The sequence below is a fragment of the Choloepus didactylus genome, chromosome 4, assembly GCF_015220235.1.
Source record: "Choloepus didactylus isolate mChoDid1 chromosome 4, mChoDid1.pri, whole genome shotgun sequence".
In the NCBI taxonomy this organism is placed as follows: Eukaryota; Metazoa; Chordata; class Mammalia; order Pilosa; family Megalonychidae; genus Choloepus; species Choloepus didactylus.
In genome coordinates, this window is record NC_051310.1 from 54,612,805 (window position 1) to 54,756,983 (window position 144,179).

At 40.5% G+C, this 144,179-nt stretch overlaps 1 protein-coding gene across 1 annotated transcript; it reads left to right on the forward strand.

Moving 5' to 3' along the window:
- The first annotated feature begins 16,659 nt into the window (after positions 1–16,659).
- SLC35F4 (solute carrier family 35 member F4) lies at positions 16,660–116,425 on the forward strand. Its single transcript, XM_037835041.1, has 9 exons — positions 16,660–16,826; positions 84,293–84,489; positions 90,746–90,931; positions 95,578–95,875; positions 100,459–100,678; positions 109,257–109,382; positions 111,366–111,558; positions 114,419–114,508; positions 116,066–116,425. Exons 1-9 carry the CDS (start codon positions 16,660–16,662, stop codon positions 116,305–116,307), a joined length of 1,719 nt encoding a protein of 572 aa, XP_037690969.1. The 3' UTR covers positions 116,308–116,425.
- Positions 116,426–144,179: the final 27,754 nt, after the last annotated feature.

A 144,179-nucleotide genomic window follows, 5' to 3' on the forward strand; every position in this document is an offset into this window, starting at 1 on the left:
AATTATTCTACTAATTGGAATAGACACATAATCTGGATATCAATTTTCCTTCCCTGCATGCAATGCATCTCCCTAAACTACCATCTGTGGACTTACAGAATGCTTTATCCACCATCATGATATTCCACAAAACATTGCTTCTGATCAAGGAAACTACTACATGGCAAATGAACTGTGGAAATGGGAACATACTCATGGAATTCACTGGTCTAACCATTTCCCCATCATCCTGAAGCAGCTGGATTGATAGAATAGCGGAATGGTCTTTTGAAGACTCAATTACAGTTCCAGCTGGATGGCAATACCTTATAGAGCTGGAGCAGTGTTCTTCAGGAGGCTGTATGTGCTGTAAATCAGCGTCGGCTCTACAGTGCTGTTTCTCCCATAGCCGGGATTCACGGGTACAGGAATCAAGTGGTGGGAATGGAAGTGGCACCACTCACTATTACCCTTAATGATCCACTAGAAAATTTTTTTGCTTCTTTTCCCCACATCTTTAAGTTCTGCTAGTCTTCAGATCTTAGTTCCGAAAGAAGGAGCACCTCCATCAGGAGACACAACGATTCCATCGAACCAGAAATTAAGACTGCCAACTGGTTACATTGGGCTTCTCATGCCTCTGAATCAACAGGCAAAGAAGGGAATTACTGTACTGGCTGGGGTGATCGATCCTAGTTGTCAAGGACAAACAGGACTGTTCCACAATGGAGGGTAAAGAGTTTGTCTGGAATAGAGATACCTTAGGGCATCTCTTAGAACTACCATGTTCTGTGCTTAAAGTCAATGGAAAACTGCAACATCCCAATCTAGGGAGAACTATAATGGCCCAGAAGCTTCAGGAATTAAGGTGTGGGTCTCCCCACCAGGCAGAGAACCATGACAAACTGAGGTGCTTGCTGAGGGTAAAGGGAATATGGAATGAGTAGTGGAAGAAGGTAGATACGAGCTACAACCAAGTGACCAGTTACAGCAACAAGGACTGTAATGGTTACGTGTATTTCTTCCTTGTTCTGTTGTGAATTATGTTTGCATATAAATAAAGCATTATTATTATTAAAAAAATAATAATACAGCAATAAAATTTTTGCAATGAAATTACAACTAACCCACCTCTTATAGGACATTTTGAAAATCTGGTTCTTCTAGCACTGATAAACAATGTATATTGATCCATTTACACTCTTCTATCCAAATTTCTGGAACAAATATACATGTAACATGTAATATAAAATGAACCTTTTCACAGTTTTCTTATTTATCCTTAATGCCTAAAGCTGAAAACAGAAGGTACTAAGCATCCTATGAGCCACGCGCAACTGGAACTGGACATCTTTTCCCAAACTCCCTCCCCAGACTGCTAAGGAGCTGCAGAGTATGCCCTTGGACCCTCTCCCCCTAGAGAGACCTCCAGGAGAGAGGACAGAGAGAACATTCTCTTCTTCAAAGCCAAGCGAGATGAGGGGACTCCTGGAGAATCACTCTTAAGAGACTGGGGTGCCTTCTAGAGGGGAAGACTGGCATATGGCCAGAAAAACTAGACGTTGAGAGTTTGGGGAGAACTCTCCATGAGCCCTGGGGCAGGGGGAGCTGTGAACATAGAGACTGGTGCTTGATTCTGGTCTTGACGGGCCCACCAGAACAGCCTGGGCCAGCAGGGCTGTGGGTGCCAGGAAGGAAAGGTGCCAACCTCTCCCCACCCATCCAGTTCTCCAAGGTTCTGGGAGAGTGTGGAGGAGAGAAACTGATTCTAGTGGCTCCTCCCAGAGGTAGAACAGAGGATAATGGTGGGGAGGACTTATGTGGAAACATGGCCCCCTCGGAGCAGAGGGGCTTCCTTGCTGATGAAGGGACAAGGAAGGAAAAATGAACTGCACCCAGAGAAAGCCATGCAGACCTCCCAAGTGCAGACACCAGCATCGGATGGAACCAAAGTGAAGCAGAACGGAGACCAGAGACGATTCCCTCTGTCAGTCGGCCACCCCTAGGTGAGGAGATTCCTGCCCCATCTGTTCCCCTCCTATCTCAACCCCAGAGCCGCTGGGTTTGGATGAGGATAGGAGAGGAGGTATTTCAGAGGCAGGCCATGGTCCCCTTCCTGCATCGAGCCCTCTGAGCCTCTCTTCTGGTCTGTGACAGCAGGAGGAGTGTGGAACCAGGTATTAGGTTGACATTATTTAATCAGAGTGGACTAATTTTAAAAATCAAAAGTGACAGAAGATTGTCACTACATGTATAAAAGGGGGAAAGTGTAGTTGAAAGCAGTGTTTAAAAAATGTCCAGACATTTGCAAGGAAGGCAGAAGATGTCTGTGATTCTATTTAGGAGTTGATGCTCAGGTTCCCCAACCAGGTTCACATCCAGCCCTGAGACACATAGGAAGCAGGAGCCTTCCAGACCCAGAAGGTTCCCAGAGCTTCTATGATGGAAGGTGATCCTGGGACGGGTTCCAAGATTGCTCCAGGTTTGAGATGTTGTTAAATCTTAAAAAACAAAACAGCTTTTAAAGTGTCATCTTTTATTTCATTGCTGTCTTTTAAATGTAGCGCAATGGTAGACAAACCTTTTGATGAAATGATTTTGAGGATTTTTGTTCTACCTTGTGTAAAAAGTAAAGGAATAGACAAATTTCAAATGGTGTGACATTGTGAAGGTTTCTTTAAGATGTGCATTCCTTTCTGCTTGCTCTAGTAAATGTTTTATTTCCAGGAAAAAATAAAATAAAAAGTTTTGCATTCTGACTCCTCAAAAAACAAGTTAGTTACATATTTATCTGAAGAATATCTAAGGTATTTTAAGTGCAATTTTATTGAGATAAATTCACATTCCAGATAATCATCCAAAGTGTCCAATCAGTGGTTCACAGTATCATCATATAGTTGTGCATTCATCACCACAATCCATTTTTGAACATTTTCATTACTCCAAAAAAAAAAAATAATAATAAGGTATGTTTTTGACCCTAGAACAGAGGCCCTCGCTCAGTGGCTGGGTTCACGATTGAGACCCTGTTAGTACTGTGCTCTGACCCACCCAATAAACTACTTACAGTGCTTTGCTGTTGTTCTATAGCAAATCTCTATGTGCTTGGATACACCATTGAAGTATAGTGTATTAACTTAAAAATACTCTTATTATTCCAACGTTATAGATGAGGACGCTGAGACACCCTGCCCAATGCCACTCTGCTTATTAAGTGGAGGAGCTCAGATTCAAGCTCATGCCGTCTGACCGCTTAAATCAGCCTCATAACCTCACCAACACTGGATATGATCATTTAAATTTCTTTTTTGACAATTAAGAAGGCAAAAGAGTACCTTACTGATGTCTTAGTTTGCATTCCTTTAATTACTAGCGTTGGTGCACTTTGTTTGTAATATATGATCAATTTTTGTATTCCTTTTTTGTGAATTGCCCATACATGACCCTTGCCCATTTTTCTATTGGTATTAATCTTTTTCTTTTTGATATGTGAAAACGCTTAGTTTTAATCATTTGACTATCAGATATATTGCATCTGTTTCCCACAGTGTGTCATCTGCCCTTTCAATATGTGCATGGCAGGGGTGTGGGGCATTTTGCCTATATGCAAGTTAGAAGTTAGATTGTATAGTATTGGGACATGATACAATGTAGTTATTGCTATCAATCTTTCCCTTTTTAATATTTTTTCTTAATTGTTTAATTTAGAAAGTCCGTTTCCTCATGTTCTTTCATGTTTTCTCTTACTCTTTCGGGTTTTCATTTTTTTCTTCAATATTTTAATTATAAAAATTCTCAAACAGCAAAGTAAAAGAGTTTTACAGTGAACACCTGTGTACCTACCACCTAGATTCTACCATTAACATTTTACTATCCTAGCTTTCTGCATGCCTATCCATATATCCATCCCTTTATCCAGCCATTAATACATCTTATTTTTGGTGTATTTCAAAGTAAATTGTAGATCATACACTTCCTTCTAAATACTTCAGCTTGCATATCACTAACTAGAGCCTGATATTTGTTTATAGTTTTTTTAATACAAAATTTAATTACAATGAAATGCAGACATCTTACATGTACATTCAGTGAGTCTTAACAAATGCATACACTTAGGTAACCCCAAACCTTATCAAGTTAGTTCCCTGCTCCAATCAAAGGAAAACACTGTTCTATTTTTTTTTTCCACCATAGATTACTTTTGCCTCTTCTTGAATTTTATACAAATGAAAATATACAGTGTTGGGATACAGTTCTCCATGGATTGCCCACGTTTCTGCACAACTTAGGAGCAGAGGCACTGATTGCCTTTATTCTAGACTCTTTGCCAAGATGTTTGTATAGCATGTGGCTTTGAAATAAAGAGATAGTGTCTCCATTAGGTGCAAAGAACAGGCATGCTTACTGCCCATTTTAAAAAGATTCGGGTTTCCTAAACTCATAGGTTCTCTCCACTGTGTGTGCACATGTCACCTAGCCTTCTTCATGTCACTTTATGGGAATTGGGTTTGGAGAACCAGGGCAAGAGAATATTGGTACTCTGGATAGTTACTGGTGTAGCTGTGGACAATAAAGCTCTTTGTCACTGACCCAGGAGTCTCATGTCTTCTGCATGTCTTCTCCTGTCTTAACATATGATATATACTCTTTCTCCCGCATAATGCTTTTGAGATTAATCCCATTGTTACATTTATCAGTGATTCTTTTCTTTTTATTGCTGAGTAATATTCCATTCTACCACAGTTTGTCCCTCCATTCTTCTGGTGAAGGACACCTGGGCTGTGCCCAGCTTCATGGCTAATATGAATAAAGCGGCTATGAAAATTCTCATACAAGACATTTTGTGAATGTATGTTTTCATTTTGAGGAATCAATACCTTGGAGTGGAATTACTAGGTCAGAGGATAGGCAGATGTTTAATTTTATATATATTTAAAAGCCTGAGGAGGCGGGGCAAGATGGCAGACTGGTGAGCTGTATGTTTTAGTTACTCCTCCAGGAAAGTAGGTAAAAAGCCAGGAACTGTGTGGACTGGACACCACAGAGCAATCTGTCTTTGGGCATACTTCATACAACACTCATGAAAACGTGGAACTGCTGAGATCAGCGAAATCTGTAAGTTTTTGCGGCCAGGGGACCCGCGCCCCTCCCTGCCAGGCTCAGTCCCGGGGGAGGAGGGGCTGCCAGCTCCGGGAAGGAGAAGGGAGAACTGCAGTGGCTGCTCTCATCGGAAACTCATTCTACTGATTCAAACTCCAACCATAGATAGACTGAGGCCAGACACCAGAGACTCTGAGAGCAGCCAGCCCAGCAGAGAGGAGACGGGCATAGAAGGAAAACAACACGAGAAGCTCCAAAGTAAAAGCAGAGGATTTTTGGAGTTCTGGTGAACACAGAAAGGGGAAGGGCGGAGATCAGGCCTTGAGGCGCATATGCAAATCCCGAAGCAAGGCTGATCTCTCTGCCCAGGGCACCTTTCCTTAATGGCCCTGGTTGCTTTGTCTATTAGCATTTCAATAACCCATTAGATCTCTGAGGAGGGCCGTTTTTTTTTTTTTTTTTTTTTTTTTTTTTTTTTTTTTTTTTAAATCCTTTTTGCTTTTCCTAAAACAATTACTCTAAGAAGCTCAATACAGAAAGCTTCAAAGAATTGAAATTTGGGCACGTCAAGTCAAGAGCAGAACTAAGAGAGCTCTGAGACAAAAGGCAATAATCCAGTGGCTGAGAAAATTCACTAAACAACACAACTTCCCAAGAAAAGGGGGGTGTCCGCTCACAGCCACCATCCTGGTGGACAGGAAACACTCCTGCCCATCGCCAGCCCCATAGCCCAGAGCTGCCCCAGACAACCCAGTGTGACGGAAGTGCTTCAAATAACAGGCACACACCACAAAACTGGGCGTGGACATTAGCCTTCCCTGCAACCTCAGCTGAATGTCCCAGAGCTGGGAAGGGGGAGCAGTGTGAATTAACAGAGCCCCATTCAGCCATCATTTGAGCAGACTGGGAGCCTCCCAACACAGCCCAGCAGCCCAGAACTGCCCTGGGGGGACGGCACTCACCTGTGACATAGCACAGTCATCCCTCAACAGAGGACCCGGGGTGCACAGCCTGGAAGAGGGGCCCACTTGCAAGTCTCAGGAGCCATACGCCAATACCAAAGACTTGTGGGTCAGTGGCAGAGACAAACTGTGGCAGGACTGAACTGAAGGATTAGACTATTGCAGTAGCTTTAAAACTCTAGGATCATCAGGGAGATTTGATTGTTAGGGCCACCCCCCCTCCCCGACTGCCCAGAAACACGCCCCACATACAGGGCAGGCAACACCAACTACACACGCAAGCTTGGGACACCAATTGGGCCCCACAAGACTCACTCCCCCACTCACCAAAAAGGCTAAGCAGGGGAGATCTGGCTTGTGGAGAACAGGTGGCTCGTGGACGCCACCTGCTGGTTAGTTAGAGAAAGTGTACTCCACGAAGCTGTAGATCTGATAAATTAGAGATAAGGACTTCAACTGGTCTACAAACCCTAAAAGAACCCTATCAAGGACAGCAAATGCCACGAGGCCAAAAACAACAGAAAATTATAAAGCATATGAAAAAACCAGACGATATGGATAACCCAAGCCCAAGCACCCAAATCAAAAGACCAGAAGAGACACACCTAGAGCAGCTACTCAAAGATCTAAAGATGAACAATGAGACCCTAGTACGGGATATGAAGGAAATCAAGAAGACCCTAGAAGAGCATAAAGAAGACATTGCAAGACTAAATAAAAAAATGGATGATCTTATGGAAATTAAAGAAACTGTTGACCAAATTAAAAAGATTCTGGACACTCATAGTACAAGACTAGAGGAAGTTGAACAACGAATCAGTGACCTGGAAGATGACAGAATGGAAAATGAAAGCATAAAAGAAAGAATGGGGAAAAAAATTGAAAAACTCGAAATGGACCTCAGGGATATGATAGATAATATGAAACGTCCGAATATAAGACTCATTGGTGTCCCAGAAGGGGAAGAAAAGGGTAAAGGTCTAGGAAGAGTATTCAAAGAAATTGTTGGGGAAAACTTCCCAAATCTTCTAAACAACATAAATACACAAATCATAAATGCTCAGCGAACTCCAAATAGAATAAATCCAAAAAAACCCACTCCGAGACATATACTGATCACACTGTCAAACATAGAAGAGAAGGAGCAAGTTCTGAAAGCAGCAAGAGAAAAGCAATTCACCACATACAAAGGAAATAGCATAAGACTAAGTAGTGACTACTCAGCAGCCACCATGGAGGCGAGAAGGCAATGGCACGATATATTTAAAATTCTGAGAGAGAGGAATTTCCAGCCAAGAATACTTTATCCAGCAAAGCTCTCCTTCAAATTTGAGGGAGAGCTTAAATTTTTCACAGACAAAGAAATGCTGAGAGAATTTGCTAACAAGAGACCTGCCCTACTGGAGATACTCAAGGGAGCCCTACAGACAGAGAAACAAAGACAGGACAGAGAGACTTGGAGAAAGGTTCAGTACTAAAGAGATTCAGTATGGGTACAATAAAGGATATTAATAGAGAGAGGGAAAAATATGGCAAACATAATCCAAAGGATAAGATGGCCGATTCAAGAAATGCCTTCACGGTTTTAACGTTGAATGTAAATGGATTAAACTCCCCAATTAAAAGATATAGATTCGCAGAATGGATCAAAAAAATGAACCATCAATATGTTGCATACAAGAGACTCATCTTAGACACAGGGACACAAAGAAATTGAAAGTGAAAGGATGGAAAAAAATATTTCATGCAAGCTACAGCCAAAAGAAAGCAGGTGTAGCAATATTAATCTCAGATAAAATAGACTTCAAATGCAGGGATGTTTTGAGAGACAAAGAAGGCCACTACATACTAATAAAAGGGGCAATTCAGCAAGAAGAAATAACAATCGTAAATGTCTATGCACCCAATCAAGGTGCCACAAAATACATGAGAGAAACATTGGCAAAACTAAAGGAAGCAATTGATGTTTCCACAATAATTGTGGGAGACTTCAACACATCACTCTCTCCTATAGATAGATCAACCAGACAGAAGACCAATAAGGAAATTGAAAACCTAAACAATCTGATAAATGAATTAGATTTAACAGACATCTACAGGACATTACATCCCAAATCACCAGGATACACATACTTTTCTAGTGCTCACGGAACTTTCTCCAGAATAGATCATATGCTGGGACATAAAACAAGCCTCAATAAATTTAAAAAGATTGAAATTATTCAAAGCACATTCTCTGACCACAATGGAATACAATTAGAAGTCAATAACCATCAGAGACTTAGAAAATTCACAAATACCTGGAGGTTAAACAACACACTCCTAAACAATCAGTGGGTTAAAGAAGAAATAGCAAGAGAAATTGCTAAATATATAGAGACGAATGAAAATGAGAACACAACATACCAAAACCTATGGGATGCAGCAAAAGCAGTGCTAAGGGGGAAATTTATAGCACTAAACGCATATATTAAAAAGGAAGAAAGAGCCAAAATCAAAGAACTAATGGATCAACTGAAGAAGCTAGAAAATGAACAGCAAACCAATCCTAAACCAAGTAGAAGAAAAGAAATAACAAGGATTAAAGCAGAAATAAATGACATAGAGAACAAAAAAACAATAGAAAGGATAAATATCACCAAAAGTTGGTTCTTTGAGAAGATCAACAAGATTGACAAGCCCCTAGCTAGACTGACAAAATCAAAAAGAGAGAAGACCCATATAAACAAAATAATGAATGAAAAAGGTGACATAACTGCAGATCCTGAAGAAATTAAAAAAATTATAAGAGAATATTATGAACAACTGTATGGCAACAAACTGGATAATGTAGAAGAAATGGACAATTTCCTGGAAACATATGAACAACCTAGACTGACCAGAGAAGAAATAGAAGACCTCAACCAACCCATCACAAGCAAAGAGATCCAATCAGTCATCAAAAATCTTCCCACAAATAAATGCCCAGGACCAGATGGCTTCACAGGGGAATTCTACCAAACTTTCCAGAAAGAACTGACACCAATCTTACTCAAACTCTTTCAAAACATTGAAAAAAATGGAACACTACCTAACTCATTTTATGAAGCTAACATCAATCTAATACCAAAACCAGGCAAAGATGCTACAAAAAAGGAAAACTACCGGCCAATCTCCCTAATGAATATAGATGCAAAAATCCTCAACAAAATACTTGCAAATCGAATCCAAAGACACATTAAAAAAATCATACACCATGACCAAGTGGGGTTCATTCCAGGCATGCAAGGATGGTTCAACATCAGAAAAAACAATCAATGTATTACAACACATTAAAAACTCGAAAGGGAAAAATCAATTGATCATCTCAATAGATGCTGAAAAAGCATTTGACAAAATCCAACATCCCTTTTTGATAAAAACACTTCAAAAGGTAGGAATTGAAGGAAACTTCCTCAACATGATAAAGAGCATATATGAAAAACCCACAGCCAGCATAGTACTCAATGGTGAGAGACTGAAAGCCTTCCCTCTAAGATCAGGAACAAGACAAGGATGCCCGCTGTCACCACTGTTATTCAACATTGTGCTGGAAGTGCTAGCCAGGGCAATCCGGCAAGACAAAGAAATAAAAGGCATCCAAATTGGAAAAGAAGAAGTAAAACTGTCATTGTTTGCAGATGATATGATCTTATATCTAGAAAACCCTGAGAAATCAACGATACACCTACTAGAGCTAATAAACAAATTTAGCAAAGTAGCGGGATACAAGATTAATGCACATAAGTCAGTAATGTTTCTATATGCTAGAAATGAACAAACTGAAGAGACACTCAAGAAAAAGATACCATTTTCAATAGCAACTAAAAAAATCAAGTACCTAGGAATCAACTTAACCAAAGATGTAAAAGACCTATACAAAGAAAACTACATAACTCTACTAAAAGAAATAGAAGGGGACCTTAAAAGATGGAAAAATATTCCATGTTCATGGATAGGAAGGCTAAATGTCATTAAGATGTCAATTCTACCCAAACTCATCTACAGATTCAATGCAATCCCAATCAAAATTCCAACAACCTACTTTGCAGACTTGGAAAAGCTAGTTATCAAATTTATTTGGAAAGGGAAGATGCCTCGAATTGCTAAAGACACTCTAAAAAAGAAAAACGAAGTGGGAGGACTTACACTCCCTGACTTTGAAGCTTATTATAAAGCCACAGTTGCCAAGACAGCATGGTACTGGCACAAAGATAGACATATAGATCAATGGAATCGAATTGAGAATTCAGAGATAGACCCTCAGATCTATGGCCGACTGATCTTTGATAAGGCCCCCAAAGTCACCGAACTGAGCCATAATGGTCTTTTCAACAAATGGGGCTGGGAGAGTTGGATATCCATATCCAAAAGAATGAAAGAGGACCCCTACCTCACCCCCTACACAAAAATTAACTCAAAATGGACCAAAGATCTCAATATAAAAGAAAGTACCATAAAACTCCTAGAAGATAATGTAGGAAAACATCTTCAAGACCTTGTATTAGGAGGCCACTTCCTAGACTTTACACCCAAAGCACAAGCAACAAAAGAGAAAATAGATAAATGGGAACTCCTCAAGCTTAGAAGTTTCTGCACCTCAAAGGAATTTCTCAAAAAGGTAAAGAGGCAGCCAACTCAATGGGAAAAAATTTTTGGAAACCATGTATCTGACAAAAGACTGATATCTTGCATATACAAAGAAATCCTACAACTCAATGACAATAGTACAGACAGCCCAATTATAAAATGGGCAAAAGATATGAAAAGACAGTTCTCTGAAGAGGAAATACAAATGGCCAAGAAACACATGAAAAATGTTCAGCTTCACTAGCTATTAGAGAGATGCAAATTAAGACCACAATGAGATACCATCTAACACCGGTTAGAATGGCTGCCATTAAACAAACAGGAAACTACAAATGCTGGAGGGGATGTGGAGAAATTGGAACTCTTATTCATTGTTGGTGGGACTGTATAATGGTTCAGCCACTCTGGAAGTCAGTCTGGCAGTTCCTTAGAAAACTAGATATAGAGCTACCATTCGATCCAGCGATTGCACTCCTCGGTATATACCCGGAAGATCGGAAAGCAGTGACACGAACAGATATCTGCACGCCAATGTTCATAGCAGCATTATTCACAATTGCCAAGAGATGGAAACAACCCAAATGTCCTTCAACAGATGAGTGGATAAATAAAATGTGGTATATACACACGATGGAATACTACGCGGCAGTAAGAAGGAACGATCTGGTGAAACATATGACAACATGGATGAACCTTGAGGACATAATGCTGAGCGAAATAAGCCAGGCACAAAAAGAGAAATATTATATGCTACCACTAATGTGAACTTTGAAAAATGTAAAACAAATGGTTTATAATGTAGAATGTAGGGGAACTAGCAGTAGAGAGCAATTAAGGAAGGGGGAACAATAATCCAGGAAGAACAGATAAGCTATTTAACGTTCTGGGGATGCCCAGAAATGACTATGGTCTGTTAATTTCTGATGGTTGTAGTAGGAACAAGTTCACTGAAATGTTGCTATATTATGTAACTTTCTTGGGGTAAAGTAGGAACATGTTGGAAGTTAAGCAGTTATCTTAGGTTAGTTGTCTTTTTCTTACTCCCTTGCTATGGTCTCTTTGAAATGCTCTTTTATTGTATGTTTGTTTTCTTTTTAACTTTTTTTTCATACAGGTGATTTGAAAAAAGAAGGGAAAGTTAAAAAAAAAAAAAAAAAAAAAAAAAAAGAAAAGAAAAAAGACAAACAAGGGAAAAAAAAAAAAAAAAAAAAAGATGTAGTGCCCCCTTGAGGAGCCTGTGGAGAATGCAGGGGTATTCGCCTACCCCACCTCCATGGTTGCTAACATGACCACAGACATAGGGGACTGGTGGTTTGATGGGTTGAGCCCTCTACCATAAGTTTTACCCTTGGGAAGACGGTTGCTGCAAAGGAGAGGCTAGGCCTCCCTGTATTTGTGCCTAAGAGTCTCCTCCTGAATGCCTCTTTGTTGCTCAGATGTGGCCCTCTCTCTCTGGCTAAGCCAACTTGAAAGGTGAAATCACTGCCCTCCCCCCTACGTGGGATCAGACACCCAGGGAAGTGAATCTCCCTGGCAACGTGGAATATGACTCCCAGGGAGGAATGTAGACCTGGCACCGTGGGACGGAGAACATCTTCTTGACCAAAAGGGGGATGTGAAAGGAAATGAAATAAGCTTCAGTGGCAGAGAGATTCCAAAAGGAGCCGAGAGGTCACTCTGGTGGGCACTCTTATGCACACTTTAGACAACCCTTTTTAGGTTCTAAAGAATTGGGGTAGCTGGTGGTGGATACCTGAAACTATCAAACTACAACCCAGAACCCATGAATCTCGAAGACAGTTGTATAAAAATGTAGCTTATGAGGGGTGACAATGGGATTGGGAAAGCCATAAGGACCAAACACCACTTTGTCTAGTTTATGGATGGATGTGTAGAAAAGTAGGGGAAGGAAACAAACAGACAAAGGTACCCAGTGTTCTTTTTTACTTCAATTGCTCTTTTTCACTCTAATTATTATTCTTGTTATTTTTGTGTGTGTGCTAATGAAGGTGTCAGGGATTGATTTAGGTGATGAATGTACAACTATGTAATGGTACTGTAAACAATCGAAAGTACAATTTGTTTTGTATGACTGCGTGGTATGTGAATATATCTCAATAAAATGATGATAAAAAAAAAAAAAAAAAAAAAAAAAAAAAAAAAAAAAAAAGCCTGCCAAACATTTTTCCAAAGGGGTTCTGCTTTTTCATATTTCTATCAATATGTGTGAGCATTTCAATTGCTCTATAATTTTTCCAACATTTGGTATTGTCAATCTTTTTTAGTTTAGCCCTTCTGGTGAATGTGTAGTGGTATCTGACTGTAGTTTTAATATGACTCATGATACTGAGTACATTTGTATGGGTTAATTAGCCATTTATGTATCTTATTTTATGAAGAGACTGTTAAAATATTTTGTCCATTCTGGGGGGATTTTTTGTCTTTTTATATGAGTTGTAGGAGTTCTTTATTATGTCATTAATACCAGTACTTCATTAGATACATGTTTCTCCCAGTCTGTAGTAGCCTGCCTATTAATTTTCTTAGTGGTATCCTTTGATGAGCAGAAATTTGAAGTATATCAATTTTTCTGCTTGTTGTATTGTTTTCTGTGATCTTGCTAAGAAAATTTGGATCATCTCCAAGTCACAAAGATATTATCCTATGTTTTCTTCTGAAGCCTCTTCCAATACTGCTCTCCTCAAATCCTGCATTCGTCCCTTTTGACCCTCCCCACTGGAAGAGCTGTCCAGTACTGTCAGCTGCTCCTCTTGCAAGTGAGGGTGGAGGCGGGGAACAGCCTTTCCAAGCCAATCCACCTTCCTCAAATTTCCTGGAATCTGGTGAATAACTATTTTTCCCCATCTTATTTATATATGTGTAGACTTTAATCCACATTTTTATCCATTAAAGATATAATTAGCCCATTTACAGATCTAGAAACCATGGCTCACAGAGCTGAAGTAACTTGCTCAAGGTCACACAGCTGCACAGTGTTGGAGCTGGGAATCAAACTTGCATCTTTTTTTACTCCAGCAACTGTACTCATAACCATTACTCCAATATGTCCAATAGTCATGGTTCCTATCATTACAGTTACTATAGAACTTCACTCCTGTTTTATTCAGTTATAACTGCATTCCTCTGATGCCTCTCAGTTGTACTGTTCATGATTTCTTAACTGAATTGTTTTACATACCAAAGTGACATATTGAAAGGATTGTATGAAGATTAACAGAATTCATGCAATAAATTGCCGACTCAAATTTGAAATACTTCACTGCCTTTTCTTAAGTTTTAGGCAAATTTAAATTTTCTTTGTTTCCTTAAAGCAAATTTTAAATTAGCTCTGTGAAATTGTGAAGATGATTTTGTAGAAATGGGATGGTGTAGTTCAAAGTCTACAAAGTCTACAAAGTTTCACATGAAGGGTTTCAGCCTTTGCCTGTGGCCCACTTTTCTGTTCTAACTCAACTATATTATTCCAACTCTAAGTGAAAAAAATAAAACTTACCTTCCAGATCTTTCTTATCATGCTGGATAAAGATCCAAATAAGGACACATGCTTCATACTTACTTTTTCTCTTTTGTGCCCATCTTTAAAATATCATGCTGCAAGTTCTCTTAAGTAGATTTTAAGCAGAAATGAATGCAATATATGATACTGGGAAGGGATTCCACTTTTTAGGAGCAAGAGTTATTTTACAATTTGTATAGCAGTAGTGTTATTAATCTTGTCCTGTTTTAATGTGTTTTGCAAGGCTAATAACTATGTTTGTACCTTAATTAGGGGAAAATGTCAGGGGCCTGAATTTTCCTCACTAATAAACCTTCAGAGAGTGTATGGGTCATAATGTATGTCATCATAGCACAAGTTTTGGCCTAGAGAGTCAGAATCACTGTTCCTGTTATAATTCTTCTTGTTCATTCACGTTTCTATTGGAGGATAGTATGAAGGAAAAGATGTCAGAGCTGGGCTACAGAGCCGCCTTGTAGGACAGAGTAGAACATTTGCAGGTATGTTTGTCCACAGTGGCCTGGGCTGAGGTTAGCAGCAGCTGCAAGGTAGTGGCAAGGGGTGATGGCAAACAGGGGGTGATGGGCAAACTCCTTAGGAGTGGGCAAACAGGCCATGGTGCACTCAAGAAGAGTGGGCAAATACTCTGTGACTTTGCCCACCTCAGAGAATGTTCTAGATATGTTTTATGGGCAAAGCAGATGACTGAGTTCCAAAATGCCGCTAAACACCATGTCTAAAGCCATAAGATATTCTAAATTCTCTTTTCTCTTAGGTCAGGTTCTCTTACAAACAGATTCTGAACCAAGTACTCGAGTGTAAGGGATTTGGGAAATGCTCTCAGGAGCAAGGATATGCACAGTATGATTCGATAGAAGATACCTCTCTTTCTCCTTCCCTCCTTCCCCATAATTACACAAATTCACACAAACACAGGAGAGTGCATGTGCATTGGGGAGTGGTTGGATTATGGGTGATTTAAATTTGTCTTTGGTTTGCTCTATTCTTGTTTGCTTGTTTTGGGTATCCTTCTCTTCCTTGAAGATCTAACTCAGAAGTTATCCCTACCTGACTCCTTTACCCACACTTCCTCCCACTGGAGAATTCATAGCTTCTGTTCTATCCCCAGAGTACTCCATGCATACAGCCATTCTAGAACTTTCTGTCTCCCTGGGGACAGAGACTCTGTCATAACCATCATTTGTATCCAATAGCAAGCCCAGCCCGGCACACTGAGTGCTCTGCATATACTCACATACTAAGACGCCCAGAAATGCTTAATAAGTCAAATGAAATAAAGCATTTTGGAACTGTTCTGATAGCTTTCTTGTCTGCCTCTAGCTTTTAGACATCCATTTTGAGAGGGAGCCAACATTCCCGTTTGTTTTTTGTTTGCATATCAGTTTTCTATTGCTGTGCAAAAAAATTACTGCAAACTTAATGTCTGAAACAACATTCATTTATCTCACAGTTCCTGCAGGCCCGGGGGCTGGGCACAGCTTACCCAGGTCCTCGGCTCAAGCCTCACAAGGGGGCAATTGAGGCGTTGCGTCGGCCAGGGGACATTCTCACCCTGACCAGGGACGAATTTATTTCCCAGTTCTTTGGGTTGTTGGCAGCACTCATTTCCTTGTAGCTGTAGGACCGAGTGCCCGGCTTTTTGCTGACTGGAGGCTGAAGGCTGCCCGCAGGTCCTGGAAGCCTAAAGGTTATACCTAGAGTGAAGCCGAAGCCTGCTGGCATCGCAGTCAATGAGGAAAACAAAGCTGAATAGAAGTTGATTGTTAGAACCCTGGGAATACCCCCAATTCAAGTTCTGTGTCTCTATTCACACCTACTCATCTGGAGACCAAGATGAGAAAATTGGTTTATCTCAATGTGCTTCAGTTTCTGTCTGTAAATGAAACAAAGTACTTATCTTTGACAATCTCTGAAGAAATGAATTTAGTGTACTTACAGTTTCTCATGTTCTGGGATCAGAGAAATTAATATTGAATCTGGGCTCTGCCACTTACTTTCTGGGTGACTTTGGAAAATTTATTTAACTCTTAGCCACAGTTTCCCCATCCTTAAAACTGAGGTAGTAATGGTGCTTGCCTCATAGGATTCTCAAGAGGATGAAACGAAGTTGACTAAAGTGATATACACTTACCTGTGCCATAATTACCGTATATGCCTAATAAAATAAATATTAGCTATTGTTATTATTATTTAAAATTTGAGGTGGATGTTAACAAGATTTTGGGGTCATGAGAGGGGATGAGTAGGCTGTCTGGATGACTCAAGTTGAGGAATGAAATGTTCGCCCTTCAGAGCCTAGTCACATCTTTTTCTCCATAAACCTCTGCTTGTTCCTGGTCTTTAAAGTGGGGTGTGCGTGTGAGTGTAAGGACTGGATGACAGAGGGGAAAAAGGATCCGGTGAGAGAAGGTGCCGAGGATGGTTGGCCCCACCCTGAAGTGGGAGCCTCTAGTTACATCAGACCATGGCGGAATGGGGCACACGTGGTCCCAGCTGCCCACCTTCTTGGGAAGCCCAGGGAATCTAATGTCACTCTTCACTCGACGTGCTTGGGAAGGCTGTGTTTCCAAACCTGCAGTCTTGTCCGTTGCTGTGGCAGAGAGCCTTCATCTCAGTGGAACAGGCCTAGAAGCCAGAAAGTTTGGTTTTCATAGAAGCACCTTCTTCTAGCTATTACTTTATTGCCACACGTGGAGGGAAGTGTGGTTTTCATTCTGAGGACAGTGTAACCACTTCCCATTCCCATGCTACCTGTTAAATGGCTGTCTCCTACCATTCCAGGGATAAAAGAAAAGAGCACCCTTGCATAAGATCATTCCTCAGCAATTTTGAAATCACAGGTAACCTGCTTGTTGAACCTGAGGCAGACCTAATATATATCCTCTGTTCATCCATTTCTGGTAGCTGCATTGCTGTCAGCAGATACTTGGCTATTAGTAAAAGTCTCTCTGGGTGATGGGCAACACTGAATCATCCTCAGTCTCTTATAGTTAACAATTTAATATTTCCGTCAAGGTTTATCAAGTATTGTTCTACCCTATGTGCAGCATGGTACTGCTATGAGAAATTTTTCTCAACATAGTCTGAAAGTCCAAATTTTTATATGAAATCTCCTAAATACTAAATGTTGGCAACCAATTGAAAAAAATAAAAATAAGAACATCACTTGGGTCAATTGAAACATGCCCCTGGGTTGCTTGGTTCCTGGAAGCTACCAGTTTGCAACTTTCACTATGGCTTTGCCTCATGGCCCTGTGTGGTTTGTATTTTCATGTCACAGACTAAGAAGTGATACTGACCTGTCACTCCTAACGAGTGCCCAGCAGCCTGATTTTGCCAGCAGGCCAATTTGTGGATATTGAGTTCTGCTTTTAGTTACTTGTGGCGCTTTCCATTGCAAGAACCCTGCGGAAATAAAGGGTTGACACTTGTTCCAGATGTGTCACTGACAAACCGGAGAAATTGGAACAATTGTGCTGAGGTGCTAGATGCATGGGTCTGAATCCTGGCTCTGTGGTACCTGCGCTATACTAACAAGTCTCTTACCCGGGCCTCCCTCCCAGTGCCTTCAGAGGCCGCTGAGCCAAGGGTCACTTAGTAACAATAACAAACCATCACGAGGCTCCAGCAGTAGGAACCCTGTAGGGAAGGCTGACACTGTGCCGGTCTGGCCTCTCACCAAGTAATCTGAACCTGGGTTCCAGACTTGGAATACTTATTGGCACTTGGACAAACATGGGCAACCATTTAGCATTTATCTTCACCAAAGGGTAAATGACCTCTGGTCCGCTATTTGCTTTGTTGCTACTAAATCGACTTGTTACATTGCTACTCATGAAGAATATTCTCTGTTTTGTACAGTAAAATTGTGAGTCAGTTAGGGTCCAGGTCAGAAACACATGACACACATAAAAGGAATGATTAAGTGGAGTTTAGTAAAGGGACTTTAAGGCTACGGGGAACCAACAAAGGATGGTGAAGCAGGATGCTGTTTCTGCGCTTAGACATGAGTGGATAAGGGTAAGGAGTGGCTTCCCAGAGAAAGCAGCTGTAACTCTAGGAGAAAGCCACTGTTGGGGGGTGTGGCCTTAGAAGGACACAAACACTGCCAACCATGGCCCAGTAGGGAGGGGTCTCTGTCTGCTCTTGTCTTCCCGTCTCCTATCAGTGCCTCACATTGGGCAACCCAAACCAGAAACTGGAAGGCAAGGGAGCCCAGTTCAGTTGGTCCCCAGAAGTCAGCCTCCTTGAGCTCAGAGCAGGGTGGAAAGTGAGTCTGGGGGGGAAGTGGGGAATATCCAGCTTACTTTGCAAACTCTTAGAAGATGTTCTAATCATGGCATTTCCCAGGTAGCAATTTCAGCTCATTTCCAAAGGATATTAGGTAATGCAATACAGTGATAATTAATAATCTATAACTTCTCTAGAAAAGGAGTAGGGGGAAAAAAAGCAACTGAATCCAATTTAGAGAACTCTGATTATGCTCCAAATGCCAACATTCAGATTCTGGAGCCTAGGTTTGGTTTGTTCAGTGGAAAGTCAGATAAGCACAGTTTCTATGCTTTTTTTGAAGGGTGCATTTGAAACTGTTGGAGTGAAGGCTGATGACAGACACCCAAGTCCAGGTCCCAAACATCTGTTGTCTTGCACTATGCTTAAAAAATATGTTTGATTTGAATGGTTTTAAAATCCTGGGTATGTTTTACAGCACACCACAGGCCTCACCCTGCCCTAATATGACACTCAGCTCTTTATGGTTCTGAACTTGGCTGCTGAAGGCCCTTGAGTTTGTGATCCTTAAATCTAAGCCTCAGAGTAGTTTTTCTTAAAGTGTGGTCAGCATCACCTGGGAACTTGTTAGAAATGCCAATTCCCAGATCCCACTCCAGTTCTATTTGAATCAGAAACTTTGCGGTTGGGACTGAACCGATTGTTCTAATAAGCCTACCTGGGGATTCAGATGTTCACTGAGGTTTGAGAAACACTGCTTTAGAGTTTAGGGCCCTTATTATCCTGTCGTATGGGTACCTTCACCCCTAGATCAGTAGCCTGTATGTTCCTTCACACATGGGAACTACCAGCTTGATGATCTGACACAAACCTTTTAGGAAATAAACATATCTTATCAGTAGTATTGGAATTTATTCTTACTGATTTATTCTTGCTACAGTTATTTACTGGTTTAAGATTATTGCATTGTCAAGACTATGTCTGAAGGTCTATAAAAGATAGGAGTGAAACCAAGTAGTCAATAATATTGGACCATATGCTTGAGTTTCCAAGGTTGGGCTGGGAAAACACTCTTAATAAAACATATCCTGAAGACTCTAAAGCTTGAGTGATGCCTCGTGGGAGTCAGGAATCTGAGGCTGAGAATGCACTGTGTCCTCCAGTGCCAGTGAGGTCACTCTCCTCCTCTATGGGGCTGCCATCTGACCAGTGGGCCAAGCCATGTGTTCCGGTTTGCTAATGTTGCCATTATGCAAAATACCAGAAATGGATTGGCTTTTATAAAGGGAGTTTATTAGGTTACAAATTTACAGTTCTAAGGCCATAAAAGTATCCAAACTAAGGTATCAACAAGAGGATAACTTCACTGAAGGAAGGCCAATGTGGTCCAGAACACCTCTGTCAGCAGGGAAGGCACTTAGCTGGCATCTGCTGGTCCTTTGCTCCTAGGCTGTGTTTCAAAATGGCTTTATCCAAAATGTCTCTGGGCTTCTGTCTCTCTTAGCTTCTCTCAACTCTCTGCTTGGTTCTCCTGGGGCATTTCTCTCTAAGCATATGTGAGTCCTCTCTTAGGTTCTTCGGGGTGATTTCTGGGTTTCATCTCCTAGCTTAGTATCTCCAAACATCCTTCTGTCTGCGTCTCCCAGCATCTCCAAGCATCTGGGTCTGTGTCGGCTCTTAGCTTCACCTGGGGGCAAACTCTGGATTACATATCTTAGTTTCTCTCCAAAATGTCTCTCTCAGCTTCTCTGAGCAACTTCTCTCTGTGCGTGCTCTCAAAGTACTCCAGTGAACTGATCACTGGATGTGTGGGGTCACACCTCCATGGAAATGATCTGATCAAAAGGTCTCACCCACAGTTGGATGAGTCACATCTCCATGGAAACATTCAATCAAAAGGTTCTACCCTAATCAAAAGACTGGTAAGTCTGCCCCCACAAGATTTCATTAAAGAACATGGCTTCTCTGGGGCACATAATAGATTCAAACCAGCACACCATGCAAGAATTTTCAGCCAAGCAGAAAAGAGAAAAAGAAAATCTGGGCTTGGTTTGATTCCTGACTCTTCAAACCATTTTGTCTATATCCCTGGAGACTGACTGTCTTGGAGAAACAGCAGAAGTATTAAGACCATCAAGGATAAAAAGGACTCTCCCAGTTCCCACTCAATCACTGTCTGTGGTCTCAATGATTAGCTGTGTGCCCCAGAGGCTCCTGGCTGATTTGGAGGTACCAAAAAGGGCAATGATTTTGACATTGGGTGATCACAGACAAGTCATCTCACATCTCTGGACCCAAGTCTGTGAAAAGAAAGGCCTGAAAGGGCCATATTCACATGATGACATGATGGGCTGACCCAGTGTAAGTTTGGGTGAAACTTGCCTAAGTCCATCTACAGTGAAGAAGAAAGCATGCAACCTAAACTGCCAAGTGTTAGCCAAGTGGAGGCATACTTTCTCCATTGCTGTGTAACAGTTTATCTCCAAACTCATAGCTTAGAGCAACAAATATATATATCTCTCACACTGTTTCCGGGAGTCAGGAATCTGGGAGCAGTTTAGCTGGGTGGTTCTGGCTCAGGGTTTCTCCTGAGGTTGCAGTGAAGATATTTAAAGGCTTGACTGTACTGGAGGATGTGCTTCCAAGCTGTCTCCTCTTGGCAGGAGGCTTCAGTTTGGGCACATGGGTGTCTTCACAGGGCTGCACACAGTAGGGCAGCTGGCCTTCCCCAGAGCAAGTGATGAGAGAGAAAAAGAGAGAGAGAGAGAGAGAGGGAGGGAGGGAGAGAGAGAGAGAGATAGGTGGATGCCCCAATGTTTTTTTATAACCTGACCTCAGAAGTGACATCCCATCATTCATGCCATATTCTACTGGTTACATGGATCAACCCTAGTACAGTGTGGGATGCAACTGCACAAGGGTGTGAACAGGGATCATTAGGAACCATCTTGGAGTCCGGTTACCACAGTGGAGATGTGGCTATGCTAATTTGCTCCAAAAATAGTGATTGATACAGGTGCCAAAACACTGTGAACTGAAAATGTAGACCCAGCAGAAGCCAGTTGAGAGCCAATGCTTTTTTGTGATGCCTCCAAATCTATTCCATATTCTACTTTTTTATGTTTTGCTTACCCTGCAACAGTATAGACTGGTTATGTGTGTCCACATTTGTGTGTCTGAGGATAGGGGCCTGCCAATGTTCACCACCCAATAAACTTTGCTAACCATGTTTTGTTTTGTCTGCTTTATTTAGCCATGCCTGTGCCTGCTAATTGAGTCCCTTTTTCTAGGATGTTCGAATACATTTGGTAATCCCTCACAAGTGCATATGCAGGTCAGATCAATGCAAGCATGTGCATGGTGGCACAGTTGGGCAGAGACACGGAGCTCCATGCATGTTGGATGGACTTGTTTCTAGGTGATTTGGGGTCTTGTTGGCAGGTCATCATTTGCCAAGCTGTGCTTACAACTAATTAGTTCACTACTTGTGCTTCTTCAGCAGGCGTCTTTAGTGACTTTTTGTTTTTACACTAGATGTGCTCCTTGATGAAATTGCTCCTTTTTTTCATGATTATATTGTTAAAATTCTTACTTTTATTTTTTGGGGGAGAAATTTTTAATTAATCCAAGATGTTAATAGTACTTTGTCATTGAATTTTTTTATCCTTCTCAAATTTAAACAAATAATGATGGTTAAAGCTGAGGTCCAAATCCTCACCTATAACCTCTTGACAGAAGAATAATTAATGTAGTTGTTAAATGTCCCAGAGCCCATATCACCTAGGATCCAATCCTGACCCTGCCATTTACCAGTCCTTGACCTTGGACATGATACATAACAATACCTCTGTGCCTCGCTTTCCTCATCTATGAAATAGGAATAACCAGGGTACCTAGCCCATAAACTGTGCCTGGCACATAGGAAGTCTTACATAAAATAATACTAGCTGCTCCCTTTGAGGTCTCTGGGTGGCACAGATGCAGCTAATTGAGGGAAATTACACACTCTAACTGTTGAGACCCCAGGGACGATCCCTGGCCTCTGCTATCCACACGTGTTCTTTCTGTTTCCTTGGTACAGCCTTCAGGGACTTGACCTGCTTCCTTTCCTTTAATTACTCGCCACCATCCCCTTTGTGCCTGGGGATTCCTTGCCACTCATGACCAGCTGGAGAGTGAGAAGCTTCAAGTTCCTTGTCTTTCCTGTCCAGGAACATTTTAAAGGGTTCCCTCTTAATTTCTGCAGGAAAACAGTCTCACATGTGGGGAAGGCAGAAAGCCAAGGAATCTTGCTGAATTCTTATGATTTCAGAACATGCTCCATAGTCATTTGCGTTCCCTATTAATGATACCCAGGAGGCCCAGCAGTTCCCATCTTCTCTTTCCTAAGGATGACTGTTGATCCCTCTTCTCTTGCTTTATCAACTCTGTTTTCTCTCTGGGTTTTGCTGGCCCATTTATATGGGAGATTCTACTACTACATCTGTAGTCCTAACATGTTCAAATGGGGGAACCAGAGGTAGAAAAAAGTTTATTGATTCACCAGAAAAATATATTAATTGCCTGTTATGTGCTAGGCACTGTTAGAGGATCTGTTTGCCTGTCTACTTTGCGTTTTCAGCTGGGAGGTGGGGCATGTGACATCCATATGTACAGAGTATTGCTTATATGGTCTGAGGCAGGTGTGCCAATTTGAACGTATTATGTCCCCCAAAACACAGTATTTTTGATGCAGTCTTGTGTGAGCAGAAGTATTAGTGTTGATTAGATTGTAATTCTTGGATTGAGTGTTTCCATGGAGATGTGACCCATCCAACTGTAGGAGATAACTCTGATTAGATAATATCCATGGAGCCATGGCCCTGCCCATTTAGTGTGGGCCTTGATTAGTTCACTGGAGCACTATATAAGCTCAGACAGAAGGAGCGAGCTTGCTACAGCCAAGAGAGACACTCTGAAGAATGCCCAGGAGCTGAGAGAGTTGCTGCAGTTGAGAGACAGTTTGAAAACGGCTGTTGAAAGCAGACTCTTGCTCTGGAGAAGCTAAGAGAGGACAAATGCCCCAAGAGCAACTGAGAGTGATATTTTGAAGAGGAGCTGCAGCCTAGGGAGGAATGCCCTGGGAGAAAGCCATTTTGAAACCAGAACTTAGAGCAGATGCCAGCCACATGCCTTCTTGGCTAACAGAGGTTTTCTGGACGCCATTGGCCATCCCCCAGTGAAGTGTTGATGCATTACCTTGGACATTTTATGGCCTTAAGACTGTAACTGTGTAACCAGATAAACCCCCTTTATAAAAGCCAGTCCATGTCTGGTGTTTTGCCTTCCAGCAGCATTAGCAAACTAGAACAGCAGGCTTCATGACTCTTAGCATTTCTCCATAGAGCCTTGGCAACCAGAGCTAGGTATGACTTTCAACTCACCCCACTTTCGGATTTGGTTTTCAAATTGGGAATCAGTGATGTGCCCCCCACATTTAAGAAAGAGAGAGAGAATATCAAAAAGTCTTTTGTAACCTGACAGATAAAAGGCTCCTCTACTCTTGTCTGCTATTTTATTCTTACTAAAAAAGCTTCTTCTCTCTCTAATTGATTGCTGAGCATCTCAGATGTATGCAAACATGGAAAGAGATTTATTGTAGGCCTGACAAATACCACTGTCACTGTGACAAAGTACTGAATCAAAGTTGTTTCAACACAGATGTTTTCATTTGATAAAGAGGCACTTAAAATAATGAATTGGAACATTTAGAAAGCTTACAGAGTTGGGACCAGTTTTATTAATAAAGTATTAGGAGAGCAAATATTTCATATTAAATCATAGCTAACTGCTTTTCTGAAAAATTGTCTAAATTTCTCCCTTCAAAGAGAGGCTTTCATCTGAGACCCTTAGTGCACTTAATGGATATTAAGTTACAAAGCTGACTTGAAATGACAGCCATAATCTCTGTTTTGAAGAGGAAAGGATAGAGTTACCAATGAGAAAAGCGTCTTGCCTGAGCTTCCATAATCATAATCATAATAGGTATTTCTCATTGAACATTTACTATGTGTCAGGCATGCTATTGACATGCTTTGTGTGAATTCTTACTTGATTCTCAAAGTAACTTCTTGAATAGGTACAATAATTGAGACTCAGGTTAAATAACTTCCTCAAAATGACACAGTAACTTAGCCAAGTTTGTACCACTGTGCTATATATAATAAAATAGTGGCAAACACAGAACTGAAACCTTTCTATTTGGGCACCATCCTAATTCTTGGTTGCTTTATCTAATTATCTTAGGAGGCTTAAAACCCCTCCAAGTCCCCAGAATAGTGAATTATCCACCAGCATTATTATGCTAAGTAAGTCATCCCCCTGCCTGATTTTCTAGTAGGGCTGCAGCTGGAGGGGATGGAGGAGCCATCCAGCCCCAACTGGATGACCGATCTGTAGTAGGAACTTTCCACAGCCATACAGGAGTAATTTGTGGCACAGTGGAGAAAAGGAAGGTGCAGCCCAAATGCTGTATTCTGCGGGAAATGATGCATTCGTCATATTATGACAGTCTTTCCAGCAACCCTTAGCCTGAAGTAGTAGGGTAAATTATATCACATAAGAAAAAAAAAAAAAAATCACTATGGCAACATGTAGAGTTAATAGACAAAGTTCATGGAAAAAAGAAACAGGTCTGATTTAAATTTAAGTTGTTTTATCACAGTCATCAGTGCTGGAAAGCTGTGCTCAACACATTCTAATACAAGGGCACAGACAATACTCCAGCAGGATCAAAGTCCAGGAAAAAGGACTAAGAAGCCATGGTAGGAGTCTCCTGCCCTTCCATCTCCAGCCCCCAGTTGGGGAAATGTCACAGGAAAAAAACACACACCTGGAGGCTAGTTCCTGTGGAAAAGATCTGGGCAGAGGGGACATCAAGAAAAACAAACAAAACCCCCTTGAGTCAAAGTGATCTAGATGATGCTTAAATTTTTGCTTTCTGATTCATTGACAGCTTTGGTGTCTAGTCTAATTCGAACCTTTACCAATAACCTTCTATGTGTAAGTCCCTGTGTTTAGTGCTTTGCAGAAACCTGGATTTATCTCTGTGGGAGCATACGATCTAATAACCAAGGTAAGATGCACAAATAAATGAAATCACAATAGAATACATACAAAGGAATTTACAGTAAGAATGTCACAAGAGCACAGAATGATGGTGGATAAATTCCTGTTGGAGGAATTAGATAGGATATAGCACTTGTCGTTGGAGCAAGAAATATTAAGCAGAGAGAAGAGTAATAGTAGAGGCACCAAAATGGAAAGGAAAGAAAATTTTTAAATGAAACCAGGAATCTAGTGTGGGACAAGTGACACTAATTAACCTATGAAAATTATTATTTTTAAACATTGGTACTTTAGTAGTGATAAATGAGATGAGATACTTTTGATAGCTAGACATGACATTCAAGCACCAGGTGAGAACTGCTGATAAAGCGTCTGAGTCTCTGGCTGATGGCAACAAGAATTAAGGTAGGGTCATGGAAGCCTGCGGTGTGGGCACTGGCAGGAATGTAGCTTTGGATGAAGTGAAGTTGAAGAGGATGGTAAGCATGGAGCCACCATGTATGGATGTCCATGCCACAAGCTTTCTAGGGTGCCATTTGTGTATGGAGACCCTGGAGTGATGTCATGCACAATCTGCAGTGACCCTAAATGCCTGCCTCTCCTCACCACTGTGTGTCTAATAAATCTTTTGAAGTGGTAAGATTGGGCTCTACATCTCTGAGCACACTGTAGCCTCAATTTGAGGAATTCAGACCACTTGGATATAAAAATGCCCTGATGCCTTATAGCTGCAAGCCTGTTTTTCAGCAGTCTACCACATAGTAAAGCTCGATGAGTACACAGACCTTGTCCAGATTTTCCCCACCACAGCACTGGGCACAATGCCCATCCACCTCCCCATAGAGAACAGACACTTAACCATTGGTTGAATGACACACATGTCTAGAAATAAATCATTTATAACTTATTTATCATTTATTTTTATTTTTATTAAAATATGGAAGAGTAGAGTGGGGAGGCAGTTCAGTGTCAACTCAGCCTTCCAGGTACACTATAGATTATACCTTCAGTTGACAAGGTGATTCTAAATAGCAGAAAAAGAACTCAAGTTAGGCTATGAAGAATCATAATTGCCACTGATTTAGCAGTAAGGACCACCAGGAAGTACAGAATCAAGGGCTATAACAATATTTTTTTTTTAATTCAGTTTTATTGAAATATATTCACAAACCATACAGTCATCCATGGTATACAATCAACTGTTCACAGTATGATCATATAGTTATGCGTTCATCACCACAATCTATTTCTGAACATTTTCCTTACATCAGAAAGAATCAGAATAAGAATAAAAAATAAAAGTGAAAAGAGAATACCCAAACCATCCCCCCATCCCACCCTATTTGTCATTTAGTTTTTACTCCCATTTTTCTACTGATTTTTTTTCAATTTTTTAACTTTGTTTATCAAAAAATTAAAAACAAACAGGCAAACAACAACCAAAAAAACCCCACAACATTTCAAACAAAGCAATGGATTAAGGAAAACAAATAACCTAAAATACCTACTTTGCTTCCAATATGTTCCTACCATACCCCAAGAAAATTAATAAACCATGTCCAAACAGAGGAGTAAGAAAAACAAATAATCTAAAATAACTACATTGCTTCCAACATGTTCCTACCATACCCCAAGAAAATTAACAACCCCTAAGAAAACAAAGGAATAAGAGAAAAAAAAAACCTAAAATAACTCTATTGCTTCCAACATGATCTTACTATATCCAAGAAAGTTTACAAACCATAATCATTCCTGAGCATTCCCATAACATTGAGATTACCCTCCATAGTTTATCTGTTCTTATTAGATTATCATTCCCCCTCCACTAATTGGTATCTCTAGGTCCCCTACATTCTACAGTATAAAACACTGTACATTTTTCACAGAATTCACATTAGTGGTAACATACAATATCTCTCTTTTTGTGCCTGGCTTATTTTGCTCAGCATTATGTCTTTTTTTTTTTTTTTAATCTTCATTTCATTGAGATATATTCATATACCACGCAGTCATACAAAACAAATCGTACTTTCGATTGTTCACAGTACCATTACATAGTTGTACATTCATCACCCAAATCAATCCCTGACACCTTCATTAGCACACACACAACAATATCAAGAATAATAATTAGAGTGAAAAAGAGCAATTGAAGTAAAAAAGAACACTGGGTATCTTTGTCTGTTTGTTTCCTTCCCCTATTTTTCTACTCATCCATCCATAAACTAGACAAAGTGGAGTGTGGTCCTTATGGCTTTCCCACTCCCCTTGTCACCCCTCATAAGCTACATTTTTATACAACTGTCTTCGAGATTCGTGGGTTCTGGGTTGTAGTTTGATAGTTTCAGGTATCCACCACCAGCTACCCCAATTCTTTAGAACCTAAAAAGGGTTGTCTAAAGTGTGCGTAAGAGTGCCCACCAGAGTGACCTCTCGGCTCCTTTTGGATTCTCTCTGCCACTGAAGCTTATTTCATTTCCTTTCACCTCCCCCTTTTGGTCAAGAAGATGTTCTCCGTCCCACGATGCCGGGTCTACATTCCTCCCCGGGAGTCATATTCCACTTTGCCAGGGAGATTCACTCCCCTGGGTGTCTGATCCCACGTAGGGGGGAGGGCAGTGATTTCACCTTTCAAGTTGGCTTAGCTAGAGAGACGGGGCCACATCTGAGCAACAAAGAGGCATTCGGGAGGAGGCTCTTAGGCACAACCATAGGGAGGCCTAGCCTCTCCTTTGCAGCAACCGTCTTCCCAAGGGTAAAACCTGTGGTAGAGGGCTCAACCCATCAAACCACCAGTCCCCTATGTCTGTGGTCATGTTAGCAACCATGGAGGTGGGGTAGGCGAATACCCCTGCATTCTCCACAGGCTCCTCAAGGGGGCACTGCATCTTTTTTTTTTTTCCTTGTTTTTTTTTTTTTTTTTTTAACTTTCCCTTCTTTTTTAAATCAACTGTATGAAAAAAAAGTTAAAAAGAAAACAAACATACAATAAAAGAACATTTCAAAGAGACCATAACAAGGGAGTAAGAAAAAGACAACTAACCTAAGATAACTGCTTAACTTCCAACATGTTCCTACTTTACCCCAAGAAAGTTACCTAATATAGCAACATTTCTGTGAACTTGCTCCTACTATATCCATCAGAAATTAACAGACCATAGTCATTCCTGGGCATCCCCAGAACGTTAAATAGCTTATCTGTTCTTCTTGGATTATTGTTCCCCCTTCCTTAATTGCTCTCTATTGCTAGTTCCCCTACATTCTACATTATAAGCCATTTGTTTTACATTTTTCAAAGTTCACATTAGTGGTAGCATATACTATTTCTCTTTTTGTGCCTGGCTTATTTCACTCAGCATTATGTCTTCAAGGTTCATCCATGTTGTCATATGTTTCACGAGATCGTTCCTTCTTACTGCCGCGTAGTATTCCATCGTGTGTATATACCACATTTTATTTATCCACTCATCTGTTGAAGGACATTTGGGTTGTTTCCATCTTTTGGCAATTGTGAATAATGCTGCTATGAACATTGGCGTGCAGATATCTGTTCGTGTCACTGCTTTCCGATCTTCCGGGTATATACCGAGAAGTGCAATCGCTGGATCGAACGGTAACTCTATATCTAATTTTCTAAGGAACTGCCAGACTGACTTCCAGAGTGGCTGAACCATTATACAGTCCCACCAACAATGAATAAGAGTTCCAATTTCTCCACATCCATTCCAGCATTTGTAGTTTCCTGTTTGTTTAATGGCAGCCATTCTAATTGGTGTGAGATGGTATCTCATTGTGGTCTTAATTTGCATCTCTCTAATAGCTAGTGAAGCTGAACATTTTTTCATGTGTTTCTTGGCCATTTGTATTTCCTCTTCAGAGAACTGTCTTTTCATATCTTTTGCCCATTTTATAATTGGGCCGACTGTACTATTGTCATTGAGTTGTAGGATTTCTTTATATATGCAAGATATCAGTCTTTTGTCAGATACATGGTTTCCAAAAATTTTTTCCCATTGAGTTGGCTGCCTCTTTACCTTTTTGAGAAATTCCTTTGAGATGCAGAAACGTCTAAGCTTGAGGAGTTCCCATTTGTCTATTTTCTCTTTTGTTGCTTGTGCTTTGGGTGTAAAGTCTAGGAAGTGGCCACCTAATACAAGGTCTTGAAGATGTTTTCCTACATTATCTTCTAGGAGTTTTATGGTACTTTCTTTTATATTGAGATCTTTGGTCCATTTTGAGTTAATTTTTGTGTAGGGGGTGAGGTAGGGGTCCTCTTTCATTCTTTTGGATATGGATATCCAACTCTCCCAGCCCCATTTGTTGAAAAGACCATTATGACTCAGTTCAGTGACTTTGGGGGCCTTATCAAAGATCAGTCAGCCATAGATCTGAGGGTCTATCTCCAAATTCTCAATTCGATTCCATTGATCTATATGTCTATCTTTGTGCCAGTACCATGCTGTTTTGGCAACTGTGGCTTTATAATAAGCTTCAAAGTCAGGGAGTGTAAGTCCTCCCACTTCGTTTTTCTTTTTTAGAGTGTCTTTAGCAATTCGAGGCATCTTCCCTTTCCAAATAAATTTGATTAACTAGCTTTTCCAAGTCTGCAAAGTAGGTTGTTGGAATTTTGATTGGGATTGCATTGAATCTGTAGATGAGTTTGGGTAGAATTGACATCTTAATGACATTTAGTCTTCCTATCCATGAACATGGAACATTTTTCCATCTTTTAAGGTCCCCTTCTATTTCTTTTAGTAGAGTTATGTAGTTTTCTTTGTATAGGTCTTTTACATCTTTGGTTAAGTTTATTCCTAGGTACTTGATTTTTTTAGTTGCTATTGAAAATGGTATCTTTTTCTTGAGTGTTTCTTTGGTTTGTTCATTTCTAGCATATAGAAACATTACTGACTTATGTGCATTAACCCTGTATCCCGCTACTTTGCTAAATTTGTTTATTAGCTCTAGTAGCTGTATCGTCGATTTCTCAGGGTTTTCTAGATATAAGATCATATCATCTGCAAACAATGACAGTTTTACTTCTTCTTTTCCAATTTGGATGCCTTTTATTTCTTTGTCTTGCCGGATTGCCCTGGCTAGCACTTCCAGCACAATGTTGAATAACAGTGGTGACAGCGGGCATCCTTGTCTTGTTCCTGATCTTAGAGGGAAGGCTTTCAGTCTCTCACCATTGAGTACTATGCTGGCTGTGGGTTTTTCATATATGTTCTTTATCATGTTGAGGAAGTTTCCTTCAATTCCTACCTTTTGAAGTGTTTTTATCAAAAAGGGATGTTGGATTTTGTCAAATGCTTTTTCAGCATCTATTGAGATGATCAATTGATTTTTCCCTTTTGACTTGTTAATGTGTTGTAATACATTGATTGATTTTCTTATGTTGAACCATCCTTGCATGCCTGGAATAAACCCCACTTGGTCATGGTGTATGATTTTTTTAATGTGTCTTTGGATTCGATTTGCAAGTATTTTGTTTAGGATTTTTGCATCTATATTCATTAGGGAGATTGGCCGGTAGTTTTCCTTTTTTGTAGCATCTTTGCCTGGTTTTGGTATTAGATTGATGTTAGCTTCATAAAATGAGTTAGGTAGTGTTCCATTTTCTTCAATGTTTTGAAAGAGTTTGAGTAAGATTGGTGTCAGTTCTTTCTGGAAAGTTTGGTAGAATTCCCCTGTGAAGCCATCTGGCCCTGGGCATTTATTTGTGGGAAGATTTTTGATGACTGATTGGATCTCTTTGCTTGTGATGGGTTGGTTGAGGTCTTCTATTTCTTCTCTGGTCAGTCTAGGTTGTTCATATGTTTCCAGGAAATTATCCATTTCCTCTACATTATCCAGTTTGTTGCCATACAGTTGTTCATAGAATCCTCTTATAATTTTTTTAATTTCTTCAGGATCTGCAGTTATGTCACCTTTTTCATTCATTATTTTGTTTATATGTGTCTTCTCTCTTTTTGATTTTGTCACTCTAGCTAGGGGCTTGTCAATCTTGTTGATCTTCTCAAAGAACCAACTTTTGGTGATATTTATCCTCTCTATTGTTTTTTTGTTCTCTATGTCATTTATTTCTGCTTTAATCCTTGTTATTTCTTTTCTTGTATTTGGTTTAGGATTGGTTTGCTGTTCATTTTCTTGCTTCTTCAGTTGATCCATTAGTTCTTTGATTTTGGCTCTTTCTTCCTTTTTAATATATGCGTTTAGTGCTATAAATTTCCCCCTTAGCACTGCTTTTGCTGCATCCCATAGGTTTTGGTATGTTGTGTTCTCATTTTCATTCGTCTCTATATATTTAGCAATTTCTCTTGCTATTTCTTCTTTAACCCACTGATTGTTTAGGAGTGTGTTGTTTAACCTCCAGGTATTTGTGAATTTTCTAAGTCTCTGATGGTTATTGACTTCTAATTGTATTCCATTGTGGTCAGAGAATGTGCTTTGAATAATTTCAATCTTTTTAAATTTATTGAGGCTTGTTTTATGTCCCAGCATATGATCTATTCTGGAGAAAGTTCCATGAGCACTAGAAAAGTATGTGTATCCTGGTGATTTGGGATGTAATGTCCTGTATATGTCTGTTAAATCTAATTCATTTATCAGATTCTTTAGGTTTTCAATTTCCTTATTGGTCTTCTGTCTGGTTGATCTATCTATAGGAGAGAGTGATGTGTTGAAGTCTCCCACAATTATTGTGGAAACATCAATTGCTTCCTTTAGTTTTGCCAGTGTTTCTCTCATGTATTTTGTGGCACCTTGATTGGGTGCATAGACATTTACGATTGTTATTTCTTCTTGCTGAATTACCCCTTTTATTCGTATGTAGTGGCCTTCTTTGTCTCTCAAAACATCCCTGCATTTGAAGTCTATTTTATCTGAGATTAATATTGCTACACCTGCTTTCTTTTGGCTGTAGCTTGCATGAAATATTTTTTTTCATCCTTTCACTTTCAGTTTCTTTGTGTCCCTGTGTCTAAGATGAGTCTCTTGTATGCAACATATTGATGGTTCATTTTTTTTGATCCATTCTGCGAATTTATATCTTTTAATTGGGGAGTTTAATCCATTTACATTGAACGTTATAACCGTGAAGGCATTTCTTGAATCAGCCATCTTATCCTTTGGTTTATGTTTGTCATATTTTTCCCCTCTGTCTATTAATATCCTTTATTGTACCCATACCGAATCTCTTTAGTACTGAACCTTTCTCCAAGTCTCTCTGTCCTGTCTTTGTTTCTCTGTGTGTAGGGCTCCCTTTAGTATCTCCAGTAGGGCAGGTCTCTTGTTAGCAAATTCTCTCAGCATTTGTTTGTCTGTGAAAAATTTAAGCTCTCCCTCAAATTTGAAGGAGAGCTTTGCTGGATAAAGTATTCTTGGCTGGAAATTTTTCTCACTCAGAATTTTAAATATATCGTGCCACTGCTTTCTTGCCTCCATGGTGGCTGCTGAGTAGTCACTACTTAGTCTTGTGCTGTTTCCTTTGTATGTGGTGAATTGCTTTTCTCTTGCTGCTTTCAGAACTTGCTCCTTCTCTTCTGTGTTTGATAGTGTGATCAGTATATGTCTCAGAGTGGGTTTATTTGGATTTATTCTATTTGGAGTTCGCTGAGCATTTATGATTTGTGTATTTATGTTGTTTAGAAGATTTGGGAAGTTTTCCCCAACAATTTCTTTGAATACTCTTCCTAGACCTTTACCCTTTTCTTCCCCTTCTGGGACACCAATGAGTCTTATATTTGGACGTTTCATATTATCTATCATATCCCTGAGGTCCATTTCGATTTTTTCAATTTTTTTCCCCATTCTTTCTTTTATGCTTTCATTTTCCATTCTGTCATCTTCCAGGTCACTGATTCGTTGTTCAACTTCCTCTAGTCTTGTACTATGAGTGTCCAGAATCTTTTTAATTTGGTCAACAGTTTCTTTAATTTCCATAAGATCATCCATTTTTTTATTTAGTCTTGCAATGTCTTCTTTATGCTCTTCTAGGGTCTTCTTGATTTCCTTTGTCTCCCGTACTATGGTCTCATTGTTCATCTTTAGTTCTTTGAGTAGCTGCTCTAGGTGCTGTGTCTCTTCTGGTCTTTCGATTTGGGTGCTTGGGCTTGGGTTATCCATATCGTCTGGTTTTTTCATATGCTTTATAATTTTCTGTTGTTTTTGGCCTCGTGGCATTTGCTGAACTTGATAGGGTTCTTTTAGGATTTGTAGACCAATTGAAGTCCTCATCTCTAATTTATCAGATCTACAGCTTCGTGGAGTACACTTTCTCTAACTAACCAGCAGGTGGCGTCCACGAGCCACCTGTTCTCCACAAGCCAGTTCTCCCCTGCTTAGCCTTTTTGGTGAGTGGGGGAGTGAGTCTTGTGGGGTCCAATTGGTGTACCAAGCTTGCGTGTGTAGTTGGTGTTGCCTGCCCTGTATATGGGGCGTGTTTCTGGGCAGTCAGGGAGGGGGGGGTGGCTCTAACAATCAAATCTCCCTGGTGATCCTAGAGTTTTAAAGCTGCTGCAATAGTCTAATCCTTCAGTTCAGTCCTGCCACAGTTTGTCTCTGCCACTGACCCACAAGTCCTTGGTATTGGCGTATGGCTCCAGAGACTTGCAAGTGGGCCCCTCTTCCAGGCCGTGCACCCCGGGTCCTCTGTTGAGGGATGACTGTGCTATGTCACAGGTGAGTGCCGTCCCCCCAGGGCAGTTCTGGGCTCCTGGGCTGTGTAGGGAGGCTCCCAGTCTGCTGAAATGATGGCTGAATGGGGCTTTGTTAATTCACACTGCTCTACCTTCCCAACTCTGGGACAATCAGCTGAGGTTGCAGGGAAGGCTAATGTCCACGCCCAGTTTTGTGGTGTGTGCCTGTTATTTGAAGCACTTCCGTCACACTGGGTTGTCTGGGGCAGTTCTGGGCTATGGGGCTGGCGATGGGCAGGAGTGTTTCCTGTCCACCAGGATGATGGCTGTGAGCGGACACCCCCCTTTTCTTGGGAAGTTGTGGTGTTTAGTGAATTTTCTCAGCCACTGGATTATTGCGTTTTGTCTCAGAGCTCTCCTAGTTCTGCTCTTGACTTGACCTGCCCAAATAGTAAGTCTTTGAAGCTTTCTGTATTGGCTTCTTAGATTAATTGTTGTAGAAAAAGAAAAAAGGATTAAAAAAAAAAAAAAACAAACGGGCCCTCCTCAGAGATCTAATGGGTTATTGAAATGCTAAGGGACAAAGCAACCAGGGCCATTAAGGAAAGGTCCACAGGGCAGAGAGATCAGCTTTTCTTCGGGATTTGCATATGTGCCTCAGGGCCCTTCCCCTTTCTATGTTCACCAGAACTCCAAAAATCCTCTGCTTTTATTTTGGAGTTTTTCGTGTTGTTTTTTTTTCTTCTATGCCTGTCTCCTCTCTGCTGGGCTGGCTGCTCTCAGATTCTCTGGTGTCTGGTCTCAGTCTATCTATGGTTGGATTTTGGATCAGTAGAATGAGTTTCCGATAAGGGCTGCCACTGCACTTCTCCGTTCTCCTTCCCGGAACTGATAGCCCCTCCTCCCACGGGACTGAGCCTGGCAGGGAGGGGCGCGGGTCCCCTGGCTGCAAAAACTTACAGATTTCGCTGATCTCAGCAGTTCCACGTTTTCATGAGTGTTGTATGAAGTATGCCCAAAGTCAGATTGCTCTGTGGTGTCCAGTCCACACAGTTCCTGGCTTTCTACCTACTTTCCTGGAGGAGTAACTAAAACAGACAGCTCACCAGTCTGCCATCTTGCCCCACCTCTATAACAATATTTTAATGTCTCCTCTGGTTGAGAGGCATTTGAGCATCATAGCGCACCTTAAGTAAGCTAGATTGCTGGAAGCCTAGATCCTTTTCCTTCTTTCTCAGCCTCGTAACTGCAGGTGGCCACAGCCCTGAAAAGGCAGCCACCCTGCAGGGCCATCTCTCTCTGCACAGTGCAAACAAACACTACCTGCCCCTTGGATCTGTTACTCTGAAACAGCATTTTCAGTGCTTAGAAAGCTTAGAAAGCACATAAGGAAGTTAAAAATTTCTGTGTTTACAGCATTTATTCCTATTAAATACCTGGTGATCAAAATTGAATCAAAGGCCCAGAGCTGACCTTCTCTCACTGTAAGGTGGACACTGAGCAATCAGCTTGGGTGGTGGCCCCTGGGGACCTCCCCTCCTGCTAGCCAGTGATTAACCTCAGGTGCAAAGTGAGTGGTAAGATACCTCAGACCCCATTTGTTTTAGTTTCCTGGGCTGCTCAAGCAAATACCATGCAATGGATTGGTTTAAATGATGGGAATTTATCAGCTCACAGTTTTGAGGCTGGGAAAGAGTCCAAATCAAAGTGTCATCAAGGCAACACCTTCTTCCTGAAGACCAGTGTTCTGGAACTGGCTGCCAGTGATCCTTGGTCCCAGGCTCCTCTGTCACAAGACAATGCACATGGTGGCCTCTCCTAACCTTTCCCTCCTCTTCTGGGTTCCGTTGAATTTCAGCTTCTTGCTTCCCATGGCTTTCTCTCTCTTTCTGTCTGAATTCCATTGTGCTTACAAAGGATTCCAGTAATCGAATTAAGACCCATCCTGAGTTAAGTGGACCACACCCTAACTGAAGTAACATCTTGAAGAGATCTTATTTTCAATGAGTCCACACAAGACTGGATTAAGTTTAAGTACATGTTTTTCTGGAGTACGTAGCTTCAAGCCATCACACCATCTCTCTGCATTCACTTGGTTCTTGAGCAGTGGGTAGAGCCCTGGTTTTGCCTGTGTCCCCTATTTGAAATAGTCTCCCTTGTAAATTTTTCCCCAGGGAGACCTGGCCACATTTGTCCACTGAAGTACCCATTTGTACCTCATTTTATGGGGGCTACCAGGATATTGCAAGCACTCTGGGGCAGAGTCTACTTTTATTTCTTTAAAGCTCCAGTACACTGAAAATATAATTTATTTAATAGTAACCATAAAAGACCTTCTAAAGTAATCCTTTTAAATGGCCTTGTAACTTTTGTGGTACTGAAATTCCAAAGGAATATGTACTTGAGGTCTTTTAATATGTTGAGGGCAATGCTTCAAACAGTCTGAAGGGTTTGCCTGCAATTTAAAGGGGTTACTCAATGAAGAGGGGAGAATGCCTGGAGGAAAGGAGTCCATCGGAATCTTCCTTAACATGTCACTAGCATTAAATAAAAAAAGGAAATGAGTCTTAAACTGTTTTGGATCAGAATTGTTTGCAAGATGAACCATCAGCTTTTGTTCAATACCACAAATAATTTCCCTTCTTCCTCTCACACTCGTAATTGCAGAGCCACCCCAGAGAAGAGATTTAAGTATGTTTTAATCTGAATCAGAGTTTCTCAAACTTGGCATTATTGACATTTTGGACAGGATAATTCTTGTTGTAGGGCCGTCCTGTGCACCGTAGGATGTTTAGCAGTGTCCTGGCCTCTCCCGCTAGAAGCCAGTAGCCTCTCCGCAAGTTGTAATGACCAAAAATGCCTCCAGACATTGCCAGATGCCCAATGGAGGACAAAATCTCCCCCAGTGGAGAACCGCTGATCCAAATGAGGGAAGAAATGTGCTTTGAAAAGCATTAATTTTTCAATCTGGGAAGGAATGAGGGCTCGTCATGGTTTGTTTCTAGTTGCCACGAGTAGGTACCTTGTTAAATATCACTGAGGAGACTAAGGGGGCGAGAAGAGAGCACAGAATACTCAAGTGCCTGTCCATGGAGTTTCTTATGATAATTTCTTGTCCCTGGCATATTGACAGTCAGTAAAATACTAACGCTGTGGAGTTCAAAGTCAAGCTTGCAAATGCTTCTGGAAAATTCTAGTTTTGTCAACATATAACATATATCCAATTTTACCTACTTGAGATATGAAGTTAAGTAACATCCCATTTTAGATTTATGTTAAAGACTCAGAGACCCCATCCTACCTGCTGTCAACAATGTGTTTCCTTGACGACACATCCCAGAGTAATTCGGGCAGAGAGTAAAGATCCATAGGTGGGGGGACCCCCTGGAGAGCTGGGGGAAGGTGTGGAGGTGTTGGACTTCCTCAGCTGGATTGTTGCTGGTGTTCTCAAAAACACTGAGGACTGATGTTTTGGTGTGCCGGGCCCTTTATATTGGTGCTTGCCCTCATGGGGCTTGTTGCTGCGGGGGAGAGGCCAAGCTTGCTTGTGGCTGTGCCTGGGAATCTCCCCAAGTGCCTCTTTGTTGCTCGGATGTGGCCCCCTCTCTCTATCTGAGCCGGCTTGGAGGATAGACCTGCTGCCCTCCCTGCTATGTGGGACCCAACTCTCAAGGGTATAAATTTCCCTGGCAACATGGGATATGACTCCTGGGGATGGGCCTGAACCTGGAATTGTGGGATTGAGAGCATCTTCTTGACCAACGCGGGGAAGTGGAATGAAGCAACGTGGCATTTCGGTGGCTGAGAGATTTGGGGTGGAGTCGAGAGGTAACTCTGGTGGGCGTTCTTGTGCACTGTGTGGATATCCCTTTCTAGGTTTTGGTGTATTGGAGAGGCTAGAAGTAAATGCCTGAAACTATCAAACTCCAACCCAGTGGCCTTGACTCTTGGGGACAATTGTGTGGTTATGTAGCTTGGAAGAGGTGGCAGTGTGGTGGTGGGGACCTTGGAGATCATGCTCCCTTTACCTGGTGTGGGGATGGATGGGTAAAGAAGTGGAGACAGGGAATGAATGAAGATTGGGGTGGGATGCGGAGGATGATTTGGGTGTTCTTTTCTACTTTTGTTTTTTATTCTTGTTTTTACTCTTTATGGTGTAGAGAAAGTGTTTGGGAATGGATTGGGGTGATGAGGGCATGGCTATCTGGTGGTGCTGTGGGCAGTTGATTGTGCACCATGGATGATTGTGTGGTGTATGAATACACATAAAACTGAATTTAAAAAAAATAGAAAGAATGTCTTTCTGTCCTCCTGGAGCTTCCTTCCCGGGGAGTACCCCAGGAACCCTGGGATGCTTATGCAGTTTAGCAGGTCAGTTTTGTATATTATTTCCTGGAGTAGAAAGAAACCTGCTCCACCCACCCTGGATTTCCCTTCTCTGTGGAGTCCCATCGAGCTGTCCTGTGCTGTCCCCATCTCCTGCTCTGACCCTGGCTAGGATCCCATTTGACAGCTCTTTTTCTGATCACAGGAAGGAGGATGAACCTTTCTCTCAGCTGTGGTTCCTCCTGCCCTGTATGGGTCTGGACTTTAAGAACTACAGAACTTTAGGTAAATGCAGCTCTCACAGACACATAGAGACACTTTCACAGACCACAGCTATGTTGCTCAAATATCTGGTCTAGAAAGTGCCAATTTCTGCTATACCCTGTGCCTAGACCTAGCCCTTCCCTTTGACTTTGAGGAGGAACACTGCTTTCCTCAGTTCCTTCGCTGCCTGCGTGGTGGGGCTGATACTCCAAGATGCTCCTTTATCACCAGACTGCAGAGAGAGGGACAGCATCAGATGCTCCCTAGCTCCAGAATGGCCTCTATGAAGCTAGAGGCAGTTCACCCAACCTCCACCATCCCTGTACACTGCCCAGGACAACTGGATTCTGAGAATATGTGGTAATCAGAATACCCCAGGGGAGACTCCCCATTTGGTAACTGCAAAAGTGAAACAGGCTGATGATATACTTGGAAAGCTCTGGGCTATTTATCCTTATCAAATCATTTATTCCTTTAATCACTCAGTCAGTCAATACTTATTGAACACCTACTGTGCATTTGGTCCTTGTCTGGAGGCAAACAAGGTAGACAAGTTTCCTGTCTTCATGAGATTATACTCTAATGAGGAAGGAAGACAATACACAAGTAAATACATAAATGAAAATGGTGATTTCAGATCATGGTAAGTGTCAGACAGGGAATAAGTGGGGTAATGTCACTAAGTATGACTGAGGGGCTACTGTAGATAGGGTGTTTAGGGAGGGTCTCTCTACAGAAGTGATATTTGATCTGAGGGTGAACAAGTTCTCAGCCATGCAGAGAGCTGGGGAGGAGTTCCAGGCACAGGGAACAGCATATGCTGAGGCTCTGACACATAAACCAGCTTGGAAAGCTTGAGAAAACTAGAGGGGACCTGTGAGTGAGAGCGGGAGTGTCATAAGATGAGACTAGAAGTGTAAACAATGGTAGACCTTGAAAGGCCTTGTCAGCCTAAGAAAGGAGTCTGGAACTGAGTGTGGGGGAAGCCACTGAAGGGACTTAAGCAGGAGAATGACATGGTCAGACTGACATTTTTAAAAGACCACACTCTGGCTGCTGTGTGGAGAATGTAGTATAGAAGGGAAGTAGGGAAGCAGGGAGACCTGTAGATTAGTATGGCGGCCAGTCTAGAGATGATGGAGGTATGGGTTAGGGTGATGGGCAAAAAGATGGAGTAAAGTGGATGAATTTTAGATACATTTTTGGCAGAATCAACAGAACTTACTAATTGATTAAATGCTGGGATGGGAGAGAAGAATGGAATGGTAACTGGTTGGATGGCGATGCTACCTGTTGAGGTAGAATGTTTGAAGGGAGAAACATATTTGGGGGTGAGGAGAATAAAAAGTTCTGTTTGGGGACATTCTAAGTTTGAAATATCTATTAGATGTTCAGGTGGAGATGTCAAGTAGGATGTTAGGTTTTTAAGATGGAGCAGCTGGAGTTATAATTTGGAGTCATTAGCATGTAGATGATGTTAAAACCACAGGTCTGATGAGATCACCTAGGAAATCAGTGTAGTTAGAGACCAAAAGGAACCAAGGCCTCGGGTACTTCAGTGTTAATGGGCGGGTGGAATAGTCAGCACCACAAAAACAAACAAAGAAGGAACTTTCAGAGAAGTGGAAGGAAAATCAGGAGAATATGGTGTCCTGGAAGCCAAGATAGGGGAGTGTTTAAAGAAGGAAGGAAAGGTCAAATAGATCCAGTGTTTCTGAGAGGGAAAGAGAGATGAAGGAAGGCACAGAAGCATCAGGGCACTTCCGAGGCCGCAACGGCACATGAAGTATTTCTTATCCATCTGCCTCTAGAAAACTTTAAAAATACCAAATCTCTGAGTTAAGAATTCAGATCATTCAGTTGTGTTTGGTAAGTTGTGTGGGGATTTTGCTATTTGCTTTTATATTAAGTAGGGCAACAAAAAGAAATATTCATTCATTCTGCCAACATTTATTTAGTGCCTGTTATAGTCACTGGGGTAGATGTATAGTGGAGGAAATAGGCATGCTCCATTCCACAATATGTTGGATGCCATGGCAGACAGAATAATAGCCCCTCAAAGATGTCCATATCCTAATCCCAAGAAGCTGTGAATGTGTTACCTTATGTGGCAGAAGGGTCTTTGTAGATGTGATTGAGTTAAGGACCTTGAGATGGGAGATTTTCCTGGATTATCTGGATGGACCTGATGAAATCACAATGGCCCTTATAAGACTTGGGAGACAGGAAGGTCAGAGTCAGAGAAGGAGATGTGAGGCCAGAAGCAGAGGGAGGTCAGACCAGTGCAGGCCACAATCAAGGAATGCAGGCAGCTTCTAGAAGCTGGAAAGGGCAAGGAAAGAGATTCTTCCCTAGAGCCTACAGAAGGAACACATCCCTTCATATCCATTTTTCACTTCTAACCTCCAGATAATACATGTGAGTTACTTTAAGTCACTACATTTTGATAATTTGTTATAGCAGCAATAGGAAACTAATACAGATGCCAATCACATTAGCACAAGTTAAAGTGAGTAATTACAAATTTTGACAAGTGCTATGAAGAAAGAAAATGATGTGATGAGAAGTTTCAGCAGGGAAACTTTGATTCAGATTAGGGAGCCAAGAAGTAGTCTCTTAGGAGTGGTTGGGATCTGGAGGATGAGGTGGAGCTAGGTAAACAAAAAAGGGGGGTTAGCATTTGTGGAGACTTGGAAGGAAAGAGTTTGGGATTTGGGGGACAAAGAGGAGTCCAGGGTGACTGGAGCAGAGTGAATGAGGGATAGATTTACTAAATAAAAATACTGGATACCTGGCTAAGTTTGAATTTCAGATAACAATATTTCTTAGTGTATTTCCTATTCAATATTTTATTTGCATTTTATCAGGAAACTAGTGAGAGAACAACTAGAGATGCAGCTAGGGGTCAGATTGTGCAGGGCATTGCTGAACAGCTTCAATAGCCTTGGGTTTTATTCCAGAAAAAAAAAATGATTTGTGCACAATTTTTAAAAGCATGGTTTTCCCCCTCCTTTTAAAAAAAGGTTCAGAAACCATCCATATTTATATTTTTAAGTTGAAGAATTAAGAAATAAAGGAGTAATATTGTTTTGGAGAGAGGCTGGTCCAGAAGAAGGATGTCAGGAGTGCCCCACTTCTTGCTCCTGCTCTCATTGTGACGTAACTGCTCACCATGTTCCTCTTTTTTCCTAAGGCTGGATGTGGTCTCAAAGTTCCTCTCAAGTTTTCTCTGTAAGGAGCCACTGTTAATTCACAGGATGTGGTGTGCAAAACCCACTGTATGTCATTGAATCTAAGAGTTTAAGATGTATCGATAATTTATGTAGCTCTAAGAAATAAATGACAATTAAGTTGTGATACATTATTTTCTTATTGATTTGAAGTTTTGTTTATTGAAAGAACTCTTTTAGACAAATTTAGACATAGTATGTTAGCATCTCTATCTCTTGTGAATATATAAAAAGTTAAATGGCTGACTCATCCAAATCACTCATCAATTCAGTCTTTGAAATCCACAGTTTTGCACACTAGATCATCCTCTGTGCCATTAAGAGTATGGTGATGGCCCCGAGGATCTGGGGGAAGGTGCGGATGTGTTGGACATCCTCACCTGGACTGGTGTTGATGTTGTCACAAACATTGGGACTGGCGGTTTGATGTGCTGAGCCCTCGAGCATGGGACTTGCCCTTATGAGGCTCATTACCACAAAGGAGAGTCTAAAGTTGTATGTAATGGTGCCTAAGAGTCTCCCCCTGAGTACCTCTTTGTTGCTCAGATGTGGCCCTCTCTCTCTCTAACTGAGCCATCTCGACAGGTGAACTCGCTGCCCTCCCCACTACGTGAGACCCGACTCCCAGGGGCGTAAATCTCCCTGGCAACGCAGAGTATGACTCCCGGGGATGAATGTGGACCCGGCATCATGGGACTGAGAGTATCTTCTTGACCAAAAGGGGGATGCAAAATGAGACGAAATAGTTTCAGTGGCCGAGAGATTCCAAATGGAGTCGAGAGGTCACTCTGGTGGACATTCTTATGCACTATTATAGGTAACACGTCTTAGGTTTTAATGTATTGGAATAGCTAGAAGTAAATACCTGAAACTACCAAACTCCAACCCAGCAGTCTGGACTCCTGAAGACAATTATATAATAATGTAGATCACAAGGGGTGACAGTGTGATTGTGAAGACCTTGTGGATCACACCCCCTTTATCTAGTATGGATGAGTGGAGGAATGGGGATAAAAACTAAAGGACAAATGGGATGGGATGGGGGGATGATTTGGGTGTTCTTTTTTCACTTTTATTTTTTATTCTTGTTCTGGTTCTTTCTGATGTAAGGAAAATGTTCAGAGATAGATTGTGGTGATGAACGCATAGCAATGTTATCATACTGTGGACAGTGGATTGTATATCATGGATGATTGTATGGTATGTGAATGTATTTCAATAAAACTGAATTTAATTAAAAAAAAAAAAAGAGTATGGTGATGTATCATTTCTTCAAAGAGAGCTCCATTATGGTCTTCAGGATTTTATTCCAAGCTTCCAACATTATATTATCATGCAAAATATGATGGTGGCAATTTCTTGGTCTTACCAGAAGGTATCAATGAAAGGTTTTCAAACTACAACTGAGATTCATATCCCTTCCTCAGATGGCTGTTGTGGTGGTTTGGAGCTGCATTTACCCCAGAAAAATATGTTCTTGGACTTAATCCATTCCTGTGGGTGTGATCCCATTGTAAGTAGGACCTTTTGATAAGGTTTCTTCAGTTAAGGGATGGCCTAACCCAGTCAGGATGGGTCTTAATCGAATTAGTGGAGTCCTTTGTAAACAGAATGAAATTCAGACAGACAGAGAAAAAGCCACAGGAAGCAAGAAGCTGAAGGTCAATGAAGAAAAGCGAAAGGCCAGGAGAGGCCACCATGTACACTGCCATTTGACAGAGGAGCCCAGGACCAGGTTCACCAGCAGTCAGCCCAGAATGCCAGTCTTCAGGAAGAAAGCATCACCTTGGTGACACCTTGATTTGGACTTTCTTTTATCCTCAAAACCATGAGCTCATAAATTCCCACTGTTTAAGCCAACCCATTGCATGGTATTTGCTTGAGCAGCCCAGGAAACTAACAGTCCTTAAATGGCTTTCAGGCTGAAACATCAAAGCATTATGATTGTCCGGTTATGCCACCAGAAGTTACAATGAAGTCATACATTCAAAGACAATGACAACTATACCACAAGTGATTGTAAAATACTATTAGCTGTAAGACACATCATGATTTTGGAGAGGTTGAACTGCGGAAATAAAAATCTGCATCATATGATCAATGAAATATGGCAATCATCACCTCTAGGTTAATCTTTAATATTCCAAGCAGCTGCAATCTTCTGGAAAACTTTAACTATCAGCTAAACTTGAGTTAATTTGTTGTTTAAATTAAATCAGCCCTGAAGGAGGTTTTTCATTAGCTCCAGTCTTCAATGCAAACACCTTCACCAACATTGATGGAAGTTCAATATAGAAAGCAATAGTGATTGCCACCAAATTAGGAGTTTATCTAGAGAAGGTTAAAAATCACTTTCCCATTTCACCTTAAAAAGTGGTATCATTGGATAGCAGATACCAAAAAAGTGACCAAAAAAAACAAAACAAACAAAAAAACAAAAAGAAAAGAAAAGAAAAAAAGTGGTATCACTGCTATTTATTTAATGATGGTTAACAGTGGGACAAACCAATAAAATGAAATAGCGCAATTAAACTCTAACGAAGTTCTAAAGTCAAGGATTCCAAATATACAGACATTCCAGAAATAGAAACTGTGTATTTATGCTAAAACATAGTGGTTATTTGTGTTTATAGATCAGAGTTAATGTTTATGCAGTCCTCATTGTCATGTCCAAATAAAACAATTTACAATAATCCCAAACAATGGCTTTTAGGGAAATAGAGACTCATAAGCCTGGATGTTACATATATCCATCTCTTTTAAGACTAGACTATTCCCAGTTTTAGACAGGTGAATGAATGTTGCTTATCATCATAAAGATGTCCATGAGAAGAAAGATGAAGTAATTAATAATATGAAGCATATTAATATGAAGTAATTTTCTTTATATAATATCTGTAGCATTAAAATTTTGTAGGTGATATTTTTGTAAATCAAATTATCAAAATAAAAGAATCATGGCATAAATCATTTTCTAATATGGATTCTTATTTCCTAATTTATCCTCATTGCAAGTTTGGAAATTAAATACTGAGTTTTCTTAAAATAAATCATGATTGTAACTGACTAATTACAAATGTTTCAGCAAGAAAAATGTTTCTAGATTTCCTCCTTGGTTATTTTGGAGGCTGTTTTGTTTTCTTGTAGACTTTTGCTGGTTAGGATCATCTAGACCAGCAGTCTCATTTTAAAGATGAGAAAACTGAGGCCTGGAGTCACCTCACCTGGCGGTCCAGGTCTCTGGCATCTTATTCTGGGGACATCCCTGTTGGCTCTGGTAAGATTTCCAGCATAACCGAGAGACAGTGTTTATCACCACCTCATTTTAGAAATAATCTCTATTTTTAAACTTTAACATGTCCATGATTATCTTCCCTCTGAGTAAATAATTAAGGCATGGCAGGTGCTTCATTATGGAACTGAAAAACATTTTATAATTAACATTTTATAATTCATTACCTTTGCTTCCTCTCTTAGCCTGGTTAATATTTGTTTACAGGACACCGTTTTCTTTAGAACACTGTATTGATTTTCACTTTTGTGTGATAATGCCTTCTAGCAAGAAAAATGAATCATTAAAAAGACCAGAGAACCATTATATTGGTTTGCAGAGTCAGCCTCCATTAACCAATTAATTTATAGCTCAAGTAAACTCCTATTTCCATTATTTCATAAATTCCAATTATATGAACTATCTGCCTTCGGTTGGGTCCCTGTAAGTTCTTTTTTATGTTAATATCACTTTTACAACTTCACCTGATTCCTTTTGAGTCTCAAGTGGTTTTTTTAAGAACTGAACATAAAAGTACTTATCTTTAATAGGTACAATTTTGATAGGGATAATCTTTGTGAAACAAAATTATGGGAAATACATTATTCGAAATGATCTATCAGGTCTCAGTGTGATTATACTTGCTGTATACCCTTAGTCATTTTACTGAACTTCTCTGAGAAGTTTTCCATCAATAAAATAGGGATAATGCTTCACTGGGTAAGGAACAAATAAAATAGACTTTTCAGTGCTCTGAAATAGTATTTTGGACATGTAAAGAGAACACTTACTGAAATTTTTTAGGGGAACTGAATCCAAATAAAACAGGGAGATGTATTCTGAGTCCCAATTTAAGAGGTAGAGCCCTCTAAGCTTGCAACTGATTCAAGCCCCGTATGTCCAGGTGCTCTCTTGACTTGTGACTTCCTATGACATTTTCTTTTCCTTTTCTCAGGTTGGCAGGCAATTTGTATTTCTCTTTTGCTTGGTAATCTTTATGATTAGAGTTTAGATGAATAGAGATGGGTTCTTTATCTTTCCCCTGTTTACTCAGTGGGATTTACAGAATTTGGGGATGCCAAGATTTTGGGAACATCATGAAGTCAAGATGTTGGAAACATGCCAGCACATGTGTAATGTTTGGAGCACGTATCAGAAGATAAGGAAACCAGCCAAGACCCTTGGAGTGAAACTTTAACTTCCTCTCCCCTCTAGTGCCTGTCTTTTTGGCATTAGGGGCCCAAAGGTTTATTATGGGATGTGAGTTGTCTTGGTTAAAGGAAGGGGTTGTATTGAGAAGAGAATGGAGGAGATTTTTAACATGGATGAAGAGATTGGCCTTTGACAGCATTGAGGGAAAGTTTACTTCTTTAAGTTGTACTTGAGATTTGCCTCACACAACCATGATGGGCACCAAGAGCTAAAAAGAGTTTCTTAAGGTTTGTTCTGGTATTCTAAAGCTGATGAAATTCAATATACCAGAAATGGATTGGCTTTTTCAATAGGGATTTATTAGGTTGCAAATTTACAGTTCTAAGCCCATAAAAATGTACAAATTAAGGTATCAAGAGGTAGATATCTCCTCTGAGGAAAGGCTGATGGCATCCAGGTTTCCTTTGTCACATGGGAAGATACATGACTGACTCTGCTGAACCTTCTCTTTCAGGTTTAGCTTCCGATTTCACTGGCTTTTTCCAAAATGTCTCTGAGCCTCTGTCCCAGCTCCTTTGGGTCCTTGCTTGCTTCTCCTGGGGGCAAACTCTGGATTACCTATGTTACCTTCTCTCCAAATGTCTCTCTCAGCTTCTCTAAGCATCTGGGTCTGTGTCGGTTCTCACCTCTCACCTCTCTCTCTCCCTCCCTCTCTCTCTCTCTCCCTGAGCTCTCTTAAGGATTCCAGTAAACTAACTAAGACCCACCTTGAATGGGTGGGTTCACAATCCCATGAAAATAGTCTAATCAAAAGGTCCCACCCACAGTTGGGTGGGGCACATCTCCATGGAAACAACCTAATCAAGAGATTCCACCCACAATAGGTCTGCCCCTTCCAAGAGTGGATTAAAAGAACATAGTCTTTTATGGGGTACATAACAGATTCAAACCAACACAAGGTTCTTTTGGATAGAGTGGCCTGTGTCTTCTATTCATTACTCTGGAACACCAGGGAGGCCAAATTTTCTAAGGCAAAAGATTTGCTGGTAGAAATATAGTGATGTTTTGTACTAACAGACCTAAGTCCTGGTAGCCTAATAGACTTAGACAATTGCCATATATGGAATAAATTGAGGTCAAAACCATGTCCTCTGCTTGTAACAACTCACATCTCAAAATAAGTAACTTGGCCCCTCACCAACAAAACTTCAATTTGAAATCATATTTTAAAGTTTTATCTAGCGTTGATGGAACAAATAAATATGTTCTTTATTTGACTAGGAAGCCCCCTCACTCTTGTGTTTTAGTGAACAATAAACTGAACATAATATTGAAAAAACATGCAATTTTTTAGATCTAAGCTCATCTGAATCAGAAAATACAGTATTAACATGAAAAGACTGTGAGTACTTCTCAATGAATCTTGTCTTTTAAATTTATACACAAAAGGGAAGACTCATCTAAGATGGTAGCATAGAGAGGAGTGAAAGCTAGTTAGTCCCCCTGGAACAACTAATAAACAATGAGGAACAACTAATAAATAACTGGGAATAACTGTGGGTGGACAAACATGACCGTCCACTCATCATACACCAACCTGAATTGGGAGGAATGCCCAAGATCAAAGCATAAAATCTGTAAGTAAAAACTCCAGATCCAAGTCAGGAGCCCCCTTCCTCCAAGGCCCGAGCTGCAAAGCCTCATGTTGCTAGAGAGCAGCTCTCTCCAAGCAAGTGAATACAGCTCAGCTGAGCTCCAACTGGGGTTTTAATTAACAGGCGTGGGCTGCTTGATACAAGCTACAAATCCCCAAGAAGCAGACAGAGGCTTTGCGTGAAGACTGACCTTGGAGAGCCAGAGGGTGGCCGCAGACTGGCCCTGAACAGGGCTTTCTGTCCCTGTTTCGGCTCAGTGGAGAAAGCCTCAGCCATTTTTAGTTCCCAGGGCTCTGACCCACACAAGGGTGGTGATAGCACAGGCAGAGAGAGAGAGTATTCAAATGCTAATGATCTCTCCCTAGGGGGTCTATCTTCCCTAAGAGGAAAGAGGTGGGGCCCAGCTCTACTACCTGCCTTCCATTCAGAACCAGACCCCAGAGCCTGGGGGAAAACAGCCATGGGCCACACTTCCTTATACTAGTCTAGAGTTATACACTGACGGAAGCCACCTGCTGGGAAGAAAAGCACAGTGACCTGAGGCCTCACAGGGTGTACCAATTTTCTAAGACACACCATCAAGAAAACCAGATTCTGAATAGTTCTTCCTTCTGGGACTGGAGCCCGCTTTGGTCTGGGAAAACCTGACTGGGGTAACCAAGGAAGCCATGCCTAGACAACATAAAACTACAACCTACACTAAGAAAAATGAATTTATGGCCCAGTCAAAGGAACAAACTTACACTTCAGCTGAGATACAGGAATTTAAACAACTAATACTAAGTGAATTCAAAAATTTAGGGAAGATATGGGAAAAAAAGATGAACATATAATGAAAACACTGCACATACAGAAGGTAGAAATTGAAAGTTCAAAAAACCACCTGGCAGAATCTATGGAAATGAAAGGCACAACACAAGAAATGAAAGACACAATGGAGACACACAACAGCAGATCTCAAGCAGAAGAAAACACTCAGAAACTGGAGAACAAGGCAACTGAAAGCCTACACACAGAAGAACAGATAAAGAAAAGAATGGAAAAATACAAGTAACATCTCTGGGAACTTAAGGACAACATTTCTGGAAACTTAAGGAACTTAAGGAATGTATGCATCATTTGTGTCCCAGGAGGAGAAGAGAAGGGAAAAGGGGCAGAAGCAATAATAGAGGAAATAATCAAATTTCCTATCTCTTATGAAAGACATAAAATTATGGATCCAAGAAACACAGTGTACCCAAACAGAATAGATCTGAATAGACCTACGCCAAGACACTTAGTAATAAGATTATCAAATGTCAAAGATAAAGAGAGAATACTGAAAGCAGCAAGAGAAAAGTGATCCATCACATACAAAGGAAACTTGATAAGACTATGTGCAGATTTCTCAATAGAAACCATGGAGGCAAGAAGGAAGTGGGGTGATATATTTAAGATAGAGAAAGAGAAAAACTACCAACCAAGAATCTTATATCCAGCATCACTGTCCTTCAAATATGAGGGAGAGCTTAAAATATTTTCAAACAGACAATAGAGTTTTTGAACAAGATACCTGCTCTACAGGAAACACTAAAGGAAGCACTGCAGACAGAAAGGAAAAGACAGGAGTGAGAGGTTTGGAAAACAATTTTGGGAGATAGTAACACAGCAATGTAAGTACCCTGAACAAAGATGACTGTGAGTATGGTTGAAAGAGGAAGGTTGGGACCATGTGGGACACCAGAACAAAAGACAAAGGATAAGGACTGGGACTTTGTAACTCAGGGAAACCTAGGGTGCTCAACAATTGTAATAAAAGGTGCAAATATGTTTTTACATGAGGTAGAAAAAATGAATGTCAATATTGCAAGGTGTTAAAAATAGGGTGGGATTGGGGGGGAAATACTATCAATGCAAGCTAGAGACTATAATTATCAGAAACATTGTATTATGCTTCCTTTAATATAACAAAGGCACTACACCAAAGCTAAATGCATATGGGGGTGGGGAATAGGGGAAGGGTATGGGACTCCTGGCATTGGTGATGTTGTCTGCCTCTTCATTCTACTTTAGGTTAATGCTATCTTTCCTTTTGTTGCTTTCTAGCTGTCATGTTTTGTTTTGTTTGTCTTTCTCTTTTCTTCTTCTTTTGTCTCTCTGCCTTCTTTGACTGTTCCTCCTTTTTGGAAGAAATGGAGATGTCCTTATATAGATAGTGGCAATGGTGCTGAATACATAAATACATGACTGTAGAGGTGTGCTGGTTTGGATGCATTATGTCCCCCAAAATGACATTATCTTTGATGCAGTCTTGTGTGGGCAGGAAACTTATTGTTGATTGGTTTGCAGACTTTTGATTGGATGTTTCTATGGAGATGTGATCGCTGAACTGTGGGTGAGATGTTTCACTGGATAATTTTCATGGAGGTGTGGCCCCGCCCATTCAGCATGGGCCTTGATTAGTTTACTGGAGCACTATATAATCTCAGACAGAAGGAGCAAGCTTTGGTACAGCCAAGAGGGACACTTTAAAGAAAGCACAGGAGCTGAGAGAGGAGCTGCAGATGAGAGACAGTTTGAAGATGGCTGTTGAAAGCAGAGTTTTGCTCCGGAGAAGCTAAGAGAGGAAAAATGCCCCAAGAGCAACTGAGAGTGACATTTCTGAGGAACTACAGCCTAGAGAGGAACATCCTGAAAGAAAGCCATTTTGAAACCAGAACTCTGGAGCAGATGCCAGCCACATGCCTTCCCAGCTAACAGAAGATTTCCAGACACCAATGGCCTTTCTCCAGTGAAGGTACCTGTTGTTGATGCCTTACCTGGGACACTTTATGGCCTAAAGACTCTAACTGTGTAACCAAATAAACCCCCGCTATAAAAGCCAATCCATTTCTGGTGTTTTGCATTCTGGCAGCGTTATCAAACTGGAACAACAGGGAACCAATGATTGCATACTTAGAACAGAACATATGGTGTGTGAACAAAACCATCTTAAAAGAAATGGGTTGATGAAGAAACTTTGAGGGCACTATATTAAATGAAATAAGACAGACACATAAAGGCAAATACTGCAAGGTCTCACTGATATGAACTAATTATAATATGTAAACTCAGACATGAAATATAAGTTACTAGGATATAGAATGAGACTAAAGAATGGGGAGCGGTTGCTTATTATGAGCACAGTGTTCAGCTAGGGTGAACTTAAACATTTGGAAATGGACAGGGGTGATGGTAGCATGTTGTGAGAATAACTAACAGTGCTGAAAGGTGCATGAAGGTGGTGGAAAGGGTAAGCTCAGAGTCACGTATGTCACCAGAAGAAAAGTTGGAGGTTAAAAGATGGGAATGTATAAAACAGTGAATCTTGTGGTGGACAATGTCCATGATTAATTATACAAATATTAGAAATCTCTCTTGAACTAGGACAAATGTATGACACTATAACTAGAAGTTAATTATAGAGAGGCATATAGGAAAAAAATATATACCTATTGCAAACTATATACTACACTTCGTAGTATTTTCACATTCCTTCATCAACAGTAACCAAATGTACTATACCAAAACTATGAATCAATAATGGAGGGAGGGTGGTTAGGGATATGGGAGGATTTGAGTTTCCTTTTTTTGTCTTTATTTTTTTATGGAGTAATGAAAATGTTCTAAAAATTGAAAAAAAAATTAAGTATGGTGATGGATGCACAGCTGTATGATGGTACCACGGGCAATTGATTGTGCACTTTGGATCTTTGGATAGTTGTATGGTATGTATACAATCTCAATAAAAAATATATATTAAAAATTTTATACACATAGATAAAAGAGGGTGAGAAAGTGGCTTTACAAGATAAAAATGATAAATGGGATAGCTTGCTTCTATGATATGATACATTCTGGGCAGAAAGCAGGAAATGTGGTGATTTGAGGCCATATCACCAGATAACCTGTCAAGTATAACGGTATAATAAACTTAATCTTATCATATAGCTAAGGAAGTTATTCCTGAAATTGTTTTCGAAGGGCTGGAAATAGCTGATTACATCAAAAGTCATCAGCCTCCCTTGCTTAAGGCTGATGAAATGGTCCAGACTCCACTTATAAGTGATAGATCCCTAACTCAAACTGGGTAAAAAAAATCACAGAATTTATCAGCTCATGAAACAGAAAAGTCCAGGAAATGTATTGACTGCAGATAAGGCTTGATACAGGCAACAAAAAATGTCATGAGGACTCTGTCTGTCTGCATTTTCTTGTTGTGACAAAGATGACCCCAGCAACTCCAGGCTTGCATCCTACCAATTTAGGCAACTTTGACAATGAAAGAGTATATTTTCCACAAGGTTTTAGCAAAAGTCCTGGGACCAGCTCTCATTGGTTTAACTCGAATCTGATGTGGCTGAGGTGTAGCATGCACTGATTGGTCTGTGTTGGGTCATGTTCCCATCCCTGACTCAAGGGTTTGAGGAGGGGAGTCCAACCTCACCTAAACCATAGAGACTTAGAGAAGTACAAAGCTGGTTCCTCGTGGGAAAGTCACAGGCTGTCATTCAGAAGAGTTCTGGGAAGGCAAGAGTACCATCTGTTCCCTCCAGCCACCTACCTTTCTTTGCAGTAGGCTTTCCCATACTTAAAAAACTGACACTTATTTTAGTCCCACGTGACTCTGTACACCACCAAACTGGCTTACCTTCCTGCCCTAGCCTCCTTAGGAAATGTTTGTAATATGGTTCATATTAAATTCTATTAAAACAGTAATTTCGAGTATGTAAAATGGCATACTTAAAGTGTTAACTCCCTTTTACAGGTGACTTGTAGCACTTCCATCAATTAGCTTGGAAGATTCATCCAGCTTTTAGTATAGTAGTCCTGGCTGAAACCTTCCCCGGGAGGGTTTCATTGTATATATTCATATCTTTGCATGTTTTCCATAAAATTTATATAAGACTGTGGGAGTTTTATAGATTAAATTTTTAAATTATAGCAGTTAACATCAAAATTTCTTTATGTCTTGTGTCTTCACTTTTTGCTAACTGCAACCAGTGACCGAATGCCAGAAGCTTATAACCAGAGACCACACATCAGGTTAAATATTTCTACAGCATATTTTGCATTGTTTTACCTTCCATCATTCTGGTATTTGTGAAATGATCTCTAGTGTCCATGAGTAGGGGTTGGAGTATATGGCCTGGATGGTTCCATAATTTGGCATGTGGTGCAAAACCAAGAAGAGAAAGAGTTCATGTTTCTGTTCTCTAGAACAACATCAATAGTTTGCAGAGAACACTTCACCTCATATCCAACTGACCCAGGCAAAAATAGCTATAGGATGATAATAGGGTTGTTTTGGGAATTGAATAAAATAAGGAAATAATAGAATCAGTAGAGCTTAAGAGCCTGACTCTGGAAATAGACATTGTGGTAGATTGAATCACGTACCCCAACAAAACACATGTTCTTCATCTTACCCTGAGTTCCAGTGGATGTGAACCTATTTGTAAATAAGACCTTTGAAGATGTGTTATCAGTTAAAAGTATGGAATCATAGGATCTGCTAAGGTCCAATTTAGCTGTGGCCAAACTGAATTAGGGTGGACTCTAATCTGTATTACTGGAGGCCTTATAAAGAGAAACCAGAGGTCAGAGAAAGCCACAAGAGGAGACGAAGGACATCACTATGGGATGAAGGACTGCAATCACCAGAACACTCCCAATCCCAGGAAAAAGCATGGCCTTGCCAACACCTGGATTTGAGACTTCTGGCCTCTAAAACCAAAAGCCAATAAATTTTTGTTGTTTAAGCCAGTCCATTGGATGGTATTTGTCATAGAAGCCAGCAAACTAAAACTTAAAAAGTCATCCTCAGTTTGCCTTCCAGCTCCATCACCTGTGTGAACTGGGGCAGGTAATTTCACCTACATATGCACTTGAGCTTCTTTGTTTATAAAATGGGATAATAATACTTGGTTCATAGGGTTACAGTGACGATTAATATGAGCTAAAGTATATAAATCACTTAGAAAATTCCCAGAAATCGCCTCTCCCATAGAACCAACTGATTATGGTTCCTGTAACCCTCAGTACCTGAGTTTCCAGCACCCCCACTCTTCTGGGGTCACATTGCCCCTCCAGGCAGTCATCTTGGAAAGGATCCCCTTTGAGGCCACCAGACTGGCTCCCTCGCTGGTCCCCAGCACATGTCTCTTGGCCCAGACATTGAAAGAAGGATGGCTTGCTCCCAGTGCTGCCCTTTATATTCTGCTGTCACACAGAGACAACTCAGTCATGGAATTTCACCTTTACTCTTCTCTGGGGAGACTTTGACTACAGCACTTATGAACCTCAGACCCAACCCCAGAGGACACATGCCAAGTTCCCCAAGTGAGATGACAGTGAAGCACTTCCCTGTCCACCTCCATGGAAGGAAGGGGAAAGGAGGGGGCCATGACACAGCACATCAACAGCTTTCTCAAGAGAGGGCTCTTACAGGTGGTTTTAGGTGATGCACTCCTAATTGAGGATCTGGAGCACTCTTGGCACCTTTTGTTTTCTTCCCTGTCTTTGTGGCCTCATCCAAAACTAAGAGAGTAAGAATTCAATTTAAGATTCTGTATTAGCAGTTGTTAGGATGTTGACAACATCCAATACAAAAAGAAGCGCTTGAGCTGGAAATTAGCTGACTGGATTCAGAGCATCAGGATTTTCTAGTCACTCACAAGTAAGGCACTTACTTGTCTCTAAGTCTCTGTTTCCTCCTCCATAAATTGGTCCATCCATGGACAAAATTCCTCCCCATCTGTGGATCTATGGAACCTAGAAAACAAGTTATCTACTTCCAGAATACAGTGGTGGGACAGGCATAGGGTAGACATTCCCATTCCAGAAGGGAGAAATTGGAAGGAAAACAGGCTTCATGAGTCCCAAGCAAGTCTGAAACCCAGCAGGTCAAATAACATTAGATTCCAAGGCCTGAGCATTGTCTGTGACTCGATTCTCTGTCCTCCAGTGTCCTGGGGCAGCAGCCCCACCCTTTGGTGAGACCTCTGCATCCATGGCCCTGCCCTTGAAGTCAGTTTTATTTCATTTCATCCCGTTGTCCCCTTCAGTCCAGGCCAGCAGTTTTTCTGCTGGTATAACATTTTCAAAAAACCTTGGTCTTATGAGCAATTCACAGAAGTCCAAGCCATCAAACAAGAGGGTCCACCACAGATGTTTCATGGATAAACTGCATTTCTATTCCTGGTTCCTGCTGAGATGGTTGATTGGAATCACACACCTAATCTTTTTAGCAAACAGTTTTCCAGCCACAGCCTTGGCCCTGTTTGCAGAGCACTTTCTCTGGATAGGCTGACAGTTTTCCAAATCCTCAAATGCTGGTTACTTTTTGCTTAGCATTCATTCTTCAGTTTATCTCTTCCCTCTCACATTTTACTATGAACAACGGGAAGTAATCAGGCTGCACCTTCCAAACTCTGCTTGGAAATCTCCTCAGCTAAATATTCAAGTTCATCGCTTGGCTAAGTATAAGTATCAGTGTATTGTGAGCAGGAATCATATAATGTATTTTTATATCTCTAGGTCCTAGCACAATGTCTGACACAGAGCACATGTTTAATAAATGTTTCTGGAATAAAACTATCATTAAAATTTTTAATTTGGAAAGCTGTTGGCTACATGACCAGTTACTTTTATCAACCCTTTGAGCTTTGGTTTCCTCATCTGTTACATGAACATAAGAGTAACTGCCTTAAAGATTATTGAAGGGGTAATAAGATATGGGGTTTAAGAGCAGTCCATATGAAATCAATCTACAAATGCTGGTGTTACAAATAGCACAGGGAGTAGAGCTGCTGAGAATGGTACTTTCAGTGTAGTCTCTGCAGAAAAAAGTAGAAAGTAGATTTTCAAAATGTTTTAGTAGGATCTACTTGTTTCATAATAAATCCAGTGGACTGAAACAGTTGCTGTCATGCTGTTCCCATTTCTACCGGAAGGAGACGGCACCCAATGGTTTCAGCTTCGATGGGTTTCTGCAGAGAATTAAATGTGCCTGACTCTTACTGGTCCTCCTGGATTCCTACATGCCCTGATGTCTTCATGTCTTGGATTACCTAATTTGGTGATTGTGATGCAATCATTTGGGCTTGCTGTGGCAGCTCTGGATAATGTTCTTGAAGCATCTGTTAAAGGCATGCAAAATGAGCTTCAACAAATCAACAATAAAATCTTACATGGCATTAAAAGCTGTTTCACTTCACCTGTTATAACCAGAAAGCTGAGTTAAGGCTCAGTTTGCCCTTGCTTTGCCAATGTTTTCACATGCTGTTGAAGTAGTGAGTGGTTTTTAGGTGCCATATGTGTTGGCGTAATTACATAGACTGGCATAAATTGTTTGATGCCATTTCTCAAACTTATTTAAATTTGTTCACAGAAATCAAAACAGCTCATTAGCTTCTAAGAATACATTTGTAATTCCTGGGAAATTATTTCTTTTGGCATTTCAAATGTGGCATATTAAGCTACCATCCTTGAGGCCCTCCTGAATTTTGGTTCCACAGATGCTTATTTATTAAGCATCTGTCTCCCGTACCAGCTCTATCTCAACCTCATCCTCTCACTGTTAGAGGGCTCAGGGCTTAGTACTGGTTTCTCTTCTTGTAGCTCTCTCTGTGCATTAGCTAATCTCACCCATCCTATGGCTACTAAAAACAAACTCTCAGGTGACAATTCCCATTTTTCTCCAACTTGGTGTTATTTTCTGAGCAACAGATTGTGCAATCCAGCAGCCTTTCTGACATCTCTGCTCAGATGTCTCAGACTTAACACACCTAAAACAGATCACTTAGTCTCTCGCCCACTCCCTTTCCACACTCTGAGGAGTCCTCCTCCCTCCCAACTTGTTCTCTCTCCATTGTTTAGTAAAGGACACCAATATCTTCCCAGTTGCGAAAACCAGAAATTTGTGCATTATTCTTAGTACTCTCCTTCATCCCCTGCCTCCTTCCCCTCCCCTGGACTGAATTGAATAGTCTATCACCAAATTGTGTCAGATCTGTCTCCAAAATTATCTGGGCTGTCTCCAAATTATCAAAGGTTCTGGCTTCCTGTCTTCATCTCCACTCCACTGTAGCCAAAGGCACCATATGCTGTTTTGAAGCTGTTATATACCCCAGAAAAGACTATGTTCTTTTAATCCATTCTTTTGGGTGCAGACCTACTGTAGGTTGTTTCAATTGAGATGTGATCCAGCCCATTCAAGGTGGGTCTTAATCCTTTACTGGAGTCCTTTATGAGAGGAGAAAAGGCGGAGACATTTGGAGAGAGAGCAGAGAGATGAGAAATGCCCAGAGAAGCAAGAAGGACCCACAGGAGCTGAGAGAGAGGGCCATTGAAACCAGAACCCAGGAGAGAAAGACCAGCAGGTGTCACCATGTGCCTTCCCATGTGGCAGAGGAATCCCGGATGCCAGCAGCCTTTCTTCAGAGAAGGTATCCTCTTCTTGATGCCTTAATTTGGACATTTTCACCACCTTATAATTGTAACTTTGTAACTTAATAAATCCCTATTGTTGAAAGCCAACCCATTTTCTGTTATATTGCATTTTGGCAGCCTTAGCAAACTGAAACACACCATCACCTCTGAACTCTCCTCTGCATCCTAGTCCACTCTCCACACAATTACCCTCCTGATCTTTATAAACCACAAATAAGATCAGTTGACTTCCTTGCTTAACACCACTTAAGAGTTTCCAATTATACATAGGAGAAAAAAGAATCTAAACCCCATACCATGGTCTAAAGCAGTAGCTGAAACTTACCACCTTTCCAGTTTTATCTCACACCTGTATATCCCTGTCACCTAGCACAGAGATGACAAATAGTAGGCATTCAATAAATTTTGCACAATGAATGAAAGAATAAAAGAATGAAGGAATTAAACCTAGATAAGGTCTGATCCCTCCATTATATTATTCCCTTTCCTTTGTTCATATTTCTCATAACTTATTTTTATTAGATTATTTAATCAGTTTTCCTCTCCCTGTCTAGATTCCAGGAGAGCAGGGACCACGGCTGTTTTGGCTTCACCTTTTGTCCCCCAAGCCTAGCACATTCCTAGCACACAGTAGGTGCTCAGTACGTTGGCTGTAGTTGTTGCTGCTAAATTTGGGGTTCTTCCTTATCTCATTCAGCAGCCTTTGATCCAGCTGAATGCACCAACCTTCTTGAAACATGCCTTCCTCTATTTTTTGGACTCCGGCTCTCCTGGCTGCACCGTTCTCTGGCCCCATCTTTCTCATTCTCATCTGTGGGCCCCTTTTCTTCTCTCAGTACCTTAAAACTTAGTTTTTTGGCTGTGGTAAATCCATACCTTGGATCACTACTCAGCAATTACAAGGAAGAAACTATTGATACATACAGCAATTTGGAAGGATCTCAAGGGCATAATGTGGAATGAAAAAAGCCAATCTTAAAAGATTACAGTGTGATTCCATTTATATTATATTCTCAAAATGATAAAATTATAGTGATGGACAACAGGTCAGTGATTGCCAGGGGTTAGAGGTGGGGGTGGTGAGTTGTGACTATAAAGGGAAAACACAAAGGAGTTTTTGCGGTGATGAAACTGATCTATATCCTGATTTTGGTGGTGGATACACAAATCTTGACTGTGATAAAATTCTGGGTACACTCTATAGTTTTTGCAACTTCTATGTGAGGTTAAAATTATTTCAAATCAAAAAAGATTAAAAAAAAAAAAAAACTATTCTTCAGGGCTCTATGGAAGGTTTGCTTTCCTTTATCTCCCCCAGGTTATTCCTGGGAGCCCTCACTTACTCCCAGGAGCAAGTTGATTCTTTCTAGCTCTATCCCTCTCCCCTGAGCTCCAGACCTGTGTATCCACAGGCATAGCAACTATACACACCTACTCATCCTTGTTGTGTCAGTCGAAACATATATAGTGGTAATTTGTGTGATCAATAAATGAGACAATTCTGTTGCTTTTCTATTTATGGGCACATTTTAATCTTGAGGGTTCTAGATGATACCAATTAATCATCCTTCCTCAAAGTCAGAATGCATATCCTAGTGCCACGGTTTTCCCGGGTGATTTACACAATGAACTCTACGTTTTTCTGGTAGATTTTTATGGCATTTGCTTCTTTCCAGTTGCACCATAGAAATAGTGTGCCTCATTTACATTTGCATTTGTACCTATGTTTGGAAAAGTAATGCTTCAGTTCAGCAGCCCTGCTGTTCTTCAAGGAAGGTGATCTTGATCTCTCCTTTCATCTCTCATAGTTTCCCACTGTGACTAACAACTGATTAAAAGAAAAATTTTAGCAGAGGTCAAGAATTGTTTGAATGTGTGGCAAATGGTTTCCCAGGGAAACAGCAGATCAGTGCACGTAGCTTTCAGCAGCATCTCCAGAACTGCTTCTAGACATCAGCCATAGAAGAGCTTTTGTTATGGAACAGGAGACTCAAAACGAAGTCAAAGAAAGCACCGTGGACCAGGCAAACCATTTCAAAAGATGAGGAAAGATTCTGCAAGTGTGATGCCTTTAGCAGCCTACAGGGTTCTATAATGATACTTGCCTAAGGAGAGAGTAAATGGTTGTTGCAACTGCTGTTTTCCCGGGTGTTTGCCTTTCTCCGTGTGGCTGGTTCTTATGCTTCTCATGTTCACTGTTGCTGTCACTGTGTTTATTCTCTGAAGAAATTCATGAAATACGGCTGACTTAAATTAACCTGTTGCCCCATATGGTGTTTACTTATAGTGACCAGCAGTTTGCAGATGAAAATAACTTTAGGAAACAGTTGTTACATTCCCTAAAAAAGAAAACTTTAAAAAGTTGCTTAGATTTGACTTATTTAGGTATCATTTTATTTGATACCTACAGAGCTCTCTCTGTCTGGACTTCTCTAACATCTCAGTAACTTATTTAGCTTCTGTTCTCTCACAATGTAGAAAAGGAAAGGATTTAAAGTAAGAATTCTATATAAGAGCCTAGTATTCAAAGTAATAATAAGAAAGTAATTGAATAAAGTGTGTGCATTTTACATAATGTAATTGAGATCCTTGTCAGTTTCACAGCCATTGCTAGTGAGCTTGGATTGTGTCTAATTCTAAAGAGTGAAGGGCGAAGTACGGTTGTTTACGATGAAACTGTCAGTCCTTTTGACTCATACACATCCATTAATATTCCATCTTGCAGATGAATACATTCAAGGCTGTTTTATAAAAACAAAAGAAAAGACTTAAAATTCTCTGTATTTACCAACACTATCTTTTATTAGTTTTAAACATCAGGTTTTTAAGTTCTGGATTTGTAGGTTGATGTTTTTATTTAATGGAGGAATATTTTAGAATTACTTTTACAAAGAGCTGCTCTATAAATATTGTATTCAAGAATGAGTATTGATGTAATTTCTGTTATATTACTCCTTATATATATCTCTGAGAGACTGTATTTCATTCAGAGTTCTGTGATGAATGCAGTAAAGTATCAAACCATTAAGCAAAAAGCTCAGCTAAGCTGTGCAAAGTTTTCAATAAATATTTTTTAAAACAGTTGAATTATTCCAAGTAGATACATTTCTATAAATGATTAATTAACAAAGTTTTACTTAGACCTGGTCTAAGGAATAAATGTTATTGCTGGTTATTCATATAAACTGTCGATTTTTGATATGCAGATGAATGCTTGCAAAGGTGTCTGAAAACTTACATTCGACAGGTTAAACACTCTTCCTCCATCATGTCTCTCTACTCAAAATGTACTTACTTTCCTCAGACTGTAAAGCTAAATCCCAGTCTGGCATATGGCTAAATTGTCACAAAATACAAAGTACTTGCATCCCAAATAATGAGGTTTTCCATCCATCCTAAACAAGATACAGGGCCTGAAGTCTTCCATTACTTCCCTTTGGCAAGGTTGGAAAAACAAACACACCATTTTCCAACTGTTGATTTCAGATACAAGGAGCAGTGTTTTGAAAGCCATATGTTGCATTTGTCTTTGGATGGGCCTGTGAATTTAATTTGCTGGAGTGTTTCCGTAGACCGAGAAAGAAAAGAAGTAGGAGCATTTGAGGATTGGAGAGTCATATTGTCCATTCTCTTGCCTTTAGCCAGGAGCCTATACTATATTTCCAGTGGATAAACCTTCTGTTTTCCTAAAAAGAAATTTCAAAGTGGAAAATTCTACACTCCTCCTTGGAAACACCACTCTATTGGTTATCAGTCTTTACTGTTTTGAGTTTCTTCCTTCAGTCAGCCTTTTGTTGGCCAAAATCTTTATCAACTTTAAGTTGATTTTCTTACCTGGAGAACATCCTCAGTTGAATATGATTATGAACCTGTACTTCCACCTCCTAATCCACAAAGGAATAATTTATGTTTGGAGGATCACAAAAGTTCCATCCAGCTCTAATATTCCTTTTAGCATTTATTGCTATAGAGAGGTGGTTCTTTAACATGGAGTTTTTGTTGAGTATCCAATTAAAGTTATGGAACATCTCCCCAGTAATGTGTACATACACAAACTTTTTTAATATAATTACACAGCACCCAAAGTCCCCAGATGTCCCTAGATCCCAGATAAAGAGCCCCTGCCAGAGGACACACACCTTTCCGTATTTGCACGACTGGATTCTTTAGAGCAAATATACACGGTCTTTTAACATTTTATTTTAGAATCTTGGGCATGTGATCAATTTGTTTTTCTCATGTACTAATAATAAATTCTAAAATGTCTGATAGAAGCACACTGGGCTATTTATTAAGTCTCTCTTGGATCCCACGTGATATGATTTTATTACTGAAATGCCGAAAAAGAAAAAAATTTTACTATTAGGTAGTATTGTTATGGACTCCCAGGGCAAGCAGGCTCTGTTTTATTTAGGTAGAATCCTTAAAGCCTTTTCTGCTGCCTACACATCAGGTAGAGTTTATTTTCTTCTTTGAGCAACAGAAACATTTAATTTTTGATAAGCAAACTAAATTATCATGACCTGCAAACGGCATGCTGAGTGCCCCCTGATCTTTTCCTACACTGCCTGGCTAATTCCTTCTCCTCTGGGTTTTGCTTAAATATCACTTCCCCAGGAAGGCATCCCTGAGCCCAAGCCTGGGGAAATGCCCTGGCCCTGGTTCAGTCAGGCCCACTCCACCTCTTCAGTCACACGTGTTCTGGTCTGCACGTCCCTAAAGATTTTTAAATCTTGTTATTTCAGTTATTTCCAGATGTTCATTAATTTTCAGACATTCAGTTATTTTCCTAGCACCTAAGAAAGTGCCTAGCACCTGCAGGGTATTGAGTAAAAGTTTGTTGAGTGAATGTATAAATGAAAATGTAACATGTTATATACAAAAGGTGTCTCTGATTTAGGTATTTCTGTCAGATACTTCTTTAAGAATAACTAATGAGCTCATATTTCCAATATGAGGCTTCCCTGCACAGGAGTCTAATCTATAAATCATTACCAGAAATCCAAGGCTCAATCAAATTATATGACTTAATATTGATGTTGTTTTTGTGGAACATAGAAGGCTGGCATTTTCAGAAGGTGCAATGCAGTCCCTGTGACTCTGGTTCTGGGGGGAGGGTGAGGGGAATTAGAGGGGAGGGGGCAGAGAGGCTAAGACTTAGCAAGCCATGGCCAGGAGGACAGTGGAGGAGAGTGACCTACGATGCCCAGAAGCTACGAAAAAGAGAAACCCCATCCTTACCTAAGGTAACAGTGGGGTTGAGGTTGATGGGAAAGGGGGACCTGGGATATATGGGTAAGGACAGACAGAGAAACAAGCATAGTCCAAAGCACAAGTAAAGGGAATAGACAGAGAAAGGTGCAGTCAGTTGAATTATGTACCCCAAAGAAAGACATTGTTCTTAATTTTAATTCATGTTCCTATGGGTATGAATTCATGTGTAAATCGGACATTTTGAAGATGTTGTTTTTGGTTAAGGTGGCCAACTAAATGAGGGTTTTAACCTTTATTGCTAGAGGCCTTAGAAAGAAAAGAAACAGAAGCCGGAAGTCAGAGGCGGCTACAGGGAGAAGCTGGAAGTCAGCAGAAACCAGAAGAGCAGACACAAAGAGAGCAAGTTCGCCCTGCAGCTGGAGGCAGAGATGCAAGCCAAGGACCCCAAGGATTGAAGCAAGCTAGCACATGAATGCCTCAAACTCCCAGGAGAAAGCAAGCCCTGCTAATACCTTGATTTGGGGCTTCTAGCCTTTCAAACTGTGAGCTAATTAATGCCTGTTGTTAAGTCACCCCATTGTGTGGTATTTGTCATAGCAGCCTAGTAAACTAAGACAAATGGGATTCAAAATGAGCAGCAGTGATGGAGCGTAGACAGGTGAGAGGCGGAGCCTGGGAAAAAATCCCCTGAGGCAGGGGTGTCTCTCTGCAGAGACAACCTGGTCACCTGATTCATCTGCTTCCCTGGAATGTTGTTCTACAGGAGATATAACTGTCAGTATTCTCTGGAAATACTTGGTACTTTTTACTGAAAGGAGCAAGAGTCCTTTTGATGTGCTTTATACAGGAGGTGTATGTACGTCACAGACTTCAAACAACCAAAACTTTAATCTAACACAAGAGGGGGTGGTTTAATCATCACAGTTTGGTATTTAAGCCTTGCAGCATGTTGACATCAAATGAGGTGGTCTGCAATTTTCAATTTCCCCATCGTAATTCTGCAAAATTATTTTCTCACCGCAACATCAATATTATGAGAACTACATTGGTTGATGCTAAAAGTGGATTGAGATCAATATTACAATAAGAGAATAACAATAAGAGCTTGCTTGATATGAGGAAATGGTTGTTATTTACATATTTCATACAGAACAAAACAGGAAACATAATGACAAAAGAAACTTCAGGGGTCAGATGCTCAGTCAGTGGTCAAGGGAGACATTAACCCTAGCCCAAACCTTAATCCTTATTTCTGATACAATGCCATGCAAAATTCCAAATCTGGCCATATCCTTTCTATATGCGTAACTGAGATTCTAAAAGTCTCATAATGTTTGTTTTGTTTTTAATCACATAATTATGCATTTACCACAGCAATCTGTATGAGGACACTTCCATTTTGTCTGCAATGAAAGAGGAAGAGGAGGGAAAAAATGAAGAATGAAAAAAGATAGAAGAAAAAAATAAACTAAAATACGATGAAAAGGTCATACAACAGCACCACCAAGAATCCCATACCACACCCTGATATCCCCCTCTTATAGACCTTTGGCTTTGGCATATTGCCTTTGTTACAATTAATGGAAACATATTACAATGTTACTGTTAACTATAGACTCTAGTTTGCACTGATTGTATACCATCCAGTTTTCAACACCTTGCAATGTTGACATTCATTTGTCTCCCTCATGTTAAAACATTCTTAAATTAGTACACTTAATCACCATCATTGACCACTCTAGGCTTCACTAAATTATACAATCCCAGTCTTTATCTTCTGTCTTTCTTTCTGGTATCATATATACCCCTAGCCTTCCTCTGTCACCCATACTCACACTCATCTTTGTTCAGGTACTTACAATATTGTGCTACCATCACACAGTATTGTGCTATTTCTGGATCTATACAATCAATCCTGTTGAACACTCTGTACTCCATCAGTATCAGATGCCTGATCTCTACCCTCTTTCTACCTCCTGATAACCTGTATTCTCAACTTAAACTTTCAAGTTTCATTCATTAATGATAGTTCATATTAGTGAGACCACACAGCAGTTCTTTTGTTTCTAGCTAATTTCATCCAATGTAATGTCTACTGTCTACCATTTTATCTTTTGGATTTTATATGTCATATTTTATTTTATTTTTATCTTTTTCTCTCCTGCTGTTTACTCTTTCTGGTAGTCCTCCTTTCTACAATCTTCTCCAAACCTCTCTCTCCTGTCTTTTCCTATCTTCCTGTAGTTCTCTCTTTAGTATTTCTTGTAGAGCAGGTCTCTTGTTCACAAACTCTCTCATTGTCTGTTCATCAGAGAATATTTTTGACTCTCCCTCATTTTTTAAAGGACAGTTTTACCAGATACAGAATTCTTGGTTGGCAGATTTTCTCTTTCAATATCTTAAATATATCATACCACTGCCTTCTCACCTCCATGGTTTCAGCTGAAAAATCCGCACATAGTTTTATTAAGCTTCCCTTGTATGTGATGGATCACTTTTCCCTTGCTGCTTTCAGAATTCTCTCTTTGTCTTTGACATTAGATAATCTGACTATTATGTGTCTTGGCCTAGGTCTCTTCAGATCTATTCTGTTTGGGGTATGCTGAGTTTCTTGGATCTGTAATTTTATGTCTTTTGTAAGAGATGGGAAATTTTCACTGATTATTTCCTCCATTATTGTTTCTGCCTCTTTTCCCTTCTCTTCTCCTTCTGGGACACCCATGACACGTATATGCATGTGCTTCATGTTGTCATTCAATTCCCTGAGACAGTGCTCATGTTTTTCCATTCTTTTCCCTATCTGTTCTTTATGAGTGTAGGATTTCAGAGGTTCTGTCCTCCAGCTCATGAATCCTTTCTTCTGCCTCTTTACATCTGCTGTTGTATGTCTCCACTATGTCTTTCATCTCTTCTATTGTACCCTTCATTCCCATTAGTTCTGCCATTTGTTTTTACAAGCTTATGAATTCTTCTTTACGGTCACCCAGTGTCTTCTTTATATCCTTCATCTCTTTTACCACATTTTCCTTCACCTCATTGATTTGATTTAGAAGATTTGCTTAAACATCTTTAATTAGTTGTTTCAGCTCCTGTATCTCATTTGAAGTGTAGGTTTGTTCCTTTGACTGGGCCGTATCTTCATTTTTCCTAATTTGACTTGTAAATTTTGTTGTCTAGGCATCTGGTTTCCTTGATTACCCCAATCAGATTTTCCCAGACCAGATGGGCCCAGGTCTCAGGAGGAAGGTGTAATCAGTATCAAGTTTCCCTGATGATGAGACCCAATAGGTTGTCAGACTTTCCTGTGAGGCCTCTAGAGTCTGTGCTTTTCCTGTCCTGTGCAGCCAGTAGCACTTGTCAGCCCATAGCTCCCTGTTGGTGTAAAGTACCCCTGTCCTGGCTAGGGGCCAAGGGTGTCAGAAGCAAAGTTTAAGCTGTTTCTGGTTTTTTTGTATGGTTTTGTTTTGTTTAACCTCCAGGTCCTGGGGTCTGAATTCTCTGAGAGAGGGCAGCCATTTGAGCTAGGCCCTGCCCCCTTTTTCTTAGGGAAGATACACCCTTTAGGGAATTATCTCCTACACTTGAATTCCTCCTTTGTCTCTCTGACTCTCTTAACTCCACCCTTCCCTGGGTCAACCCTGACAACTGAAAATGCCTGAGGCTTTCTCATATGAGCTGCTTAGAATGGGAGAAAAAAAGGAAAAAGAGAGAAAGTCCCCTTTCAGAGCCAGTCCCCAGCCCTCCAGTTTCACCAGTTGACCAGAGTTGGGACACAGCCATTTTCCAGTATTCTGAGCTCATCCATCTCCAAAAACCTCTGTTTTTATTTATTTTGTTTTTCCATCAGCCCTGCCTCCTCTCACCAAGAGAGACCTCAGGGTTTCTTTCCTGCTTGCTTGGGATTTATCTGTGCTTGTAGCTTATGTACAGTAGTCCAAATTTGTCAATTAAAAATGCAATTGGAGCTTGGTTGCTTTCCCTCACTCCTAGTAGCTTTCTTTTTTCCACAGGGAAGTATTCTAACTCAGCATGCCATGCCAGTGGTGGAGGGGTGCCAGCTCCGCAGGTTGGGGAGCTTTGCCTACAGTTCTATGCTGTGGTCTTAGCCATTCCACCCATTCCAGGCTGGTGAACAATGTGTGTCCCCTAACAGTTGTTTCAGACTATTTACTAGCTGTTCCTGGCTATTTACTAGTTGCTCTAGAGGACTAACTAAATTCCACCCCTCTCTATGCCACCATGTTGCCCCTCTCCCTCATAATGTTTTTTAAAGATGATCAATTTTTCAAAGTGTTCAGTGAGTTTTTAAAACAATGCCTTTGATAAAAGTTCATAGCATAGAAGTTTAATAAATTCATCATATATCATGTTAAATTTTCTTTTGAAGCTACACTCCTTAAAGCAGGAGTTAACACTACTAAGTATAAGCAGTTTTTATATTTCAAAAGAAAGCAAGTTTCTGTTTCTTATTCTTTGAGGAATTCTCCTTAGAAAGATCTTTTACTCCAGGGAATGCTCCAAATGCATAGCTATTTCCTGAAAAATGTCCTGTCTTGTCTCTAGGTATATAATTCTGGGGGAAAAAAATCCCTTAGGAGAAATATATCATCTTTCTTAACTATCATGGCAATGTTCAGGGAAAATCCATTTTTAAGGACGTTAGGGTACCATATTGGGCTTCATAAACAAAGTCTATTATTGTAACTTGTACTTAGCTGGAAACAGACTATTGACTGGTTTGCAGTAGCAATGTCCTCATAACAGTTAAAAGTTTCAGACTGGAAATTTCTATAGAGATTGTCTAGTCCAACCTTCTCATTTTATGCATGAGAACACCCAAATCTAGAAAGGTTACACAGCTTCCTCACTTAACGTCACCTTACAACCCCCCTTCTATGCACTTGTTTAGGACAGGAACCAAACTTCCTCCTCACAGAGCTACCACCTAGAAGCCATTCTGGGGAGCTCTCTGATCTTCTGTCTCTTGTCCACCACTCCCACTAATCCCTTTAAGAGGGAGAGCCCTTAAGCCATTTTCCTCTGCTGTGATATCTCCCCTCAATTAAAATGGTTGTCTGGGGTAGAATTGTCACATACATACACACATCTACTTTTAACTCCTCTTAATTCAAGTTTCTTTTTCAATTTGTTCTTATTTATTATACAGATCTCTCTGTTTTTGGTTCTAATTCTCTCTCATTCCCTCTTTTTGTCAGTTTCTGATTCCTTGGGAAACAACAATTTGACACATGAAGTCCGCCATTTATAAACTAGAAGAAATGTTTGTCATTGCTGGGAAATATAAGATATAAGAAATATAAGATTGATGCTAATGGGATACTTGTCAAAGAAGACAGTCCTAAGGTCTGAGGGAAAATTAAACAGAGGCATCAACCCTGAGAGTCCTTGGATAAACGCACGTCTCCTTCACAATCTCCTCCAATAATCATCAACCACTTCATCCTCTTTAAATTAAATCTGCCTTTTCCCCAGCCACTGGCATTCAAGAAAAATATAAAATTATTGCTATTTGGTGTTTTCTTGTTTTGCTTAAAGACTGATTTTATTTTCTGTGCTTCCCCACTGCAAATTTACAATATTTTAGCAATTTTATGCACTAAATGGGATTTTAGTACTAATCTGAAGCCACAGTTCAATTTTATAACATTGTTTATTTGGGGAAATGTATTTAGTGTTGGAAAAATGCCAGTTTATAAGTCTGAGACTGCCTATGATATATGCCTGGAGTTTAAGTAAATTCAATCAGTAAATACTTTTTTAGTGCTCTCTACATGAAAGGCACCATTCCAGGTGCTATAAGGTTCTGCAAATCAAATAATAACAAGAAGATGCATTATCTCACAACAGCCCTACTAGGTAAATACTCCTTTCCTTCTTGTCAACGGAAACACGGAGGCCAAGAGAGGAAAGACAGCTCACCTAAGAGCACAGCAGACGCAGAGCGGGCCTTCCAGCCAGGCTGCCTGACTCTCAAGCTCAGCCTCTCTCAGCTGTGCTCCGGTGCAGAAATTATGCTTTAATGAGACCATGTAAGACACCAAGCTGCACTACAGAAAATCCTGGGAGGGTAAATCATCAGCTGCTTCTGAGAAAAGATAAGAAATTGTGCTAAATCTATAAAAATAGTTCTGCCTCGGAAATACCTCTTAGCAAATGCCAGTTACCAGGAAATCTAAAAGTATCGTTGGAGCAACTGGGACTCCAGTAGCGAATATGAGAACAGGAAGGTTCTGGAACTTGAGATGTTAAGTGGCCCACTGGCAGGAAGGGGCATAGGGAGGAAGACAAACCACTTTCTCCTCAAGGAAGTGTGTGATAGACTCTTCTTTTGCCCCTCATCAAGACTTTATCTTTATAAATATCAAGCCTCAGATATATCACTCTGATCTAAACCCTTGACACAACCAGACTCACAATAAATTATATAATTACTTTATTAAGATTTTCTGGAAAACTTTGAAAGCTAAATCTACTCCATATGCCTGTTGATTGAACCAACTCAGAAATAACTATTAATGTTCTTAATCCAGAAGAGATCTTGGGAAACTTCCCAAGTTTTTTGTGTGTTTGTTTTCTGTTCAATTGAATTTAATTCATGTTTATTTTTTAAATGCACTGAAATATAAAATATATTTGCTCAGTTTGGAAAAAAAAAGTTTATGGGTGTGCCAGTTTGGATGTATTATGTACCCCAAAACACCATGTTCTTTGATGCAATCTTGTGGAGGCAGAAGTATTAGTGTTGATTAGGTTGGAACCTTTGGATTATGTTGTTTCCCTGGAGATGTGACCCACCCAACTGTAGGTGATAACTCTGATTAGATCATTTCCATGGAGTTGTGGCCTTGCCCATCAGCATGGGCCTTGATTAGTTTACTAGAGCCCTTTATAAGAGTTCAGACAGAAGGAGCTTGCTGCAACGCTTACAGAGACATTTTGAAGACACCCATTGAAAGCTTACACTGACATTTTGGAGAATTCCATTTTGAAACACAACCTGGGAGCAAGCAGATACCAGTTACATGCCTTCCCAGCTAACAGAGGTTTTCCAGATGCCAATGGCCTTTCTCCAGTGAAGGTACCTGTTGTTGATGCCTTACCTGGGACACTTTATGGCCTTAAGACTGTAACTTTGTAACCAAATAAACCCCCTTTATAAAGGCCAATCCATTTCTGGTGTTTTGCAAAATGGCAGCATTAGCAAACCAGAACAATGGGTACCATAAAAGGAGCAGAAAGCAAAAAGATTTCCAGTTGTCAACTTTTGATGCTGGGTTTAAGTTCCTGACATAGATTTAAAACAAACAAAGATGAAAATGTAGGAAAGCAAATAGCTAGATTTTCCCAAGACAGTGAGCAGTTGCTCTCATCTCTCCCATGAGTCTGAAATAGGAACACCAGAACAACTCTGCCCTGGCTACCCAGATCTTAAATGTGATAGCTCCTTGGAGTTCATGGCATGTGGTGCTCATGAGAAATCTAAAAGTAATCCTCAGTGCAGTTGCCATTTCATACCCACACCTCAAAGATCTGAATTTAAGGAAACCTTTGGTGCATCTGGAGTTTACTGACTTTTCTGCTAATCAACCAACAATTTCACAAGTATTTATTACATATTTAGTGTGTGCCTAACATCCTTTCATGGAGGCATAAAAGATTCAAAACAAGTAGAAATTGGCCCTTGTCCTTAATTAAGGCAGTTCTACTCTTGTTCATTTATTTATTATAACATATATTCAGGTATGATTGGGGATGATAAGACATAAACATACTAAAGTTGTTAAACTAGTACTGTATAATTAGGTCTTACCCTTAGTTTTCCTCAAGGCAACTCAACAACTGCTCATGGAATGCCAGGTCTGGGCAGGACTGGGGGACACAGAAATGGCAAGACAGACTATCAAGAAGTTCACAACTTCTTAAGACATGAAAGAGAAAAACAAGTGAACCGGAAATCACAATACAGTATGGTGTAACTCAGGTAAGCGCATTGTGCACAGAGGAGGGCAAATAATCAAGGATCATTTGGATGATGTATAACTGAGTCTCGAATATGAATTTGCAGAATGTGTGCCAGGGACTGGATGGGGAGAAGTGGTCAGAGATGTGACTGGCAAAACAGGAAGGCCTGTGACTTGTTTGTAACATGCCTCAGAAGTCACCACTCCCTCTTTTTCATCTGCCCCCAAAATTCCAGCTACTTCAGCTGCCCTGGTGCTTAATGGGATGTCAAGGCTCTGCTAAGACTTTGACTTTCTGCACCGTCGTGAGGAAATTATCCCCATGCAGAAATCAAAAGTCATGGATATTGTCCCCAAGCAGGAGATGTAGAACATGGAGCTGACCTTGTGAGATTGTCCTAGGGATTACAGTGTTGTGCCATCTGATGTTCCATGCCTGAAGATAGTTGCCTCATATGTTCTGTCCAGTTTTATTTTGTTTGAAGCTGGTGGGAGGTCTAGTCCAGTACAAGTTCCTTTATCATAGCCAGAACTCTCCTATACATTTTGAATAACCCATCATTTGACCCCAAAGCTGTCCACCTTCCAATTTCTCTAACCTCTCTAAGCAGATTCTGCCCACCCCCCATTCCTATTCCTTCTACTTTCTTCCCCTCCACTCTACTGAAACTGCTTCCACAAATCATCTGTGACTTCCTTATTTCCATGGCCAATGGACATTTCTTCCATCTTCAGTCTCCTGGATCTCTTGGCAGTTTTTGAAATGGTTAACTGGCATCTGTTTTTCAAAACTCTCCTCTCTCGGATTCTCTCACCTATATGCTTCAGGTTCTGCCTTTGACCAGTCCTTCTTGGTTTGTGCACTGGCCTCAGTTTTTCCCACTTCTTGATAATGGTGATCCCCAGGGCATCGGTCCTGGACCCTCTGGGCATCTGCTCTACATTCACAGCTTTAAGGAGTTTATTTCTTGCCTGCTTTCCTCCACCTCTCTTGCGCTAATGATTCCAACTTTGTATGACCAAGCCTGTCTTCTTCATCCAAACTTTTGCCAGATTTCTCCAACTGCCTAGTAAATAGTTGTATCTGGATATCTGACTTCAAAATTGATCTGGGTTCTGTCTCCTTTTTTACCTTATCTTATGCCCTTCTCCCCTTTGCCTACTACACTCTGTCTACACTGACTGCATTTAGCTCCTAAAACTCTTTCCCACCTCAGGGTCTCCTCCTCGTCCTGAAGGACTCAGCTTTCCTGTAATCTCCTCAGAGAGATTTCCCTGAACTATCGTATCTAATTAGACATACTCTATTATTCTCAATCACTACCCCTGTTGCTATTTTCATAGTACTTATAGTTTGTAATTATTTGTTGATGTGTTTGCTTACTCATGCTGTATTCCTACATTTATGTGTTTATTAACTTACTCCAAGCTTCACAATAACTGAGACATGACTACTTTATAAATTAAGGCCCCCTTGGCACCTAGCATAGTGCCTGGCACATAGTAGGTGGTCAGTAAATATTTGCTGAATGCATGAATGAGCTCATAACCATACTCACCATCTTCTTCTCTACAGAGACATCCTCCGCTCCGGGTTTCCTGTGCTAGCCAAAGATGTTAGAGACACAGTCATATAAACCATGGTCTTTCAGGGTTCTGTAACCTTTTCCTCTTATATTATAAAGAAAAATAAAGTTGCTGAGGTGACGTGAACACTGAGCTAAATTTACTCCTGCCAGGCAGGGAAACTGAGAGATTAGGTTTTGCAGGATGGGACTTTGGGGAAAGAAGCTGGATACAGGGTTTTAAAAGCTGAAACAGGCAATTAGTTTTGTAGCCCAAATTACACTTCATTGCAGCTCATCTTTGTCATTGTGAATCCAGATGGTACAGTTGAGTATCCACATACCATAAGCAGTCATCGGGCTACTGGATTTGATTAGTTTCCAAAGAAGTGGCTGCCCCAGTGTGCTGTTCCTCCTTCTGGGGTCCAGACTGCTTTTGTCTTACAATTTCTCCTACCTTTGAGGTTTGGGGTCCTGCAGATCCTAGTTTCCATTAAGCTCAAGATTTGACATTATGTTAGCACCTTCCATGTTCTAATTCACTTGTTTTCCAGCCTCTTGCCCCAACATACAGTGGAAAGAACTAGAGTCCAACTCCACGGTCCCTACAGGACTGCCCTCACTTCAGGTAGCCACAAGGTTGGGGGTCCCCAAGGCCACCCTCACTTCTAACAAGCTGGCTTCAAATCTGGATGTTCCCACAACCACCCTCAGGTTCAATAATTCACTGTAACAATTCACAGAACTCAGGAAAGCGCTCTCCTTAATTACAGTTTTATTATGGTGAAAGAATACAAATTAGAACCAGCCAAAGGAAGAGACACATAGGGCTAGGTCTGGGAGGGCCCAAACAGGAAGCTTTTGGCCATCTCTCCCTAGGACATTACCTCCTCCTGTCAAGATGATACACACAGAGCATTGCCAACCAGGAAAGCTCACCTGAGCCTTTGGTGTCCAGAGTTTTAATTGGGGCTTGTTCCGGTTTGCTAGTGCTGCCGTTATGCAAAATACTAGAAATGGATTGGCTTTTATAAAGGGGATTTATTGAGTTACAAATTTACAGTTCTAAGGCCATAAAAGTGTCCAAACTAAGGCATCATCAAGAGGATATCTTCACTGAAGAAAGGCCAGTGGCATCCGGGACACCTCTGTCAGCTGGGAAGGCACATGGCTGGTGTCTGCTTGTCCTTTGCTCCCAGGTTCTGATTTCAAAATGGCTTTCTCCAGAATGTCTCTAGGCTTCTGTCTCTCTTAGCTTCTCTCTCTCAGCTCCATGTGCATCGTTGCTTGGTCTCCCAAGGCATTTCTCTCTAAGCATCTGTGGGTCCTCTCTTAGCTTCTCCAGGGCAAATTCTAGGCTTCATCTCTTAGCTTAGCATCTCCAAGCATCCTTCTGTCTGCATCTCCCAGCATCTCTAAGGGTCAGCAAGCATCTGGGCCTGGAGCTCTCTTAAGTAGTCTGGTAAACTAATCAGACCTACCCTGAATGGACGGGGTCAAATCTCCACAGAAACATTCAATCAAAAGGTCACATCCTAATAAAAAAGATTAATATGTCTGCCCCCACAAGATTGCATTAAAGAATATGGTTTTTGGGGGGACATAATAGATCCAAACTGGCACATGACTCAATCATGTACTGCCCATGAGGCCAACCTTTATTCTCTAGTCCCCCTCAAAGTCAGCCTAATACCATTAGCCATCCAGTCCTCTGGAGGTTGGAACTGATACGATATGCCCAAAGTTTCAGTCATAAATCCCATTGTTAGACTATCCCATGGCCAAAGCCCACAGGCAAATGGACATTCCACAGTCCTAGAGATCACCTCCCAGGAGCTGAGGGAAAAGGCCAGACCTCTCTTTCAGTAAGATTAATTCTTCACTCACACACTGTGAATCGAGGACAGAGACTTGGTCTTCATCTTCAAATAGCGTCATTCACTGTCTGGCATGTAAGAGATCACCTCAGCAAATGTTTATGAGTGAATGTATAAGAGGTGCTGAAACTCCTCTGGCCAAAACAGTCAGTGGTGAGGAAAATTCACCTCTGGACTCTGAAGTTAAAATTTACCCAGTGTTTCTCTCTGATACTGGATGACTTCCACCCTCGTGTGGCAGCTCTTACCTCCGTGCAATCCTGGAGGCTTGAGAGCATGTGGCAGTCAGTTATTCAAGAGAGAGTCAACCAGAGCCTAATGTAGGGAAACATAGGGGTAAATATGGCAAGAGGGGAAGGATTCAAGGAACATTTATAAGGTAAGCCAGCCAGACCTTACCTTATTACGGGGCTCTTTAGGAAATATAAGTCATCTTCCAGATAGTGTGAACATCAGAAGAAAGATCTTTCACTCCCTTAAATGAGTGTACTATTTTAGAGGAGAGCAAGCATGACAAATTGTGAGAGCTGCATGTACAAGAGAATTTAAAATATATTATGCTCAACTGTCAGTTCCAGTGCATAAAGCATTTGAATACTTGCATAGTTGCTGTAGTTTGCCTCACATCATTGAGCACTGTACTCCCGGGAGATAATTTACTCTAGTTTTCTTACCAAAGGAATAGAACAAATACTTTAATATCTTTTTTCTCTCATATTTGGCCAAGAGATGTCCTTTATGGTGGGGATTTTGATTGAACATTGGAGCAGGGGGATGATAAACACACCGTGATGGTTAGGTGTCTAGTCAAGCAAGCACTGTCCTAACCATTTTGGCAAGGACATTTGTGGCTGGTTAATAAACCAGAAGGCTGGTTTATTAAATCATCAGTCAATTGGCTGCAGCTGTGTCTGATTACATCAAGGGAGGGCGTGTCTTCCACAATGGGAGATTGCAGTTGGCTAGATTTAATCCAATTAATCAGCTGAAGACTTTTAAGTGAGACAGATAGAGGACTTTCACTTCTTCGGGTGACCAGCGAAGCGTTTCCTGAGGAGTTCATCGAAATTGCCAGTTTGTTCCTGAAAAGTTCATCGAACATCTTCATTGGAGTGCCAGTTTGCTGCCTGCCCTACGGAATTTGGACTCGTGCATACCCACAGTTGCTTGAGACACTGTTATAAAGTCTTATATTTATGGATATCTCTTGTTTATTCTGTTCCCTAGAGAACCCCCACATACCAAGTCAGTTCCTCACGTCTCTGGGTAGTAAGATTTTAGGGAGCTTATAGAAAGTTACACATTTTCTCATATTGAATTAAAAAGCCATGCATGACTATTATGAATTGTTTCAGTTTTCTGGACTTCTCAAACAAATACCAATGCAATGGCTTGTCTTATACAATGGGAATTTATTAGCTCACAGTTTTGAGACAGGGAAGATGTCCAAATCAAGGCATCATCAAGGCGATGCTTTCTCCCTTCATGGAGACTGGGACCATCTGGGGCTGGCTGCCTGGGATCCTTGGTTCCTCTGTCAGATAGCAAGGCTCATGGTGGTATCTCCTGGTCTCTTCCTTCTCTTCTAGGTTCCATCTCAGCTTCTTGCTTCCTGTGTATTCTAGTTTGCTAATGCTGCCAGAATGCAAAACACCAGAAATGGATTGGCTTTTATAAAAGGGGGTGTATTTAGTTACACAGTTACAGTCTTAAGGGCATAAAGTGTCCAGGTAACACATCAGCAATCGGGTACCTTCACTGGAGGATGGCCAATGGCGTCCAGAAAACCTCTGTTAGCTGGGAAGGCACGCGGCTGGCGTCTGCTCCAAGTTCTGGTTTCAAAATGACTTTCTCCCAGGACGTTCCTCTCTAGGCTGCAGTTCCTCAAAAATGTCACTCTTAGTTGCACTTGGAATATTTGTCCTCTCTCAGCTTCTCTGGAGCAAGAGTCTGCTTTCAATGGCCGTTTTCAAACTGTCTCTCATCTGTAGCCCCTGTGCTTTCTTCAAAGTGTCCCTCTTGGCTGTAGCTCCTCTTCAAACATCACTCACAGCCACACTGAGTTCCCTCTGCCCGTGAGCTCATTTATATGGTTCCACTGATCAAGGCCCACCCAATGGGTGGGCCAGCACTCCATGGAAATTATCCAATTAGAGTCATCACCCACAGTTGGGTGGGGCTCATCTCCACAGAAACACTCAAAGAATTCCAATCTAATCAACACTGATAACATCTGCCCACACAAAATTACATCAAAGATAATAGCATTTGGGGAACACAATATATTCAAACTGGCACACTGTGCTTTTCCCTCTTTAATGTCTGAATTCATTCTAGTTATAAAGAACTCCAGTAATAAGGTTAAGACCCATCCTGATTGGGTTGGGCTGTCCACACCTTAACTGAAGTAACCTTATCAAAAGGTCCTGCTTACAATGGGTTCACACCCATTGTATTATATAGATTATATTTAAGAGCATGTTTTTCTGGGGTACATACAGCTTCAAACCCACTACATGAATCATTTTCACTGTTAAGAAAAGATCATCTTTCTTCTAGCAAACCTACACTGTGCTACGCGGCTCTGCCACATTTTGTTCCATCCATCTATCCATGTATGTGTTCATCACCACTTCCCACATAAAATATTTGGGATGGTTTAACTTCTCCTTAAAATAACATGATTTGTGTGTCTTCAAAATTTCTGAATAGATAACTGTTTCCTTTCTGTTTGTATTAGTGTGCTGTCTACATGTCCCGCTTGCACTTTCTCACCTCTCATGCCTTTCTCAATAAATGACAATCTGGCTTTTGCCTCCACTAACGCTGCTCTTTTCAGAGTCACCAATGTTAGTCATATCTCTAAAGCATACTTTGTACCATGGCCGCCTTCTTCCAGAAACTCTCTTCACTTGGCTTCTGCATTTTTACACTCTTGGTTTATTTCCCACCTTTATAGCTCCATATCCCCTTAATTATTGGTTTCCTTGAATCCCAGCACCATGTCTCAGCATTTTCCCTGTGAGTGATCTCATCCCCTACTATGACTTCAATGACTTGTCCATATAATAATGAATCTCAAGTTCGTGTCCCCTGCCCAGACCTGTCTTCTGAATGCTACACCTGTGTATCCAGCTGCCCACTGGATGTCTCTCCTTGGATGACTTTTATGCAACTTAAACTTGGCATGTTTAAAATTGCATTCATCATCCTCCCCCCAAACTAGGTCCTCCTTCTGTCTCAATGAATGGAACTGTATCAATTTGGTCATCTTGGAAAGAAACTATTACTTACTCTTTTACTCTCATTTCTACACCCACATCCAGTCATTTACCAAGTTATGTCAATTCTATCTCTGCAATATCTCTCAATTCTACCTCTCTTTAACCTCACAGATACCATCTCTTTAAGACCACTATTGTCTCTCTCCAAGAGTACTCCAGTGGTCTCTTACAAATCCTTTTATCTCTAGTTTTACTCCCTTTCAGTCCATTCTCCATATTGCAATGTGATCCTTTAAATCTGATAATACCAATTATCTGCTTAAAACCAGTTAGACTTGAGCTAGACTGAAGGGAGAGTAGATTTAGGTCATTGAGGAAGAGTCTTGGGAAATGAGTGTGGAGCTGGGACTTACCATCTAGGGTTTAGGTTCAAGGACATAACCGTTATGAAAATGCCCTGATGCAGGTTTGTTTTGCTTTCCCGGTATCCCTTTAGGTAAAAATGTGCAAATGGTTTTACTTAGATTGTGGCTTAAAACACAGTGGAGTTGACTAAGCAGATGCCACTGCCTGTTTCTGACTTGCTCTCCTCTCCTGAGACAAATGTATATGCTAACAGCATTTTGTACTCTTGTATGCTTGTCTGCCCATGTATTTCTTTCTGCTTATGAACAATGCATAAATATTTTGTGAACTGATCCATAAGCTTATGATTTAAAAGCCCAGTTCCCATATAAGAAGATACTTGTGGACCATTAGCACTGGCAAGGGGTGTGCTGTAAATTGGCTCCCAGATAAAAGGCTGACTTGTCCACCCACTTGGCATTTAGCACTCTTTATAGAAATTGTTTGTGCAATTGGCTTTTCCCTCCTGGACTGTAAGAAAATGAGGGCCTGCCCCTTGCCTTCTTGTTCTTTCTTGCACTTAGCAGAGAGCTAGACATTGCTAGGTACATAGTAGGTACCAGTGACATTCATTAGTGGATCATCACAGAAGCCAATAGCCACAGGTCTTTTAGTTTATCCTGACTTGGAGCTTAAACCATAATGAATTATGAGGCTGCCTTCATAGTGCTTTGTCAGGTCCATCAATCAGGAAACATACCAGAGCCATTTGGAAGGAAATGGATTCCAGGAGACCCTACCAAGAAGGAATTTGAAGTAGAGGGTTCCTGCAGTCAGTAGGGAATATTTACCAGGGTTTTCAGAGTGGCAGTGATATTGCAAGACAGTGAAGGTGATGTTTCAAGGTACATAAGGATATTAATACCCTTTAAATGCAGCCACATATGGGTAAATACTCTTTCTCAAATTAAGGAGAAAGTCAAGATTTGGGCAGAGAAGAGTAAAAGGAACCAAGTTAAAGAAAGAATTGTGAAAGTTTAATTAAAACAGTTGATTCAAGGAAGCAAGCTCCACTTATGAAAATCCAGAATTAGAAAGCAAATTAGAATCAGTTTCTTATTTTAACAACATGTTATTATTTCATGCAACTCCCACTACATCTAAAATTTTATTTAAAAAATACCATGAACTTATTTGTAGGTGTTTTTTTGGAACAGTATATATGGTATTCTAAAATACAAAGTAGTTGTATAGTTTTAATGTTGGCATCTTAGTGCCTAGAAGAATGGAGTGTATATTCAAAGGTATGATAGCCAGAACTGCATTTAGTACTCTAGGAGAAGTTGACCCATAGATTTATATCAGACCAGCATAGCACTTTTACCTTTCCTCACAAAGCACAGCATTTTCTTAACCTATTTTGCTTTGATTTATTGAGTTGATCTCTTTGGGAAATATTCTGAAGTGAATCCCAAATTTATTTTGGTTTTCCTGGGTTAAAGTGAATACTTTAGAACCATTAGGACAAGGTCTTTTTACTGTATGGTCAATGAATCTCTACTTTCTGTTGGCATCTGAGTGACTGGAGTGAAATAGGGAAAAAGTCAGGTTAGTACATCTTAGAGGTTCTCCCTTTCCACCTACACCTGGAAATCAACCAGCTCTCTTCCAAGGGAACACTCGATCCATGTGTTCAGCAATGGTAACAGTCAGGCATGCTCCATTTAGGAAGTCCATCATGGGGTTCTTATAAAAAAGCTAGCAAGAAATCCGGAAATTCTTCATGAATGCTTTCTCATGTCACTACAGAGAAGGCTGGAATACAAAGAGAAATGGTGAGTGAAGACATTAGAAAGAAATGAGAACCTACAAGATGAGAGGAGCTGTAGAGTGGGGTGCATGTGACAACCCTGGGGAGTTGGGTATCAGTCAGGGCTCCTAGTTGCAAGCCACAGAAATCAGTAGCGGCTGTTAAGCAAAACAGAGATGTAATGGATGGGGTATAGGGGAGAGGATCATAGAACTTTGGAAAATGTGCAGAAAACAAGAAGCCTTCATTAGCCAGGCAGCTGGAAAAAATCTGTTCAGGATTCTGCTGTTGCCCAAAACCCAGAACTCCTGCAGCTATTGCCACTCCTTGAATTTTAACCATCCTTGCTTACCGCTTTGGGATTCAAAGGTCTGGATAGGAGCGTCTGATGGGTTGAAACAAAATCATGCCCACACCCTATTGCCAGGGGCAGGGAGAATTATTTGGCTTCCTTCAGCTTCCATTGTGGATGGAGCAGTTTCTTCCAAAAGGGCTCATATCATCAGTGTAGGCCTTCCCTAAGTAGGGAGGGGATTGGGTGCTAGGTAGCTAAAAATAGGATAGAGGGCCAAGTTATCTGGGTTAAAAACATTTGGAAAATTGTTAACTGGACTGAGTTATGGTTGTTTTTTTAAAAAAACAAAACAAAACAAAACTGTTGTTTGTCTTTTGCAATGAAAACACTTTTCATTATCCAGAAAATTATTTAAGCACAGCACTATCACTGTTCTAGTTTGCTAATGCTGCAGAATGCAAAACACCAGAGATGGATAGGCTTTTATAAAACGGGGGTTTATTTCACTACACAGTTACAGTCTTAAGGCCACAAAGCGTCCAAGGTAACACATCAGCAATCGGGTACCTTCACCGGAGGACGGCCAATGGCGTCCGGAAAACCTCTGCTAGCTAGGAAGGCAGCCGGCGTCCGCTCCAAAGCTCTGGCCTCAAAATGGCTTTCTCCCAGGACGTTCCTCTCCAGCAAGCTTGCTCCTCCTCAAAACATCACTCACAGCTACACACACTGAGTTCCCCCTCTCAGAGTCAGCTCATTTATATGGCTCCACTGATCAAGGCCCACCCCGAATGGGCGGGGCCACGCCTCCATGGGAACATCTCATCAAAATCATCACACACAGCTGGGTGGGGCACATTCCAAGCAAATCTAACCAGCACCAAACCGTCTGCCCCACACGACCACAAAGATAATGGCGTTTGGGGGACACAATACATTCAAACTGGCACAATCACCAAAAATTAAATAAAATTAATTACTTAAAGGCAATTTTGTGGTATTTCTGCTGATTCATACCTGGGTTCAGCAAAATTGAGTCAAAAAAATCTTTCTTAGATACCTTTAAAATCCATTTCAGATCTCTATGAATGTTTAGCAGAACATGAAGTTTAACCCATAATCTAACTGCAGCCTGTGGAGACATTCTACAGATGACATATGGGGAAAGGAGTAACAGGACTCAGTAGTCAGACAGAGTGTGGGCAAGATAAGGGGTAGCTGGAATTAGGAAAACAGCTCTTGAATTAATAAAATCTGGGTGTGTTTAGGGCCAGAGTTGGGAGGAGGGGGTCATCCTTGGGCAATGCTGAGGAAACAGTGATTGGTACTTGAGGGAGATGTTGGATGAGGAAGGGTCTAAATAAACAAGTGTTAATGATGATATTTTATTTGGGGGGAGAGAGCCAAAGAAACCAAAGAAGAGGGAATGCATCTTGGCCCCTCTGCAGGTTAGGATATATTATGTCTCCCAAATGCCATGCTCTTGAATTCAATCTTGTGGGGACAGACATATTAGTGTTGATTACTTAGGTTGGAATCTTTGGATTAAGTTGTTTCCATGGAGATGTGATCCACCCAATTGTAGGTGATAACTCTGACTAAATTATTTCCATGGAGGTATGGCTCCGCCTGTTCAGGTGGGTCTTGATTGATTTACTGGAGTACTTTAAAAGAGCCACACAGGCCCAGACATTGGCTGCAGCTTAGTGAGACATTTTGAAGAAGGCCATTGAAAGCTTATGCTGACATTTGGGAGAACGCTGTTTTGAAACGCAACCTGGGAGCCAGTGGACGCCAGCCACGTGCCTTCCCAGCTAACAGAGGTTTTCTGGATGTCAATGAGCTTTCTCCAGTGAAGGTACCCTATTGTTGATGCTTTACCTTGGACACTTTATAGCCTTAAGACTGTAACTTTGTAACCAAATAACCCCCCTTTATAAAAGCCAATCCCTTTCTTGTGTTTCACATAACCGCAGTATTAGCAAACCAGAACAGCCCCAATTACTTCTTTAGAATACATGTCAGAATGTGTGTCTGACAAGTATAAGCACTGCCCAAACAAGAATGGAACACCTGTGGCACATGCAGGCAGTGGGTTAGGGCTGCTTTAGTTGCATGCACAAAGGTGAGAGAATAACTATGACCGGTTTATGCTCACAAGATGCTATTATTATCTATGTTCTTTCTACCTTCACCATGAGAATGCCTGGATCTTAGCCATAGAAAACAAGGGTCCCACTGTAATACCCTTTTCTAAAGAGGACATCTCAGCCCTTCTTAAAGAGTGTCTTTTTCTTGAACAACTTCCTAATAGGTGTCTTTCCTCCAGATTCTCTTTGTTCTGTGCATTCTGCCCTTCCTGCCAGCTTTGCCTTCCTGAAACTGCTTTCAACCCATCATCCCTCTACAAAATACCTCTTTTGCTCTCCACAATAAAATGACCTAAATTCCCACCTGCCTTTTTTGGACGCTGTTCCAGACTCCCTTCCTTTCCGAACTCTGCCCATGCTTCAGGATCTGCTAGAATCCAACGACCTCCACCAAGCTTTTTCTAGCTTTCTGGGCTGGAATTGATCTCCCCATTATCTGAACAAGAATAGTCCTGATTTTCTGTACCAATGAATTGTTCCCCTTAATATTCTTAGGCATTCTTGTGAATATGTATTGTCTTATCACCTCAGCAAGATTATCAGCCTCTTGCATAGGGAAGGAACTCAGTAATACTGATTAGCTGACAAGGCAAGGGAAGGCACTGGTGTTCAGTGGAAAGAATATGGGCTTTGGAGCTGGGCATGCTTTGGTTTTAATCCTTACTTGGGCTCTAAGAGATTCACTTTCCTAATTCTTAAAACGGGGATAGTAAAATCCAGCCCTGCAGGGTTGTTGTGAGGTCTGGAGATCATATACATAAAGCTCTTGCAATGTGGTAGATGTTAAAAAAATGGTAGGCATTTCTATTTTTACATCATGGGTAGCAATGACATACTTTTTAGCTTTAAAGTCAGTTACAGGTAGAGAAGATAAATGTATTCCAGATAGCATAAATTACTACTGTTTTAGAGATAAAATGTGCATAGTAGAAATATAAATATTAGTCCTTTCTTCCTGTTGCAGACTTCGGGCAAATAAAAAATGAATTAACTTTTAAAAGCTTTTTTTTAAAGTCACTTTAATATGCATGTATGAGCATCCAAATATTTCAGATTTACTTCTTAAAAATCCCTGACAGGTAGCGCTAGATTCTAGATTCCAGATTCTTCTAATTCTGCCTTTGCCTTGTCCCTTCAGTCCTAGGTATAGTAGCAGCTGTTGCTCCCACTGTGGCTTCCCACATACAGTCATTCTCAAATTTTGACTTTTATTGGAATCATCTGGAGGGATCCTTAAAGCATAGGTTGCCCCAGTGCCAGTTTCTAATTCAGTAAGTTTAAGGTGGGGCCTGAGGATTTGCATTTCTAGCAAGTCCCCAGGTGATGATGCTGGGGAGCGGGGTAGGATTTAAAGAACCATCTTTTTGTAAACCAACCTAATTTGAATGTTTCATCTCTTTCTTTCCGGGACCTTGACTGATAAAAATGGCTGTTAAGAAAATAGTTGAAAATAGACAAAGTTTGTTTTATGCTTAAACATTTGTGGGTTGATGATTTGCAGGTGCTTGTTTGAAAAATCTTCAAATCAAATAAGAGAAAATTATCAGGAATTAGGAAATCATTTAGTCCACCACTTTAATTTCAGAGCTGAAGGAATGTGGACCAAGAGAGGTCAAATGATACCTGAGGTGACAACAGTCAGTTAGTGCCTTAACAGTGACTCAAACCCAGGTGTCTGCCCTTCAGGGAAGTCTCCTTTCCGGGATTCTACGCTGCCTCTTGTCCTCCTCATACAGCAGCTCCGCCCCCCAACCCACCTAACACTCATCCCCTGGATTCTGTCCGTCACCTTCTTCTGTATTTCCATTATCTTTGCTTTTAGGTTTGGGGAACATATGTACACATAGTATTTCAGTAAAGCGAACACCATAGATTGGGGCAAGTCAGGGTAAGGTTCCTAGCTCAGTTGTCTAATAAGTGCTTAGTAAAGCCAGATGTTTTATTGATCCTTTTTGCCCATACAACGAAAGAGTCAACATAGGAGCCTTGTTTCAATGTCAACTGATAGTTTGGTCTATTACCTCCCCTTGCACTAGTCCATGGACACTTATCTGGCCTTTTGCTTCTCACTCACAGTGCTTTCCATCCTCAGTTAAGCAATTGCTTTAATGGCAGCTACAGTTCTTCTTTCAGCTTTTTGCTTTGCAGTTCCTAGAGTGGGCAACCAAGGCACTGTCTGTGCAGCACCAGTCACCCTTTCCTGGGAGCCACAGTTCTGTTGCACTATTCCACCCCTGGCCACAGAAATTAGACCAGGAGTTGGTATAAAACCCAAGTCTGTCTTCTCAGGATTTTTTACTCTAGGAAAATAGATTTTTCTCAGAAGGCAAAAGCTGTGAGATTGAAAAGTTGGGAGTTTCTAGCAACCAAGTTTTCTGCAGAGAAAGGCAAGCAGCAGCTAAGTGAGAAGACGAAGCTAGCACCCAGCAGTGTGAGGTGTGAGACAGGAGATAGTCCGGACTACACTGAGCCCCTGGTCCCAGTGGTTCCTGAGGCTCGGGGTACCCTGGCCTTCCTGTCCCTTGGTTGCTAAGCTCCTAAAAACTCCCTATTTGCTTAAACCAACTTAGTTTAGATTTCTATTATTTGAAGCCAAGCATTTTTGTTTACCTGCGCATTAGTGATAATATGCATTTATTGAGTACTCTCTATAGACCATTTAGTGCACACAGCACTCCTCTTAGTGTTGAATGGTGAGGATTGTAGATGAGTGTTACAGATGAGAAAACTGAGGCCAAGGGAGGTTCATGGTCATCTTCTGGCTCAATATCATACAGCTAGAACATGGGCTGAGCCCAGAGTCCTACCAGGTCTTCCCAACTTCAAAGAGCCTAGGTTCTTAACTAGTATATTTTGTCTGGATCTCAATTAGATAACAGTTCCTTTCCAAGAGCAGGCAAGGGTAAAAGAGTTGGATTTTCAGTGCTCTTTTGTACTCATATTTGGACTGTTCCCAATTCAGATCATCTGGACATTACATTTCATAGGCTACCGTTTCTTCTGACTGTATTGCCTATTCCTCAGCCTATAACTCTGCCTGGTAAAGTTCTTGTTCATATTTCAAAGCCGACTTTGATGTAACCTCCTATGGAGGCTTCCCTGCTCCAGGATGAATGAATCATTTATTCCCTTTCTTCTTGCTCCTTGTCATACAGGTCACATCAGATTGTGATTAATTGGTGACATATCTGACTCTAAAACTAAGTTGAGAGGTCCATGAAGGCATAGACTGTGTGCTTTTCATTATGGAACTGCTCCTGACACAATAGCTGCCCTATAATAGATATTCAGTATACTTGTTGAATCAGATTAAATTTGGAAGCATGCAGAACCTAACCAGTACAGGTGAAAAAACCATATTCTTCTGCCTGGACAAATATGAAAAATAGCCCAAGATGGCCCTACTGCTATGGCAGATGAGCATATGTCTTTATGGGAGAGAACAGGGACCATCTGGTGTGAATAATGAGTGACTTCTAACCTATCACTCCCAATACAGTTTACTTTCAATCCCTATTAAAGTCTGAACATTGTTTGCTAACTGAATTTACAAGCCCTCCTTCCACCAGGCACTCCATGTGGCATGGAAAATAAAAAACAGGTATGATTTATTAACGATCTTTGCATCCAGTGCAACAGTCTAAATATTTATTTCTCTCAGGGCTGGCTTTATATTAATTGAATGGTACAAGACCATGTAGAATGGGTTAGTGTCTTCATTTCTGTGATTGGGCATGACTATTTTATGGCCTGGACCTGAATGTACCTCTGAGCCTAGCTCTGAAATTTAGGACAGTGACCCCAGTGACTGAACTACCCTTGGATCTCTTTTACAAACCACTGAGAGGCAGTTGGCAGCAGGCAATGGGCTTTGAGCTATGTTGCTTAGATAAAGGAGGTACGAAAGCTTAAGGCATAATACTTCAGTGAAAATGAGGAAGCAAAGTAGATCACCGGTGTGGTATGCAAATCCAACATTTCTTATCTACACATGGTTTACTAACTTTTTAGGTAATTGTGGCTAATATTTAATCTCAACCCAGTCTCAAATTGCTACCCAGCCTATTTCTGGACTTTTCCACCCACAGTCGGCAAGTGACCACGAAATGAAACCCAATATTAACCTAAGAAAAGATAAGAAGACAAAACTTATATAAAAATAAATTATAAAATGTACTTGAAAGATAAATTTTAAAAAAGACATTTGAAATATCTGAGTGTCAGCCCCTCTTTAAAAGCATTAATGATTGAAACGCCACTGAATTTCTGACAGCCTCTTTTCATTGAAGCTGAAATACTCTGTTAGAAACATCCAACTAGAAACACTAGTCGAGCAAGGTAAAGTAAATATTTTGGAGATGTAAAATAAGAATCTTGTATATTTTGACACTTTATAACAACAATATTAACATACTATTAATTTAAACATAGTAATCAGTATGTAATGCTGATTGACTTTTCGAGTAGCTATATATTTATTATTTTTTAACCCAAGATTAATTAATACATTTTAATTAGGTCAACTTGAGACACTTACTGATAGATGGTGCAGCTAACAACATTTTTATTTACTTCTACTTATTTTTTCCAAGATTGGGGGGGGGACAGAAAACAAAATAAGTTTTTCTCATGGAGAGGACTGAACTATGCAGCAACATTTGCATCCAAGGTTACACTGCTCTTTTGTTGAGTTCTTGTTGGAGTTCTTGTTGGAGATGATGGCTTTCTTTATTCTGGACACCACTGCTTCTCCAAGTTTTGATCTGATTGCTTCAAGTGATTACTCACCGAGAACATAATAGGATGAATTCAAAGGTAGGATGCTGTTGATATTTCAGGATTGTGCCTTTCTGTTGACACTTTCTATCCCCTTTCTACCATCTCAGTAAAGCACCCCATGAAGATATAGCCTCCATGACCCAGAGAGGATGATAGCCTCCTCTATTCTCTACCGTGTGTCAGTGAGAAGTTTATAACTCACAGGGAAGAATAACCACAAATGCCCCAGAGGGTAGTCAGAGAGATATACCTAACTTGGAGCTAAAGTCCACCATTTCCCAAGTGATTCTGATACTCTGCATCAAATCATTCTGGTTGATCCTCATCAGGGTCAACAAGTATTTTTTAAAGTCACACTATGTGTAGAATATTTTACCTGGTTCTTAAATGCTATAAAAAGAGTATAGGATAGGCAGATACAGAAACAGTTACAGACATATATGTGTATGTGTAGGTATATGGATTAATACACATGCATACATGTATTTTCTAGCTCTGCCCACTGAGAGGTCCTAGAATCAGTGATACCTCAATAACTATTAGCACACCCACAGCCAGATCTTGGTTTCTAAACACTATTTTCCAATTAAAGGAAATAATGCTTCTTGGGGAAATGGCCAATTCTAGGTCTGGGGCAGGGAAAATACAAGATAACCTCAGAACATCTTGTGATGCCACAAAGTAAGGAAAAGCCCAAAAAACAAAAGGATGGGACTGTGTCAAAGAGATTCAGGACCTACAAGAGCTCCCAATGGACAAAGCTGGAACAATTTGAACAACAAAAGAAACAACACAGGATTTGATCATAATGCAAAGTACGAAATAAATATACATAAGTCCAAACTGATATAAATAATTGGATAAATAAATAAATGGAGAAGAAGAGACAAGTCTTTACCGGAGAATTCCAAGAAATATATGAAGACACTCCCCACTTCAGAAGGTGAAGGTTAAAACCCATGCCCCTGGAGTGTGACTTGGACTTAGTGACTTTACAGAAAGGGGTAAAATAACTTCACAGTGGAGAAATCTGGCAAACACCACCTTGGCCAAGTGATGAAGATTAACATCATCAGTGATATGTCACACCGCTAGCATGTGACACCTGTAATGATGTGATAAGGACACTTCACCTCTGTGGCATTGTTCCCCAAAATCCATAACCACAATCTAACCATGAGAAAAATATATGACAAATCCAAATTGAGGGATATTCTACAAAATTCCACACTCCTCAATTCTCTCAAGTCATGCAAAACAAGGAAAGACTGAAAAACTCTCACAAACCAGAAAAGGCTAAGGAGACATGCCAATTAAATGTGATGTGGCACCCTGGATTTAGATCCTGGGACAGATGATAAAAGAAAAACCTTTTAGCAACATGAAAATTAGGATCATGCAATTGTAGTGAGCAATTCATGAATTGGGTAGCATCCATCCAGAAAAGAGAAGGGAGCTCCAAAGAGTGGTAGAAAGGGCAGAGTTTATATAGACAGGTTTATACAACCAACAGGGAAGCTAGCAGTTAAATGATTCCATTGGCCAGGACACACAAACTAAATTAGAGCTGGCAGACTATGATTGGTTGGCCTTAGGTTTCCGGTTCTGGGAGAGCTGGGCAGCCACAAGAAACATTAACTAATTTAAGTTTCAGTTGCTGACATTGGGTTTAGCAAGAGCAGCTCCATCTTGGCCTATGAGCATTATTTAAAATAGCAAAAGGACATTTGTTCTGGTTTGCTAATACCATAATTATGCAAAATACCAGAAATGGATTGGCTTTTATTAAGGGGGTTCATTTGGTTACACAGTTACAATCTTAAGGCCATAAAGTATCCAAGGTAAGGCATCAATCACTGGAGGACTGACAGTGGTGTCCGGAAAACCTCTGTTAGCTGGGAAGGCACATGGCTGGCGTCTGCTCCAGAGTTCTGGTTTCAAAAATGGCTTTCTCCCAGGATGTTCCTCTCTAGGCTGCAGCAGTGTCTGGGCCTGTGTGGCTCTTTTTAAAATACTCCAGTGATCCAATAATGATCAACGCCAAATGGGCAGAGACATACCTCCATGGAAACATTCAATCAAGAGGTCACACCCTAATCAAAGGTGTCACTCACAATTGGGTGAGTCACATCTCCATGGAAACACTCAATCACAAGGTTCCAGCCCAATCAACACCAATACATCTGCCCCCATAAGATTGCATCAAAGATAATGGTGTTTGGGGGGACATAATACAAAAAGTAGGACAACATTAGTGATTTTAAAAAGAACTATTGAAATTCAAATGAAGTTTGGTGTTTGGAATTTGGTTAATAGTAATGTACCAATATTAATCTCTTAGCTTTGACAAATGCACAATGTATGTATGTGTGTGTCTGTGTGTAAGATGGTAACATTAGGGGAATCTGGGTGAAGGGTAGACAGGAATTCTCTGAGCTGTCTTTGCAACTTTTCTGTAAATCTAAAATTATTCCAAAACAAAAGTTTACTAAAAAGAGAGAGCAAGCGTGTAGGACATAGTCTCTGACATCAGTCAGCTTTTGTACATTGGGAGAGTTAAAGGGTTCAAACCTGGAAAATTTAAGTACTGGAACAAAGTAGTATATGACTGCTGTCAAAATGAGCTTAAATGGTAAAAGTTCAAAGAAGGGATGGGATGTGTGTGATCTAACAGCAGAGACTGCAAGCAACAATCGAGATTTGATATTAGCCTTCAGGGATCTGGGTACATTCAGAGTGCTCTAGGTAGAGGAACAGCCAGCAGGATTGTAAAAGCTATCAGCAATGAGAACAGGATGTCAGAACCCAGTCAGAAATAGCTTTGTTGGAGTTTTCAGGTTGGGGGAGGGCTGGCCACATAATTTGCAGGTCCCAGTGCAAAATGAAAATGTCAGGAGGGTCCCTTGTTCAATAAACAGAAAAATAGTTTTTCCCTTTTTCTGTGGTCTTTCTCAAATATCATGGTATTTTTTATTTGCTATTTAATCACTGCTCCCTTGGACACTGGGATGCTCTCTGGGTGATTGTAGTCCTTACAGGAGCCAGAGACCCCCACCCTGCCACCCTAGCCCTCCCCCCACACCTGTGCCCAGGCCCCTGCAGGGGACAGAGAGCAGCAGCAGTTGCTGGGTGGGGGTGAGGGACGGGATAGCAAAGAACTACCCAGGAAGCCTGGTGACAGCAGGGGCCTGGACTGTCCTTGAGCAGAGGCTCAGCACCCACCTTTCCCCTGCATGTTCTCCTTTGTCCCATCAGATGTCACTTATGAAATACAAATGCAAAGATTAAATGATTAAGAATTTTGAGACATGAACTGTAGAATATTAGCCCCTAAGTGTGGCCCTTCTGAGCACAATACACTTTAATTACACGGGCTGCAAACCCCTGGGTTGGGCATTCAGGGAATATGAGTCAGGATAGAAAGGGGGAGCAGCCTGTGGAGGTCCCCTAAGGATGAGTTTTCATTGATAGTACTGGATGGAGGCCCCAGGTGATTGAGGAGACACAATGAAGTTGGATTTTAGTGATTAACATGATGGAAAAATGTGTAGTAGATTTGATAGGAGACAATATTGGCAGTTTTACCGGTTAGGAATTCAACAGTCAGCCTTAGTAAGAAAAGGGTACAAACAAGCCTCACACAGCTTTGCTTGAGGTAAGCTATTTGACTGCTAACAGGTCTAATTCTGAACACATGCATGAGCCCAAACACTGTCTTCTAACGTTCATTTCTAGTTAATGGATTTATCAAAAAAAAAAAAAAAAAAAAAAAGATTCTTTTTCTTAGGGACACCTACCTTTCCAAAATGGCATTTTCTTTTTAGGATCCCCTTTTATAGACTTGGAAATGGACTCAATGTATGTTCAATCAGGATTGTAATTATTGTGGCCATTTATTTCCCTGCCAAGGCATTTCAAATCTGTTTACAGTTTTTCCTCCCAGAAATTTTCAAACCGGTGTGAACTCTTTCTTCCTAGGTACCTCCAGATCATCAGTCACTAGATGTAAACCAGGAGCTAACTGCCCCAGTTCACACAGTGGCATCAGTAGACAACTGTCTCCTTTATCTGTCACCGAAGATTCTTCTGCTCCTATTCTTGAGCTCCAGAGTCGAGGATCCTCCGGAGTTTGCGGACATAGAGTCGAGAGACAGAGCAGATCAGGTATGCTGGTGGCCTCCTTTCAAATAGCAGTACATGTAGGTAACCTGCTTCTAGCCAGCCATGACAGACCTCACCATTGGCACAGAATTTCAGGTGTGTTACACGGACTCTTATGAGTGGGCATGGGGCAGGTTTATCAAGTAAGAGGAGCAGGAAGAAGGAAAGTAAATAGATACCATGTATTAATGGCATAGGGTATAGCAGAAACTAAATACCAAAACTGTAGTTGATGAGTTTAACACATGGTTAAACAATGACATCTAACAACACTTAAAATTAGCTAGTTTTCCTACCTTCAAGAAGTCAAAAGCCAGCCCTTTAGTCTTTCCTCACGCCCACCTGACCAATCATTCTCCAAATCCTGGGTTTCAAGATATTGCTAGATAAATCTCACAACTGTGCCCATGAGTTTCTTAGCAAATTTATAATTCTTAAATGCAGCAGGTCCTCCGGGCTGCTTCCCAGTACTGTTAGCTGTCAGTGGTGGGCATCTTTTTGGCTTCCCTAGAGAAGGCTATCAAACTCCAAATCAGTATTCACTTCCTCTCAGCATATGACCCACCACACTTCTACCTTCCTGAAAAGAGCAGCACAATTGTGTGCTAGTAAGCTCTCTCCTCTAGACCCCAAAATGTCTCTGTGCTTTTGTTTGCCAGTTGCCATCCTTACACTATCACCTTTACCTTGTGCATTTTTTTTCTTTCCAATACTATCTCCTCTACCTGCAAACACAGTTGTCTCCTCTCCAACTTTTCTACCTGTATGTCAATCTCTCCTTCTTCATTGGTTCCTTTAGCTTCACCAGCAACATACTTCATCCTTAAAAATAACAGCAGCAGCAAAACATACCTTCCTAAAAATGTGGATAGTAAAAAATAAATAAATAAAATAAAAGCAGACCTTTGAGAAAATCAGCTTTTAAAAAAAGAAGAAAAATGGGAATTCAAGAGGCTTTCAGTTCGGGTTGGGTGTGGGGGGGGGTAAAACAAAGGAACAAAGGAGATGCAAAAACCTATTCTTGGTCTTAGTAATTGGAAAAGAGATGAATTTTTTTTTTTAATGAGAAAAGATATTTTTAAAGATATAATTTTTTAAAATAGTGTCTAAGCTACTATATGAACCCTGAGGCTAAGACTAAAAAAATAAGTGAAAAAAATGACATCATCTTAAATCTTCAGAAAGTTTTAATTGGCTTTTGTAAACTGCAGTAATATTCCTATTACCCCAGTTGTCTGCAGAACAGAATGTTCTGGTTAATTAAATATGCTGGTTAATAAGACTTGTCTTATCATACACAGATTACCAAATTTCAAAGTCTATATCACTAAAGATCACATAGAGCATAATGTGTTCTTTCTTTGATGATTCAGAAGGCACTTTGGGATATTCTAGCACACAACAGAGAAGATATAAAAGGAGAATAATATGAAGAGCTGCTCCATACACAGAATGCTTTCATGAATATTATGATATTTAACCTCAAAATGAATCCCATGAAATAGATATTATCACCGTTTGACATAAGGAAGCTAAGCCGATGAAGGCCATACAGTGGCAGGACTAGGATTCATGTTTCCAAAGGCCAGTGACCTCCAAAATCAATTTTGTATGTCTTCAGTCAAGGTTCATACAAATGGATAGAATTCCAGTAAATTCATTATAATTATTTATACAAAACTATAAATAAATTTTAAATGGTCAGGAGAATAAAATATCTCTGAAGACTCAATCTTTCTATGCTTAGTGAAATTAAAGAATTGGCAACAATGAAATCTAGACAGCAGGAGAAGAATGGGACAATGCTTTGAAGGGATTTAGGTGATTGCCAGTGTCCTCAAAAGCACTATCCACCTTAAGACAGTGTTACAGAAATAATCTTCAAAGAAGGCAGATACCACCTCAAAGGGATACTTAGAATCCTTGTGGACTCAGTCCTCCCTACGAGATGGCCCCCGAGAATAATGCAGTCTGAAGTGTAGTGTGCACCCTTCTCTTAGGTGTCACTTCTCTCAAACCTCAGGCAAGATTTCTATCCCTGCAAGAGAACAGAGCTTTTTCTCCAAACCGTTTCTGAAACCTCCAGTGCTTAAAAGGAGGGAAGAGGGGAAAGGCTGAAAGCAGTACCTAGATAGAATGAATATTTTGAATAAAAAAATTTGGACTGACTTGGGTTCAATATGGCACTAGACTATGTGATCTTGGACAACCCTTTACATGAGTCTCTGTTTTCTTATCTGTAAAATGGAACAATAATACCTACTTAAGAGGGTATTTTCCAGTCTCCCAACACAAGAGTCTTTTACTCTCTCTACTTGCTTATTCATCCTAGCTTTTTTCCTCTACTCTCTGCGTAAGCCACATGATCATAAAAGGAATTTATAGAACTGTTGTCAAAAGCAAGTATTCTCTCTATACAGTCACGAGGGCGCTGGCTAACTCATACTTCCAGACTCTTCTCAATGTCACTGCATCGTGGAAAGTTCTCCTGATCATTTCCTTCCCCAATTCATAACAAGTGCCTCCCCTCCAGCCTCATATGGCCTTGTTCCTGTCAGGGTTGGCCATTCTCACACTGTGTTGCATGCATTGGGTATGTTTTCTGGCTTTTCCACTAGACTGTGAGCTCAAGTGTTTCATCTTTAAGCCCCTGGAACCTAACTAGCTGACCAGCTCCTGATAAAGTGTCCACAATATTTCCTTGAACAAATGAATAAAAGAATGCCAATTTTCATCTTCAGGAGCTCTAGGCCCTATCTTGAGATTCGGCATTGTTTATAATTCTTAGAAGCCATGTAATAATTGTGTTTTTACTTATTTGGTTTATATTCCCCAATGAGGAGACCACTTTCCAGGTTTGCTTCTCCCCAGAATGATTATATCAGAAAGCCAGGATTCTGTCTTAGCTGGATACAAGTTTATAACACAGTGGGGAAGTCACACATGGCACATTAAGCAGTAAGAATACATTCAGCAGGAGATCCAGCAGGTTCTGGAGAGATAAAGAAAGAAGCTCCATTTACTGCCACCTTGAAGTCTGTTCTAGTTTGCTAATGCTGCAGAATGCAAAACACCAGAGATGGATAGGCTTTTATAAAACAGGGGTTTATTTCGCTACACAGTTACAGTCTTAAGGCCACAAAGCATCCAAGGTAACACCTCAGCAATCGGGTACCTTCACTGGAGGACGGCCAACAGCGTCTGGAAAACCTCTGTTAGCTGGGAAGGCAGCTGGCATCTGCTCCAAAGCTCCAGCCTCAAAACGGCTTTCTCCCAGGACATTCCTCCCTAACAAGCTTGCTCCTCTTCAAAACATCACTCCCAGCTGCACTCAGTTCCTGCTCTCTGAGTCAGCTCATTTATATGGCTCCACTGATCAAGGCCCACCCCCGAATGGGCGGGGCCATGCCTCCATGGGAACATCCCATCAAAATTATCACCCACAGCTGGGTGGGGCACATTCCAAGAAAATCTAACCAGCACCGAAACTTCTGCCCCACACAAGACTACAAAGATAATGGCATTTGGGGGACACAATACATTAAAACCGGCACAAAGTCTGTGGGCTGCACCCTTTCTTAACCCCCAGAAGAGACTTTGTACTTAAGGGAAGACACAAAAGAATCTTGCAGATAACTGTTTCCCTTCCCCCAGCATTCTAGCATCTGGGATCTCAGTTCAGGACTCGGGGTGACTTCCCATTTAACTTCCTGATAGGTACATGAATTCATTATGTTTTCTCTACCAGGGAAGAAAACCTTTATGATTGTCACTTTCAGAGGGCTGTGGCTATTTTAGTTTGAAAAATGTTGTTGCTACATTTTCTTAGTAAATGCAAAAATACAAAGCAGAACTTGTACTCCCACAGAAAATGTTAAATCATAATTTGTTCTGAGGTGGGGAATGATTTTGTGTCATCAGGACTTGCTCCTGTTCTTGGGACACATTACTCTTCAACTGAACAGTCATTAAAGTCATCAAACTTCACTGCAGTTTAAGAAACTATCTCAATGGCTTATAACAACAAATATTTATTTCTCATTCCCTTTTATTGGTGGAGATGATACAAGGCCGCTTTGGCCAGGTATTGCTTCATGTGTGTCTTCTCATTCCCTTATACAGACCAAAAGAGCAGCCCCTGACAGATGGGGACAGCAAGCAAGCTGGTGGAACCTTGTGAAGTCTCTTCAAGTTTCTGGGGCTGGAGGGGTGGTGTACATCATATCTGCTCACATTTGACTGGACAAGGCATGTCACATGGCCAAGGCCAAAGTCTCTGGGACTGGGATGTATACTTCTCTTACAAGGAAGGGGAAGGACACAATGGAGAACATACCAACCACAACAGCTCATGCACATTGTATGAGGGTCTAGGATGTGGGTCTAGATCCATACTGCACCTGACAGGGGAAGGATTCAGGAAAGAAAAGGGGCCAGAGATGCCAGCCTCTTTCAAAGCTTGCTTCACCCCTAAAATAATTACATCAGAAATCCAGGGTTCTGGCTTAATATGATGTAGAAAAGAAATACCACTGGTGATTCTGCTGTCTGCCTCTTCAATTTCAGCCACCCTTTTTAAGGGACTGACACATTTGATTGCTGTTTTGAGACTTGGTTTCCACACATGTGCATTCCTTTCCTGCTTTCAGGGGATGATGGGACACAGACGCACCCCGAGAACAGCAGCCCAAAAAACAGAATCAAGGCCCGCTGCCAGTCATGCACGTCCATCGTTCTGAAGGCCGTCTGGGGACTCTTGATCATCTTGTCGGTGTCATCATCTTGGGTTGGAACCACTCAGATTGTAAAAATTACTTATAAGAACTTCTACTGTCCATTTTTCATGACTTGGTTTTCAACAAACTGGAACATTATGTTTTTCCCAGTCTATTATTCTGGTCATCTGGCCACTGCTCAAGAAAAGCAATCGCCAATGAAAAAATTCAGGTAGGTTTCATGTTAAATCGTTGAAGGAGATGCTTTCAAATGTGTTTTATGCAAATATGCATAGTTCCATCTCTTCCCAATACACGTTCACTTGGGGATTGAGGAGGGGCATGAACTAAAATTGTGAATGATCACTAGGAAATAGAATCAGCGTCCCATCCCCTGAAAATTATCAAATGCCTATAACGTGAGGCACTGTGCTCAGGCTTTCATGTATTTTATTTAACTTAATCATCTCCAGTGCTAATATCCACCTTTTGAGGTAGTGTTATTATCCCCATTTTAACATACAAGAAAACAGGGTCAGAGAGATTAAATGACATGTCCAAGGTGACATACTTATAAATAATGCAACCCATATTTAAACCCAGATCTAGCTGTCTCTAAAAGTCGTATTTTAACAAAATATCCAGTGTCTTAAACTCAGAAAATAATTTATATTAATCAGATTAATTATTATAACAAACATTTGCACAAAATCTCAGAAACTGTGGAGCCTAAGCAGATGAAATGACCTGGTTTCGTGCAATGAGAGGTTCTGCCCTGGAGTGCTTTACAAAATGCTTGACAAGTTCTTTGCAGCCTGGGAGCACATGGGCCTTGTCTGTTTGTTCACTAGCCATGTACAGTGGTGGCTGGGCTTGCTCTGTGTCACGTGGTTCTAGTGGTTGCTCTGTACTAAACCTGGCTTCTGCAGCCCCCCACCTTGGAAAGCTCAGGAAGCTGACGTGGCTAATGTCACCCTCCTTGCACAGCATTCAAGGAGGGCAAAAGCAGCATTTGGGTCAGTTCCCTTGCCAGCAAACAGCTTCTTGAAAAGGAAAAGCCCAAAGTTAGTGAATAACTTCCATTACTATCACTCTGATCACCAAGAGAAAAGAGTAGTTAGGTCCTCAGCCATGGCAGATAGGAGGCCAGCAGTTCTCCACACCAGTTTATTAATCCTTGGCACAATGGTGATAATTTTGTCTTGCAGGAGCCAAAAAACCTTCCTTTCTTGCACTGTATCTAATGAAAAGAAGTAATGACCATTATAATTGATGCATTATAAAACTGTTTTTAAAAACTTAAACTGTAAAGGGTCTTATCATCAACTTCCATTTTCTATCATCAGCTTGGAAATGCCTGGGATTATTAAAATCATACTATGATCTGATTGTCTATGTGTAACCAATAAAAATAAATTAAGGAAATTGAAAACAATTCCAAAGGAATAAATATTTTCTGTTTGGAGGAAAGAATAAAGCCCCATGCCTGTTTGTGATTGCTAAGAATACTTTGTATTTCATTCCCATCAAAAGACATGATCTTGGTCATAAGGTTTTTTTATGACAGTATTTAATAAATGATTGCAAAGGAATGTGCTTATCAGACTAAAGTCCTCCCTGTTTGAAAATACCTATGTGTAGTCATAGTGTGTGCATCCTATTTGGATTTTCCTATGGTTTAGATACACAGACTGGTAACCAAAATTTTAAAATGTTAGTATGTATAATAGTACCTCAAGAATACCTCAAAGCAGACCATGTCAGTTTTGTTGAAGACAACACATTTACAACAAGCTACTGCTGCTGACAGAAATGTCAGTTTGGGAATGAGCTTCATCTTTACCACATGCCTCATGTCAGACTACATTTAAACTTAGCAAAATCTGTGATTTGACAAGATATCCCCACCCGTTAGTGCTAGTAGAGTGAAGCTGACCATTTCTGAAATGGAATCAAAGAGCTTTTATTGTCAAGAAGAAAACACTGTCTTTGACGGGAATATTCTCCGGGGACCCCTCTCCACATGGAAGGTAAACATTGCCAGAAAATTCTGGGATCCTTGATCTCTTTTCCTGGTAGATTCATTAACACCATCTGCCAAGAAGGTACTTGCCAAAGCTCTCATGACATAACAAGGGGGAAATGAGAGTGTAAGACTGGGAAACAGAATTTGTGCCATAGTGCCAGACCCTCTGGCTATTTTCTTTTTTCTTGAAGAATTATGAAAGCATTTCCAGTTTTTTTATCACTAACATCAAAAGAATTTTTAATAAAGTATCAAATCTAAATGATAAGGGTTATCCATTTGGAAGTAGGTTTTGATAATTCAATCATTTTATTTATATGCTACAAGGAGAATTCAATTGCCTCAAGTGAATTTCAAAATTAGGAATAAAAACACGTATTCCATAGTGTTAAAAATGATGACTTTTTAAGGGAAAAAAAACTCTAAAAAACATGAGATAATTTTTTTTCCTGCATTAGGCACCTATGAAAGGTGCTTTAGACACTATCTGACATACAGAAATGGTTTAACCAGTAACTGCGAGTACAATGGTGAGTGTAATTACAATTGTTAGTGTCCCTCAACTTCTAAGCATCATTCCAACTTTTGTCACCTGTCAATGTCTCTTGTCCAGAAATTCTGATCTCATCATCCCAAGGATAAGCCCAGTGTTATCTTCTTTTCCAAAAAATGCTTTTTCTTTTTCTTTTTTTTTTTTTTTGAGTTTTCACATTTCCTAAAACTTAATACTTAAATGCATGAAGTTTTACACAGATAATCTGGCATTTGAATGGAGAGCCCTTTTTATTTCCTGCAAGGATATAACAAAGGGGGAAAAGGTTGGCAGCAAGAGAAGGAAAAAGAAAGAGGAACAATGAGGGAGTGACCCCTGGGGCACCCAATGAGCCAGAACCGTCACTGCAGGGATCACGGTTTCCCCGCCTCTGGCCTGTGCTCTCTGTCTGTCCACATGCATCTGTTGGTCTTTCCGTGGGCTCAGAGGGGCCCCTCTTGTGCATCCAGAGTCTTTGCTCAAGAGCGCTCAACCCGGCATGATGGTGGGTCCTGGGAAAGGAGAACCATCACTGGCTACGTCTAGTAATGGGAAAAAGAAATCCTTTAATCAGATGTGGGTTTTGTGTATTTAAAATGGCATTTAGCAGTTGTAGATGTCAGGATAAACTTACAACCCTCAACTCCAGCTTTCTCGCACAATGTTCCCTTCATAAGTACAGAATTTAAATCTCATGTCCAGGATGCTGAAAACTGATGCTTGTTCTGTATGTAGACTTCAGAATACCCCAATGGCTGTGGGGCTTTAAAGAGGTCATTCATTTCCTGAGTGGTGAACACACGTGATTTCTGTTTACTTGACAAAAGTCTTTGCCTTTAGGTTATTTAATCTCTTCATTTAAGTTTTGTCTCTTTCAAGTCAAAGATTACCTCTGGTAAACCATGTTTTCATTTTACTTAAATACTTTGATTTTGGTTGTGTCCCACATGAAAGTAAAACCACTACACAACTTTCTATGTGTGCAATATGCATTTTTACCCTGCCTGGAATCACAGATCCACAACTGCCAGCAATCTTGGCTGCCTGAAAGCAAAGTTTACTGAGACTTTCTATTTAAGCCCATGGCCCTATACTGAGATCCTCACCATTTAATCACTGTCCCACTCCACGTGGTCGTCCTGGATGGTGAGTTCATTCATACATGTGAGGCAAACATTGGCTAAAGATTACTTTGGTTTGCAATACTTTGAGGCAGGTTATTTCTCTTCAGGAAACAGCTGGAAAAGAACCCAGTACTCTGTAAAGCCATGTAAAGATATATTCTTAAAAACATTGTAAATGTGTAAATATTAATAATTTGTTGCTTTTGACAAGATATTTTTACTACTCTTGAAAATACAAGGTCTGGCACATGGTAGTTGGCCAATAAATGCATGAATGTTCATGAACAACAGAGAAAAAAAGTATAGCTACCTTCTCCCACTGTTAAGTCTGTTTTCTGTCCATAGTCTTACAGGCATATTACTATATTACTTCCATTATTGCCTGCATCTTTGTTTATTTTTATGTATCATTTTATTTAAATGGTCATTTGATTAAATAATCGAAATAGAAATAAAAAATATCAAAAATTTAACTGAAGTGACTATTTCTGTCTAAATTCAGACTTTTCCTCGGAAACAGCCAAATGTTTATATGTGAAGAAAACCTGAGTTTTATATTTCGTTTTAACCATTTGGGGGTTATTGCAGAGGCTGTCTTATTTTTCTGGAAAAAGGAAATTAGTCAATTTGAAAGATACTTTAGAAGGAGACAAAGTGTTTTAGGAATAATAAAATCCCAAGATGCGTGTGGCTTCACATGCAATACGAGGGTCCTTGTGCAGTAGGATTCTAAACGCACGGCAGCTGCCTTCTTGACCCTCTTGCATTGGCCTACTGGGAAGAATCTCCTCTCTTTCCCAATAGTTTACTGGTTTCAGCAACTACCTGTTTCTGAATTTCTCTGGGTTTCCCTGGGAATGTTCAGAAACAGCAGAATGGCTGCCTTGGCATTTTGAGAGAATGTCTAGGCAGGAGGGGCCTAGCTCTGTGTGTGGGGAGATATGTGCTCTTTCCCAAGTAAACCTGTGCACACGCTGTGGCTTGTAGCTGCAGAACCAGCTTCAGTATGCTCCAGATACAAAGGATGGGTCTTAAATATTTGTGCTTTTGCCTGAAAAATCACTATCGAGAGTTAGGAAAGATAAGATGTTTCACAGATTGTACCTGAATATTAACCTTTTTTTCTTTCTTAGGGAATGCAGTCGGATTTTTGGTGAAGATGGTCTGACATTGAAGCTCTTTCTTAAAAGAACTGCTCCCTTTTCTATTCTGTGGACTTTGACCAATTACCTGTATTTACTGGCTTTAAAGAAGCTGACGGCCACGGATGTCTCTGCTCTGTTCTGTTGTAACAAAGCCTTTGTCTTCTTGCTGTCATGGATTGTGCTGAAAGACAGATTCATGGGAGTGAGGGTAATGGCACACTTGATTCAATGTGCTGTGCCTCTCTTAGTCATAAATTCTTGGCGTCAGGAGAGTGGCTTCGTTTCATGGAGTTTCTGTAAAACTTTCCCCATTGGTTCTGAGTACAAATTGAACTTTGAAGATGCATTAGGAAGCCCAGGCAGTTACAACATCATGAAAGGATAAAGGGGTTGTTCCACTGGGGAGTCAGCTGGCATCAACAGGAGGCACTAAAACAGAGAAAATAAGCTCTTTTTTTAGAATTAATTTTTAGAATTAGTGATGTGCTCAACTCCTTTTGTCCTCAGGAAAGAAGGTCTGAGAAAATTAGTCACAGTAAAGATTATGATTTGCTTTTTCAATCAACATATGTTGGGACAACCCCCTCATGTTTTTTTTTTTTTTTTCTACCAGAGATGGATTTAATTAATATTGGTGTAAGTAGCTAAGATTACCAAACAGTAATTAAAGTCACTGGTAATGGCGCAATGCTTTTAAAGGTAGCTGTTTATCTAGTGTGACTCATCTAGATGGAACTAAAAGCAACAACTTGTACTTTCAGGAACTAAAAGCAACAACCTGTACTTTTGGGTACAAATCCTTAATTGAACTGCATTAAACTTCCACCAACCACTTCAGTTCTGAGTTTATTCCTTTCAGGAATAACATGGATTTAAAAAAAAATTTTTTTTTTTTTTAGTATGATTGCTCTGTGGTAGAAATAGATTGCTTGAAAGCTATGCAGATTTAAGGAACCAGATCTCATTCATATAGTCTGGCTTCTACATTTGGGAATGCCATTATGATAAAAATGTTGAGGCCAATCCTTTTCCTAGAAAATAAACATCACACAACTTATTGTTCTCTGAAAAAGATGTCCAAGATAGGATTTGGAACATTATCTTGTTGGTATGATTCCAGAGTCCTTGACCACCACCCCCCTCAATGTACAAATTAATATCTACATTAGAGGGAGAGTTCATGATGGCCATTAACTCTCATTAACTCTGAAAGATTTTTCTTTTGTAGCCAGGTTAGCAAATTTTAATTGTACCTTGGGGGATGCTGTTTAGAAAACAAGGCACGAACAGGATATAGAAAGCTAGAAGACAAGATGAGAAACTCTGTGAATTAGTTCAAGATACCGCTAGAGAATACCTAAATGTGATAACACATTCTCCACTAGCAAATCTTAGATTTGACACCCAGAGGACTCAACATCATATATTAATACCTGGAACACTGGTGCTGGCTTTCACCAAAAGGGACCCTGCCAAGTCCTTGAGAGCAGGGACCTTCCCTGTAGTGTTCACCTCTATTTGGGATGACTACATAATACATAGGACTCAGTGCAAAATGAAAACGTAGGGTTCTACATTTCAAGATGGTGACAGCAGAACATTAAACCAAGTGCAGGACCTTTCCAAGTATGGAGGACTGTGTGATGGCATAGGCCGTATGCCAATGAAGCCAGCCCTGGTTCTATTTCCAACACCCAGAATAGCATAGAGCACAAAGTAGGGGGCAGTAGATAGTTGAGGATATAACAAATGAATGCATGCTTATGAGATAGTTCTCTTCACTATCTGCCACCACCATGGACTATCCATGAGTACTTGAAGGGTCTTGGCCAAAGAGGGAAAAGAGAGGAGATCTGGGGTCTTTTCCAATCTTTCAATGGCATCTAAGTACCAAAAGTAAATCAGTACAGTCACTATTAGATTTACCAGTGAGAAAATGTGTTAGAGTGAATGAATGTGTTCAACCATAGGTCTTCACTGATGCAAGAGGTCACATCAAAAGAAGCACAATGTTTATTTGAGGTCTTTCAGGGGGAAAACACAGGTGTGTAACATTTAAATCACAGATTTAGGAAATGTTCCTAGAGGCTACTCATTGCGTTTTAAATTTGGCATCTGTAGTAGGTTGAATAGTGCCCCACCCCCCACCCCCAAAAGATATGTTTACATCCTAACCTGTAGAATGTGAATGTTACCTCATTTGGAAAACAGGTCTTTGCAGATGTATGCAAGTTAAGGGTCTTGAGATGAGGGATATCTGTGTGTGTCCTAAATCCAATAACAAGTGTCCTGCTAAGAGACACAGAGAGGAGAGTCACATAGAAGAAGAGGAGGCAAGGCGACTACGATGGAAGAGATCAGAGTGACGCCACCACAAGCCCTGAGATGCCAGGGCAGCCACCAGAAGCTGGAAGAGGCCAGGAACAGATTCTCCCCTAAAGCCACAGGAGGGAGCACAGCCCTGCAGGATTTTGAACTTCTATTTTCCAGGCCTGTAAAAGAATAAATTTCTCTTGTTTTAAGCCACCAAGTTAGTGGTAATTTGTTACAGCAGCCTCAGGAAGCTAAGACTGCATCTGTAAGTAACAAGACCTGATGGAGGAAATGTTAAGTAGCCAATAAGAACTTGTTAATAAACATATGCAAATTAAGACATCATAGATGGCAAAATAGTATGCGTTAGTGTCAGCCAGTCATGCTGGTAGAAGTCAGATGTTTTTCTCTTTAAATGACAGGAAGTGTTTCATTTCTCACTATGAAATATTAGGAAGTGTTTAATGCCATGTTCCAGAAAGATGTCAAAGTGTAATTTTAACGATGCCTATAATCAGTCCATGGAATATGAGAAGCACCAAAGTATCTTCAGCATTTTGTCTTTTGACAATATCAGCAATTCTTTTCCTCCTGAGATATAATGAGAGCATGTATAATTAGGTCATTTGAGAAATCAAAGGAGAGCAAATAGAGTACTGACAGCATAAATGCAGCTCTTATTGATTGCCTACATCTACAAATAATCTAAAATGCAGCCCCTCCAGATGCCACCCATGAAACCACTCTTTAAAAAAAAAATGGTTAAAGTGTCGCTTTCAGTAGTCAGATTAAAATTTATATTTCTGACTCCTGCTAAAGCTTCAGTTGTTTAGAAATAATGTATGGTTGGTGGATTATAACTCTCCTTTGCTTGGCCCCAAGAATAATCATATTTAAGATAAAAAGATATGGCCTTGACTACTTCTATTCTTTCATGTCAGAATAATATCATGAGAATGAAGGATGCTTTAAATTATGTTATCAGTAAATATGATTTATCTGGAACTCCAGTTGGACAGAATTAGTAATGCTCACATAAAAACTCATTATCCACTTTTAATAACGTGTTAATATTTTGTTTCCTTGGAATATCAGTTTAATTACAAACAGAAAGGTGTTCTGTTATACCTTTAGTGTTCTATTTTGAAATCGTTTCCACCAATTTGCCGATAAACTTTGATATGTTAGTTAAAAAGCTCTTTCATGAGCAGTTACTTGCAGCTGATTAATGATCATCCTATGGAAATTAGTAAACTTCTTTAAAAGATTTTGATTTTTAAGAAACTGAAAAAATGTTGAGAAGTGATCATGCAGCTCTTGCACTTTTGCCGATGGGTGCTTTCCCATCTCTGAGTTCCTGTCTTGTTTAGCTAGAGATCTCAAATTCATGCAAACCATAGGAGCCACCTTAATGGAAGGGGCTTAATGGAAGGGGGTTTTCCCCAAAGAAAATGAGCCACTCACTGGGAGTTTTCCTTTCTGTCTCTGGTGTCTATTTCACTCCAATGAAAATTAGAAGGCAGACTAGAAAGTTAAAAACCTTTTTCTTGAATCTGATGACCTCCCTTATTTTTTTGTATTGTTAATTGAATTTTTTTCATTTTTAAATTGCTTTATACATATGGAAAAAATTGGTGGGCAGTGAAGGGTTCAGCAGACCCCACATTTCTTAGAAGATTTAGGAAAAGAATTTGTGTCCCTTCAGTTGGGTATACACATATTTTCCTACTACATTTGGGCCTCTATACAATTCTCTTCCCAAACTATGGCTGTTTGGGAGAATTTCTGAGATCCACCAAGGACTGATTGGATGTATGCCAGTTAAACCGAATCTTTCATTGCTAAAACTTCACTTCTTTGAATTCAGCCTGGGCTCCAGGGCTCTCTACAACAGGACATTAAAGCTGAGCTGTTACTGATTTGTGCTAATATTACAACTTAAGATAAGATTCAAGATAACCTTTTGCTTTCCTCTTGCCTTCAGTTAATATTTATGCAGCAACTGTTCCTTTATGAACAGTGCAGAATGATTCCTCTATCCAGAACCTTCATGGGGAAGGGAGTGGAGGATGGGCAGTGGGACTCATCTCTCACTCCCCTCTTGGCAGAGCAATGACTTATGAATACAGCCAAGGGAGAAGAAAACTGAGTTATGATGGCTTCAAGATTGTTTGCCCACAAGGAATCCATAACCCCTTCAACAAAGTGCAGTTAGTTGGTCTACTCCACTTTCCATGCACATCCTTCAGTCTTTCTGTCTTGGATTTCTCTCTTTTCCAACCACGTCTCTCTTTCAAATGGATTTATTCATATAAAAATAGATATGGTGGAGGAGAAGTCTTGGTTCGAGGCTGTGCACTCCTTAGACTGGACACTGTCCTAGGGACCCACCTTTCTCCCCCTAACACACACAGCCTCTGTACCGCTATTGACTGCTATACCTCTTTCATTTGTTACACTTCCATTCTTGTTCAACTTCAAGAAATCTAAGTAAATGAGATAGATATTTTTCATGGAACCTTAAAAGCTTCCTTGAAAGTGGACTCTACCCTCATAAATACACTAAGAGAGAATAAGGGTGATCATTGACCAAGTCATTAATGTGTGTCCCAATCTCAACAGCTGACTTCTATAGTCTTGAATCTGAGTACAGCCACTGCCAGTAGTGTAACATTAAGGCCCTCTATTTTAGGGGCTGCTGTAGGCTTTGAGATTCAAGGGCCCGTTGAGGGTCAATGAAGCCCCTCCATGCTCCATTCAGCTTCAGGAAACAGAATTCACCTCAAGGCAAAGTAAGAAAATAACTTTGGGCTCTGATCACTCATTTAGAACTTTAAAATCTTTGAAGGAACATTATAGAAAGAGAAGCAACTGAAAGTTCATCTCAGTGCCCTGGACCCTAAAAAAAGCTATTATGTTATATGAATAATAATTCTGGAAAGCATCTGTGAATGAGGAACACAGTGAATGAGATGGGGCTGGTAAAATTTCATGGAGATCAGACAAGGCCTGGACCCTTGTAGTTTTTGGGGGCCTGAGCCAAAAAAAAAATGAAGATGTAAGAAAATAAAAACAGCCAAGAACCAGATGCTTCCTCTAGTCTTTACCTGTGCAAACAAACTAATTATTTGAGAAATGAAAGAAACCTAGCTTTCGTGCAGAGTCACAGGTGGTATTTAGCACAGTGAGATCACCAAATGTCTACATTTAAAACCCTTTTTGGGCTTTAGCAACAGGGTCAAATGGCCTCATGGCCCCCTCTGATTGGCCCTGAAAGTTGATGCAGAGGGAGAGAACTGAGGGAGATAGCTGGCTTAGGAGGCAGTGCTGCTCAACTCAAATGGGTTAATCAAACTCTCTTCTTCAGGGTGTTCACCTATGTGGGCACACCACAACATGAGAGGATCGAGAGGTTTAGAAAGTTAAAAATGGAGGTGTTGACTGTTTTATGTTCACTATGGTTATTAATAGTCTCACCTGAACAAGATGCAGATGATGGTAGTGGTGGGTTCTCCAACTTATTTAGAAACCCTTGGTTGGTTAAGAGGCTGGTTGTGAGGAGGGCCATGTTTTACCAAAGCCAAGCAGGAAGAATCACTAGATGGTACATTTCCAGAAGAGTTCCTCATATGGAGGCTAATTTGTCCCAGAAGAATTTTGCTGGTTGTCACCATGTGGATGAGCACCTTTGACATTTTGACAAAATATTTACTGCATGCCTGGCTTCATGCAGACACATTTTCAATGCCTCGAACCTGAGTAGCGTAGCTTTGTGCTTTTCTGTTGAGGACAACAGACTATTAATCCTTATTTGATGACAGATTGATTCTGAAAATGCATGTAACTTGGATCTGTGCTTGGGTTATTTGTTCTATGGAAAATTGAAGAGTATTTACTCTCTGCAATTCAGCCAAGGGTGCCACACAGAGCCACTCTGGGATCAACCAAACGACCACTCCAAACAGGCCTTCCACCCAGCATTTTCCTGCATTTTCCAGATTAGCTGACCCTTCCCATAGTTACAATATAAGGGATATATTGAAAATTACTTGAAGCATGGCCATAGAGAATTTGTTCTATCAGATATTTGTGAAAGTTAAATAAAAATGTGGCAAATAATTTAACTTATCATCCCCACCCCCAGGAACCCACTATATAACCTATAAATTGTTGCTCATACCTTGGAAAAGAATCTAACATCTCAAATATTCAGACTTTCATTCTTTAAGAACTTAACTAAAAGCATTTTCTGGCCCCCTGATGTGAAAATGCTTCTCTCCATGAAGGCAATTGAAAGAGACACTGTTGTAATTGAATGTCAATTTAAGGGGTCCAGGCTAATATTTTCACAGGGTATAAAATAAAATGTAATAGAGCCCTTAAGAGGTTTACCATGGTTATAATTTTGAATTGCTATAAAATTTATATAATCTTTGGCCATGTCCAATTCCTATCTTGAGAAAACTTATAATAGGAATATTGCGCCTAAATATTTTTACTAATGGCTGACTCAGAAAAAGAAAAGTTCCCAATGGTGGTCATATACTGAGGATAACCATATTATATCTTCCTCACTTTCCAGACTTTGTTTTGGGGTTTGCTTTTGCTTCCCGCCCTGGGCTGTTTGTTTCCACAACTCCCTAAGCCCAGATGCTTACACAGATATTATAGAATACTTTTAACAGCACATCATGTTAAAGATCATTTAGGATTAACAGTGATATATTAAGCCTGTCTTGAAACATTCACCTGTTTATTTAATGAAGAAAATACAATTGATGTTTGGCCAAAAGAAAACAAATACTAAATAAATTTATTGTCTGCAAGTTCTGTCTTATGAGGGAAATCTATTTGTGCACATAATTACTTTAATCCATGAACATTATCTAAACACAAAAACAAATCAGAAAACATCAGTGTCTAATATGCCTTTTCACTTCTTTGAAATCCCTGGCTGAACTATAAATCCACAAATCAAAGAAAATGATAACCCTTACAGAATTTTCAAATAGAGATAACCCCCTCACCATGTTTATTTATGGGTCTATTTTTTCTTGTTTGGAAAATTTCCTTAACACCTCATGGTGTGTGTATTAAATTCTATTCCCCATAGGTTGAGGCATAGTCTAACTAGAACACACACCTGGCAGCTTTGGAGAATAAGATATTCACTCAGCAAGGAAATGCCTCCCACCAAGCAACTTCCTGGATAACATTTTATGAAATGGTTTTTCATGGCTGACATGTCAGTGTCTGTTCTCAAGTACTCCCGCTGCTTTTCATAAAGGACGCGTTAGTGTGGAACTGCTCTGAAACCAACCGTGCACTTGCTTTTGGTGGTCATTAACAAAAGAATTGCTTTAGCAGCATCTAAATTGTATGTGTCATCATAAGCCTACTTTGCACTGGCCTCAAGCGAGTCTACAAGTGCATGTTAAAGATCTACATTTTGGTATAATAAACAATGCACTAATAAATGTCCAGAGGGGGGGTGGGGTTGAGATCACATATGTGAAGAGATATCTACAGAAATTATTTACATGGGAATACTCAGAACTGAAGCTTTACAAAATTAATCATTATGTACATTTAAATTTCTCACAAATCTTATCTTAAAGGACATGGCATGTTTTTGTCTATGCCAGGGCTGTTGTTTTACTGTTTACCGGAGCTTTGAAATGTTTTCCAGTAGAACCAGTTCAAGACGATTAAAGAAACAGATGCAAACCAACATCTCATTAAGGAAGTGGATTCTTGTTTTGAATGTACCAAGGATTATATCAATTTACAGTAACCATTATGATTTCAATTGAATTATGAATATTTCACTTTATGCACTTAATGCTGTAGAAAACTTAAATGAAATTATCTCTCTGTGGTTTACAAAACAAAATGGAAATAATTTGCATGTAAACAAAAGGAAGAACTGGCCTCCATTTGACATTCAAAGTGACAGTGCAAACTCAGCTCGCACCTGTATAAATCACCATGAGAAGTTATTTGCTTTTTTTCCCTTGATCTATGTTTTGCCTCTTAGCTGCACCAATATTCGGTCTCCCTAATCAATTCCTGGTTATGTGGAGATTTTAAAAAACGCTTATTGATCCAAGGAGATGATTGAAATGTAGGCCAAATTATTTGAAGCAAAAGAATATAGTATAGATGAAAATGTTTAGAAGTGATTTCCTGTTAAACTTATTTCACCAATATTGACATTAGACTTTAGAATGTTGTGCAAAAATATTAAATAACAAATGACTAGCCCTTAATTAGAATGTGAGCAACTTTTATATTCTATGCCTGGGCCTCTCATTAGGATTCTGATTTCTTTTTAATATTGACCCTTCCTGCATTTTAACTGCAGTGCGATTAGGTTTGAGGAGGTATTTTGCAGCTTTCATGAAGTCTTGAATTGCTTGCTCTGGGATACAGAAGCATCAGTTTTTTCTATTTCTTTGCATTCTATTTGACAGATAGTTGCTGCAATAATGGCAATCACCGGCATCGTCATGATGGCGTATGCAGATAATTTCCACTCTGATTCCATCATAGGAGTGGCGTTTGCGGTAGGATCAGCCTCTACATCTGCTTTATATAAGGTATGCTGTCCACTTTCTTTTGTAGTCAACTGTCATTCATAGCTTAGACTCAAGTAAAGAAGTACAAAAAAAACCTGGGTCAGAAAAAAAGTATAGATGTATTTAAATAATAAGTATCGTTTATTTAGTACTTGCTTTGTGCTGGGCACTTGCCATCAGATCTTATCTGTATTAACTCGAGTTTATGGGGCATAGGTACTTAGCACCACTTTCCAGATGAGGAAGTTGAGGCTTTGAAAAATTAGGTAATTTGCCTAAGGTCCTACAGCCAGGAAGTCAGAGTCAAGATTTAGACTCCAGACCAGCCAGAGGCAAAGCCAGTGCTGCAAAGCCAGAGCTCTGCCACACCCCTGCCCTTCAGTCATCAAGCGGTTACTGCAGAAGCATGAGAAAGGTCTCTCCTTGGCAGGGTAACTTGGGGCATTTTCTTATGTTTCTCTAATTTAACTGTCTATGGTCATTACTTTAACTCCGGAGAGATGTTAGAAATAATAAGCAAACTGTCAATTGCGAGCTCACTGTTTCCTATATATTAAACTGCATTCCACAGAAGTTCATGTTATTACCATAATGAAGCACCTCTTTTCCTCTCTGAAGGATGCCCTGTGTCTGCTCTAAGTACTCATCATTCTTTCTCCACTAGTGTCCCCTGTCAGAAGTGACAATTCCATTCAGAGTCATTGCACCTGACTTCAGAAGCGAGGACTAAGAGAGCAGATCTAAAAGGTTATTTCCTAAAGCTCCACTTTTAAGAGCCACCTTTCTGGATGTATCAAAGGGCTGTTCCAATTTCACCTCTCTCGCTGTTGCAATGAGAAAATACTCTCTGAAAGCCTGAAAATGTGCTTTGCATCCCTCCGGGGTCTCTTCTGATTATTCGCCCACACGGCGGCTCCGAGGGTATGACATCTATTTCCATACTGACAGTTCCTGGCCCATTGATTCTGTGTGACAAGCTTGACAAGTGTTCACTCAATAGCCATTAGCGTCTAACCTGCCCTCCAACCGAGGCTCCACCGAGATGTCTGATGTGACCAAAGACTAGCATGTGCTCAAGTTCACTTGATTAAGTCACTCCAGAGAGAAAATGTTAAGTTCAGTTGAAATTAAAAGCAGTACCTGGAATTGCTATGTGACCAGGTACACTACCTTATACAGAGAATCCTCCCGACCATGTTACAGAATATATTCATTTGCTAAGATGCACCATGATTCCAAGCAGAAAAGATCAGTCCATTCTACATTGTTCATTAGAGGATTAGTACAGAAGTCAGTAGTTAGGAAGCTAAGAAATATGGAACATAGACCTGGCACCCATCCAGAGCCTAGCCTATGGCCATAGGATGGCCATTCTCTTCTTGCCAATCTTCCTCATACAAGTTTATAATTAAGAAGGAAAAAAGGGTGTTTTGGATTTTTATCTGCTTTTTTTTTTTTTATCCAGAAAATAAACACAATGTTTGCGAAAATGTTTTAAGCTCAGAAAGAAAAGTACTTATCCAAGGCATCATTATTATTTCTCTTAACAACATGATGACAGGCTCTCCCTGTCAAATTTAGTTTTCAGTATCTGTCAAAATAAGGGTGAAAAAAAATAAGGATAAAATGAATCCCAGGCTTCAAGGCAAGAATTGATGGCATCTCAATTGTAAACAAGTTTTCTGGGCTTGTTTACACACTTATTTATCAGTCACCTTATACCCAACACTGATGGCAGCTCTTAGCATGGTGTACAGTACCCCAGTAGTTTTCAACACCATACTGAAGGCATTATTATGGCATTTGCTGTTTTATATGAAGGCTACAGAGAAATTTAATTCTGTTATTCAACAACCCATCTAGTGCCATGTCAATGGCAGGGTAAGAAGAAATGAAGGATAAACTTTCAGCCAGTTAGTTCACTATACAGATAAATAGAATGCAGCATTCTGAGCCAGCAAAGTCTCCGGCTGTGTGGCTAAGAGAATTTCTTTCCCATTCCAGGTTTTGTTTAAGATGTTTCTTGGAAGTGCCAACTTTGGTGAAGCAGCACACTTTGTCTCCACCTTGGGTTTCTTCAATTTAATCTTCATCTCCTTCACCCCAGTCATCCTGTATTTCACCAAAGTCGAGCACTGGTCATCATTTGCAGCTCTGCCCTGGGGCTGTCTCTGTGGAATGGCAGGGCTGTGGCTAGGTAAGTGGCCCTGGGTTTCACCTTCCATTTCCTATGTCATTTGACCTTCCTTGAATTGTTAGTTTATGGTAGTAGAATTGTTCCCTCGGGTAGCTCTGCCCTCTATTTCACAAACTTACTTAAAGTTGGTTAATGATATTGACTGTTTAGAAGGTTCTTTTCAGGCTATTGCTTGATTAGCTCAGAGCTATCCAACTGGTGTGCTTCACATGGGTTAAGGAGTACAGCTGGAGGCCCAGGACACTGTTCACCGCTGGTCTTCAAGCAGCCTCTTCCATTCATCATGATGTACTTCCATGTGTGCCACACTGTGTCAGACAGAAGTGAGAGAGCAGATAGAGCATTCAGGGAACTCAAAGTGGTTCAAAATGTCCTGAACACCAAGTACAGGGGGATTGGGGAGGAAGGAGATGATGTTCAAGAAGGAAACAGATCACAAAGAACCTAGAAAGTCATCCCAAGGGGGTTGGACTTAAAATCCACTTAGGAATCCTTAAGCAGAGAGGTGACATGCTTATATCTGCATTTTAAAAAACTCACTCTGGCTGAGTATGAAGAATGGATTTGAGATAGGACCCTTCACCAGGTGAGAGAAGATGGAGGCCTGAACCGGGCTTTGTTCTGCTTTCCTAGCCAGGAAAAGGTCTGCTGCAGTCTTCTTAATGTCTTCTCTCTCAGTCCCCTTTAATTTGGAGGCTGTCTGCTTCACCTGAGCAACCAGGAGGCTCCCACTCTGAAACTGCATTGCTGTTGTCATGTCTTGTGAAAAGAGCCTGAAAAATAACAAGCCTGCTCTTCTCTCACCGAGCAGTTGAAAAACAACAACCCTATGACTCGTTATCTGTTTACACAGAATCAGATCATCTTCACTCCATTCTTCTTTCCTCATACTACCCAAGGCCAGCCCCTGCTACCTGCTCCACATTTACCTACCATGCTCAACCTGCAAGACATCTGCCAAACCTTGTCCAAACTTCTTTACCTTCTTCATATAAATTGAAAGTAGCAGCACTACAATTCCTGGGGCAAAAAGAAAAAGTCCTTATTTTCATTCCCACAAGGACCTTAGGTTTTTTTTTCCACCCAACTCAGGCCCCTAAAAAGGAGGGCTTGGGCAAGACAGGGAACACCCAAAAGAAGGAGCAATCCTTAATTCTCGGTCCCCTGAGTTCTATTTTTGAAGGCCAAAAATGTACGGTTATCATTTCTCATGACCTCTGTTAAACTGAGTAGAAATCAATGGCAGTGTTTCCATAAAGCCAAAACATTCTGATGAAAAGTGCTTGGATTATTTCCTGGCCAAATAAGACCTGACTGGGAACAGATGGTGTCACAATAGACTCTTGGCCCCAGCTGTGCTCACGTGATCTCCAGATTGCTGCAAAGTAGCCCTCCACCAACCTGGATTGCTTGACATGTGTAATACATGCTTTTAAGCAAATCTGCTCAGGCTGGGTGTCACCTATGCTAGCAGGGGGACTCTAGTTCTCCACCAGCCGGCATGATCTGCATGCTCCACTGGGTGCTGTCCATATCCACCAGGCCTACCGCCAATACACTGGAATCCCCACCCCACCCCCCCCCCCCCATGTTTTACAGTCTTCAGCACTCCCGAAGTTTTATTTCTCCATAGGAATCAGATATGATCAGTTGGGGCTGGGCTAGGACACAGATTGGAGAGACAAACACCAGGATGCACTCTGAACTGCCCCACACTCCCTAAAACTACAGCTTTCTTGTTTGCTTAAATTCACCTTCCCTTGTGCCTTCTCTCAGGCCAAGCTATCTCCCTGCCTTAGCCAAAATGCAGATTGACCTCATCCATTCACCTGACATACTTGATGCCCACCCCATGCTACAGATGACACACTGAATTAGATTATTTTCCTTAGGTGTTACAAGAGAGTGTGCTCCATCTAAAGAACTAAGGAAAAACAGCACATTCCACTGATGTTGCCTAGTTCTTACTGAATGGGAAGGGCTCAGTTCTTACTCAAATACCAGTTCTTTCATTCTATCTGCTAAAACATCCAGTTCAGCCAATAAAATAACAGCTGAAGGGTTCAGCAGAGTTCATGCTGTATCTAATGAAATCCTGATTTATTAAAAATCTATTAAAATAATTCTATATAATTTATGTGACTTCTTTTTTGAAAACTTAATTTTATAACTTTTGAAAGGGATAGCTGGTTAATTTAGCTAATTTTATATTTAACTAAAAGGGTCTAAAGGTATTAATTAAAGGGTATGAAGCTATCCTGTCAGTTTGTTTTGTGGACCAGTCCTCAGGCTACCTGTGCACAAATCAGCATATGAAAAAAATTCCCAGAATTCAGTAAATTGAACCCACCTTTGTTTGCCCATATGATGGTCAACTCAAGAAAGAGGGGATAAAACATAATAAACCATTGGATAGAGAACTTCCTTTGGGCAGTAACAGTGGAGCCTTTTATTTATCCAAGACTATGGCATAATGCAGTAAAGTAATGAAGAGATAAAGTCCCAAACTTCAATCAATCACCAGTTTTCAATCTCTGGCTGGCACCGACCTACCTTTATAGAGCTAATAAGCAGTGTAGTGAATTGATTATTTCACCTGTTTCCATTTGCTGCCATGCCCTTTAGCAGCCAACTGGCAAGAGATCAGGCAGCCTGGGTGGCAGAGGAGTGAAAAATATATGGTTAACTCAGGCCAGTTATATACATACATACATCTCTAAAATCAGAGGATTAATTGACCAAACATGCCTACAGTTTTTAGAAGGCTTATTGAGCAAAGGCATTGATTCTTTTAAATTAAGAAGACGAGAGCCCTGCATCTCAACAACCTTCATCCTCTCTATCCTCCTTTATTTTACAGCCTTCAACATCCTGGTGAACGTGGGCGTGGTGCTGACATACCCAATCCTGATCTCCATTGGGACAGTGCTCAGCGTTCCGGGAAATGCAGGTACTGGTACGATGTACCTTCTACAGATTCTGGCCACCACAATAAGTCCCCTGCTCATGTTTGTTTTACGCACTGAGTGGTTTCTTCTAGCAATTGTGAATTACGTCCCTTGTTGGGAAGATGTTTTTAAATATCATGAAGGTGGCAGACAACAGAATAACTATGCAGCAGATTTAAATTTTGCAGCTACAAACACTGTTTTTACTTGGTTGTGCTTTTAGAATTAAATACCAAATGTATCATTTGGGTTTCATGTAATCTCCCTGACAACCTAATTTTGTGGTATTTTTAGAGGAAGTCCTATGGAGACAAAAGGCACCCCAGCTTAGGACTTTCAAGTAAACGTCACTAATGAAAGTGTAGGAAATGTACAGGGTGCTGGCTCTGCATCAGACTATCCATGGGGACCTGTGGAAGCTTCTCCTGGGGGCAGAGCAGATGGCCCACTGGCATAGATATAAAGAAAAAAGCAATTTGACTCACTTCAAGGACAAGAAGAGAAATCTTTCAGTGGATCAAGTAATGAAAGTAGGGGACTATACCACCCATGATCCCACACCTCAAGCAACCATCTTTCTTTCCCCCAGAAAAATCCACAGATACTTATTGAGAATTTACTAGATGATCAAGGCTGTAGAGGATTCAAAAAATATATGACATTAGGGTTCCCTTAAGAAACTTAACAACTGAGTATAGAAAACAAGATCAGCATACATGAAACAACTTGGAACTTTACAAAGTAATTTATTATTAAAAGCCAAATTGAGTGAAACAGACTCCAAGGGCCTTAAGATATTCAGAGGAAAGGAACCTCAGGGAGGAGTGGCATTGTAAAAGAAGTTCATTCATTCATCTGTTGATTCATTCATTCAGTAAATAAGTACTGAGCACTTGGTATAATTATATGCCAGGAACTGTGCTAATGTTGGTGATAAATCCTCATTGAGGCACAGTCCCTCCCCTTAGAACCATGCAGTCTAGAAAGGAAGATGAAAAGAATTGAGTGATTACAAGGTAGAGAGAAATGCTTTGATAGACGTATGTACTGAATATCCTGAAAGCAAATAGGAGAGGCATCAAAGAGGCTTCCAGTAAGAAGCCTTCCAGCTAATCCAGGGGTTAGCTGGATGGAGTGGGATAAGAGGATGGAAGGGCATCATACACAGAAAGAATGCATGTGCAAAAACCTAGACATTAGCAAACTTGGCTCATTTGAAAATTTTCCAGTATCCCCTTAAGAGAATAGGATGCCAATGGAGGAGAGTGAAGCGGTGCAAGTGTAGAGGAAAAGTATTAAGAGATGAGAGTCAAGAGGTAATTAAGAGTTAGATCATGTGGAATTTGAGCATTGCCTTGAAGGATAAGTATGATTTATAGAGGAGGACTGGAAGGCACACTGAGGGGGCAAATAAATGATGGTACGGAAAAAGGAAAGACTTGTTTAAAAGAATAAGAAAGACTTAGAAATCTGTAGAAGTAACCCAGACTTGGCTCGTTTGTATTCAGATGAACTTAGAAACAGCGTAGACTATGACTGACTTGGTTTTTCTTCCATAGCTGTGGATCTCCTGAAGCAGGAGGTGATATTCAATGTTGTCCGCCTGGCTGCTACCATCATTATCTGCATTGGGTTTCTGCTGATGCTATTGCCTGAGGAATGGGATGAAATTACCCTGAAATTCATCAATAGCCTGAAGGAAAAAAAAAGTGAGGAGCATGTGGATGACATCACCGACTCCAGTGTACACCTGAGAAGCAGAAGCAGAGCCAATGGGACAGTGTCTATACCATTGGCTTAAAGAGGGACACATTTTAAATGCATGTGGATGTATATTCTGTGAATATAATATAATTTTCTCACTACCTTGTACAATCAAATGACAGTGTTAACTCAGAATTTGTATAAATCATATGTGAAATAATGCCAACAATAAAAGTTTACATTTATGTGCTCATCGAGGAACTGGTGTAAATAATCATAATAAAACATTTTTTTATTAAAATCTTTTTTGTCCTTGTTCTGTTTCCTCTGTTTTCAGGTTTTGGTTGTTTTTGTTTGTTTGTTTGTTTGTTTTTTCCTTAACTCACAAAATTTCCTGAAATCATGAGATTTTATTAAATCATGAACATGTCATTGTGCTGGTTTGAAGCTGCTATGTACCCCCAGAAAAGTCCATTTTAATCCATTCCTGTGGGTACAGACTTATTGTGGGTGGGACCTTTTGGTTAGGTTACTTCAATCTGAAATGTGACCTACCCTATTCAAGGTGGGTTTTAATCCTTTTACTGGAGTCCTTTATGAGAGGATAAAGGACACAGAAAAAGCCCAGGAACTCAGAAAAACAAAACAAAACAAAAGACAAAAAAAACACCCAGAGAGAAAAGCCCCAAGGAGCTAAGACAGGGCCCACAGAGGAAGCCATTGAAACCAGAACTCAAGAGAGAAGGACCAGCAGATGTTTGCATGTGTCTTTCAGGAGACAGAGGTCTCCCGAATGCCAGCAACCTGTCTTCAGAGAACAGGTATCATCCTGTTGATGCCTTAATTGGAATATTTTCATGGCCTAAGAACTGTAAATTTTAAGTTAATCCCCATTGTAAAAGCTAATCCATTTCTGGTATATTGCAGTGTGGCAGCTTTAGCAAACCAAAATAGTCATCTTTTTTTTTTTTTTTTTGGCAATTTTGTTCATTTCTTATATCTTTATTGATTTCCTGTTTACTTATTCTATCAATTATTGAAAGAGGGGTGTGAAAATCTTGACATCAGATTGTTAAATTGTCTAGTTTAGTGTAGTTGTCATCATCTTTTTCTCACCTGATACTGAGACATTTACATTGAATCGGGAAATTTCATAAGAGGTAAGCACATGGAAAGGATACACTCTTTATTTATTTGAGTTCTATAGAGCCTGAAATTTGAAATCTGGAAATTCATTAAAGAAATATCAGCAGATGTCTGAATTCTCAGCAAGTCGTGAGCTCCTTGAGGCATTTGTCACTGTATTCCCAGTACCTACCACAGTGCCTGGCACTTACAGACACTCAATAAATTAAAGAATGAATGGGTTGCTTTGCATTGGAGGTACCCCCCCCCCAACTCTATTAGAATAACTCTCAGTTAAGGACAGGCAATCTCCTAGATAAGATTGAGTAAAGCAAGGAACAAAAGGGGTTAAATAGGCCACATCTTTTTTGCTTGTTTCCACAAACTACCAACCAGCTAAAGTGAAAAAAAGGCGCTCACTTCTTCCCTGAGGGGCTGGTTGGGGCAGCTAGAACTGTGCCCTCTGGCAAAGTTAGTGCAAGAAGTCGAGCCTTTCTGGCATTTTCATTCACGTTCCCAGAAATGTAGGTGAGGCCATCACAGGACAAGAAAAGGGTGTTCAGGTTATCACATCAGCTGGCTGTGCACAATGGTGGATAAACACCTTAACGTGTCCAGCCTTTGGTTTCTCTGCCATTTTTTAAAAGGGCATTATCAGTTTCCTGGCATAGATAGATGGCATGATATTAACTAAAATATTAACCGTGACACACTTTAAGCTTCATCAAAGATGGCACAAAATGAATAAAATATATTGTTAATAAACATGAATTAATTCAATGTCTAAGCAGAGGTGGTTTTGACTATTTAAATGCCATATTGGTACAAACTCTTACCTTGCTTTTAAACTACTGCTAAATAGCAGTAATCATTGACTAACCCCCTCCAGAATCTTACCATTACTTAACATGCATTAAAAATTGCATCTGAGCACAAGAAAAGATGGCTAATATCATTGGCCATCAGGGAAATGCAAATCAAAACCACATGAGATGCCACTTTACAACCATTAGAATGGCTACTATTAATAATAATAATAATAACAATATCAAGTGTTAGAGAAGAGGTAAAGAAACAGTAACACTCATTCATCATTGGTGGGGATGTAAAACGGTACAGCGGCCATGGAAGACAGTTTGGCAGGTCCTCAGAAAGTTAAGTATGGAATTACCAAATGACCCAGGAATACCACTTCTGGGCATATACTCAAAAGAATTGAAAGCAGAGACTTGAACAGATATTGCACACTGATGTTCACAGCAGCATTATTCAGTTGCCAAAAGATTGGATGCAGCCCAAGTATCCATCAACAGAGGAATGGATAAACAGAATGGGCTATACACAATATACAATAGAATATAACACAGCTGAAAAGGAACGAGGTTCTGACGCATGTGACAACATGGATTAACCCCAGAGACCTCACATAGAGTGAAATAAGCCAGACACAAAAGGACACAAAAAGACACAAAAGGACAAACATTGTATGATCTCATTGAGATGAAATAATGAAGAATTATGTGAATAAGCAAATTCACAGAGTCAAAAACTAGAATACCAGGGGCTGGGGAGGGCTCAGGAAGGGAGAGTTAAAGCTTAATTATACAGAATTTCTATAGGGGTTGATGGAAAAGTTGTGGTAATGGATATGGTGATGGTTGCACAACATTCTGAATGTAATTAACACCACTGAATTATATATCTGAATGTGGTTAATGGAGGAAATCTCAGGTTGTATAAAATAATTTTTTTTTAAAAAAGAATTACATTTGGCCATTTTTAAAAGAAAAGTTGTTTTTCACTTTGTGATGATTCATTTTGAAAAATGGAGTCAGCTACTTTGGAAAATACTAACTCCACCTATGATTGATCACTGTAATTATGGTATTCATTCATTTATTCATTAAAAAATTATTGAATTCTGGCTTTGAGGTAGGGTCTTATGCCAGATCATCACCAACTGCTCCCACCCTGCCTCTAGAGAATATTTCCATATCTGCACTGTGGGGAGGAGAATACAAAAATGTATTAGAAATGATCCCTGCCTTCCAGGAATTTGCTCTCTCTATAGGTAAGTTAAATTACAACTAAAATAATAATTAAACAATTAAAACAACAACAACTACTGGGGATGTGAGATATTCCCTTTCATTCAGGTAAAGTAAAAGTACTCATAAGTAATGACAATAATACCTTTGCTTGTCACCTCTCAAAGTCATCATGAGAGTCAAATGAGATCACGTATTTCAGTTGCTGAACAAACTTGAGTGTGCCTCCGCTGTGCCCCAGGTGTGCCTTCAATGAGTCAAATTCAGTTAGGTGTGGAAGATACGGAAGGGAGCAAGACAGAGTCCCTGCCCTCATGGTTGGAAGAGCCTTGCTGATGTTACTGTTATCCTCTGTCTATCCAAACCTTGCTCCTCCCCAAAGTCCAGGAGGCAATGGCTTCTGTGGGTTACATAATGAGCAGAATAGTTTGCCGACTAAGAGCATCATGTTTCAACTCCAGCTTTTCCACTTCTTAGATGTGTGACTTTGGCAAGTTACTGACTTCTCTCTGCCTCAACTGCATCATCAGTAAAACCGGGGTATTAACACTCTCAGTTTGCTAAAGCTGCCAGAATGCAATATACCAGAAATGGGTTGGCTTTTCCAATGGGATTTATTAGTTACAAATTTACAGTCCTAAGGTCATGAAAATGTCCCAATTTAGGCTTCAACAGGCCAATACTTTCTCTGAAGAAAGGCCAATAGCATCTGGGATTCCTCTGCCACATGGGAAGGCGCATGGCCAGCAACCGCTGATCCTTTTCGCCCAGCTTCTGTTCTATCTAAGCTATTTGCAAAATAGCTCTACCTTTTATCCTCTCATGAAGGACTCCAGTAAAAGATTAAGACCCACCCTGAATGAGGCAGGTCACATCTCAATTGAAACAACCTAACCAAAAGGTCCCACCCACAATAGATCTGCCCCCACAGGGATGGATGAAGCAAACATGGGGTTTTCTGGGGTACATAACAGCTTCAAACCAACACAAACACCTACCATTTGGGGCTGTTGAGAAGACTAAATAAAATAATGTACGTAAAGAGTTTAACACACTGCAAGACAATCCAGAAGTAGGAAGTACTGTTTGGATTTCCTCAGTTTACCTCCCTCCAGGTCCTTACCCAGGGCTTTCACACTCAGGCTAGTACTTTTGGTCACACATTTCACAGCAGTATACCCTACCAAAGTCACAGAGTCTGGTGCCAAGCAGGGAATTTTACCCAAAATAAATCAGAGTGACAAAAGAAACCTGGCAGAGGAATACTTGGAGGAGGCAAAAAAGGATATGCTGTTTCCATTTGCCCAGCTCCCCTTGGCACTTTGCATCAAGGCATTCTTGCCCAGTCAGTGGAACTAATTGCCTGACAAAAAGACAGACTGGAGACTTGGGCTCTGAAATTAAAATCACTTCAACCACATCGTGATCTCTTCACAAACAGATTATAGGCAAATCAATTTTGCTCATCTAAGTTTCGCACTCCTGTTAATTTTGTTCAGGCGCTTTGTCAAGAACCAACAGAGGACAAATCATTTGTAGATGGACAATGCAAGCGATAAAGAGTGAACAGTATAACTGGCCAAGCATTAGAAAGATTCTGATATTTAAGTACAAATCCCCTTTCTTAATTATCCTTTAACCCTTTTCAGAAATACACAGAAGACCTAGTACAGTCAATGCTTGTTTCTCTGGCAAGCTAAAACAAGAAGTCTCCATTAATTCTAATTCTCTTTTTTCCACATCTGTAGCAATTGGAGATAAAGTAAGGACAGGGAGTGATGGTTTGAGGGTGCTACTGCCAAGAATCCAGAGACAGAAAGACTGGCAGTCCCCACAGTTCAATGCTCTGATGGACAGGCACAACACCAGAGAGAGTGCAAGGCTACTTCAGTACTCCCCAGAGACAGGAGAATCAGATCCTTTTGCATCTTGATGGACCTTAACAGCAAGAATTCTTAAACTGAGTTCCAGGATTGGGTCATTCCAAGAACCCCCAGAGATAGTTTCCAAAATAGTTTGAACTGAGATGCTTTATTCTGAAGAAGGAGTCATAATATTAGCTTCTCAGATGCTCTAAAACTACAGTGTCCAATATGTTAGCCATGAGCCACATGTGGCTTTTGAAATGTGGCTAGTCTGAATTGAGATGTGTGCATCAAACACACTGGATTTTAAAGACTTAGTATGAAAAAAGATGGCAAACTATCCATTAATAGCTTTATATTGATTACATGTTGAAAGGAGAATATTTGGGATAAATTGGGATAAATAAAATGTATTATAAAATTAATTTCACATGCTTCTTTCTACTTTTTGAATGTAGCTGCTAGAAAATTTTTAATTATATATGTGGCTTGCATTTGTAGCTCACATTATATTTCTACTGGACAGTGGTGCTTTAAAAGGTTAAAAATGACTTCCTTAAAGGGATCTAGAAGGAATAGTGAGGGGAGTTTAAGAGGAGAGAACAGCTTTGGAAAATACAATTATCCAGTCAGATTATCTTAGTCACAACAAAATATACTGTTTCTTATGTCAGGCATGTAAAAACTTCTAGCAATGGGTAGAGGGAGGAAATAGAGGCAAGGACAACAGTTCGCAACTGTAACCAATCAAAAACCTTTGTGAAGAGTGGAAAGAATGAGTGGATTGAAACTAGAAAGGAACTTTTATCTGATACCAGTTCTTACTGATGCAAAAGTGATAGAACCTGCTTTGAACTCTGGAAATCCAAAAGACATTGACAAAGATTATAGAGAAAAGGAAGATGTCATTTGGGAAAAGACCACTTTGTTAGATACTGTAATTTACTTACGGAAAAAGCTAGATTGCATTCTTTAGAAGGTAATATTGTTGCTGATTTTTACGACATTAGTAAAAATGTTATTTTCCACTTGCTAGTAAATAGCAAGTTATCAAGGTGAAAATCAGGACTTTATTAAAGTAAACTGCTTCTGATATCAATTATAAGATCGGGACAGATTTGGCTTATAAGTAATTACTTACCCTGGTCAATTATTGAAAGATGTTCCCCAAGATAGGGCAGTTTCCAGTTGCAGGCTAGTTAAGCTAGCCATCAAGAAGCTTCATCTTCCTAGGAGAAATCACTAATGTTTTGGGTCTGGTCTTGTGTATTATGAGCTCAGTAACTAAGTCTTGTCAGTGCCCTAATGACTAGCTCAGTGGTTCTCCAATTGTGGTTTCTGGAGCAGCAGCATCAACATCACCAGGGAACTTGGCAGAAATGCAAATTCTTGAGGCTCACCCCAGACCTAGTGAAGTAGAGTCTCTTGGGGTAGGGCCAGTGATCCGGTTTTAGCAAGCACCCCTTGGTTTTAACTAAGCACATGCACTAGTTATACAGGTAGTCTGGATGCATGCTAAAGTTCAAGAACCACTAAGCTAATGACCACTGGACTATAAACAAAACGAAAATCTATTTATCAATAATCATTAATTGAACTGTCATTTGGACCCAAACTCTCATTCTACTAAGGCTAGTGGAATCTTTCCCCAAGTGATAAATCCACCCAGAAAGCTGAGCAATAATGAAAAGTTTGTTTGGCAAGCCTGAAATAAAGGCAAGAGCGTCAGATGCATGCTTCAAACTCTGCCCTTATGTTTTTGACTTCCATTTCAACTCCCACTCCCCCTGTGAGCATGGGGTCATCCCTGCTGGGCAATTGCAAGTGGTGGGGAGAGGAATCTCAGCAAGTCAACTACACTAGGAGAATGTGTTCTACCAAATCCCAAAGTCCCTCTGAGCTAATGATACTGACAAGGAGGTGTCATGGATTTGTCAATACTTGATTTATATACACTAGTTATTACCAAAACAGGCAGTACATGTACACATGGGACCCAGAAGTGTCAAACAGATAGACTATTCCCTTCATGAGTTTATTCTTTGCTACATAGATCCCTCCTAAACTCCTCTTCTTCTGAGGTAAAGCTGACAATTTACATCACTTACATATGGATTTTCTTGTTTTGATATAATTAATGGTTCCATTTACCTAGTATCTTAAAGTGCTGCACTGGAATTCAGTCCTTGCCAAGACCTCTACTCTACCTCATCAGTCTCCTTCGGTGTACTTGGCTCAACCCACTCTCGAAGTGCAAGGATGCAAAACACAAGGTACTCTCCATCTTCCTTATTTTATGGGCTATGTTAATTTATCTGGGCACAATCAGTCAAAATTCTCACTGCATATTTTTATTTTTATGCTCTTACCTTTATATTAAAATATTTCCACTTTTCATTTCCTTTCATAGAGCTTTCACAAAATCCTACTGTGAAATTATTTCTAAACTTTACCATGTTTTTATTTTTAATAATTACAGTCAGCTAATACCAGTACAATTTCCTCTTTCCACATAAAAGTTTTCCTTTTTCTTCAATACATGACCCAGCATCCCTAGGCAGTGCTGGATGGACACTGCAATGTTTTCTGTTTCATGATGTGATGGTTAATTTTACGTGTCAACTTAGCTAGGTTATGTTGTACGGTTGTTTGGCCAAACACTGACCTAGATGCTGCTGTGAAGGTATTTTGTAAAAGTTATTAGCATCTATGATCAGTTGACTTTAAGTTGAGTGGGCCTCCTGCAATCAGTTGGAGGCCTTAGGAGCAAGAATGACGGTCCCCCCCCACCCCCAAAAAAAAGAAAGAAAGAAATTCTGCCTCAGTACTACCCCCTCTACTCCTCTCTGAATTTTCAGCCTGCCATCATCCATTAAGAAATTTAGACTCAATTATTCAAGATCACTCTTACCAGAATTTCCCTGTCCTGTGGCATTTTGTCTGCACTATGGAATTTGGAATTGCCAGTCCTCACAATAGTGTAAGCTAATTCTTTAAAATAAATCTCTTTATACACATGCACATGTGTATATCCTTTGATTCTTTTTCTCTGGGAAACCATGACTAATACAGTGCTGATCACCCACCTCTTATCAATAGGTTTCTTCTCCTGGAAATGTTAACATCATCGATTATATTTGAACTGGACTATGAAATTCTTCCTACTTCTGGCCTGGAAAGTGTTCTCTCTTCAAGATGCCATTGCTATTGTCTAATCTCAATCATTGTGTTGATTTTTATCACTTAATTCTCAGTTTTCCAAGGACTTCTCTGGCACATCTGTATCTCCTCGTCACCCTTATCTTCTCTCTTTCATATCTACAGCAATATGAAAGTCCACATTTAGAATGGTGATCCTGTGACTCTATATGTTCTAAAGCATCTTCTGAATCATCAAGAAAAACTGCTGTTCAAGATGGTTTGGTAGTTACTATATTTGAATGTACTGTGCTTCTCAGAAAACCAGCAATCCAGCTCTTTACTTAATGAAATAATCAAATAATTCCATTCCTGAAGCTGAAAATAACAGCTTACATTGTAATTATAGAATATATCATAATAATACCCAGATTCAGCCACCTGTTTATTTTGTCAGATAGTCTTACATCATTCCTGGTGTCTATTGACAATTAAATAACCAAAAAACTTCATAAAATAGGTAGTTCAAGAAAGCTTTTATAAGCTTTTCAGAGCAGAGGCTCTGTACATTTTGGCAGCCCAGCAAAATGTTGGGCTGACGGTAGGTACTGAGTGGAAGGAAGGGAAGCTGGCAGGAAGAAAAGGTATCTCAGTTCTACCTAAAGATCTCTTCATTTATTAAGCAAATACTTGATATTATTTTATAGATTTTATAGTACTTGGAATTCCATATCTCACTGTGTTGGCAAGAACAAGTAAGTATCCCTTGGAGGGAGAGAGATTAAAGCCATTGGCTAAAAAACAAAATAAAATAAAACAGTCCTATGAATGTTCTGCTTTTCCTAAAGTTCTTGACTGAGCAGTGACCCAGGCTGACATGGGAGAGAAGCATTCCTGGATCTCTGTACAGACATACACCCTGGTCTTGTACTAAAGCCAGGGGGTTAAGAACAAACCCAGATCACAGACAAAACTCTGTTTTCAGATATTTTATTTAGCCACTTCAGTAAAAGTCCTGGCTAGAGGATGGGAAAAGTGAAGGAAGGGAAGAGTAATTCACTAGGATGATAGCCAAGAGGAAGAGCATCCTTTCTTCTTGACTCCCCTATGGGTCTGGGCTCCTCATCACAATGCAGATCAATACTCAGAACCACAAAGCCTGAGTTGAAAGGGCCTCAGTGAACACCCATTCCATGCCTGCTCAATGCCCAAATCTCTAACCCATCTGTTCTAGTTTGCTAATGCCGCCATTTTGCAAAACACCAGAAATGGATTGACTTTTATAAAGGGGGTTTATTTGGTTACAAAGTTATAGTCTTAAGGCCATAAAGTGTCCAAGGTAATGCATCAACAATTAGGTACCTTCACTGGAGGATGGCCAATGGTATGTGGAAAACCTTTGTTAGCTGGAAAGGCACGTGGCTGGTGTCTGCTCCAGAGTTCTGCTTTCAAAACGGCTTTCTCCAAGAACGTTCCTCTCTAGGCTTCAGCTTCTCTCCAAAATGTCACTCTCAGCTGCTCTTGGGGTGTCTGTCCTCTCTTAGCTTCTCCGGAGCAAAAGTCTGCTTTCAAAGGCCATCTCCAAAATGTCTCTGTAAACTGCAGTTCCTCACTCAGCATTCTTCACAGTGTCCCTCTTGGGTGTAGCAAGCTCGCTCTTTCTGCCTGAGCTTATAAAGGACTCCAGTGAAGTAATCAAGGCCCATGCTGAATGGGCAGGGCCATGCCTCCATGGAAACCATCCAATAAAAGAGATCCCGCCCACAGCTCAGTGATCACATCTCCACAGAAACATCCAAACAAAATTTTCCAACCCAATCAAGATCAATACATTTCCTGCCCACACAAGACTGCATCAAAGATAGTGGCATTTTGGGGGACATAATACATCCAAACCAGCACACCATCCCAGAGGAGTGGGCGTCAAGACTTTGCCTGAGCACCCCCAACAAGGAGGAATGGGCCTGAAATAGCCCATTACATGTTCAAACTCTTGTAACTGTTGGAATTCCTCCCCGTAATGAGTTGAAATTTACCTCCTTGAAACTTCCACCTGATGAATCTAACTCTGTTTCCTGGAGTGACACAAATCAAATTCTTCTTACCTAAAAGGGACATCATATTGCCCCAACATTTTTCCTTCATGCTAAATAATCACACTCTTTACGGGCATACCATCCCACTTAGATTTATAAAAATCCCTTTTAAATTGTGGTGCCATAATCAGGACACAGTACTGCTCTGCAGTCTAACCAGCTCACAGGCAATGAAACTATAATCTCCTTTGGTATAGTCTCTATCTCTCCATCATTACAATTCCTTTATTTCATGGTTATTTAGGTGCCCCTCCACCCTACATTATTTAACCTCTCCATGTCTCTATTTCCACATCTGCAAAATGAAGATAATAATAACACCAATCCTCAAAGAATTGCAGTGGACATTATTAGCATTATACTTAGCATAGGAAGTGCTAAATAAAAATGTTACTATAATTCTCATTTAAAATTCAGGTTATTTCCCCTTCTAACACTGTTCCTAGTCTTTGGAAAAACTCAATTTGAAGATGGAAAATGAAATCTCAGTGATGGTAATGAGAGAAGCTTGTAATTTAGAAGGTACAGCTTTTGATGAATGTTTTAGTCATTTAATCTGCCTAAAAAATTATGCCAAAACCTAGCAACTCAAAACAATATACTTTTATTATCCCACAAATTTTGTGGGTCAGGAATCCAGGTGTGGTTTAGAGGATCTGCTTCTAAGGATGCTCATGTAATTGTTGGCAGGTCTCAAGTACTTGCTGGCTGTTGGACAGAGACATTATTTCCTCATCACATGTATGAGCCTCTTCATAGGCAGCTTGCAACAGGGCTTTTTTGCTTTTCTCAGAGCAAGTGACCAAGAGAGGACAAGCAAGATGGAAGTCACAGTCTCATTGTAATTTAATCTCAGAAAGGATGCCCCATCACTTCTGCCATATTCTATTTGCTAGAAATGATTCAATATGTCCATCCCAGACTCAGTGTGCAGTTTGGGGGAGAGGTATTGCACAAGGGCATGAATGCCAGGAGGTGGGGATCACTGGGGGCCATCTTAGAGGCTGCTACCACCATAAGGTTATATCTCCTGTCAAGAAGGGGCTGAAGAAGAGAAGCACACATGCACAAAATAGCTGTCTACTCCCAGACTCAAAGCTTTGAGTGTTGGGAAAAGTAGAGTTCATCGCTGATTAAGTGCTATAGAATGTCAATGTTCCAGTTTGCTAGAGCTGCTGTTATGCAAAATACCAGAAATGGATTGGCTTTTATAAAGGGGATTTATTCAGTTACAAATTTACAGTTGCAAGGCCATAAAAATGTCCAAGCTAAGGCATCAACAAGAGGATACCTTCACCAAAGAATGGCCAATGGTGTCCTGAACACCTCTGTCAGCTGGGAAGGCACATGGCTGGTGTCTGCTTGTCCTTTGCTCCCAGGTTCTGGTTTCAAACTGGCTTTCTCCATAATGTCTCTGGGCTTCTGTCTCTTCCAGCTTCTTTGAGCTCTCTGCTTAGTTCTCTGGGGCATTTCTCTGTAAGCCTCTAGGAGTCCTCTCTTAGCTTCTCCATGGCAAACTCTGGGCTTCATCTCTTAGCTTAGCATCTCCCAAAGTCCTTCCATCTGCATCTCCCAGCATCTCCAAGCACATGTGTTGGCTCTTAGCTTCTCTTAAAGGATTCCAGTGATCTAATTAAGACCCACCCAGAATGGGCGTGGGTCATACCTCCATGGAAATTATCTAATCAATAGGTCTCACCTACATTTGGGTGGGTCACATCTCCATGGAAACATTCAATAAAAAGGTTTCACCCTAATTAAAAGACTAATTAAAGTCTGGCCCCACAAGATTGCATTAAAGAACATGGCTTTTGTGGAGGACATAATAGATTCAAACCAGCACAGTCAGGGTGGGAAAGACTCTAACGCAGCTCCCTCACTTCACCCTTGAGAAAACAGAAACCCAGAGGAGTAAAGAGGCCTCCCCAAGATTGCACATTAGCATGTAGTAAATCTCTGCCGTGAACCCAGGCTTGCTGACTCCTGGCCGGCTGCTCTTTTCGCTAAAGTTAACTTTACCTCGTCATGGGCAAGGGCATTACTTTTCACAAAAGATAGAGATGTTCTCTCTTCTCAAATTAGTGAATCACATTTGCTTTCGAGTTTCAAAGCCAGTGCCAATTTTAAAAAGGGTAGATTGATAAGCAGATATCATTGACCGCTAACTGTCTTTGCTCTTATTTGGATGAGAAAGTGAAACAAGATTCTACACTACAGATAAACCAGAAAAGCTTCATGCTTAGCAGTGTAAGTAAAGCACCATTCCTCCCACCCCCCAAAAAAGTCCAGCACTCATTACAGCCCCAAAAAGTTGAGAATTAGGCTAAAACCAGAGCATCATTTTTAAAGTACACATATGCACAGTAGTAATTTCTACAAGTCTTACAATTTTTGAAATGAATGTTTTCATCAATGTGAATACTTTGATTCATGAAACATTCCAATTTAATTTCACCATCAACTATCTTTTAAATCAGGTTCAAGGTTAAGAGGAGTCAATTGATCAAATTGGCTGCCCAAAAAGTCACTCTTGAGTTTGGCTGATGGAAAATGAACTGTTGCGTTCTTTCCTAGTGCAAAACAAATTATTCATGATATTGCTGGGAGGTACAGTGAGTTAATAAATCATAAGAATGGCTCAATGCTAGTTGCTCATATCTGTGAAATTTGACTTTCTCCAGTTGATGGTAAGGACAGTGAGAACAAAGTGCACTTGATGTCAGTTGTGTTAATAACTCTTTCAGACTGTGGCTGTTTTAACTCTGACACATTACATTTCTTTTTTTTTTTTTATTTCTTTATTTTTTTATTGTTACCCTGCCACTATGCTCTTTATGTAAAGAGAGGGGTGGTTACAAAAAGCTCTGTCAGCCAGTTAAGCATACATATGATATCCTAGAGGATTTTCAATCTTTACTACTGGTTCAGTGAAAAAATTCTAAACATGTCAAGTCCACTGGTGACAAACACTTCCGAGTGGCATCTCTGTTCAGTATGTCTCCAAGCTCTTTCATTGGGTACAAGATCTTGACCCTAGGCTCTTAAGGAGAACCTCTCAGCTAACCTCCCATCAGAAACGTCCCCCTATTCTCTCTTCCTCCCAGTTGTTAGATTTTTCGAGCGGGATGACAAGAGACCAAAACTCGATCAAAAAAGCTTTAGTGTGTGGTTGTGCACAGGCAGGCTGAAGCCTAAGATGGCGACGGCCCCAAACAAAGGCAGGAGAATAATTTTATAGCTTTTGGGAGGGGAGTTGGAGAAATAATTGTTGTCAGGTAAGATAAAGAAGTGAGGAGTTGATGTTAGGGGATTGGTTTGCCCAAGGTCTACAGTTTAAGCAGGGAGGTTATTACATGATGGAAAATTTTTGTTCTTGCTCAAACTGTCAAATCAGCTAAGGGTGGGCTCCATGCAAACAGTCACATTTGTTGTGGGTGCGGGGAGCTTCTTGGAATATTTGCTAAGGTGGGTTGTGTGTGTGTTGGTGGTGGGGAGTTCTGCCTAACACCAATCTCTGTCTCTCCCACCACCCCCAGGCCCTTGGTCTTTTTCACCCTGTTTTTATCTCTTGAAAGGTTCTGCCTTTCCTGTGTCTTACTTTCATTGTGGGTTAAAATTATCCTGTGTCTTTTTCTGGTGCCTCTGATGGATAGCATGGGAAGGGGTCAATTCATATCCTCACTGTAGTAAATGAGAGGAGGAAAACCCTCAGATAAAGTATCTGAAAGACAACTCACCCTTCCAGACTGTAATGATTGAACCCCAGCCAGTGCATCTTCTGTAATTTATTTTGCTAACAGTGTCTATCTCCTTTCTAGCATGGTGCTCCATTCTAAGGGTTCATCTTCCTCCTTGGCCTTGGTAAGTGACAGGCTCCACTTGGGGATAGGCAGAAGGGATAAAAGCTCTATCTAAGACTCAAGGCTGCTGAGTCACATTTTGATGAATCTCATTAAGCAGGAGAGTATTTATTTTCAGGGAACTCTGCATTTGGAGAGTTGGTAGAAAGGGAGAAAACATTAGAAACAGCTCCTTTCCCAACCTCTTCTCAGCATTCCCTCCCCTGCCATTGTCTTTACAAACAAAGAGGAAAATGAAGAAAAATTAAAAGTACAGTATACTCAAATGGTGAAATGAAATAAAAATTCACCTTCTCAGTAAGGGTAAACTAATCTAAATTTCCTCAAATAACTAGAACACTGCCTTTTCTCATTCCCAGTGTTGAAGAGAATGAGCAACTGAGAGCCAGAGGAAGATTATACTCACTATAGAAAACAAACTATATTTTCTTTGCATATCTGAGGCAAACGAGTAGATTCTGGATGAAAAGAATTTGGAATGAGGAGGAAGTGGCAGGCTCTGTGGAAGAATCAGGAAGCTTACAAAATCAGGTAAGTGGGAAACTGTCTATTCATGGACTCTGGACATAAAAGAATATAAATTGTATTAAAAATGTTTTGTAATTTTCCTTAGACTACATTTTAGGGCCATTTCTATTCAATATGAAGTATTGAACTAACATAAATCTCCCTCTTCTTTAAACACAGAATTACAATAGGCTTAAAACCAAGAAAGAGAAATCTTCAGGTGCCAGAAATAAAGAATAAAACTTATAGATGGGAGAGGAAGCTGGAGCCAAACAGCTCAAATTAGCCCATAACATCTTGGACTGGGATTCTAAAACCAACAGAGGGAGATTCTCAGCTTCAGTCTCCATGTATGCTTGGCCCTAGAACTGCACGTCCTGAATAAAGCTGGGAGGCTCAAAGTGGAAGCCCCATTCACAAATGCCAAATAGAAATATTCTGTCCACTGACCTTTCCGTTGAGGAGAGGAATCTTACCATCTACCGAGGACCGTGTGAGTGGGGAAAAGAGTCCCCATAAATATTGGAAGCCACCCACATGGGAAGGGATCTGAATTCAAACTGCCTGAAAAGTGCAGGCATTCAATGTCAAAAAATCAGCATGAAAGTTAACTATGACTGGTGAAAAGTGCAGAAAAACTTTTCTGCAACCAGTGAAACTTCCCTATTCAATAAAAAGGATACTTCCAGAACTCAAATCACTTGGGATTCCATAGAAAACAACTGCTGCCTATTTTAAATTCATACTTAAAATCTCATACCACACCAAAAAGGAGGTATTGACTCAGCAAATGGGAATATTTGCTGAAAAGAACTAGAAATAAAGGGAATCATTTTTGAAAGATTTAAAAATAAAATTTTCAAAATATTCAAAGAGATGAATCAAGGAATAGAACAGAACCATAGTCAGGAACAGATCAGTTTGTAAAAAGAACAGATATGATATACTTTGAAATCAGGGGATGGGTCGAACAGCAGGGTTCAACCTGAGAAGCAGAACCAGTAGGAGATTCATAAATATTAAGAGATTTATTGTAAGGAATTGACTCAAGCTATTGTGGAGTCTGGGTAAGAAAGTTCTAAATATGTAGGAAAGGTAGCTAACCGGCAGGCTGGAACCCATGGGCACAGGCCAAAAGGTTTGTCTGCAGGCAGAATTTCTTCCCTTTCCCAGGAAAACTTCAGTCTTGATTTTAAAGCCTTCAAACTTAATATTCCTTGCCCCATAATCACACACTCTCAATATCCATTTCCACACATACCCTCCAGATTTCTGTCCATATAAATGGGAAAAATCATGCAGTTCTTTAGGTGTCTAGCACACCTTCTCATGAGAAGACAATAGAGACAATAATTAACTTCACGCTTGTTAAATGTATACCAAAATGTTGGGGTAGGCAAGTGAGGGTTTCTGAATTTAAGCTTCATCAGCATCATAGAAAATGCACCTCTATATCTTGGGGAAAAAATAACAGGATTTTTAACTGTGGCCGCATGTTTGGAAGGGGTGGGGATCATGAGTCACATTTCAAAAAGAGGCTTACATTTTCTGATATCTAGGGGAAATCAAAGGAAGGACAAACACTAAAGGAATATGAGAAGTACATCTAAGTTTCAAAGCAGAAGACAGAAAAAAAAAAGTATGAAGAAAACTCAGTTGATTCAACCATGCTTAGATAGAGAAGAAATGAATTAACATAGATTATTCATTGATTCATGCATTCACTCACTCAACAGTTTTATTGAGCATCCGTTAGACGCCAGGCATTATGGCCTTATTCACACTCACAGTGGAATACTTGCTAAGTGCCTGTCTCCCTAATCCAGGAATCCCAGTTAATTCATTTCTTGGTCTATCTTGTCACCTATTAAATGGCCAATATTTTCAATAGGTGATCTATTCTGTAAACCCTAGGCCATTGTGACTCTCCTTCCTGAAGCTCTTGTTTGTTCCAAGGACTTAGTTGTGTAAAATAAAAGTGAGTCACAAGGACCTTACACTTGATAGCTACTGCAAGCCAATGTATTTCTTTAACTCAGGTGTCACTTCCCAAGAATGTCTCTTAAGAATCACTGGTTGCTGCTGCTTCATTTAGTAAGAGTGTTCAAAACTTCAAATAACAGAAAATGAGAAACCGATACCAAATCTTAGAAAATATTTGGTCGACAAAGTACTTTTCCCATTTCCTGAATCAATGTCATATGAAAGGATTACAGAATTTTAAACCCGGAAAGAACACAAGAGATTATCTTCTCTAACTTTCTCATTTTAGATATGAGAAAAGTGAGACTCGGGGAGTTTAAGATGATTTGCATAAGATTACAGAGCTAATCTGAGGAATGAGAAAGCCTGAATGCCAAATCTCCAACTACCAATCCTTGGAGGAAGCAAAGAAGTCTCCATTTATGGAACCCCTAAAAATCCATTTATATTTTCAAATATGTTTTGAGCACCTACTATATTCTACACATTGTTCTAGATGCTAAGCAAATGAATGACCTGACACCTACTCTGTAGGAGTCTACAATGCAAGATGAAAGATATTTTCCACTCTGGTTGCACCAAGTAATATTACTCACTTGAGATTCACATTGCTTTTATAGTTCGCTTTAAGGTGATAAGCGAAGTGATTCATGGAAATCTGCAAGCAACTTGACTTGCTCAGGGTTTCTCAGGGACACCAAATAATGTCTGTCCCTGGGGGCTGAGCCTATGGGGAGTCAAAAGGATACTGTAGAATCCCGGGAAAATGCTACCCTAACCTGAGGAGCTTCAAATAGGCTCTTCCTTGCTTATGTCCCAAGCCAGTGCTGTGTGATGAATTGAAAAATGAACTGGAAGGGGAGACTTTTTAACACGCAAAATGTCAGTTTCCTCATCTATGAAGGTTACCACCGGCTTTTTGAAAGGATGAAAAAGGATAAGAAATGATAAACCAGAGGTTGGGTGGGTTTTCATTTTGTTTTGTTTTGTTTTGTCTTGTCAATCACCTCACCTCTCCCATTTAGGAGTGTTGGATTAGATCAAGGATACAAACATAAATGCAGATAACAGAAATAAGTGAAAGGGGGAGGTGCTTTGGTGTGAAGTAATAGAGTTTGTTAGAGTCAATTGAAGAATGAAAGACTTATATGAAGAAAACAATATAAAAAAAGAATTCAAAAAAAAAAAAAAATTCAACAAGCACTCTGTGGCCTCCTAGATGACACGCTGTCTAATCTTCCATAAAAGGAACAGCCTTGAGTGTGTATGGGCACATGCATTTAAGTCGTACATGATGAGGACTCTTCAACAGACACACTTTTTTTGCAGAAAAATCATGTGACTCAATTACAAGGGCTTGTAAGGCCAATAAGAGGAGGGAGGAGGAGCAGGAAGCAGAGATGGGGTAGGAAGGAACAGAGAGTAAAGAGAGAAAGGAAGGAGCTTGTGGGTAAGACAACTGGTAACAGTTAATCCAGTCTACCAATGCACCTGCCACATGCCCCATGGTTTTCTCAGGGATGATAGTGCACTCTAAGGAGACTCCTGAGTTGTGAATAGACTCTGGGACTCCAAGTCTTGTGGCCCTATGTCGCATTCCTGCATCCCCAGTTCTTATGTGGACAATTCCCTTCTCCTTTTGGAGACTATTTCCAAAGATGACATGCTGCTTACCCTTTTGCAATGGGACTTTGCTTGCTCCTCCCATCAAGAGGTGGAGGAGTAGATTTCTCATCCCCCTTGAATCTGGGCTGGACCTGATTTGCTTTGACCAACAAAATGCAGCAGAAGTGAGGCCATATAACTTCTGAGCCTAGGCCTTAACAGAACTTGCAGCCTGCATTTTCACCCCTCTTCAAAGCCCAGAGCTGTCAAGTAAGGAAGTCAGAACTATCCTGCTGAAGAGACAAGCTGAAGAGAGCTGAGGTGCCATAGCCAACAGCCAGAACCTAGGCCCTAGGTATGTAAATAAGGCTATCTTGTACATTCCAGCCCCAACCAAGCTCCCAGCTGAATACAGCCACATGAGTGACCCCAGAGGGGGTGGAGGAGCTGAGCCCAGCCAACCCACAGGGTCATGAGAAATGCCTAATCATTGTTGTTTTAATCCACTCTTTTTAGGTTGTATAGCACTAGATGACTGAAACAGAGATACAAAGTTATAGCTAGCCAGATACCACAAGGACTCCTAGGCCAAATCTTTGACTTTTTTGAAGTCAAGCCCTGGTGGGGGCATTCAGAACTGGAGCTTCTGTTTCAGAAAGGCTGTCTTCAGTGGCCCCTGCCTGGGTTCACTTGAGAATTTGAGAGCTGTAAAACAGCAAAAACATCAAATTAGAGCCTGTACTGTTTTGAATGTGTTATGTCCTCCAGAACGCCATTATCTTTGAAGCAGTCTTGTGTGGACAGGAAACATATTGGTGTTGATTGGGTTGAAGACATTTGATTGTTGTTTCTGTGGAGATGTGATCATGCAACTGTGGGTGAGATCTTTCACTGGATAATTTCCATGGAGGTGTAGCCCCGCCCACTCAGCATGGGCCTTGATTAGTTTACTGGAGCACTATATAAGCTCAGACAGAAGGAGCAAGCTTGCTACAGCCAAGAGGGACACTTTGAAGAATGCACAGTAGCTGAGAGAGGAGCTGCAGTTACAGAGACATTTTGGAGATGGCCCTTGAAAGCAGACTTTTGCTCCGGAGAAGTTAAGAGAGGACAAATACCCCAAGAGCAACTGAGAGTGACAATTTGGAGAGAAGCTGCAGCCTAGACAGGAACGTCCTGGGAGAAAGCCATTTGAAACCAGAACTCCAGAGCAGATGCCAGACACATGCCTTCCTAGCTAACAAGAGGTTTCCAGACGCCAATGGCCATCCTCCAGTGAAGGTACCTGATAGTTGATGCATTACCCTGGACACTGTATGGCCTTAAAACTGTAACTGTGTAACCAAACAAACCCCCTTTTAAAAAAGCCAATCCATTTGTGGCACTTTGCGAAAAAGCAGCATTAGCAAACTGGAATGATTTTGGTAGCAGAGAAGTGGGGTGCTGCTGAGTTTGCAAATACCAAACATGTTGGAATGGCTTTTTTTTTTTCTTTTTTTAGTTTGGGAAACATCTGCAACACATATAATTCATTAAAAAAACATATACAGAAATATAAAAATAAGTCTTTCATATCAATAATAGGAAGACATAACACCTAATAGAAAAATGGGCACTTCATAAAGCAGGATATACAAATTGCTCACAAATATATAAAAAGGTGCTCAACCTTATTGTTTTAAGGGAATCTCCATTTCTGTGAACTTGTTCCTACCATGCCCATCAGAAATTAACAAACAATAGTTATTCCGGAGCTTTACCAAATTGTTAAATTTACCCACGATAGCTTATCTGTTCTTATTGGGTTATCGTTCCCCCTTCATTAATTGCTCTCTATTGCTAGTTCCTTTACATTCTACATTATAAACCCTTTATTTTAGGAGTGTGTTGTTTAACCTCCAGGTGTTTGTGAATTTTCTAAGTCTCTGATGGTTATTGACTTCTAATTTTATTCCATTGTGGTCAGAGAATGTGCCTTGAATAATTTCAATTTTTCTAAATTTACTGAGGCTTGTTTTATGTCCCAGCATATGGTCTATTCTGGAGAAAGTTCCGTGATCACTAGAGAAGAATGTGTATCTTGGTGATTTGGGATGTAATGTTCTATATATGTCTGTTAAATCAAATTCAGTTATCTGATTGTTTAGGTTTTCAATTTCCTTATTGGTCTTCTGTCTGGTTGATCTATCTACAGGAGAGAGTGTGGTGTTGAAGTCTCCCACAATTATTGTGGAAACATCCATTGCTTCCTTTAGTTTTGCCAGTGTTTGTCTCATGTATTTTGTGGCACCATGATTGGGTGCATAAACATTTATGATTGTTATTTCTTCTTGTTGAATTGCCCCTTTTATTAGTATGTAGTGGCCTTCTTTGTCTCTCATAACATCTGTGCATTTAAAGTCTGTTTTATTTGAGATTAATATTGCTACTCCTACTTTCTTTTGTCTGTAGCTTGCATGAAATATTTTTTCCCATCCTTTCACTTTCAATTTCTTTGTGTCCCTGTGTCTAAGATGAGTCTCTTGTATGCAACATATTGATGGTTCATTTTTTTTGATCCATTCTGCCAATCTATATCTTTTAATTGGGGAGTTTAATCCATTTACATTCAGTATTATTACGGTGAAGGCATTTCTTTAATGAGCCATCCTATCCTTTGGTTTATGTTTATCAGATATATTTTTTCCCTCTCTCTTATTGTCCTTTAATGAATCAATATTGAATCTCTTTAGTACTGAACCTTTCTCCATATCTCTCTCTCTTTTGTTTCTCTGTCAGTAGGGCTCCCTTTTAGTATCTGAAGTAGGGCAGGACTTTTATTAGCAAAATCTCTCAGCATTTGTTTGTCTGTGAAAAATTTAAGCTCTCCCTCAAATTTGAAGGAGAGCTTTGCTGGATAAAGTATTCTTGGTTGGAAATTTTTCTCTCTCAGAATTTTAAATATGTCATGCCACTGCCTTCTCACCTCCATGGTGGCCGCTGAGTAGTCACTACTTAGTCTTATGTTGTTTCCTTTGTATGTGGTGAATTGCTTTTCTCTTGCTGCTTTCAGAACTTGCTCCTTCTCTTCAGTATTTGACAGTCTGATCAGAATATGTCTTGGAGTGGTTTATTTGGATTTATTCTATTTGGAGTTCGCTGGGCATTTAGGTTTTGTGTATTTATATTGTGTAGAGGTTTGGGAAGTTTTCCCCAACAATTTCTTTGAATACTCTTTCTAGACCTTTACCTTTCTTTCCCCTTCTGGAACACCAATGAGTCTTATATTTGGACATTTTATTTTATCTATCATATCCCTGAGATCCATTTTGATTTTTTCGATTTTTCCCCCATTCTTTCTTTTGTTCTTTCATTTTCCATTCTGTGGTCCTCGAGGTCACTGATTTGTTGTTCAGCTTCCACTAGTCTTGTACTATGAGTATCCAGAATCTTTTTAATTTGGTCCACAGTTTCTTTTATTTCCATAAGGTCAACCATTTTTTTTTGTTTACTCCTGCAATTTCTTCTTTATGCTCTTCTAGGGTCTTCTTCATGTCCTTTACATCCTGTGCCATGCTCTCGTTGTTTGTCTTTAGTTCTTTGATTAATTGCTCCAAGTACTGTGTCTCCTCTGATCTTTTGATAGGGTGTTTGGGTTTGGGTTATCCATATCGTCTGGTTTTTTCCTATGCTTTAAAATTTTCTGCTGTTTTTGGCACCTTGTCATTTGCTTCACTTGATAGTGTTCTTGTAGGATATGTAGGATTATTCAAAGACTAATCTCTAATTTGTCAGATCTACAGCTTGGTGGTGTACACTTTCTCTAACTAACCAGCAGATAGCATCCATGAGTCACCTATTCCCCTCAAGTCAGTTCTCCCCAACTTTTTCTTTGTGGTGTGTGGGGGTCTGATTCTTGTAGGGTCCAATTGGTGCACCAAGTTTTGGCGTGTTGTTGGTGCTGTCTGCCCTGAATGTGGGGCATGTGTCTGAGCAGTTAGGAAGGAGGGGCAGATTTAATAATGAAACCTCCCAGGTGTTCCTGGAGATTTAAGGCTGTTGCAAGAGTCTAAACCTTCATTTCAGTCTCACTACAGATTGTCCTTGATGTTGGTGTATGGTCCCTGGGATTTCTGAGTGGGTCCTACTTCCAGGCCGTGCCCTTATAGGGCCTCTGCTGAGAGAAGGTTATGCGACATCACAAGTGCGTGCCTACCCTCAAGGGAAGTTCTGGGCTGCTGGGCTGTGTAGGTGCGTTCCCAGCCTGCTATAAGGATGGCTGAATGGGGCATGTTAATTTCCCCCTTTTTGCACAGCTCCACCTTCCCAGCTCCAGGACAATTAGCTGTGAGTGCACGAAAGGCTGTTGTCCACGCTCAATATTGTGGCATGTGTGCATGTTGCTGGAAACACTTCCTGTCACACTGAGCCTTTTGACTTGGCTCTGGGCTGTGGTGCTGGCACCAGCACTGGGCAGGAGCATTCCCAGCCTGCCGAGAAGATGGCTGCAAGGGGCGTGGTTATTTTCACCTTTTGGCTCACCACTGCCTTCCTCGCTCCAAGACAATTAGTAGCGGGTGCACAAAAGGCTATCTTCCACGCCAGATATTGAGGCGTTCGCACAGCCCTTTCCTGCCGTGCTTCACTGTGCGTTTCTCACTGCTGCATCTGCAGCTGCTTTGGGGTTTTTTAAAAAAGAACTAGTCCACCTTCAAATGCCAACCCACAGTTTCCCCACACCACAGCATGGCTGCCAGATATTCAGCAGGCTTACTCACTCATGTCAGAACGCAGACTCCTGGTTTCACCAAGTGCACAGTCCCTGTGGATTTAGCAGAACTTGTCCAGCTGGTGCATTGTTGGAACTGGTGTTCTGGGTCACTTTTTGACTATTATCTAGTATTTTTCATAGAGGTGTTTTTTTGCCCTGTCTCTCCTAGCTGCCATTTTAGGTTCTGGAATGGCTTTTTAAATGCATAAGGGGAAGATTCTGGAAGAATTGTGAGGAACTTGATAGAAAAGGCCTAGATGGCTTGGAAGAGACTGTTGGTGGAAATATGGACTGTAAAGATATTTCTGATAAGGCTTTGAGCAGAAATGATGAATGTGTTGTTGGAAACTGGAAGAAGGGCAATCCTTGTTTTAAAGTGGCAGAGAGTTTGGCAAAATTGTGTCCTGGTGTCATATGGAAGGCAGAATTTGAAAGCAACAACCTAGAATACTTAGCTGAGGAGATCTCCAGACTATGTGTGGAGGATGTACCCTGGCTTTTCCTTGCAGCTTATAGTAAAATGCAAGCCGAGAGAGAGAAACTTAGAACTGAACTCTTGGGTTCAAAGAAACCAGAAACTGATGGTTTGGAAAATTCCGGGCTGCCAGGGGGTGGAATCCCAGAAGCTACAGCCCAATGTGAGGATTTAACCAAACATGGAACCCAACTGCCATTCCAGTACAAGCCAAAATTGGAGATGGAGTTAAGCAGAAAGGATTTGTGGAAAGTCCTATTGTCTGATGGCTTTGATCCCTGTGTGCTTCATGTGAAGCCAACAGAATTTTTACAAAATCTTTGTGGATGGAGCCGCTGCTGGTCTGGACTGGAGGAGACAGACAAGGAACATATTGAAGGAAAAATTTCTTCAAAGACAGAGCCATGGAGGTTGAGGTCTGGAGTCAAGAGGTCTTGGGCTGGGAGAGCATAGTGGCCTACATGCATGGAAAGGGTGAGTTTGCTCCAGAGTTCGAGGGTGGGCCTTACATCTCAAGGTTCAGGAAAGGTGTTGCCACCTCAGGCCTCAAAGAGGGTGGAGCACATTCCCAGGAAACTAGGGAGAGCCTGGCCACCACCCCACTGTTCTGAAGGGGTTGAGTGTGTGCCCCAGAGATGGAAGAGAATCTGGGTGCTACCCCAATGTTTGATGAGGGTGGGGCCAAGAAGGTAGTCTCTCCAATGTGTGGATATTTTGGAGCACTCACCCCAGCATTCTGGAGAGCAAAGGGCTGCTGCAAAGCCCTGAGGAAGGGTTAGACTCCCGCACTCTCAAGTTTTAGGAACTGCAGGTTTTAGGAACTGTTTTGGTGGTTTAAACCCTGCTTTCCTTACTGTTTCTCCTTATGGCAATGGGAATGTTTACCCTATAACTGTCCCACCTTTGTATATAGGAAGCAGATAACTTGTTCTAACTTTCACAGGTACAGAGCCATACAGCTATCCAGTGACCAAATTGGGATTTGACTTCAAGGCTCATGAATTTTAATATAGAGCTCTTTCCAATAAAATATGCTGCCTCCTACCATTCCCCAAACATATTTCCACCACATCAGAATTAAAAGCCCACTCTCAGGCAAAGTAATAGTCCCAGGAAGGAATGGTTGGAAAATAATTTGCAGTCTTGTAGACAAAATGTAGTGCTCTATGGTATAGAAAGCACAGGCTTTGGGTTCAGAAAACCTGAGTCTAAGTCCTGAATCCTTTGTGAGTTCTCTGAGCCTGTTTCTAATTTGTGAAGCCCTCCCAGGACTGTACATATGGAACTGCTTTATAACTGCTAAAAGCACTCTACAGATATTAATAGAAACTATTAATAGGAAAACAGCCTGCACTTATGACATTACACTATTTCCTTCAGACTCCCATGAGAATTTTCTAAGAGTTGATTGGAAATTGAGATTTGGCCTCCACTGTGAAAATCAGACTAGATATTATTCAAAAGAAAACCTAAGCCTGGTCCCCTTGCCGGGAAGACTTCCCCTAGACTCCCAGAGCAGGTGTGTTGACTCCTAAGGACTGACTGTGAGCTGGGAGGGCAGGTGGGCAATGAGACCTCATCCAATGCCACAGCAGCTCCACATACACCCTGTGCCAGTTTGAATGTATTATGCCCTCAAAATGCCACTATCTTTGATGTAATCTTGTGTGGGCAGATGTGTTAGTGTTGATTATATTGTAATTCTTTGAGTGTTTCCGTGGAGATGCAACCCACCCAACTGTAGGTGGTAACTCTGAATAATTTCTATGGAGGTGTGGCCCTGCCCATTCAACCTGGATCTTGATTAGTTTACTAGAGTACCATACAAGCTCAAACAGAAGGAGTGAGCTTGCTACAGCCAAGAGGGACAATTTGAAGAATGCACAGGAGCTGAGAGAGGAGTGGTAGCTGAGACAGACATTTCAAAAATGGCCATTGGAAGCTGATACAGTCATTTTGGAGAATGCCATTTTGAAATGCAACCTGGGAGCAAGCAGACACCAGCCATGTGCCTTCCCAGCTAGCAGAGGTTTCCAGACACCATTGGCCATCCCCCAGTAAAGGTACCTGATTGTCAATATGTTACCTTGGACACTTTATGGCCTTAAGACTGTAACTGTGTAACCAAATAACCCCCCTTTTATAAAAGCCAATCCATTTCTGGTGTTTTGTATTCCAGCAGCATTAGCAAAGCAGAACACTCTCCCATGCTGGTGAGCTCACGGTGAACTCATGAGGCAGTATTGGGCCCTAATCACCAGGGGAGCAGAAGTGTGATTCCAGGCTGCTGGGCACAGTTTCCAAGGTATCAAACCAATGTGCTGGTCTTGACACTATAGACAAACACAGAACACTGAGCATACACAGGGGCCCTGGACAGAAGAAAGTGTTATTCCTAAGGTCTATCTTCGAAAGTCAGGATTAAGCCAGCCCTTGTCCCAGGAAACATCAATTTCCCCAGACAAGAAGGAAGGGATGTTTGATCTGTACTTTGACAACCATGCCTTCTTTAAAAGTTAGAGTTAATATCCAAATCCTGTTGGGGGGATAGGGAGTGGAGACCTGCCCATTTCTCCAAGAGAAAATATGTGGCGTCCACTTGCAAATCATCACCTTGCTCCCACCTCATTCTATTTTCTGCAGCCATTCCTATTTTTATTTCCAAACTCTGCACGTTCTCTGTGCCTTGGCAATCTGGCACTTTTTTTGTTGTTGTTGTTAAGTGAGATGTTCCTCCACCTCTATCATCCCACTAGATGCTCACCCCATGGAAAATGTAAATTTACGAATCAGGATCAGAAGCAGTGACTGTACCCTGGGTGCTGTGTGCATGTGAGAGAGGTGAAAGGGGTCTGGAGGCAGAAGGAGGAGATGTGCAAAGGGTATATGAGGCCAAAAACCTAGCTTCAGAACATGTCACAGCCCAGAATCAGAGACAGAGGCCTCAGGGAGGCACTGGAAGCAACATCTCAGGGCAACTGCTGCAAGGGTGGCAACGCTCAATTTTCAGGAAAGACAAGGCTTGTTGGAAGTACAGGGAGAAAGGACTCATTTGATAGAAATTTGTGGTTAGTGCTGGGGAGCAGTGAAAGCCAAACCATGCAAGGCAGAGTTGGGCAAAACCATGGGAGGCCAACAAGTCAGAAACAGAAACACCCAATTTGGGGGATATGGGTCCTAGGCTAGTCAGTAGACCCTTCCTTTCACCATCTAACCTACTATGACGACTGACTTGTTTAATTTATAGTCTTCCCTTATTAGAATGCAATCTCCATAACACATGGATTTTTGCCTATCTTTTTCAATGATGTATCTCCACCTCCTACATCGGTAGGTGCCTAAGAAACATTTGTTGAATGAATGGATGGATTTAATAATATATAGCAGGTTTTATAAGGGGAAAAGAAGACAATATCCTTTCATCTTATTGATAGAGTTTTCAACTTTTCTGAGGAAACAAACAGAAGAGTAACAAATACAATTTCCCCCAGTGCTGGATTTTGAACATAAGAATGTTTTCTGATGATGGCTATAACTGGCTGTAAAAACTGGAAAAGCTTCTGTCTTAGTTTGGATTTCCCTAAAAGCAGAGCCTGGGTCAAGTACTTGGGTGATTCCAGGAGTGAAGAATGGGGAGAGTGAGATAGGAAAGAGGGAAAGCCAATAGAAGAGTATTTCATTGAAGGACACCACTGTGAACAGTGAGGATTCAATCCCATAAGGTCCTTCTGAGAACCATTCGTAATGCCTTCCAGAATCATCTGCCCAAAGAACAGGAAGATGGAGAGCTTATTCCCAGGCTCTTGCCCCCAAGGGTGTTAATAGCCCCCTCACTTCTGGGCACACACATGCACACCCTGCATGCATGCACACACACAAACACAACACTTAAGGGCTATGTTTGTGCACTGGCAATGAAGAAGGCTCTGGGACAGAAAGCAGAAAGTAATGTGGTGGGTTCTTGAGGTAAGACACTGTCAGTGCAAATGAGTCTGCATTCACCCAGAACAGTTCACTGCATTTGCCATCGACATCAAAGGTGGCTAGGAGCTGTGATGCAGGACATCAGAAGCATCTGCTACACTGGTTAATCATGTGGTTGACCTTTCCCTAACATTCAACCCTTTCTTCCTCCAAGTTCAACTCTGGCTAGGATGTTTCTATATCCCTCATATTGTTATATCCGCATTCAGCTTCAAGTTAGATTAGTGCTTCTCAATGGAGGGAAGTGGTAATTTTATTCCCCGGGGAACATTTGGCAATGCCTGGATATATTTTTTGATTGTTACAACTGGGGGGGATGGTGTTAATGGCACCTAGTGGGTAGAGGCCACGGATGCTGCTAAACATCTTACAAGGTATAGGACAGTCTTCTCACAGCAAAGTGTTAATAGTACCAAGGTTGAGAAACTCTTAGTTAGATCAATCAAGACACTCAAGAAAGAATCAATCGTGTCAGGAAACCATGGAAATGGAAATACCATTTCTTATGTCCTAGGCCTATAACCTTGAGTAGC

Excerpts from the sequence above, each read along its gene's own strand:
- SLC35F4 (XM_037835041.1), top strand. The coding sequence starts at position 16,660 with ATGGGGCACACGTGGTCCCAGCTGCCCACCTTCTTGGGAAGCCCAGGG. Across the intron at positions 90,932-95,577 it reads CGAGAGACAGAGCAGATCAG|GGGATGATGGGACACAGACG; the intron begins GTATGCTGGTGG and ends TCCTGCTTTCAG. Across the intron at positions 109,383-111,365 it reads CTACATCTGCTTTATATAAG|GTTTTGTTTAAGATGTTTCT; the intron begins GTATGCTGTCCA and ends TTCCCATTCCAG.